Source organism: Rhinoraja longicauda, chromosome 11 (genome assembly GCF_053455715.1).
Source record: "Rhinoraja longicauda isolate Sanriku21f chromosome 11, sRhiLon1.1, whole genome shotgun sequence".
Taxonomy (NCBI): Eukaryota; Metazoa; Chordata; class Chondrichthyes; order Rajiformes; family Arhynchobatidae; genus Rhinoraja; species Rhinoraja longicauda.
In genome coordinates, this window is record NC_135963.1 from 13,797,229 (window position 1) to 13,941,407 (window position 144,179).

The following is a 144,179-nucleotide window of genomic DNA, read 5'->3' on the forward strand; positions in this document are numbered from 1 at the left end:
AATGCATTCAGAGAATTGGCCTCCACTGCCTTCTGAGGCAGAGAATTCCACAGATTCACAACTCTCTGACTGAAAAAGTTTTTCCTCATCTCAGTTCTAAATGGCCTACTCTTTATTCTTAAACTGTGGCCCCTTGTTCTGGACTCCCCCAACATTGGGAACATGTTTCCTGCCTCTAACGTGTCCAACCCCTTAATAATCCTATACGTTTCGATAAGATCTCCTCTCATCCTTCTAAATTTCAGTGTATACAAGCCTAGCCGCTCCAGTCTTTCAACATATGATAGTCCCGCCATTCCGGGGATTAACCTAGTAAACCTACGCTGCACGCCCTCAAAGGCTAGAGATAAAAGGCTGGAGATTGTCTGTTTTGCCTCCATTTCATCTCTAGCCTTTGTCACTCCTGCACCCATGTAACAGGCCGAACCACCCTCACCTGTTCACACCTATCATTTGCCAGGGTTTGCCCTGCCCCCACCTGCCTTCAAGTAGCTTTCTCCTCCCTTCTGCAATCAACCCGAAGAAGGGTTCCAACCTGAAACATCGTATATCCATTCCTTCCACAGATGCATCCTGACCCGCTGAGTAACTCCAGCACTCTGCATGACCCAGAAATACCTGAGTCAATTTCATCATTACAGCTAATAATTTATTGAAGGTTTGATTATGATATTTATCATATCATATCATATCATATATCTACAGCCGGAAACAGGCCTTTTCGGCCCTCCAAGTCCGTGCCGCCCAGTGATCCCCGTACATTAACACTATCCTACACCCACTAGGGACAATTTTTACATTTACCCAGCCAATTAACCTACATACCTGTACGTCTTTGGAGTGTGGGAGGAAACCGAAGATCTCGGAGAAAACCCACGCAGGTCACGGGGAGAACGTACAAACTCTTTACAGTGCAGCACCCGTAGTCAGGATCGAACCTGTGTCTCCGGCGCTGCATTCGCTGTAAAGCAGCAACTCTACCGCTGCGCTACCGTGCCGCCCTGCGTGTATTGCATTTACGGGCCTGTTAAGCTATTGCAAGTACAAATTTTATTGTGTGGTTATCGGCGCATTTGGCAATTAAATACTCTTGACTCTTGTTCATTGGCACAATTTCACTCAAAATTGATCACCGCTGCGATCTAATTCTAATTTAATAACTTTGGTGCACAATTTGTCGATGAAAAATGGTCAATAAGAGATCCAATTTCAAGACAAAATTACTTCCACATGATATTGCAGGTTGGCAAGGTCTACCAAATGAAAATTGGAAGGAGTGCATAGATAGATCATCTTGCCCTTACTGCTTCAGTGCTGCAGCGTCTAAATCTAAACCTGCTGGCTTCCTCCCAGATCATTGGTTTTTTTCATTGCTTTCTGCCTTTCTATTTAGAGAGGCAGGAGAGATGCAGCACTACTGCAAGGTAATGACAATTGAATAAGCTCGGTGTGTAATGTAAATATCTCCTAACAATTTAGATGCACAGAGTCTCTTCCCCAGCCTGGGTGAATCAAGGACCAGAGGACACACAGTGGGTGTAAGGTGAAGGTGAAAAGGTTTAATAGGAATCTGAGGGATAACTTTTTCATACAGAGGGTGGAGGGTGTATAGAATAAGCTGCCAGAGGAGGTAGTTGAGGCAGGGACTATCCCAACATTTAAGAAAGAGGTCAGGATTGGAGGGATATGGGCCAAATGCGGGCAGGTGGGACTAGTGTAGCTGGGACATGTTGGCCAGTGTGGGCAAGTTGGGCCAAAGGGCCTGTTTCCACACTCTATCACTCTATGACTTTATGAATTGACAATCTCCCATCATTGAACCTTTAGTTTAATGAGCATTCAATGCACACGATTTACATTTTAAACCCCAATGATAAATACTCGCTGCTATTCACTTTGCTCTGTCAATTTTGTCAATAGCTCTCTTAAAATTGTGGTGTCAGCACAGGAATAGGCATTTGGCCTGTTGTGACTGTATCAGTCCTTTGAATGTGTAGTCATGCATATTCCTTCCCTCCTGCTTTCTGGCGCTAAACCCCCTTACGTTTCACATTCCCGACGATCTTTCCAAAGACCTTTTAAGATTTTTCATGGATCCAGCTTTTTTCGGATTCAAACGACTGTGATTTAAAACAAATCATGTAACCTCCCTCCAGCTATCTTCCCGGAGATTTTAAACCTATATATCAGGTGGCGCTGCGTCTGTGGCTGCGGCTCGCTTGCAGTCTGTCTGTCTCTCTTCCTTCTTTGTCTTATCGTTAATGTTAGATGTATGTAATAGTCTATTTTTTGTTGTGTATTATGTGGGTGGTGGGGGAGGGGGGCGGGGGAAACTTTTTAAAATCTCTTTCTTCAACGGAGATGTGACTTTTTTTCCGTGTCGTGTCCCCGTTCACGCTGCGGCCTAACATCGAGGAGCTGGGCGGCCTCCTGCTGGGTCGACATTGAGGGCTCCGGTCGCAGAGCCTGTGGGCTCGCGGAGCTGGCTGACTTTCGGAGGCTGTGGTGGCGCTGCGATTGTGGCTGCGACTCGACCTTCGGAGGCTTCAGAGGCTTCGGCAGCGGGCCCCGTGGTCTGTAACATCGGGAGCTCGCAGGTCCCTGGTTGGCGACCAACTCTTCGGAAGCTCCAGCCACAGCAGCTTCGTCCGCCCGGAATCGCAAGGCTTGAATCAGGACTTTTCATCGCCCGGCACGGCTCGGCCGCGGGATCTTCCATCGCCCAGCGGGGGCTTCAATATCGGGAGCCTCGATCGCCTCGACACAGCAGTTTGACTGCCTGATTGCGGGAGAAGAAGCAAGGAAGAGATAAGACTTTCTTTATCTTCCATCACAGTGAGGAGATTCCTAAAGACGAGTCACTGTGATGGATGTTTATGTTAAATTTATGTAATTGCGTGCCTTGTTTGCTTTTTATTGTTATGACTGTATGATAATGACATTTGGTTCAATTTTTTTTTGAATGACAAATAAATTCAATTCAATTCACTTCACATTGATCATCTCCTCATCATGACAATGTCTAACATGTACCTGTAAACTGTGGATGGCTCAATTGTAATCATGTACTGTCCTTCCGCTGACTGGTTGGCACGCAACAAAAGCTTTTCACTGTCCCTCAGTACACATAACAACAAACTAAACTAAACTCATTGCAAAGGAAAAACTTATTTCTATCAAACCTCCCTTCATTTCAAATCTTGGGCGTATCCCTTAAAACTGTATTTGCGAATGTATATTTTTTTACATTCATGGAAAAATCCTACAGAATCTGCATTGTACTGTCCAGATGATTTTGATAGTCTTTTTGTACCTATATCTATGATTCTCAGAGACATAAGGACTGCAGATGCAGGGATCCTGTGCAGAACACAAAGTGCTGGAGTAACTCAGCAGGTCAGGCAGCATCTGTGGAAGAGATGGATGGGCGATGTTTTGGGACTGGAGCCTTCTTCAGTGCCTTCGAAGAATTGTCCTGAGCCAAAGCATCACCTGCCCGCTGTCCTTCACAGATGCTGCTGGACCTGCTAAGTTACTCCAACTTTGCGTTCAATGAACCTTGGAGTAAACTCATGAATACTGTGTAGGCATCCACCGTTACATCTTTAATCTAGCACACAACAGCTCAATACCAGACTCCAAGGGCCACTTAAGCATTAAAACCTGCACTTGCACTTTTATAAAATTATTGAAGCAACTCCAGGTAACCAAATTTTACACTTAAGTTGGTTAAGTTGAAAATCTACCGCATTCTTTCATATTGAATTGCTAAAGCAGTATCTTGTGGTCCACTTTCATCTTTAGAAAGCCTTTTTACTGACATGTACCAAATGTTTTGCTTTATACCAGAGACAAGTTTTGATATTGAGCTTCAGATGTAAGTCTATATACACAGTACATTAATAATAAAATGGCACTGCACTCAAACCCACACACACCGCTTCCTGTAAGACAAAATGGTTTATCCAATATATTTTCATGACTTTTTTATCTAACTCTGGGGTATTCTGGGGTGATATTTAATTTTGAGCTGAAACTAATTGCAAAATAAATAACTTAAAAAAGAGGCATATTGAACTTTGCATGTGATAGCAGAAACTCTCCACTAGATGGCAAAAGATTCTAAATAATCAGCTGATAACATCTCCAGTGACTGGACAACCCACCTAATCCATTATTCGATCTATAGTTGAAGCCCAGAGGATTCCTGCTCATTGAAGCAATGAGATTTTGTGTTTCCTTTTCTCAGGCCTACTTCAGTATGTACTAATCGTTTATATGCAATACATACAGAGTGTTTTACTTTGCAGTTTCAGCTGCAACATCAGACATCTTTGGATACAGCAAATGAATGAATGAATGAATGAATGAATGATTTATTATCACTTGTGGCAAGTCACAGCAAAATCCCTTGCCTGCATACCCCGAGGTATCCAATAGTCGACACGTAAAAGAGAGCCGACAAAGGTACAAAGCATCCCACGCTAGGTCCTCCTTTGTTCCACCCCCTCCCTCACTGCGCTCCCCCCACACCCTGCCCTCCAGTTGTCCACCCATTACCTGCCTGGCTTTGGCCTGCCTCTCCTCTCTTCCAGCTTTCTTCTTCCCCCCCCCCCCCCACCCCCCCCCTCCCAGCCTCCCCCCACCCACCCCCTCCACAATCAGGTGTGAAAGGTCATCTATCCATGCTTTCCAGTGATGCTGCCTGATCTGCTGTGTTACTCCGGCATTTTGTGCCCTTTCCCCTATTGCCATCCTCTCACTCTCACCACCAAGCCAACATCTGTGTCCACATGTCTGCGGCTGAAGCATGGTTCCACATGCGCAACCGTCATGGAAACCTATGTTCCATGCGATTCAAACGCTGGTAGAACCTATCTCTCAGATTCTCAGATCCAGGGTGGTAACTTTTCCACCACTGATGTTCAGTTAATCAGCTAATAGTTCCCTAGATTGCCCTTGAGGCTCTTCTTAATTAAAAGAACAAAATTAGCCACCCACCAGTCTTCCAGTCTCTCATCCATGACTAACGATGAAACAAATATTTACATTCTGTGGAAGTGGTTCCACAGAGCTGGGGAAGAGGTCCTTTCTCAGAATATTGTTTTGCTCCAGTGAGACATCCATGTGATGTTGAATTCGTGATTTTTAATTAAATAACATTTATATTTATATGATTTGTTTTTGCAATCTTTCAGAATGATTAGTCAATTAATTACTCAGTGGATTAAGTGGGCAAGGGCAAGTCAAATTAATAATTGACATCATGAATCCTCTTGAAACTTGTTAAGAAAAAACAGTAATTTATCCGTGATTTGGGCTGAGAAAATACCAATTAAATATCCCTCATGTGAAGGAAGCAATGCAGAAGCAAAAAACAGAGGGTGGCACAGTGTCACAGAGGTAGAGTTTCTGTCTTCTAGTGCCAGAGACCCTGACTACAGGTGCTATCTGTATGGAGTTTGTACGTTCTCCCTGTGACGGTGTGGGTTTTCTCAGCGTGCTCTGCTTAGCTCCCACATTCCAAAGATGCCGGTTTGCATGTTAATTGGCTTCTGTAAATGTTCCCTAAGGTGTAGTATAGAACTAGTGTACGGGTGATCGTCGGTAGGCATGAACTCGATGGGCCGAAGGGCCTGCTTCCATGCTATATCTCTAAACTAATATTCTGCAGAGCAGTTGCACTGCAATGATAGAGACACGGAAATATAATGGTCCAGTGAATATAGTTTGGTTTCGAGGTACAGCATTGAAACAGGCCCTTTGGTCCATCAACTCCACACCAGCCACTGATCACCTGTTCACACGTTCTATGTTATCCCACTTTCTCATCTACTACCGACACATGAGGGGCAATTTACAGCAGCCAATTGACCTACAATTGCACACCTTTGTGGGATGTTGGAGGAAACTGGAGCACGCGGAGGAAACCCACACGGTCGCAGGGAGAGTGTGCAAACTCAACACAGACAGCGCCCGAGGTCAGGATCGAACCTAGGTCTCTGGCACTGCGCTAGAGCAGCTCTACCAGCTGGGTCATGGTGCCTCCCTCCAATTGTCCTAAATACAAGTTTAGAGCATTACATTAGCTGGCAGAACAAACATGCTGCATTAACCATTATGGAGTCTGGAAAAATCATGCTGTAATGTTGGATGCAGCCCTGTCTCATTAGTATTGGGGCATGTCTTGTGAATAATAGTCTAAGTGCAATGAAGCATTCGTATTTACCATGGGAAGTATATTTTTATATTTAAAAAATCATGAAATGCAATACTTGTGTAGTAAACCTCGTTGAACATGCAGGTGTATAAATTTATGGTTTGTTATGGGGTTGTAATATATTTGTTCTACATCACTTGCCCTGGCTCTGATTGTCACTGACACTGCAGAGAATAGAATGGGTCACTGGACAAAGCAAGGGCAGCAGAGACTAAAATTGTATTCAGTCAAGCTTCATGACTGCATGCAATTGGAGAAGTGAAACAATAAATTCTAAAGCTCTCTTGCACGTTGTTTTCATTCCCACCACAGTAACCCTGACATTTCAAGCCTTGCTGAGCATATTAACTCTGCCACATGATTTTATATATTAAATTGTGCCCTCCTACAAGAAGGTCCTGACCACTTCTAAGGAGAATTTACTCTCGATGTTCCTCTTTCAGATAAATCTCACACTTACAAAAAATTGAATGTATTTACTTTAGTTTAATAAATGCTTCCTACAAGGGTCCTCACTCAAATGAAAGCAAACAAATAACATTGCAGGTTGTAATTTTTCTTCTCTCTTCCAGTCCCCTGCAAGGGGGTATGGGAGAAGGCAGGAACAGGGTACTGATTGAGAATGATCAGCCATGATCACATTGAATGTTAGTGCTGGCTCGAAGGGCCGAATGGCCTCCTCCTGCACCTATTGTCTATTGTCTATCAGTCTGAAGAAGGGTCCTGGCCCGAAACGTCACCTATTCCTTCTCTCCAGAGATGCTGCCTGTCCCGCTGAGTTACTCCAGCATTTTGTGTCCGTCTTCCATTTAAAAAAAATTCTTTCATGTGATCAGATTGTTTCAGCCAAGACAAAGATTTATTGCGATTCCTTAACTGTCTTTGAACTGAGCAGATCATTCCAGAAGAGATTAAGAATTAACATTATTCTTCTGGGTCTGGTGACATAAATAAATATGGACAGCAGATTTCCTTCCCTGAACCAAATGGATTTCATGGTATTATGTAGATGCCTCTTTGTAATCTAGGCTTATTCTATTAAATTAAGTTAATTTCCACCCCCTGTGGGATTTTAATTCATGTCTCCATGACTAGACCATCTTTCTGAGTCATAGTTATCTAGCAGTCTATGAAAGGAAACCAGAGCATCCGGAAGATGACAGAGAAAACATGCAAACTCCACAAGGACAATGCCCAAGGTCTGGATTGAACCTGGATCGCTGGAGCTGTAAGGCAGCTCTAATAACTGTGATACTATGCCACCCTATTCTAGGAACTGCCATTTCAAACTCATATCGGTATAATTTTGGCTTTGGTAACAGTTCTGACCAACATTTCCTCAAAGATCAATCATTTCCAAATCAAATTATGGAACGAGCTATAAGAGGAGATAACATATGCGCAGGGGCCTGGGAAGTGTGACCACGTGAGAGAAAGAGTAGGTTAGAAATAGAAGGAATTAGATGGATTAAATTGATTTTTGAGGACATGTACGTAATTGCAAGCAGTCTGGTCAATAAACCTGCTAAAGTGTAGGCACGAGGAATCATGCAAGGAATATGACATGGTGACTGTGACAAGGATTTCACTCAGACAAGCAGTGGAAAGGGCCCCAAATGCCTATTTGTGCGAATACCGTTTGCCCGCATTATGTCAGTATCCCCCTCTACGTTTCCCATGCAAAAACCTGGCTAAGCACCTATTAAACATTATCATTGTCTCTGCCTCCATCATCACTTCTGGCAGCTGGTTCCAGATATTCAGCATTTCCTCTGTGAAAAGTTAACCTTGCAGTCTTCATTAAATTTTTTCCCCCGCACCTTAAGCCTGTGCCCTCTTGCTCCAGACTCCCCTGGACAGAGGCAGGGACAGGGACAGGGACGGAGACGGAGACAGGGAGAGACTGACAGGGAGAGACTGACAGGGAGACAGACAGGGAGATAGGGAGTCTGAAGAAGGATCTCGACCCGAGACGTCACCCATTCCTTCTCTCCCGAGATGCTGCCTGACCTGCTGAGTTACTCCAGCATTTTGTGAATAAAAACCTTCGATTTGTACCAGCATCTGCAGTTATCTTCTTAGACAGACAGGGAGACAGACAGGGAGACAGACAGGGAGACAGACAGGGAGACAGACAGGGAGACAGACAGGGAGACAGACAGAGAGACAGACAGAGAGACAGACAGAGAGACAGACAGGGAGACAGACAGTGAGACTGACAGGGAGACTGACAGGGAGACAGACAGGGAGACAGACAGAGAGACAGACAGAGAGACAGACAGAGAGACAGACAGAGAGACAGACAGAGAGACAGACAGAGAGACAGACAGGGAGACAGACAGAAACAGACTGAGTTTCTACACTATCTGCTTTCAATCTATTTGCTTCTGATGGGCTATATTATGATTGCTGCTTCTCAATAAAGTAATAAGCTTATCATTCTTCACCTCTCTGGGCAATCTGTTACAATGTTTGGCTTAGTTTAGTTTCATTTAGCTTAGGGATACAGCGCAGAAACAGGCCCTTCGGCCCACTGAGTCCGCACCGACCAACGATCCCCGTACACTAGCACTATCCTGAACACACTAGGGACCATTTACAATGTTACCAAGCCAATTAGCCTAACAAAACTGTACGTATTTGGAGTGTGAGAGGAAACCGGAGTACCCGGGGAAAACGCACGCGGTAACGAGGAGAACATACAAACTCCGTACAGGCAGTATCAGTTGTCAGGATCAAACCCGGGTCCCTGACACTGTAAGGCTGCGCCACCGTGCTGCCCTTTACTGCTGCACTGCTGTGCCGTGCCTACCAATATATTATTATTATCAATAACAATGCATTCAAAATCGTTCTAATCCTATGCCTCTATCAACAGTATGTGCTTAATTACAATGAAAATTGATGCAAGGTGGATTTAAAACACTTCGTGACATCCATGATACACTTTGTGATATACATAAAATGACCTAAAAGTTTCTTATATTGCTATAAATAACTGCTCTTCAAATTTTTATTGTTTTGGGTCAAACTCATTTGATTTCACAGGTCACTCGGAAAACTGTTGCATCACTTATTTCGCTGAGTCGATTTTTCCCATCTATAATAAATGTTAAAGTGTCAAAGATGGGTTCATTTTCCAACAGGCAATTAATTCTAAAAGTGTCAGCTAGAAATATTGACACAACCATTAAGATTTTTCTCAAAATGTAGAATGGTTGAATCAAACTTCTTCAATCGGATTTATTCAGGAAGTGATTCTCAATAACCCTCATTTCCCTCCCTTTCCAAAGATAGCTTTAAAATCTATTGAAGGTAGTAACTGTAACCTAACGTTTTATAAATTAGATAATTAAGTGAAATATCATCTGTTCCCATGAGAGCTACTGCACTGATAAAATAAATAATGTAAATTATTCACCTGAGAACTTCATGTTTATATTTTGCCATTGAACAAAGCACTGTGAATCAGATATGATAACTAGAGACCCATTGTCTTATTGAAGTACAATCTTAAAAGATTGAGTAAATTCTGCTGGGGCTTCAAGGCTACTCCAGAAAAACCAACATGCTGTAGATGCTTAGGATAAAAGTTTACTTAGATGCCCAAAACAGAGCAGTGGACAATATAGAGTATATCTAAGTAGAAGACAATATAGAGTATATCTAAGTAGAATACCTTGACTTTCTGGAGTTTAAACTCATGAGCTGAAGAAATTCTATCATGTAGCTCAACACTTAAGGGGGGACACGTTCGCACAGTAGAGTTGCTGCATCACAGCGCCAGAGACCCAGGTTCGATCCTGACGAGGGGTGCCATCTGTACGGAGTTTGTACATTTTCCCTGTGACCGCGTGGGTTTTATAGACAATAGACAATGGACAATAGGTGCAGGAGTCGGCCATTCGGCCCTTCAAGCCAGCACCGCCATTCACCGTGATCATGGCTGATCATCCACAATCAGTACCCCGTTCCTGCCCTCTCCCCATATCCCTTGACTCCGCTATCATTAAGAGCTCTATCTAACTCTCTCTTGAAAGCATCCAGGGAATTGGCCTCCACTGCCTTCTGAGGCAGAGAGTTCCACAGCTTCACAACTCTCTGACTGAAAAATTTTTTCCTCATCTCCGTTCTAAATGGCCTACCCCTTATTCTTAAACTGTGGCCCCTGGTTCAGGACTCCCCAACATTGGGAACATGTTGCCTGCCTCTAGTGTGTCCAATCCCTTAATAATCTTATATGTTTCGATAAGATCCCCTCTCATCCTTTTAAATTCCAGAGTACACAAGCCCAGTCGCTCCAGTCTTTCAACATACGACAGTTTCGCCATTCCGGGAATTAACCTCGTGAATCTACGCTGCACTCCCTCAATAGCAAGAATGTCAATAGACAATAGACAATAGACAATAGGTGCAGGAGTAGGCCATTCAGCCCTTCGAGCCAGCACCGCCATTCAATGCGATCATGGCTGATGTCCTTCCTCAAATTTTCACTGTATGTTCCGGTTTCCTCCAACATTCAAAAGACGTGTAGGTTTGTAGTTAAGTGGGACAGGCAGCATCTCTGGAGAGAAGGAATGGGTTATTCCATCTCTCCAGAGATGCTGCCTGTCCCACTGAGTTACTGCAGCTTTTTGTGCCTATATTCGGTTTAAACCAGCATCTGGAGTTCCTTCCTACACATTAGGTTTGTAGTTAATTGGCTTCTGTAAATTGCCTCCAGTGTAGGATGTGGATGTGAAATGACATAAAATGGTAGTGATTGATGGATGGACTCAATGGGTCGAAGGGCCTGTTTCCATGTGGTATCTCTAAAATAAACTCTATATTAAACTTCTGTGTTCTAAATCCATGATTATAGGAATGGTGAAGAAAATCAGGTTTCTACTACCTACATCATCAAATTTGTGATTGTTCTCTTCAAGTTCCCAGATCAAATTTCCCATTGAAACCCATGAATGCTGCCTATCATGCCATCACGCTACCAGAGTTCCAGATCAGAACCATACATTGTGTATGAACATCGTGATTAAGTAACTTTACTTATCCTCATCTTCTATACCTCCATCAAATCTCCTCTCCCAGCATTTCCAGACTAACTTTGGTAATTTAAATCCTTCATGACTGTAAACATTCTGTTCAACCTTTCCTGCTGAACCACCTTGTAGGCGTTCATCACTCCTAAATTTAGAATCAGAATAAATGTATTAGCCAAGTGTGTATACGTGCAAGGATTTTGACGGTGCATATTCCACCGCCTCTTGGTTTCCCCGTTGCCTCCGCTCTGTGTAGTTGAAAGCCAGCCAGTTGCAGCGCCTTGTCAGGGGTCGACTCACACAGCCAGGTCTCGGTGAAGCACTGGGCAGCGGCTCGAGAGAAGCCCTTGTTTGTTTGGCACAGGAGTTGCAGTTCATCCACTTTGTTGTTGAGAGAACGTAGATTTGCGAGGAATATACTCGGGAGCGGTGTGCGTAATCCTCGTCGCCGGAGTCGGACGAGTGCTCCAGAGCACTTCCCCCGGGCCCCCCTACGTCTAACACGGCCTTGAACATTACCATAGCCCCACTGACAAGTATATCTAAATAATCCAGCGATTGAGAGAAATCCGGAACGATGTTTGGAGGAACCGAATGTCTGATGTTAATGTTTTCCTCTCTCAATGAATGTAATCTTTGTGGCATTTCCGTAGATGACGCAAATGAACAAACACAGACAAAACAACAAGGAGCAGTACACCATGGCGGCCATCGTCAGCGCCATCTTAGTTAGCCATCTTAGCGCCATCGAAACGTATAAGATTATTAAGGGGTTGGACACGTTAGAGGCAGGAAACATGTTCCCAATGTTGGGGGAGTCCAGAACCAGGAGCCACAGTTTAAGAATAAGGGGTAGGCCATTTAGAACGGAGATGAGGAAAAACTTTTTCAGTCAGAGAGTTGTAAATCTGTGGAATTCTCTGCCTCAGAAGGCAGTGGAGGCCAATTCTCTGAATGCATTCAAGAGAGAGCTAGATAGAGCTCTTAGGGATAGCGGAGTCAGGGGGTATGGGGAGAAGGCAGGAATGGGGTACTGATTGAGAATGATCAGCCATGATCACATTGAGTGGCGGTGCTGGCTCGAAGGGCCGAATGGCCTACTCCTGCACCTATTGTCTTTTGTCTATTGTCTATTGTCTATTCTAGACATTGGTGACCAGTTTTAAATGGAATACTCTAGTGTGGTCTAATTACTTCTTTGCACAGGTTCAACATAATCAGTTCAGTTTAGTTTAGAGACGCAGCAGGGAAACAGGCCCTTCAGCCCACCGAGTCCGCACCAACCAGCGATCCCCATACACTAACACTATCCTACACACACTAGGGACAATTTACAATGTTACCAAGCCAATTAGCCTACAAACCTGTACGTATTTGGAGTATGGGAGGAAACCGGAGCACCCAGAGAAAACCCATGTAGGTCACGGGGAGAAGGTACAAGCTCCATTCAGACTGCACCCATAGTCAGGAAGGAACCTGGATCTCTGGTGCTGTGAGGCACCAACTCTACCCTTGTGCCACCGTGCCACAAAATCATTGTACCTTTGGCCATGATACTCCACATTTCTATTTATAAACTCCATGATCTCATTCTAACCACTCTCTCAACATACCCTGCCTATTTCAAGGATCTGTGCACAACTATCGCCAGGTCCTACATGCCCTTTTGGATCACAACAATTCAGCTATATTGCCTCTGGTTGCTCTTTCTGCCAATGTGTTTCACTCCTCACTTTTATTATAAGAAAATAACTGCAGATGCTGGTACAAATCGATTTATTCACAAAATGCTGGAGTAACTCAGCAGGTCAGGCAGCATCTCGGGAGAGAAGGAATGGGTGACGTTTCGGGTCGAGACCCTTCTTCAGACCCTTCACTCCTCACTTTTCTGTGTTACAGTGTATTTCGACTGGTACATCTGCTGATTCAGCACACCTATCCATGTTGTCTTGCAATCAAATATTCTCCTTGTTGTTTCCTTCTCCTTATCCATAGTTTCCAAACTATGGATCATCTGCAGATTTGTAACATTTACCTTGCACATGCATGTCCAAATCATTAATAAGTCAAAAAATGCAGTGGTCCCCACGGTGAACTTTGGCGGGAAACCATGAAATACTATTCTCCTGTCTGTCAAGCATGTCAGTACAATCATGTACCATCAATCACAGCTTTCTGCCTTTGTCCTAATTTCTTATCCATCCTACTATTGACCCTTTAATTCTGTTTACTTCAGCTTTGCTAACCAATCTTTTGTGTGGGCCCTCAATGTGGGATAGCATTGGACTTGGTGGGCTGAAGGGCCTGTTTCCATGCTGCATCTCTAAACTAAAATTAAAAAACCCATGTAAACAACATCCATTGCACTCCTTTCATCAACCGTCTCTGCTACCCCACAAAAAGTTCAATTAAATTAATTTTACGAAAGAAATTGCCTTCAGCAAATCAAGCTGGTTCTCCTTTATTCTGTATTTAGTCACTTTGCTGCTGAAATTATTACCAGAGCACGACTGAATTTTAATCTCACAATGATCCCAGTCAGTTCCCTTCAGTGCAACACAGTGCCTTGATCTTAGCTGATGTTTACCAAATATTTATAACTCCCCCTGCGTTTACCAAATGGCACTAGAGCGTTGCGACTCCCCGCGTGCTAGTCCCAGAAGAAGATCTATTAACATCCGATACGATCGCTCCACTCTTTTAAATCTCATTTCTGCTTGTAAATGCGTCCCATTACGGTTCTCCCCACTCCACCCGTTGTACTTGTGTATGTCCTGATTGTGTTCATGCATAGTCTTACCTCATTTGATTGGGTAGCACACAAGATAGCAAAGGACTGTGATGCCTCGTGGAACTGAACGAGGTGAGAGTGGAGAAATGGTGATGGTTCAATGGGGTTACTGCTCAAGTCAAGTCAAATTTATTTGTCACATACACATACTCGATGTGCAGTGAAATGAAAGTGGCAATGCCTGCGGGTTGTGCACAAAAAGAATTACAGTTACAGCATATAAATAAAGTTAATAAGTTACTAAACATAGCACAAAAAGTGTCGACAAAAATTTAGTCTCTGGGGTTATAAAAGTTGACAGTCCTGATGGCCTGTGGGAAGAAGCTCCGTCTCATCCTCTCCGTTTTCACAGCGTGACAGCAGAGGCGTTTGCCTGATCGTAGCATCTGGAACAGTCCGTTGCTGAGGTGGCAGATGTCCCTCATGATCTTGCTTGCTCTGGATCTGCACCTCCTGATGTATAGGTCCTGCAGGGGGACGAGTGTAGTTCCCATGGTGCGTTCTGCCGAACGCACTACTCTCTGCAGGGCCATCCTGTCCTGGGCAGAGCTGTTCCCAAACCAGACTGTAATGTTGCCGGACAGGATGCTCTCTACAGCCCCAGAGTAGAAGCAATGAAGGATCCTCAGCGACACTCTGAATTGCTCAGTGTAAGGCAGTGGTGACCACTGCGAGGCTGATTTGAAGAACGCAAAGGAAGTCATGAGATAGTCCAGTGGAGGATTAAGGCCGGCATAATAGCTGAATGGGAGGGACAATATTGAGTGCTGAATAATTTTGTTTTGTGGTCACAGAACACCAGAGGGCAGGGAAAAGAAAAGCAGCAAGATAGCGACAGAGGGAGCGGGGTGGGTGAGGGGGGTGGGTGGGGGATGGAGAGAAACAAGGGAAAAGAAAGGACCTTGGAGTTGGGTGGCATGGTGGTGCAGCGCTGGAGGTGCTGCCTTATAGCGCCAGAGATCTGGGTTATATCCTGACTATGGGTGCTGTCTGTATGGAGTTTGTACGTTTTCCCCATGACCTGCATGGGTTTTCTCCCACACTCCAAAGACGTACAGGTTTGTAGGTTAATTGGCTTTGGTAAAATTGTAAATTGTTCCCAGTGTGTGTAGTGTGTGGGGATCACTGGTCTGCACGGACTCGGTGGGCCGAAGGGTCGGCCTGTTTCCGCGCTGTATCTCTAAACTAAAGTAAATTAATCAAAGGTCTCAGCTCTGGATTGGGAGCCAAAATATGCTTGGGAGTAGATGCCGGATGTCGCCTGATTATATGTCAGCAAAATAGATAGGCCTTGAAGTGAATGGGCTGTTCAACTGCAGAATAAGATTGGATTTGAAGCAAAGGTGATACAGATCTCAGAATTGATGAATTGAGGTCAAGAAGTTGGAACAGGTGAATACATCCCACAAAATCCTTCGTAACTGAGCATCATTAATCCTACTGCCAAAGAGAGAGTCCAAAGACATTTAAATGGAACAAGCTTGATAGACAATTATAATAATAGATTATTTAATTGATAATGTGTAAGCTATGCAAAGCGAAGAGAATAACTAGAGTAACTCAGTTCCGTCAGCAAAACATTAATGTGATGTAATGACACTAATTAACAAATCTGTGATCCTGCTCCAACTCTAATGGATAATTTTACTCGATTTAAACAGAATAATCTCTCTCTAGTTTCTTGCTCCATAGCTCACTGCTGCCTGAATGCTGGTGCATCAAAATACTAAAACCCTCGTTTGTTTGTTTGTTTGTCCCTGAACTACAGCCAAAAGGGTACACAATAACACGATAATTTTAGGCCCACCTTATTCATGGTCATTCCTTTGGTGCTAATGGAAGAAGTTTCATTGAAATCGGTGTTATATTTTTTAAGTTATTCACATTTTAAGGTTTAAATCTATCTCCTAGGGAGGGATGGGGTTGGAGGGAGGGAGGGGGGTGGAGGGAGGGGGGAGGAGGGAGGATAAGGGGGTTGAGGGGGGTGGAGTGGGGGGGAGGGTAAGGGGGGGAGGGTAAGGGTGGGAGGGTAAGGGGGAGGGAGGGGGAGGAGAGGAGGGAGGGGGAGGGGGGAGGAGAGGAGGGAGGGGGAGGGGGGAGGAGAGGAGGGAGGGGGAGGGGGGGAGGGGAGGAGTGGGAGGAGTGGAGGAGGGTGGATGGGGGAGGAGGGGGAGGAGGGGAGGAAAGGGTGCTGTACCAATGCAGGAGAGGTTTGGGCCCAACGGGTCCACTTGGTCTAGTCCTTTATATTAATATAAGACCTGATTCTATTGCCAGCTTTTAGTTCAATCTTACTACCCACCCTTCAACAGAGGGGTCTGCCTGCTAACTTACAATAACTCCCACTCAATTAAAGCAAAAGGATCATTAATTGTTGATTGTCAGAGAAATATCAAGTGATATTGTCTCCAAGCAGTTTCAGATGCTCAGTCTGAAACTAAACACTCACCAGTTCTACTGTTCTGTGACTTTAACCTCAAGAAAGCAGAAATTAAACTAAATTACCTTTAAAAAGTTTATTTTCTGGGTTTGTTGCAAGTCAGCAGGTCAAAGAAGTCACAACCATCGCGGCATGGGTGATCCTTCAGCTTTTTTAATTTTTAGTTTTAGTTTAGTTTAGTTTAGAAACAGGCCCTTCAGCCCACCGAGCCTGCATTGGCCAGCGGTTGCCACAGACTAACAGTGGTCCTGCACTAGGGACAATTTTCATTTATACCAAGCCAATTAACCTACAAACCTGTACGTCTTCGGAGTGTGGGCGGAAACGGAAAATCTTGGAGAAAACCCAGGCGGTCACGGGGAGAACGTACAAACTCAATACAGACAAGCACCCGTAACCAGGATCAAACCCGGGTCTCTGGAGCTGTAAGCGCTGTAAGGCAGCAGCTCTACCGCTGTGCCACCTTCTTTTCTTTTCAGTGCTTAAAAAAATGAACCAAGAAGGATTGATCCAGAGATATCCTTAAAACTGTGTTTAAACTGGTAAATCATTTCAAAAATGTTTTACTCAGTCACAGGTGATGAATTTTCCAAGTTGCCTGCTCATCTGCAACACATCCATACCCTCAACACATGCCCATCTTTCTTGATGGAACGCACATCGGCACTTATCTACAGGTCGGTCTGGACCCTATCAGGCCCCTTAAGGGTGAGATGTTTCAGTAAGATCACCCCTCATTCCTCCAAATACCAAAGATTTCTGATCAAATATGTAAGCATGGAAATATTGAAGGGAGAATTCATGGCTGGAACAGGGCGGCATGGTAGCGTAGCGGTAGAGCCGCTGCCTTACAGCGTCGGAGAGCCGGTTTCGATCCTGACTACAGGTGTTTGTCTGTATGGAGTTTGTACCTTCACCCCATGACCTGCGTTGGTTTTCTCCAAAATCTTTGGTTTCCTGCCACACTCCAAAGATGTATAGGTTTGTAGGTCAATTGGCTTGGTATAAATATAAAGTTGTCCCTAATGTGTGTGGGGTAGTGTTCGGGTGCGGGGATCGCTGGTCGGGACTGAGCCAGTGGGCCGAAGGGCCTGTTTCCGCGCTGTATCTCTGAACTACACTAAACAGAGCAGAAATGAACATATGAATAAGGAGGCAGATTTGAGAGGCCGAGTGGCCTACTCCTGTTCAAAATTATAATTTCCCATGAAATAACACTGGTGAGGGTTTATTATTTGAATAGTTCTGTGGAAATGCCACTGCCTTCTTTTGAATAGGTTCGTGCTGTGCTGGTCTATCTGTGAAAACCTTGGAGACCCAATATATTACAGTGAAACTCTGAAAAGAAAACCACCTATATAAATCAATATTTAATGATTGTGGAATATACCCTGTAATAAATAAATTATACTTTCCCTTCTCCAACCACCAACCAATCTTACTAAAGCTTCTCTTTATAGATAATGCATAGGTTAGAAAAGTGAGGATAATTAAACTGAACAAAATAGCAAGGAGTTAGTGCACACCTCTGGCTATTTATAGAAACGAAAAGGTATTATTTCAGTGACAAAAGACAATGTAAATGGTCTCATAAATTTATTATATAAACCTCAGGAACATGCTAGAAAAAAACACAGTAACACAGGAGTGTTGCTCCAGACCCATCTGAATATTATTTCATAGCAACTGTTTTCCCTTGAGGGACCTTGCCTTGTTTAGGCTTCAGTAGGAGGGAGAGATTAAACGAAGGACTTAGGAATGATTGGAAATACCAGATGCGCCCGGTGCTGTATTGAATAACCAAGAGGAGAGAGCTCACACTGCTAAGAGGCTGTACTGAGGACAAAGTGTTGCACGGTGGCGCAGCTGGTAGAGCTGGAGCGCCGTGTTTGATTCTGATCTCTGAAACACCACCGGTCTGTGTGGAGTTTACACGTTCTTCCTGTTGTCTATGTGGGTTTCCTCCGGGTGCTTTAAAATGCCTGGACCAGAATTTGAGCGAATGATACTGCTGGATAATCCATCTAGACCAATAACAACTGTGGGGAAGAAAAAAGACCATGTTTATTTGGTTGAAATGTGACTTCAAATACACAACGTGCAGGATGGAACTACAGATGCTGGTTTAACCCAAAGATAAACACTCAATGCTGGAGTAACTCAGCGGGTCAAACAGCATCTCTGGAGAAAAGGAATAGGTGATGTTTTGGGTCGAGACACCTTCTTACAACAATGCGTTTGCTCCATTTCTCTCCGGAATGGTCGAGCAAGCTATTCAGACGAGCCAACTGTTACCTCATAAAAGAATCCTTTAGTTATACGAGATGAATCATAATGTCATTGAGTCATGCAGAACTGAAACAAACCCTTCAGCCCAATGGTCCATGCTGATTATGAAGCACCCATTTAGACAAATCCTATGGTGATCCCATTTTTATTCTTCCCACAACCCCATCAAATCTCCCTAAATTCTACCACTCACCCGCACCTGGGAGCAATTTACAGTAGCAAATTAACCTATCCACCTACATGGGATATGGAAGGAAAAAGGAGGATCTGGGGAAAATACACGTGATCACAGGGAGAACGTGCAAACTCTCTACAGTCAGCACAGGAAGCAGTCCCTTTTATTGGGGAAGGAGCATCAACTCAAGAACAACACTGAGTCTAGGGTACAACTCTTTATTTACGTTTTATCGGAAGGAACTGCAGATGCTGGTTTACACCGAAGATAGACACAAAAAGCTGGAGTAACTCAACGGGTCAGGCAGCATCTCTGGAGAGAAGAAATAGGTGATGTTTTGTGCCGAGGGCCCTTTTGCAATCTGAAAAAGCGTCTTGACCCAAAAGTCACCTATTCCTTTTCTCCAGAGATGCTGCCTGACCCGTTGAGTTACTCCAGCTTTTTGTGTCTATCTTTTTTAGTTAAGTTATTCGTTTATTGATTTTTTGGTTATTGTATATTATCTGTGTATTGTGTTTACAGGCCTGCTAGGCTGCTGCAAATAAGAATTTCATTGTTCTGTTGTTAGTATATATCACAATTAAGCACTCTCGATTCTCTTGACTATTGACTCTTTTGCAGGGACAGTTAAGAATAGGCAATAAATACTGCTAATTCTCGTGTTACCTGTATTACATGAATAAAATGAATAACTTAATATAACTTGCATCCAATACATTTTCCACATGCAACTGTAATAGAAAATGTATGCCTCTCAACTCAATTAAACTACTTCCATGCTTGCATCTGTTAGATTGGCCTAAAATCAAAGCAACAATAACAAAATTTAACAGTCAGTAGCTTGGGCTCAAAATGAAATTAGACTCTTCCATTAATTTCAGATCCACATGCTAAAGTGCGTGTGTTGTAATTGGAATTTGCGATGCAAAAATGTGTGGGCAGTATTTTGAAATGCTCAACAGAGGAGTTGGATTTCAGCACTTATTTGGTTGCTGCAGCTTTCCAGCTTAAAATTCTGATGAGTTCTGACGATATCTTCACAGATCAATCTTTGGCCTTTTCGTTCCCAGAATATTGTCAGTTCACTGAATGGTGCTGAGATGCGGACAAGGAGAGACAAGGGAACTTAAGAAATGAAGTAATTGAAACCCAAGAACTATTTTGAATCCGATAAGTGGTACATCATATCCTGGTGTGGATTTCATAGGTACAGTACCGTTATAATACAGATTATTGAGGAGCAGTGCAACCTCTGGATTATGTTTAACTGTTAGATTCAGGACGCAGTGATTGATGTCTAATTTACCGTATCATAACAGTGAATGTGAAGGCCTCTCTGTTATTGTGTAACTAAATCACTGTACCGAAACGTCACCCATTCCTTCTCTCCTGAGATGCTGCCTGACCCGCTGAATTACTCCAGCATTTTGTGATACCTTCGATTTGTACCAGCATCTGCAGTTATTTTCCTACATAAATCACTGTCATTTATGACTGGTTAGAGCTGCTTCAGTGTTGGGATAGAGATGTAAGACACAGGTGAGAATTTTAAATGTGAATTTGTGTAAAAGATGGCCATAGATCTGAGGGATGACAATGAACCAGAATAAAATGGGGGGGGGGGGGGGGGGGAATAGGATGGAGGGGGAGAAAGAAAGAAGGCGGGAATTTTGAGGAAATGTAATGCAATAAAATACTAAAAATTTGGCACTCTCAGGACTTCGGTAGTGCTGGATTATTGGATGTTATGCTCAAATACACTTTTAATCCACTTATTTCTAGACGTTACAATAATGTTGAATAAGGCAGAAGGCAGTGGAGGCCAATTCTCTGAATGCATTCAAGAGAGAGCTGGATAGAGCTCTTAAAGATAACGGAGTCAGGGGTTATGGGGAGAAGGCAGGAACGGGGTACTGATTGAGAATGATCAGCCATGATCACATTGAATGGCGGTGCTGGCTCGAAGGGCCGAATGGCCTCCTCCTGCACCTATTGTCTATTGTCTATTGTCTAATAAAGTTTAAAGAGAGTGCAGGAACAAGGCATTGCTAAATTTCAAGGGAGCATGTGAAACAGACCCAGGGAAGTTTCAAGGGAGAGTGGGAATCAGAACAAGAGGAGTTTCAAGAGCAAGATTACTGGGAGCCGATAATTGGGGCCCTAGTGTGGTAAAGAGAAGAGAGAGAGAGACTAAACCTGCAGATGCTAGAATCTCGAACAAAACACAAAGTACTGGAGGAACTCAGCAGGTTTGTTAGCAGCTGTAGAGGAAATGGACAGATGATATTTTAGGTTGGGACTCTTCTTCAGATGCTATTTGGGTCGGGACCCTACCAGACATCAAAGTGGTCTGATGACATGGTATGATACGGTAATTTGGACATCAACCTCTGCATCCTGCATATAAGAGTTAAACATAATTCAGAGGTTGCACTGCTCCTCAATAATCAGTATTATAACAGTAGTTATACCAGTATTACATTATGATACTGTATTATGACAGTACTGCATTGTAACAGTAAAAGGACATGCCTTCAGAATGGAGATGTGGAGGAATATCTTTAGTCAGGGGGTGGTTAATCTGTGGAATACATTGGATGTGGAGGCCAAGACAATGGATATTTTTAAGGTGGAGTCAATGGATATTTTTATGGTTCTTGATTTGTACAGGTATCGGGGGTTATGGTGACAAGGCAGGAGAATGGGGTTGAGAGGGAAAGGTAGATCAGCCATGATTGAATGGCAGAGTTGACTTGATGCACTGAATGGCCTAATTCTCCTCTTATAACTTATGAACTTATGACCTACAGTACCGATGAAATCCACACAGTCACAGTCATAGAGTGATACAGTGGGAAACAGGCCCTTTGGCCTAACTGGCCCACACCGGCCAACATGTCCCAGCTACACTAGTTCCACCTGCCTGCATTTGGTCCATATCCCTGCAAACCCATGTACCTGTCTAACGGTTTCTCAAATGTTGGGATAGCCCCTGCCTCAATTACCTCCTCTGGCACCTTGTTCCATACACCCAGCACCCTTTGTGTGAAAAATTTACCCCTCAGATTCCTATTAAATCTTTCTTCCTTCAGCTTAAACCTATGTCCTCTGGTCCTCGATCCACCTACTCTGGGCCAGAGACCCTTTGCATCTACCAGATCTATTCCTCTCATGATTTTATACTCTATAAGATCACCCTCATCCTCCTGCGCTCCAAGGAATAGGGTCCCAGTCTACTCAACCTCTCCCTATAGCTCAGACCCTCTAGTCCTGGCAACATCCTTGTAAATCTTCTCGGTACCCTTTCGTGCTTGACAACATCTTTCCTATAACATGGTGCCCAGAACTGGACGCAATGCTCTAACTGCGGCCTCACCAACGTCATATACAACTGTAACATGACCTCCCAACTTCTATACTCAATGCTCTGACTGGTGAAGGCCAATGTGCCAAATGCCTTTTTGACCACCCTATCTACCAGCGACTCCATCTTCAAGGAACCATGTACCTTCGCTCCTAGATCTCCCTGCTCTACAACACTCCCCAGAGCCCTACAATTCACTGTGTAGGTCCTGCCCATGTTAGACTTCCCAAAATGTATGATGAATACTGTCCATTTCCTCCACGGATGCTGCCTGACCTGCTGAGCTGGGGGGTGTGGGCAGGAGTGGGGGGTTCTTGATGCCAGAACTAACAGTTGATCCTGCCCAAGGTGTCGTGGGCCTAACTCAACGAAACACCAGTAAAGGGAGATGTCCACTTGATAACCCCAATGATATACTTGCATCCACGCAATCAGTTTTCTTATAATTAGGTTGTTAACATGTTGGTAGCTGTTTATTGCATATGGAGTTGGTTATTGTCCTGAGCATATGTTGGTATATTCAGTTTAGATAGTACTTTGGGTTTGGGCTTGGTTTTCTTAGTTGAATGTTTATTCTGGTGTGTAGCATGTACTTTGTGTTTTAATTGTAATTTAACTTAATTTCTCACTTCACAGATGCTGCCTGGCAAACTAAGTATTCCCAGCACTATGTGTTTGTATTTTCAAGTTAGTCTGGTTCATCAGCATCTGTGATAATTGACTAATAGGAAATGCTGTGCAAATTAAATGTATCTAACCCTATCTGTTAAACAATCGTTTGGACACCAAGCCAATTCTACATTTTATACAGTTTATAATGACATTGGTTTGCATTAAAGGTAAAAAAAATGCATTGGACAATAATTGTAATTCCATTACAGATGGTTATGTACAAGGAAGGGGGACCATCAGGAATACATTGAATACTTCTGTAACTTTTGTCAGCGCCCTTTATATGGTGACTCTTTGCATACCTGAGTACTGTTCACAAAACAAAGAATTTGACTGTACCAAGTACACGTGAGAATAAAGTGAGAAATCAATCAATAAGTCAAAGTCCAGAATATGGTTTATTAGATCTATGTTTAGGTTTATATTGTCACATGTACTGAGGTACAGTGAAAAGCTTTGCTTTGCATGCTGTCCAATCAGATCAGATTATACTATATATAAATACAATCAACTCAAACTCAAGTACAAAAGCTAGAGGAAAAGGGGAAAAGGGTAGTTCAGAATATATTTCTCAGTATTGTAACACAACAGTTCCATGGGCAAAATTCAATGTTTACAGTGGGGTAGAGGTGAACCAGATAGTACTGTAGCTATGGAAGGATTGTTCAGAAGCCTGATAGCGGAGGGGAAAAGCTGTTACTGAGCCTTCTGGTGCGTGCTTTCAAGCTTCTGTACTTTTTGCCCGTCTGGAAGGCAGATTGGAAGCAGTACATTGTCTCCGTGGCATTGGTTCCACCATCAGGAATGAACCAGTTTTCTTGACTACTCTCAGTTGATTAATGAATGCCCCATCAGTCTTTGGCACAGTCTACCTTCACTGCACACGCCTCTAACAACAACAGATGAGGCCCCCAAAGAGGATTCTACTCTACATCTGAGCAGTCTTTGATCTGAGTCATGAGCTGCTCGTCCTTGGCAATTGCAACAACAGAGATGTAAAAGAAATGAGCTCTGGAAAAGTGTTATTGGGAAGGAGGGAGTAGGGAAAACCAAGGTGTCACTTATGAGCATATCGTGAGAAGTTTCCTGTGTCTGGTGAAATATTTATAAACAGCATCTTGATGGCTTGAACAGCGAGTCAAGCACAAGGGAGACATCAGTACAAGGCCTTCAGGTAAACACTCAATCCAGGTTCTAGTATACATCTTTGCACTGCCAATTGTACTTGAGCTTGGCTTGATTGTATTCTTCTACGGTATTATCTGATTTGAATAGAGAGCATGCAAACAAAGATTTTCAGGACATGTTACAGTAATAAACCTAAACATTAAATTACTCTATTTACCTGAGCAAATAACATCAAGGGTGTCCACTTCACATGAGCCTCGCTGGAGCTAATGACAGCTACATGGACATCTGCATTGTTATCTCTGTCAAAACACCAACAGCAGCAACAATGCCACAAGAAAATTAAAGGCAAAGGAGAGTACATAAGACACCTCAAAGAAAGCCCCATTCAGCCTAATCCTGACCGCCAAAATTATTACTGCCAATCAGCAAGAGCATTGGAATGGCCATTCCGTCTCTATTGCCCTAAAAGTAACATCCATGAAGAAAACCTCAGTTTCTCATCACCTCACCTCCTTCGTGTGGGGGAAGGAGAGCTTGAAAGGGCATCTTACAGCATTAATAATGATCAAAATGCATAGAAATAAAATCAATTTACGTGCATCTGAATGCAGAGGTGGTGGTGGGTGGAAAAGGCACAGGTGATGCAGTAACTCATAGATAGCCGCATTATGCAGGGATTCTTCAATTCGGTTACGACCATCTACAGTCTGAACTCCCAAGGACCTATCTTCTAAGAGCCAAGAATGGGAGAGAGCTCACTGAGGAAGTGAGCCGGTCAGTGCCCACAAGAAGGACTATTTCAAAGATGTCCTCAATTAGACTTTGTCATTAACGTGAATGTCTTTGACTACCCTCCATGACATACTCTCTGCTGTAAACTAGGCCTCCACCCTGGTCTGACAAGCGGTTGAAGAAAGCAATGCAATATCTATAAAAGAGCACGGCTTCTATTGCAGATCAGATCCCCTCCCCCCACCCCAAAGTACCAAAATACAATGGGGAGAAATAGTTCTGTTCCAAACTCATCACTTCGCCTGCCACATGTGGGGAAAGGAGAGCTTGAAAGGGGACGTTACTGTGATTATAATTATCTTCATCAAAAACTGCGACACCATTGATGTGGTGATAACAGGGAAGGTTTTCTGCTATCCGCCACAAGGAAGATCATCTCAAGAATCCTCCTCGACCGTCTCCTCCCAACAGCTGAAAAATTATTTTCAAAGATGCAATATGGTTTCCCCCATTAAGAGGCACAATGCACATCATTCCCACAGCACACTCACCTGAGAAAGAAGCATGCGAACAACTACTACACACGGTTGCTCAATAGCACCTTCTCCAGAAGATGCGCAGTGTGGTTCAAGGGGGGTTTAACTACCACTTTCTCAAGAGCAACCAGGAATGTATAATAATTGGGTCATTGTCAACAACACTCCAGCCCTCCCCGTGCAAAAATAATAATAATGTTTTAACAGTAAAGGTCCAATTGAAACGAGAAACTATAAAATGGGAATTATAGAAGCTTCTTGTTGTAAATTCAGAATTTGTGCTTTAAAAGCCGCGAGGATGCAGAGTTTCTGCAGAGTTGTTCGCTAAAAAAACAAAACGTGTTCTGCAAGTTTCCTTGAACAGAAAACATAGCAGGCAACTTTGCTGGAAAGTAGAACGCAAGATGTAAATAATGCTTGGAAGTTTCGATTAGCTTCTTTTGGCAATGACGGACGACCAGAGCGAGAAATACGGAAGTAAATAGAGAGGGTGTGAAGTTAAGGGATATAAACACCAGCTGGTACAGTGGGTAGGGTAGCAGCAGTAAGAATATGTGAAACGTTACAACGCCTCATCACCGCTTCTCAGCGAAGTGCATCGCCAGAATCATTCATATGTAACACCACTTTAGAAACAACACCGACTTAATCTACCTCAAGTGTGTACTCTCAGAAGGGGAAAAAATGATGCTCCCGTTAAAGCGACAAGATGATATCTCTCACGAGAAAATACTAAATCTCCATGGACCTCATTAACCCAGTGTAGAGGGAAACACAAGACTTCGCACAATTATAGAATTGTAGAAAGTCTTAACAATCTTCACCCAACATGAACCAGCCCTAAACGTCCAGACATTGGGAAAAAAACGTTTTGTTTTACAATTCATGTCAATCTTTTTACTGCTGATTTCCTCTTCCAGAAGACTTTTCTGGTGTTTTATTTGTTCAATTATAACTACGACATCTAGCCCGAGTGAATAGTTTAAAGACCAAGCTAGAGCAAACGCGATTCATTCATACATCAAGCGCGTCTGCTTGGCTTAGTTCTGGAAGGAGTATTGTCAACGTGCGAGGAGGATAAGCCTCGCAGAAACTAACCTTTAATAATCTTTCAGGTCTCGCCAGCCGGAACCAATCGTACTACCTCGCATTTGAGGTTCTTCAAAAATAGTACAAGTTCTATTTGCGGACGTTGACACGTGAATAATGGGGGGCATGTGGGATTTTTTTTTTAAAGCGTGTGTGTTGGGACTTTAAAAGACAATCTCCCAATACTAAAACGGCTCATAATAACTGGCAGTCGAGTCTATGAAGATTTATGATACACAGACGTAAGGGATGTCCTGCTTTGCTCCAGCACACGTAAGTCATTTTTATCAACGAGTTCCTATAAATTTTGAGTTACTTGTATTTAATGAAGTACCTTCGTTTACAAGACAACGCTGTTCAATGTGTCCTACCAGCTACAACAAATAAGGACAGACTCGTTTAATTAAGTTTGTTCCTATTGTGGGTGCATGGTCAACTTGGGCAATAAATCATTAGATGTCCCAGTGGAAAAAAAACAACAGTCCTTTATCATTTCGGTGGAGAAACCTTATGAGACCTTAGAAAAGACACAGCAATAGGGAGTCCCTTTCCATGGCTGTGACTGCCCTTGATAACTTACCAGCAATAAATATGATTTTGGCTTCAACATGTTGAACCTTCTGACAGACGCGTAAAGTGTGGTACTTTATGGTATGGTACTTTATGGTATGGTACTTTATGGTATGGTACTTTATGGTGTGGTACTTTATGGTATGGTACTTTATGGTATGGTACTTTATGGTATGGTACTTTATGGTATGGTACTTTATGGTGTGGTACTTTATGGTATGGTACTGTATGGTATGGTACTTTATGGTATGGTACTTTATGGTATGGTACTTTATGGTATAGTACTTTATGGTATAGTACTTTATGGTATGGTGCTTTATGGTATGGTACTTTATGGTATAGTACTTTATGGTATGGTACTTTACGGTATGGTACTTTATGGTATGGTACTTTATGGTATGGTACTTTATGGTATGGTACTTTATGGTATGGTACTTTATTTGTGACAAGTACCGAGGTACAGTGAAATTCATTTTTGCATACAGTTCAGTACAAGTATCATTATACATAAGTGATATGTGGGCTGAGGGATGTTTTAGAATATTTCCCGAATAGGCAATGGAAATGATTTCAATTTCGAGTTTTAAGTGGTTTGGCTCGCCCACCAACGCTAGCTCCGTGTGGAGTCCAGTCCAATGAGTAGGATAGACACATGCCAACACCAAAGGCGTTTAACGTATTAATACCCCCACGCTATTGCAGAATCAGCGAATGGTGGGGTTCGGAATTCCCAGTCAGTGATAGCAGAGGTAGCGATCGAAGGGGAGCTGAATGTTTTAAGAAAGGAAGAACTTCACGTTCATAAATGAAAGGAGCAGAGCTAGGCCATTCAGCCCATTAAGTCTTCTACGCCATTCAACCATGGCTGACCTATCTATCCCTCTCAGCCCCAATCTCATGCCTTCTCCCCATAACCCCTGACACCCGTGCTAATCACGAATATATCTATCTCTGCCTTAAAAAAATATCCATTGACTTGCGGGGCTAAGAGCAAGGGCGAGGAAGCTGAATTGCTTCGGAATACATCTAGTAACGGCTCGACGGGCCAAACGCCCTCTTTCTATATTAAAAAAACCCCGTTTCCATGATTTGTCCTCACTCGCTGAAATAATTGAACGACCCGGAGCCCGCGAGTGTAAATAAACACGGCGGTAGTAATTGAACGATGAAACTACGCCGGCAGTCCAGATCACACACATGGAGCTTTGGAAAAGGCTTGACAGTGTTTGGAGCGTACTGCGAGAATAGTTACTACAACGGGTGTAAAGGATATCTGATAACGCGACGGAGTGAACTGTTTGCATGGGTTATGGGTTGAGCTAGTTTGCTCAACCCGAATGGTGTCTCGCCTTTGAAAGAGTGCACGAAGCGCCGAGGTTGTAAGGGCGAGTGAAAATGTTCACACCTTGTTTTGGGGAAGCTGGCCTCTGGATACCGTAGCTGCAGATTGTTTTATATGAACTAAGACCCATTGGCATCGGGGAGGCAGGCGGCTGATAGCAGCCCCGTCTCATTTATACCCAGCGTGTAAAGTGGGTCTTTAAAAATCTAACACGGTGGTTTACATGCAATTATAATGGAAACGTCTGGTGGTGCGCCTGTGTGTGTGTGTGTCAAACACTGGGATTTCATATGCACGTATAATTCACTGGAGCAGATTAACGCTGTAGGGGAGAAAGACACACACATACAACGAGACACACCAATAAGGCAGAAATGGGGCAAGCCATAGAAACGTAGCGTTGTGTAGACAACCTCCTTTGACTGTGCGGCCAGCTACAGTTTTATTGCATTGTGTTATTTGCGCCTAAATATACAGGCACTTGGTTTGTGGAGAATCGGCGGGGTTTGGCGAGCCACTGGCGGTGTTGCTGAGGATTGTGAGCAGCCGGGTCCAGAGATTTTGTGCAGCAGCCGGGAGAATCGGACCAATCGATTGCACTAATCGGCGGCGGCGGCGGCGGCGGCGGCGGCAGGGACAGGGACGGACCTTGAGGACGGAACATGTCTTCTTCCAAAGAAAGGCAGAGGGCTAGGCTGACCAAGGAGAGCGTTACCCTCCTGCCCTGCTTTTATTTCGTGGAGGTAAGTCAACTCGGAAGCCGCAGGTAAGACACGGTTCACGAATACCACAACAGGGTGAACTTACAAGCGGCGAGATTCCCAGCTTGTCATTTGGAGGGATACGTGTTTCCCTCGCCCCCAAATCCCCTGCACCGCTCGTAAAAAAACAAGAGGCGACCATTGGTGCTTAACGTAAAACCAGGGTGCATGGAAATCCCGTCCACTGTGACAGCCATGCATTTTTTAATCAAAACTGGCATCGATCCAAAGTGGCTGAACCCTCCAGTGTAGGCAACATCTGGTGCAATATTTCCAGCGATCGTTTTCCAGTTGTTAATATAAGTGATTTTTGATTAATGCCTACATAAAAATGCGAGTGTTTGCATGTGGGGGCTGGGTTTGCCCAATGAGCGGCTTTATTAACAAAAGATGCCACGCCGATTTATTCCCCTTTTATGTGATTTTACGTAAATTGAAATGGCACAATTTCTGGGTGGTTTTTATCACCACCCCGAGCGCCCCGCTGTAATGCACGGTGTAACAAGCTGACCCTCGGAATCGTGCAGCGAAGAAGAGATTGAAAACCAACCTGAAACCTCACAAGGGTGTGAAGGGGCAAAAATGCTTTCGAATTAGCAGATTGGTCCAATATGCAGAAGGAATTTATAAAACACCAGAAAGACACAGTTAATGATGCACGCCGTCTTTAGGTGCAGCATTTAACACTTTGCAATGAAAATCAACTCCAATATACCATAATTGGCTGGATGCTTTGAATGGTCATGCCAAGGTGTGCATCTTTTTCGCTTCATGGCGTGGCGTGGAACTGCGAGATTCATCCCAGTAATAGAACGGAATATCTATATAGGACTGGTAGCCCTGACATTCCATTCGACGTCCAAGTTACCAGAAATGGAAAGGTTAAAACTACAAAGTGTCAGTCCTGCAGGTAGTAACTTGTTCCTTAGATTTAAGAAGAAAATATGTCTGGGAAAGAGAATTTAAATTTTTTTTTTAAATGTAGATGCTGGAAATTGCATAAACAAAAAGACCAGGAAGGGAACAGGGAGCATGTGTGAAAAAGAGGATTAATGTACCAAAGGACTCAAAGTGCAGGAGTAACTCAACAGGTCAAGCAGCGTCTCTGGAGAACATCGATAGGTGACGTTTCTGGTTGTGACCCTTCTTCAATCAGATTGAAAAGTGGGGAGAAGAAAGCTGGAAAAGTGTGTGTGTGTGGGGGGGGGGGGGGGGGGGTGGAGGGGAGAAATAGGTGAGAATAGAGGGTGTGTGGGGGTCTAAAAAAGTTAATGTTTCAGGTTTAAGGTCTTTTGTCAAAAATTCAAACTTTTGACAAAAGGCCCTTGAACTGAAACATTAAATCTGTTTCTCTGTTTCCCCAGATGCTGGTAAACACTCACAAGTTTCAGGCAGCGTTTTCTGTGCACCTCTTGCAATATTTTTCTTACCTTTCTGTCTCTTAGTAAAATAATTGCAGATGCTGGTATAAATCGAAGGTGTCACAGAATGCTGGAGTAACTCAGCGGGTCAGGCAGCATCTCTGGAGAGAAGGAATGGGTGACGTTTCGGGTCGAGACCCTTCTTCAGTCTTGAAGAAGGGTCTCGACCCGAAACGTCACCCATTCCTTCTCTCCAGAGATGCTGCCTGACCCGCTGAGTTACTCCAGCATTTTGTGATACCTTCTTTCTGTATCTTGCTCTCTTCCTTAAGCCACTTTTCTTTCCTTCCCCTTGTTTCTATTCCTACAGATGATTCGGCGATGTTCACCCCATTTGCACCTGCTATTTGCTGTATCCTCACTGTGCTCTGAAATTTCAATGTTAATTGAGAAAGATCGTTGGACAGATGTTCAAAAGATCCCAGTTTTCATATTGACTTTATCATCCATTTATCACTCTACCTTTCTGATCATTTGAGGTGCAAACATTATTCAACATCAATGGCAGGGAAAATAGCAAAAAATATGTATTCTCTTCAAGGGGAATAATCTGAATCAACGTCATGAGTGTTATAGGTCCAACAATTTTGATTATGTTCTTGCAAAACACACAATGAGTGTGCCTTTTTGTTCCTTGCATGAAGGAAACCATGTTCTGACCAGAGTACTATAATTATCTCACTCCAGTTAGAAGAACATGCTTGCCTTTTGTGATCTATTTAAAAATAGACCAGTAACAGAATCTCCTCCCTCCCCTATTACAATGGTGCTAATGTACCTGACTCAGCTGAGACAAAAATAAATCTTGTTTTTAGGATATTGTTTTAAAAGAGGTGGGCCAGCCTATCAGAACCGCTAGTGGAGAAAGCTGCCAACAACAAACGATATTTGTGGAACATAGTGCAGTAATATTTCTTGCATAGTGACAGGCCTGGATAGAGTGAATGTGGAGAGGATGTTTCCACTAGTGGGAGTGTCTCGGACCAGAGGTCATGGCCTCAGAACCAAAGGATGTACCTTTGGAAAGGAGATGAGAAGGAATTTATTTCATTAAAGGATGGCGAATCTGTGGAATTCATTGCCACAGACAGTAGTGGAGACCGTCAATTGATATTTTTAAAGGTGTAGGTTGACATATTTTTGAATAGTAAGGGTGTCAAGGGTTATGGGGAGAAGGCAGGAGAATGGGGCTGAGAGGGAAACATAGATCAGCCATGATTGAATGAAGGAGTAAACGTGATGGGACAAATGACCTTATTCTGCTCCTAGAACTTATGAACTTATGAAGTCCCTTTGTATATAGTGTGTACGAAGGAAATGCAGATGCTGGTTTACACCAAAGATACACACAAAATGCTGGAGTAACCTAGTGAGTCAGGCAGCATTTCCGGAGAAAAGGAATAGGTGACGTTTCGGGTCGATGACTGATGGGACTGAAGGCTGATAAATCCCCAGGGCCTGATGGTCTGCATCCCAGGGTACTTAAGGAGGTGGCTCTCGAAATTGTGGACGCATTGGTGATCATTTTCCAATGTTCTATAGATTCAGGATCAGTTCCTGTGGATTGGAGGGTAGCTAATGTTATCCCACTTTTTAAGAAAGGAGGGAGAGAGAAAACGGGAAATTATAGACCAGTTAGTCTGACATCAGTGGTGGGGAAGATGCTGGAGTCAATTATAGAAGAGGAAATTGCGGAGCATTTGGATAGCAGTAACAGGATCATTCCGAGTCAGCATGGATTTATGAAAGGGAAATCATGCTTGACTAATCTTCTAGAATTTTTTGAGGATGTAACTAGGAAAATTGACTGGGGAGAGCTGGTGGATGTGGAGTACCTCGACTTTCAGAAAGCCTTCGACAAGGTCCCACATAGGAGATTAGTGGGCAAAATTAAAGCACATGGTATTGAGGGTAGGGTGCTGACATGGATAGAAAATTGGTTAGCAGACAGAAAGCAAAGAGTGAGGATAAATGGGCCCGTTTCAGAATGGCAGGCAGTGACTAGTGGGGTACCGCAAGGCTCGGTGCTGGGACCGCAGCTATTTACAATATACATTAATGACTTGGATGAAGGGATTAAAAGTACCATTAGCAAATTTGCAGATGATACAAAGCTGGGTGGTAGTGTGAACTGTGAGGAAGATGCTATGAGGTTGCAGGGTGACTTGGACAGGTTGCGTGAGTGGGCAGATGCATGGTTTAATGTGGATAAGTGTGAGGTTATCCACTTTGGTGGTAAGAATAGGAAGGCAGATTATTATCTGAATGGTGTCAAGTTAAGAAAAGGGGACGTACAATGAGATTGGGTGTCCTAGTGCACCAGTCACTGAAAGGAAACATGCAGGTACAGCAGGCAGTGAAGAAAGCCAATGGAATGTTGGCCTTCATAACAAGAGGAGTTGAGTATAGGAGCAAAGAGGTCCTTCTGCAGTTGTACAAGGCCCTAGTGAGACCACACCTGGAGTACTGTGTGCAGTTTTGGTCTCCAAATTTGAGGAAGGGTATTCTTGCTGTTGAGGGCGTGCAGCGTAGGTTTACTAGGTTAATTCCCGGAATGGCGGAACTGTCATATGTTGAAAGACTGGAGCGGCTAGGCTTGTATACACTGGAATTTAGAAGGATGAGAGGGGATCTTATCGAAACATATAAGATTATTAAGGGGTTGGACACGTTAGAGGCAGGAAACATGTTCCCAATGTTGGGGGAGTCCAGAACCAGGGGCCACAGTTTAAGAATAAGGGGTAGGCCATTTAGAACGGAGATGAGGAAAAACTTTTTCAGTCAGAGAGTTGTAAATCTGTGGAATTCTCTGCTTCAGAAGGCAGTGGAGGCCAATTCTCTAAATGCATTCAAGAGAGAGCTAGATAGAGCTCTTAAGGATATGTGGAGCCCACAATGGTCCATTGTTGGCTGGGGAAGAGATGATAACGAAGGAATACAAATGATGCAGGCTCTGCTCTGCTCTGCTCTGTTCTGGACCTCCCCATACCTCTAGTTTCCCCCGGAGTCAGGGGTATGTGGAGAAGGCAAGAACGGGGTACTGATTGAGAATGATCAGCCATGATCACATTGAATGGTGGTGCTGGCTCGAAGGGCCGAATGGCCTACTCCTGCACCTATTGTCTATTGTCTATTATCAGACAGAGTCAGGGAGGGGGAAACTAGAGGTATGGGGAGGTCCAGAACAGAGCAGAGCCTGCATCATTTGTATTCCTTCGTTATCATCTCTTCCCCAGCCAACAATGGACCATTGTGGGCTCCACCTTTCCTGATTCATCAATGCTGGCTGTGCTTTGTTCAGAACCATCCAATACCTCTAAACTTCCCCCTCCCTGAATCTGTCTGAAGACGGGTCTCGACCCGAAACGTCACCTATTCCTTTTCTCCAGAGATGTTGCCTGAACCACTGAGTTACTCTCGCATTTTGTGTCTATCTTCCCTTGGTATAGAACTTGACATTCCCTCATTGCACCTGCAGTTATACAGCATGGTGGAGGCTCTAAGGTTTTCCCAGTTATTGTAAATTAATTATTTTAGTATCTTCTCGTCATGTTATTCCCAGTCACAGTCAATTTACTCATTGAGGAAATTTGTATTGCCTAATTTCTGTTGGTGGAGTGAACCTAATGTTTTCCATCAAAGCTAGATTTGACATTTTTAAATTTGGACTCGGGTCCAATAATTACTGAATAAGTCCCTCTGGGTGGGTTCTGAAGTTTGTACATGTAATGCATTCAAAACCTTAGAAAGCTTTTGGATATTCCACGGCCAGATTAAAATCCACCTTGAATTGCTTGAATAGTTCGCAGAGCATGATGCCTGCAGTGATTTTATTTGTAGGTGACAGAAACAAAACCCACATGGCGATCCTAATGTGTGTGATCACATTTAAAGTCTTAGCAGCACACTGTGTCTTTGACAAAGCTTCAAACTCTTGGAAACATGGGTCAACATCCAACGGAGGTGGCCCTGTATATGCAAGGTTGGTGTGAATGCATTTGACTGTGCATTGTGGGCCGATACGGTAGCCAAGTACATGGTGTCTAAGACATGTTACTTGTCTGTAAGATATTCAGCAGTGTCTGTGTGTCGCAGAAATGGGATTTTCTGCCAATAGTACACACACAGCCACAGTAAACTAGACTCATCCAGTGTGATAGTAGCAGGCTCCACCCCTAGATTTAACTCTTTTCGACTTTAGACAATAGACAATAGACAATAGGTGCAGGAGGAGGCCATTCAGCCCTTCGAACCAGCACCGCCATTCAATGTGACCATGGCTGATCATTCTCAATCAGTTCCTGCCTTCTCGCCATACCCCCTAACTCCGCTATCCTTAAGAGCTCTATCTAGCTCTCTCTTGAATGCATTCAGAGAATTGGCCTCCACTGCCTTCTGAGGCAGAAAGTTCCACAGATTCACAACTCTCTGACTGAAAAAGTTTTTCCTCGTCTCAGTTCTAAATGGCCTACCCCTTAGCGATACACCGTGGGGAAAAAGGCCCTTTGGCAAGTCCGCGGCGACCAGCGAGCACCCCATACACTAGCACTATCCTACACACCAGGGATAATTTGTAATTTTTTTTACCAAAGCCAATTAACCTACAAACCTGTACATCTTTGGAGTGTGGGGGAAACCAGAGCATCTGGAGAAAACCCATGTGGTCAGAAGGAGAATGTACAAACTCTGTAAAGACAGCACCTGCAGTCAAGATTGAACCCGGGACTGAACTCCATCAGAACCCCATCAGAACTGCCCCCTCCATCGACTCATTTAAGTCCAATCTCAAAACCCATTTCTACTCCCTAGCGTTTGAGGCCCTCTGAGGGGGCGCCGTGAACTGTTTATGTATGTGCTGTTATGTTTGTGTGCCATTGTATGTTCGTTTCTTAGTACCTGAACTGATGTACAGCACTTTGGTCAACGTGGGTTGTTTTTAAATGTGCTATACAAATAAAATTGACTTGACTTGATGTCTGGTGCTGTAAAGTAGCAATTCTACCGCTGCGCCACCGCGTCACCCTTGTATTCTACTTCGATCTGATCCTGCACTGTGGTTTTGTTAAACTATCAGAGGGTCTCCTAGAGCAAAGAGGGCAACATTGCTCCCCCCCCATCCTAATCCCCCCACCCCATACAGTTATAATGTTTTGTAAACACCAATTCTTACATTTGTAAATATAAAGAGGCTTTGACTTATTCATACACGTGAAAATGCACAGTGCTTTTTTCAATAAGACAACTATTGTTTATTGTTCCCATGAAGATGAAGATAAACATATGATGAACATTTGATGGCACGGTACTCGCTGGAGAATGAGGGGGGACTGCATTGAAACGTACAGAATAGTGAAAGGCTTGGATAGAGTGGATGTGGAGAGGATGTTTCCACTAGTGGGAGAGTCTAGGACTAGAGGTCATAGCCTCAGAATTAAAGGACGTTCTTTTAGGAAGGAGATGAGGTAGAATTTCTTTAGTCAGAGGGTGGTGAATCTGTGGAATTCTTTGCTACAGTAGGTTGTGGAGGCCAAGTCAGTGGACATATTTAAGGCAAAGATTGATAGATTCTTGATTAGTAAGAGTGTCAGAGGTTATGCGGAGAAGGCAGGAGAATGGGGTTAGGAGGGAGAGGTAAATCAGCCATGATTGAATGGCAGAGTAGACTTGATGGCTCGAATGGCCTAATTCTGCTCTTATCACTTATGATCTTATGAAGAGCTAGGCGGCTGAGCTAAATATTTTAGTGACGCAGCATGGAAACAGGCCCTTTGGCCCATCAAGTCCATACTGACCATCGATCACCCATTCACACTAGTTCTGTTATCGCACTTTTGCATTAATTACCTACCTACCAGGGCCAATTTACAGAGGGCCAATTAATCCGCACGTCTTTAAGATGTGGGAGGAAACCAGAGTAGCCGTAGGAAACAGATACAGTCACAAGGAGAATGTTGAAGCTCCACACAGACAGCACCCGAGGTCAGTATCGAACCCAGGTCTCCAGTGCTGTGAGGCAGGAGCCCTACCTGATGTGTTGCCCCATGCTGCCAAGATTGACACAGAATTAACTCGGACCAATAGTTTTGGTGCAAGGATACTATCAAGCCCCTTAATAGGCAGACTTCAACTCAAACAACAAAATAGTTCTTTAGTCCTATAGGTGTTCCATAATACACTTGGTTACATCTACAGAATCGGTGTTTGCTTTTCATTCCCTACTCCTTATTTTGTTGTAATCGGCAACATTCTCTCTCACACGCAATCAACTCGCCTTTGATTCTTTTTGCACTTATCTACAATAAGAGATAATTAAGTTGATAGGACAAGTTTGAGATGAGGGAGGAAACCAGAGCACTGACAGAAGCGGATGCAGTCACAGGGAGAACATGCACACTTCACATAGACAGCACTGTCGTTCAAGATTGAACCCATGTCTAACTGCTGTGGCACTATTGGTGCAGCAGTATGGAGTAATTAGAGTAAGTAAAAACCCCCGAAGCTCATTTATGATTCATGGTCCACATTAGGAACTGAAACCAAGTGTGTGACAGCCTCCTGGAAATAGTCTTTTGAATTATGTTATGGTTTTTATCAAATCCCAGGCTTTCGTGTGCTTCCAATGCTTGGCTGTGAGGTTCACGATGCCATCCTGAATGCCCCTTCTCCTGGACCACACGTATTAAAGCAATGGCCAAGAAAGCACACCAATGCCTCTACTTCCTTAGAAGGCTTAGGAAGTTTAGCATGTCCCCAACAACTCTCACCAACTTCTACAGATGTGCCATAAAAAGCATTTTATCGGGATGCATCGCAGCATGGTTTGGGAACAACTCCATCCAAGACCGCAAGAAATTGCAGAGAATAGTGGACGTAGCCCAGACCATCACACAAACCAACCTCCCTGACACATTGACTCCATTTATACTTCATGCTGCATCAGCAAAACCACCAGCATAATCAAGGACGAGTCGCACCTTGGCCACTCCCTCTTCACCCCTCTCCCATCAGGCAAAAGGTATGGAAGTGTGAAAACGCACAGCTCCACATTCAGAGAGTTTCTTCCCAGCTGTTATCAGGCAACTGAACCATCCTGCCAACAACTACAGAGCGGTTCTGAGCTAATATCTACCACATTGGAGACCTTTGGACTATCTTTGATTGGACTTCACTGCCCTTATTTTGTGTTATGCGTTATTCACGTTATTCCTTTTATCATATATCTGTACACTGTGTATGGCTTGATTGTAATCAAGCATTGTTTTTCCGCTGACTGGTTAGCACGAAACAAAAGCTTTTCACTGTACCTCGGTACACATGACAATAAACTACACTCAATTTGCGCAGCCACTTGGCAGACGTTACTTGGAGTTAATGGGATGTGGAATTTCTTCTTGGGACATCTTTGAATCTTTACCTCTTTACCACTGCAGAGCTTGGAATAGGGTATCTGCTGTGGGATAGACACAAAGTGCTGGAGCAACTCAGCGGGTCAGGCAGCATCTCTGGAGAAAAAGGATGGGTGACATTTCGGGTCGGAACCCTTCTTCAAACTGGAAGTAAAGGTGGAGGGGAGGGAACTAGAGGAAGGAAAAGGCAACAGACGACTAAGGAATGGTGGAGCCCATTTCCCATCGGGAGGGGGAAGAGATGCCCCTTAATGAAGGGACACAGGGATGCGAACAGTAGGACGACTAGAGTGAGGGAGGGGGGAGAGGGAATGCCAAGATTACTTGAAATTAGAGACATCAACATTCATATTGCTATGTTGTAAGCCTCCCGTGAAATATGAGGTGCTGTTCCACCAATTTGCGTGTCGCCTCACTGTGGCAGTAGAGGAGGCCCAGGACAGAACGTTCCACTGTTCTCATCCCTGCATCCTTTCATTATCACCTCTTCCCCAGCCAACAATGGGCCATTGTGGACTCCACCCTCCACACATGTCCGTGGGCAGCTGTAGCTGAGCAGGGCTTTCCACAACCCCTGCCAACTGATGGGGTACAATGGTTTAGTGTGGCCAGTGAAGGCCACACGATGGCTGGCGTCGGCCCCATCCATTTTATTGCAGCTGTGTGCAGTAAACCCCCAGATATGGCACTGCTTTGATGGCCGTGCGTCATGCCATGAGGTCTATTTTACAAGTGTGAAATTTCAGCTTCCTGACCTTTTGCAAAACCTCAGCGTAGTTTGAACTGCATCATCTGCGCACAGGCGATCTAACATTTCATATGAAAAATTTGGAAGGAGACACCTATTTAAGAAGACTTTGTGTCTTTTTTTGCAAATTAGCATCTGCAGTTCTTGGTGTCTTCATTTTACTGCTCCTATGCAAAATCTCTGCAAGGTATGCCCACTTTGAAGAAGTTCTCCTCCTCTCCCCAACAGAAGTTTTACGAGACCCTCTCTCGCTGCTCCCACTCTGCGGCTGCCTCTGCTCTCCTGCTCTTCGACCGTACTCTGACCTGCACTCACTACCTCAGCCACCTGTGTTTCCTTTGACCAACCATCTATGTATCAAAACCCCCCTCACCTGTATCCACCCCACACTTGCCAAGCTTTATTCCGCCCCACCTCTCTTCCAACTTAGTATCCCCCCTCCTCAATCAGCCTGCAGAAGGGTCCCAACCCGAAATGTCACCCATCCATGTTCTGCAGAAATGCTGCCTGACCCGTTGATTTCCTCCAGCATGTAGTGTCTTTTCTTTGTCAACCAGCATCTGCAGTTCCTTGTGTCTCTACGTTATATTAGTCTTGCAACATTGGAGGTAGTCAATGTCTAAGGTGGTGGATGAAGTGTGAATTATGCACCTGTTCTGGCTGCTGTTTTGGCTGCTGTTAAGATGCATCAGTGCGTAGGGTGTTGCAAAGATCTCGTCTAATAGGGAATATTCCCCATCACATTGATTTGTGCTTTGTCGATGGTGGAAAGGAGTCACGCCACCACTAAGCTTATTAGCACTGAGTTGCTCTTGCAGAAAGATTACTTGCCTTCAGTTAAGTTGAAGTTAATGGTGGTGTTCTGGCGGTTAATAGGGGACAGTAACCATGGGGTAGAGCCACACACGTCTCTTTCGCCACTGAACCAGTTCGCAGTGGATTCAAGTCTTAAATTTATCTTTTTTTCCTTCAAATCTCTTGATATCGCTCCACAATAAAAATCAATTAACCTCAATTTTTAAAAGAATCAATGAAACCTTTGGGGAAGGTAGTTCTAGATTTACGCCACACTTTGAAACAGTGCTGATGTGATTTTGTGTTTTTGCCCAAATAGCCCAGCTCTAATTTTAGGAGCATTCCCTCTTGTCCTTTCTTCAGAGGAGATAGGTTTTTCTTTCTCTGCTCTTAAAAGATTTCAAAACTCATCAGTAGATTAGTTCTGACCAATCTCGGTAATTCAGGGGTAGGGCTGTTGAACATGAGACCCCTGTGATGGTAAACTACACATGATGCACATTTGCCCTCAGTCTCGTAATAGACCTCCCTTCTCCCTCCGAAGCCCGTGAAAGAAATATAGTCACAAATTATTGTGCCTATCTTTCATAGATACTCTTGTTTACGATTATCAAATAAACATCTATCCCTGCAACAGTAATGAAACAGCCACAAATAATGTCCACGCATTGTGGCAGTGGTAATCCATCACTTCAGTTTCAGTGGACCTGCCAGAGAAAAGATTGGAGTCAGTAGCTAGAGAGGGTCAATTCTGATGGAGACAGCAAGCAAAAGAAAGATTTGAACACAATCCATTGTTGTTCTTTTTGCATTTAAATGCATCATCATCTAACACGTGTTCTCCCCATTTAGCTGGTCACTCCTGCTCGTTTTAATTCTAACCTCAAGTCATAGCTGAAAATTCATCAGCATTACCTTCTTCTCCCAACTGCACCTGTACCTCTGGTGTCCCCCAGGTATCTAACCTTCTGCCCTCCTTCTCACCTACATGTTGGCTCATCATATCAGTCATTGACAAGAATGATTCCAGGAATGAGTGGGTTGGCGTATGATGAGCGTTTGACAGCACAGGGCCTCTACTCACTGGAGTTTAGAAGGTTGAGGGGGGGGGGGGATCTCATTGAAGCTTACTGAATAATGAAAGGCATAGATACAGTGGATGTGGAAAGGATGGGAGAGCCTAGGACAAGAGGTCATAACTCAGAATTAAAGGGCGCTCTTTAAGGAAGGAGGTGAGGAGGAACTTTTTTAGTCAGGGGGTAGTTAATCTGTGGAACTCATTGCCAGAGTGTATATTTGTAAGGCAGAGATAGACAAATTCTTGATTAGAATGGGTGTCAAGGGTTCTGGGGAGAAGGCAGGAATATAGATTGAGGAGGCAGAGATCAGCCATGATTGAATGGCGCTCCGCCATTCAGTCACGGACTCAATGGGTCGAATGGCCTAATTCTACTCCTATAACTTGTGAATTTATGAAAAACACAAGCTCAGCAATAAAACCTATGCTGATAATACTTATATCTACCTCAGCAATACCTCTTTTGGTGTGTCCACTGACATTACATAGTCAGACTGGATGTCTGACATCCACAAAGATAGACACAAAATGCTGGAGTAACTCAGTGGGTCAGGCAGCATCTCTGGAGAAAAGGAATAGGTGACGTTTCAGATCAAGACCCTTCTTCAGACCCACTACTGGATGAAAAATTGTGTCCAGATAATATTCAGATAAGTAAAGCTATTGGTTTTGTTCAGTTTAGAGGTAAGGCACAAAAGCAGGTCCTTTTGGGTCCATTGCAACCATCAATCACCCTTTCATACTTGTTCTATGCTATCCCACTTCCGCATCCACTCTTTACACACTCGGGGCAAATTATCAAGGCCAATTAACCCACAAGCCCTCGTGTCTTTGGGATGTGGGAGGGAACCAGAGCACCCAGAGGAAACCCATGCAGTCACAGGGAAGGTGTATTCTCCACACAAACAGCACCCAAGGTCAGCTGTTCTATTGGTATAAGTAATTTATTGTCACGTGTACCAAGATACATTGAAAATCTTTGTTTTGCTTGCTGACTCCATCAGAAATGACCCTCTCTAGCTACTGACTCCATTCTTTTTTTCTGGCAGGTCCACTGAAACTGAAATTTGGCTCCTGTGAATTGTAAATTGTCCTCAGTATGTAGGATTGTGCTAGTGTACTCGGTGATCGCTGGTCAGTGCGAAGGTGGTGGGCCGAAGGGCCTGTTTCCACACTGCATCTCTAAAGTTTAAAGTCGAGAGTCCAAAGATATTTAGAAAATAAATAATTAATAATGAATAGATGATTATTAAGTATTGCACGATGGCAAAATCACCTTTAATCTTCCCAGTTAAAGAGCATAAATACATTGAAATTTCGTACATTATATTTGTGCGGGCAAATTTTCAGATGGAAGAAGTAACACTAGCAAAAATGAGCGTGCTTGTTATGGTAAACAATAGCAAACAATCATGCGTGCGTATTAATTGATGATCCATGACATACACAGAGAACCTTTCAAGCAGGATTTTATAAAGGTACCTGCAAATAGTGCCCTTCCATTGGATGTGCTGTGCCAGTTCCACGTCACTTTAATACACATTAATAATTAATAGATGATTATTAAGTATTGCACGATGGCAAAATCACCTTTAATCTTCCCAGTTAAAGAGCATAAATACATTGAAATTTCGTACATTATATTTGTGCGGGCAAATTTTCAGATGGAAGAAAATTAATACTTTAATACACACTAGACCAAGTGGACCCGTTGGGCCCAAACCTCTCCTGCATTGATGCAGCACCCTCTCCTCCGCTATCCCCTCTCACCCCCCCTCCCTCCACCCTCCCCCTCCCTCCCCTCCCCGTCCCCCCTCCTCTCCCCCTCCCCCCCTTCCCCTCCCCCACTCCATCTTCCTCAACCCCCATTATCCTCCCTCCTCCCCCTCCCCTCCCTCCCCTCCCTCCCCTCCCTCCCCTCCCCTCCCTCCCTCCCTCCCTCCCTCCCTCCCTCCCCCCCTCCCTCCCTCCCTCCCTCCCTCCTTCCCTCCCTCCCTAGGAGATAGATTTAAACTTTAAAATGTGAATAACTTTAAAAATATAACACCGATTTCAATGAAACTTCTTCCATTAGCACCAAAGGGACGATGGTGAGTAAGGTGGGCCTAAAATTGTTGCGTTATCGTGTACCGTTTTGGCTGTAGTTCAGGAACAAACCAACAAACAAACAAGAGTTTTAGTATATAGTATATAGTATATAGATTGTGCTCAAAGCTTGATTTAAGATCAAGTAGGTGGCACCTGTTCCCTCCTTGCCAGTTGCTGCTTTATGAATTCTGTTGTCTGTTAATTGTAACTTGTAATAATGAAAGACATACGTGGCGCCACGGGAGAAGAACGAGGAGGAGATAAGACTTTGCCTTCCATCACAGTGAGGGTATGCCTAGAGCAATCACTGTGATGGCTGTTTTGTGTAAAAAATTGTATCTGTGTGTCTTGTGTTCTTTAATGTCTACTGCCGGACCCTGACGTGAGAGGACGCTGGCGTTGATTATTCGCCGCTTTTCCGTCAGGATAGTTTGTCTGTTTGTCTGTTTGTTTCTATGTTAATTGTATTTGTAAAGCGCTTTGTGCATGTGTTAAGGCGCTATATAAAATAAATATATTATTATTATTATTATACGATGTAGTAAAATTTTAACCATGGTAATATCCAAAACATAACAGAAAATATGTTAGTATGTCAACTCGATGTAGCCAAAGCCATTCGATAGAACGTGCCAAACTGGCATTTCTCGGATGCAGTCGGAATAATAACCTCTGATTCACATGTAAATGGAGAAAACTGCTATAACCCACAAGAAACAAGAAACTACTTCCATCTATGTTTGTAAAAAAAATGGGATAAAACTATTTATCGGTGAACATTAAATAATTGCATTCTATTGAGGCAATCTCTGGGGACAATTGTAGTAATTCTAAACTATCCTTGAAATATACCATGACCTAATTCTAAGATGACACTAGGGATGGCTTAAAGTAGAATTCCATTGCTATATAGAGCATTCATTAACTTAGAATAGTGGGAGACAATTTTTCCTTTTAAAAAGCATTAATACAGCTACTTTAGACTTCAGAGATACAGTGTGGAAACAGGCCCTTTGGCTCACCAAGTCTGCACTGACCAGCAATCCCTGTATACTACACACTAGGGACAATCTACAATTTTACCAAAGCCAATTAACCTACAAACCTATAGGTCTTTGGAATGTGGAAATCAGGAAACAGGAACACCCTGGGAAAACCCACATAAGGGGGAATGAACAAACTCCGTAAAGGCAGCACCCATAGTCATGATGGAACCCAGTCTCTGGAACTCTACTGCTGCACAAATATTATAATCTAAAATCATAATTATAAAATTATAATACTTATAATCCAAAAGTGAAATACTCTTACCCCACCACTAATTAGTTAACATATTCACAAGAAAATAATGTTTTACTAATCATGATTCAGTACCAGTTATACTAATTCAAGTATGATTTTACCAAATTTAATAAAAAGTTATCTAGATTCGTAGTGCAGTTTTGTGCCTGTTCTATCATTTCTCCGCTGTAAGTCCTAGACTGATCTTTTAATTCATTATTGTTATTGATTTTGGACAGTGCATATGAGCTCCTCACTGCATATATATCGATGGAGTCAGTCAAATTGGGAATGTTTTTCACATTGTGCCTTGTTGAGTCAATAGTGGACAGGGCATTTGCAGTGGTCACCAGTTATCATCAGTGGACCTGAACGATTTTGGTCCTGGCATCTTGTAATGTAGCCATGAGCTGATAATGGAATTTGTCATCCAGTTGGAAGTCGAAAAACTCTGGAGACAGGAGGCACGGTGGCACAGCAGTAGAGTTGCTGCCTTGCAGTGCCAGAGACCCGGGTTTAATCCTGACAACTGGTGCTGTCTGAACGGAATTTGTACACTCCCCTCATGACCGTATGGGTTTTCTCCAGATGCTTCGGTTTCCTCCCACGTTCCAAAGATGTACAGGTTTGTAGGTTAATTGGCTTCTGTAAATTGTCCCAAGTGTGTGTTGGATAGAACTAGCTTACAGGTGAAGGTTGGCCGGCATGGACTTGGTGGGCCGAAGGGCTTGTTTCCATGCTGTATCTCTAAAACTAAACACTAAAAGGAGGTTGAGTTTTTGTGAAAGATTTGCAGCAGCAATTTAAAGGTACAGGGTATTAATATCAAAAATTATAAGAAACAGATAGTCGAGAAAAATAAAATAACATTAGATTGTTAACGACATCATTTGGCTCTGATTTCTCTTTCAGTGATTTTCAATCACGTTTTATTCATTTGAGGAGCATTAAGAATTTCGAATGGAGAAGGGGTTGCTTTGGAAATGTCTCTGCATGGGCTACTGAGGCAGATTTAGGGAGGTGGTGGCAAAAGTGGGGAGAATAGGAGGCAACAATCAGTTTGGTGGGAGAGGTGGTGGGGATGAAGCAGAAATAACGATTGGGTGGAGGTAGAAGAGGGCTTGGTAGATTGAAGTTACGAGCAATGGGGACCCTAGGACTAGGGTGGAGCACGTAGACATATGGTTTGTCGACTACAGGTGGAAAACCACTGACGTTTATATAAGAAGCTGCTCCTTGTTTCTGAAGGAGTCCTGACTATCGGTCAATGTGGAAGTCATTTCAGATGGGAATGATGTAAGAAGTTGGCATGGCTATATGTTTCTAGATTTCTAGATGGACTAAAGCCCCATTTAAAAAAATAGCCCCTACTTTCTCAAAATCTTTCTCCCTGGCTGATCAATGAGAGCTTTTTATGTCGACACACAGTTATAATTAGATAGGTGTTCCATTATCTAATGCATAAATGATTTTGCTATTTCTGCATTAATTATATATTGCTCACTGTAAACAATAACTCTGTTGATAAATTGTCACAGTCCCATTAATGCTGCCATTTAAGTTTTTCCCATTAGGTTCCTGCAATCCCTCCTTGTCAAGAGTTGAGATTACTGAACGAGGCTGCAGAAATGAGGAATTGAGCAGTGCAGGGCATCTGTAGAAAAAAATAAAGGGAGTTAAAGGAGTGTTAGAGAATGCTGAGCTATTGGAGATAGCAACATACTGATAGCAATATACGCAAATCAACCAGCAGAGGCATAGTGTGGAAACAGGGCCTTCGGTCCAACTTGCCCACACCGGCCAACATGTCCCATCTAGACTAGTCACACTTGCCTGTATTTGGCACATATCGCTCTAAACCTGTCTTATCCATGTACCTGCAATCCAGAGCTGAATGTGGTGCAAGGGAGGTGGTGTCTTCAGTAGAGATATTCTTCCTGTTTGCAAGTTGTAAGTCGCCCAGTTCCCTGAATCACTGTTGGTAATCTTCAGATGACTAGTAATGGAAGGGCAATGCCAGAAGAAATGTGTAAATAAATTAGGGAAGTGATAAAAACATCGAATAATCCTCCTTTAGGGGTGCAGAGTGGCTAAGTTACTGACCGACTGGTCATGGGTTTGAAGCATTGATTCAGAGATGTGTTCAAATCCCTGTGCAGCAGCCTGGGAATTAAAATTGAATTGAGCTGGAATGATGCAGCACGTACAACACTCAAGAGCATGAAAAACCTGGATTGTCATTAAAAACACGTCTGGTTCACTTCAGAAAGGAACATTTCCCAATTTGGCCTCTCTGTGACGATTAGCTCCTCTTTGAAATTGCCGTTCAGTTCAGGGGTCAATTGTTGTCATTGGCAGCTGCTAATGTTTATTGTCTAAACATAATTGACAACTGAAATATATATTTTTTTCAAGTCCCGGGGAAAAAAAATATATAGATGACCAGAGATCTAAGGTTGTGGTCTATCTTAGAGGAGTTTGATAGTGGATGATCTGAGCCCAGCAAGTATTCATGGCTTTTCCAACTGTATCATTACTGTGAAGATAGCAGTTTTGTGCATGCTGTTCACATAAGTTAAAAGGTTATAGGAGCAGAATTAGGCTCTTCGGACCATCAAGTAGGTTAACCTATGATGAGCATTTGTCGGCACTGGGCCTGTACTGGCTGAAGTTTAGAAGAATGAGGGGGGACCTCATTGAAACACACAGAGGTGTATTTCTATGTTTCTAGACTAGTGAAAGGCTTGGAGAGAGTGGATGTGGAGAGGATGTTTCTACTACTGGGAGAGTCTGGGACTAGAGTTCATAGCCTCAGAATTAAAGGACTTTCTTTTAGGAAGGAGATAAGGAGAAATTTCTTTAGCCAGAGGGTGGTGAAACGGTGGAATTCTTTGCCACAGAAGGCTGTGGAGACCAAGTCAGTGGATGTTTTTAAGGCAGAGATAGGCAGAGATAGATAAGTTCTTGATTAGTACAGGTGTCAGAGGTTATGGAGAAAAGGCAGGAGAATGGGGTTAGGAGGGATAGATAGATCAGCCATGATTGAATGGTGGATTTGATGGGCCAAATGGCCTAATTCTACTCCTATCCCTTATGACCTTAAGTCTACTCTGCCATTCAATCATGGATGGTCTATCTTCCCCTCTCCACCCAATTTTCCTGCCTTCTCCCCATAACCTCTGCCACCTGTACTAATCATACTGATGAGTCACCCTAACAATGGGGGCATGGACATGCAGGCAGTACACATCTCAACCTAAATGCCAGAGTCCAGTTATAGAGTCATAGAGTCATACAGCGTGAAAACAGGCCCTTCGGCCCAACTTGCCCACACCGACCAACTCGCCCCATCCACACTAGTCCCACTTACCTGCGTTTGGCTCATATCCCTCTAAACCGATCCTATCCATATACTTATCTAAATGTTTCTTAAACGTTGTTATAGTATCTGCCTCAACTATCTCCTCCGGTAGCTCGCTCCATACATCTACCACCCTTTGCGTAAAAAACTGCCCTCATGGCTCTGTAAGGCAGTAGTTCTACCGCTACGCCATCATGCTGCCCAAGTGCCACAGTGTTGGAGTCTGAGGAGTGACATAATAGTATATAAAATTGAGAAGTATAGATAGGGTAAATAGTCAGAGTTTTTTTAAATCCTGGAATGAAAATGGTCCTTGATTATGTTGGCAGTGATCCTGAGGGAGTGTGAAGTGAAGATGGAGTTAATGGCAGGAGGAGGTTGGTTTGTGTGATGGACTGGGCTACATCCACAACTCTCTGTGGTCGTGGGCAGAATTGTTGCCAAACCTAGTTAAGATCTTTGAACTTATGGCGGTTTAGCTAGAGTAAATATAAAGATAGTGTTTCCATTTATGGGGCATAAGCAAAAGTAGAAACCATCAACATAAGGTAGTTGGCGACAAATCAGTATATAATAGGCAAACTGAAACAACATTATTCACTTTAGAGAATGGAGAAATTGTTTAAATCCTTGTCTCAATAAATATTTGAAATGAATAGTGCAAATGCATTTCAAGGCGTTCCCAATTTGTGGGAACCATTCAAGAATCTTTGGAAGATGACAACCCGATGCATCTGCTACCTCTGACTGCTTCTCATACACTCATAGAGTCATACAATATGGAAACAATTCCTTTGACCCAACTTGTCCATACTGACCAAGATGCCTCTTCTGATCTAGTCCCATAGCTTGCATTTGGCCCATATCTCTCTAAACCTGTGGATCAGTGGATATTTTTAAGGCAGAGATGGACCAATTCTTGATTAGAACGGGTGTCAAGGATTATGGGGAGAAGGCAGGAAAGTGGGGATATGGGGCAGAGATCAGCCATGATTGAATGGTGGAGTGGACTCGATGGTGAAATCTGCTCTAAACATTCCCAAGGCCATGATGTTCACTGCGAAGATCCTGCCCTGGTTTCACTTCCTAAAATGCAACTCCTCATGATTTAAACTCTATGTGCCATTCCTCGGTGCATTTGCCCGGCTGATCAAGATCCCAATATAATTCTTCATAACCATCTCCACTCTAGGGTTTATGAGCTCAATGTTAACTAGCGTTCCCTTGACTGGGTTGGGCAAAGGTAGGTGGATCTAGAACAAGGGATCATAGTTTTGAGATATACGGAATAAGACATTTAGGGCTAGGATGAGGAGAAATTTCTTTGCCCAATGGTCATCGAACCAACTAATATGCTAGTCATAGTAGACAGTGAAGATCAAGTCACTGCATATATTTAAGAAAGAAATTGTTTGATTTCTAGACACAAAAATATCAATAGATATGAGGGGAGATAGAATGCAAATGGTATTGAGACTAGGGATCAGCAATGGTTGTATTGAATGGCAGGACAGATTTGGAGGATTCAATGTCTTAACACTTCTCCGACATCCATTGTTTCTGTTATGATTGATGAGGACCATCAGGAAATCAGAGCAATCTTTTTATGCCAGTGCCATGGGATCTTGTGTGCTGACCTGAAAAAAGTGGTAGCAGCAAGTCGGTTTAATGCCTTACGTAAATACAATGCTCCCACATCGCTGCACTGGAAAGATTATTATGTGCTAACTCTTTGTAGTAGGATTAGAATTCACAACTTTCACAAACAGAGGCATGAATGCTTCAAGATGGAAGTCCACAGCCAGAAAAAGTATTTAAGCAGAATCCCTTTCTTCCAATTTGCACCGTAAAAAAACAGAGTCCAATGAAGAGAAGGCTAAATGATCCTTGTCAGCACATCTTCATTTCTATCCACCCATTAGTTTTGGATGGTAAATTTTGCTATGTGGTCAATTTATAGGAGCTTCTGGTTTAGACTTGAGTGTAAAACAACAAAATTATTTGATTTGTTTTACAAAAATTGCATTTCCTATTTTATTTACATCCTTCCTATTATGACCAGTTAATTAAATAGCATGAAACCATATACTCATCATGTCATCAGGGATTAAAAGCCTAATGTAAACACCATTACACATTACAGCATTTTCATAGTCATTTATCATATCAATGTAATCTTGCCTAAATAGAGTTGAAAAGCTAGAATGGAAATGAGTGAATTTCTTTAACCACAGGATGTTGAATTTGTGGAATTCATTGTCACAGATGGCTGTGGAGGCCAAGTCATTGCGTATTTTTAAAGCAGAGGTTGATAGGTTCTTGATTAGTAAGGGCATCGAAGGTTATGGGGAGAAGGCAGGAGAATGGGGTTGAGAGGGAAAAATAGAGCAGCCATGATGGAATGGTGGAACAGACATGATGGGCCGAATGGCCTAATTCTGCTCCTGGTCTTAAAAACAGGTTTTAGACCTAGATTTTGGCTCTGTGATAGAAGGCAGAGGGAAGTGGTGGGTGGGGGTTTATTTGACTGGAAATCTGTAATACATGGTCAGTGCTGTGACCTTTACAATATATATTAATTACTTGCATGAGGACATAAGGGATCTATTTGCAGCTGACACAAAATTTGTTAGAGTCGTAGATTAGAAAAAAGGTTGTCTAAGGATACGGTGGACATAGATCGGTTATAAAGTTGGGTGAAGTAGTGGCAGATGGAATGAATCCAGTCAAGGGGACACACAGGCAATGAAAAAGGCATTTGGTATACCTGTCGTCATAGGTTCCTAAGTTCATAATGCACAGGAGCAGGATTTCGGCCCATCAAGTCTACTCTGCCATTCAATCATGGCTGGTCTATCTTTCCCTCTCAACTCCATTCTCCTGCCTTCTTCCCATAGCCCCTGACACCCTTACTAATTAAGAATCTGTCAATCTCTGCCTTAAAAATATCCATTGACCTGGTCTCCACAGCTGTTTGTGGCAATGAATTCCACAGATCCACCACCTCTGACGAAAGAAATTCCTCCTCTTCCCCTTTCTAACAGTCCATCCTCTTATTCTGAGACAATGGCCTCTGGTGCTAGACTCTCCCACTTGAGGAAACATCCTCTCCACATCCAGATTCATAGACTTAGGCATTGAGTATAAGAGTTGGGACATCATGTACCCAATATTTGTTAGACGTACTTGGAGTCTTGTGTCCAATTCAGATCGCCACACTTCAGCAAGGTTGCAACAGCAATAGAGAGAGAGAGTGGAGATGAGATTCACCAGGATGTTGCATGGAATAGACTATAGTTATAAGGAGAGATTGGATGGGCAGAGGTTATTCTTAGTAAGATGTAGGAGGCTGAGAAGTAACCTTATAGAAAATCATAAAATTGTGAAGGGCATATATAGGATAAATAGCCAGAATCGTTTTCCCAGGACAGCGGTATCTGGAATTCAAGGGGACAGTTTTAAGGAGATAGTGGGGAAAGTCATGTTCATAAGTCATAGTAGCAGAATTGGGCCATTCGGCCCATTGAGTCTACTCCACCATTCAATCATGGTTGATCTATCTATCCCTTTCAACCCCATTCTCCAGCCTTATCCCCATAAACGTTGACATCCTTATTAATCAACACCTTGTCAATCTCCACTTTAAAAATCCCTGTTAATTGGCCTCCACAGATTCACCACCTTCAAAACAAAAGAAGTTCCGCCTGATCTCCTTTCTAAAGGATAGTGGAAGGAGATCGGAGAGGTGGGTTTTTCACACAAAGGGTGGCGAATATCTGGAATGAGCAACCAGAGGAGGAAATGAAGGCAGATACAATTAAATTGTTTTAAAGGCATTTGGACAAGTACTTGAACAGGAAAGAAATAGAAGAATGTGGGCTTAACGTGGGCAAATGGTGTTAGCAATGTTTTGCATTGCAGGAATGAATCTAAATTAAACAAGCAAAGTTTGATTTTTCTTTTAACCATTAACACGCTACAAGCCTTACTGTAAGCTTAGTTTTGACATCTTAATATACCTTTTTGACATGTCTTTTCAGAGTCCTTGCCTTTCGTAACAGTCAACTTGAGCTTGCCAGCAATTGGTGTGACATCCTCTTAATGCGATCAAAAAATTTTTTTTTTAATCTATCAGGGAAGAAAGAGTTTAATGGAGGAATATTATCAGGAGCATGTTTGCAGCTCCATCAGGTGCTTGTGTTAAATCACACCATGGCAACAGTGGGCCTTGGGAACAGCAGAAAGTTCTTGGCATGTAGGGTTGCCAAGGGAACCTAAGCAGTCATCAAAATCCATTCACGGTGTGTTGGAGAATTTTATATTCATTTCAGCCATCTTCAGAATTTCTACCTCAGGTGATGACCTGCTTTCCCTTTCGGGGTGATCTCTTCCTTCGATGCATGGACCCAAATGAAGCCCAAGGAGGAATGTCAAATAGACTTAACCCACGAACACTCATTGAATTTTGTAGCACAGCCATCGGGCAGGCACCAAACAGAGTAGAAAGTCTTTTGTTTTTGCTTGCTGAGGCATCTCCTTACATCTCCAAAGCAACACGCTATTGGGGACTTAACACTATTCTCTCAGAATCTATAAAAGGATACACAATGCTGGAGTAACTCAGCGGGTCGGGCAGCATTTCTGGAGAACATGGATAGATGGTATTCACTGTTTGAAGGGGGAGTTGGAGGGAGGGGGGGGGGGGGGGTGGGAGAGATCCAGAAGAGAGGAGAGGTAGGAAATAGCCTGGAAGGTAATAGTGGAGACAGGTGATGGGATGGGGGAGGGGGGGTGGGTTGATAGGCAGATGGGTTGGACAAAGGCCAGAGACGAGACAAAAGGAATGATGAGTTGTGAATTGTGAGGTTGGAGGATGGAATGTAGGTGGAGGAGAGGGGGGGGGGGGAGAGAAATGGGTGCACATTCAATGGAGCACAGGGGAGAGAAGAGAAGGGGGAAGAAGGGGGAGTGGGGTTAGTTTTGTGCTCCTGCAGATGCAGGGGAAAGTAATGCCGAGGCTCTATAAGGCGCTGCATTAGGCCGCATTTGGAGTACTGTGAGCAAGTTTGGGCCCCATATCTGAGGAAGGATGTGCTTGCTCTGGAGAGGGTCCAGAGGAGGTTTACAAGAATGATTCCAGGATGGAGAGGGTTATCATATGATGATCATTTAACAGAACTGGGCCTCTACTTGCTGGCGTTTAGAAGGATGAGGTGGGGGACCTCATTGAAGCATACTGAATAGTGAAAGGCTTGGATAGGGTGGATGTGGAGAGGATGTTTCCACTAGTGGGAGAGTCTAGGACCAGAGGTCATAGCCTCAGAATTAAAGGGCGCTCTTTTAGAAAGTTGTTGAGGAGGAACTTCTTTAGTCAGAGGGTAGTTAATCTGTGGAACTCATTGCCACAGAGGGCTGTGGAGGCCAAGTCAGTGGATATCTTTAAGGCAGAGATAGACAAATTCTTGATTAGAACGTGTGTCAAGGGTTATGCGGAGAAGGCAGGAAAATGGGGTTGGGAGGCAGAGATCAGCCATGATTGAATGGCGGAGAAGACTCGATGGGCCGAATGGCCTTATTCTATTCCTATCACTTGTGAACGTATCTGGGTGGGGGTGGTTTGGGTAGGAAGGGATGAGTGGACCAGAGAGTTGCGGAGGGAGCAGTCTCTGTGGAAGGCGGAAAGGTGTGGGGATAGGAAGATATGACTGGTCGTGGAGATGATGGAAGTGTTGGTGGATGATGTATTAGATGCAGAGGCTGGTGGGGTGAAAGGTGAGGACCAGGGGAATTCTATCCTTGTTCCGTCTGGCAGGAGCGGGGATTGAGAGCAGAACTATGGGACACAGAGGAAACGCTGGGTGAGGGATCCATCTATATCCAGCATAGATTGGGGAATCCATGTTTACTAAAGAAAGAGGACATCTCGGGTGTCCTAGAATGGAATGCCAGATCTTGGCAACAGATGCATAGAAGATGGAGAAGTTGAGAGTAGGGGATAGCATCTTTGCCAGAGGCAGGGTGGGATGCATACAGTTTTGGTCTCCTAATCTGAGGAAAGACATTCTTACCATAGAGGGAGTACAGAGAAGGTTCACCAGTTTGATTCCTGGGATGGCAGGACTTTCATATGAAGAAAGACTGGATAGACTCGGCTTGTACTCGCTGGAATTTAGAAGATTGAGGGGGGATCTTATAGAAACTTACAAAATTCTTAAGGGGTTGGACAGGCTGGATGCAGGAAGATTGTTCCTGATGTTGGGGAAGTCCAGAACAAGGGGTCACAGTTTAAGGATAAGGGGGAAGTCTTTTAGGACCGAGATGAGAACGTTTTTTTTCACACAGAGAGTGGTGAATCTGGAATTCTCTACCACAGAGGGTAGTTGAGGCCAGTTCATTGGCTATATTTAAGAGGGAGTTAGATGTGACCCTTGTGGCTAAAGGGATCAGGGGGTATGGAGAGAAGGCAGTTACGGGATACTGAGTTGCATGATCAGCCATGATCATATTGAATGGCGGTGCAAGCTCGAAGGGCGAAATGGCCTCCTCCTGCACCTATTTTCTATGTTTCTATGTTTCTATGAGCTGCAGTCCAGCTAACTGTGGGAGTCGATAGGTTTGTGATAGACATCAGTTGATAGCCTGTTCCTTGTGATGGAGACAGAAAGGTCAGGGCTGCACAGTGACACAGTAGTAGAGTTGCCGCCTTACAGTCCCAGAGACCCGGGTTCAATCCTGACTACGGGTGTACAATCTGTACGGAGGTTGTACATTCTCACCGTGACCTGCATTGGTTTTCTCCGGTATCTCCGGTTTCCTCCCACACTCCAAAGATGTACAGGTTTGTAGGCTAATTTGCTTGGTAAAATTGTAAATTGTCCCTAGTGTGTGTGTAGGGTAGTGTCAGTGTGTGGGGATCATTGGTCGGCGCGGACTCGGTGGGCTGAAAGGCCTGTTTCCGCGCTGTATCTCTAAACTAAACTAAACTAATCAAGAAAGTGGAGAGAGGTGTCAAAGATAATCTAAATGAATTTGAGGGCAGGGTGGAAATTGGGATCAATGGTCTATTCTTCGATTGTTGATTGTCCAGTAATTAATATAATGAATTCCATTACAATAGGCAAATAAGTAAGAAAGAAAAAAAATAAATCTTTGTTTTTTTTGATATGTGACATTTAACATTTTAAATTCTACTAGAGCTCAGGCCGCTTTCTCCACCAATTAGCCTCTTTTATCGAACATAGAAAAGTACAGCACAGGAAAAGGTCCTATGGGCCATAATGTAATACACTAATTCCAAGGTAGACCCAAAATGCTGGAGTAACTCAGCGGGTCAGGCAGCATCTCGGGAGAGAAGGAATGGGTGACGTTTCGGGTCGAGACCCTTCTTCAGACCCAAACGTCTCGACCCAAAACGTCACCCATTCCTTCTCTCCCGAGATGCTGCCTGACCCGCTGAGTTACTCCGGCATTTTGGGTCTGGCTTCGATTTTAACCAGCATCTGCAGTTTTTTTTCCTATACACTAATTCCATTTTATTTTCTCACTATTCCCATCAACAAATTGCTGGTGTCAGCAAGCCATTTAATAATGAAGAAAAATGGATTAATAAGATAATATACATTTGGGTTCCAGGTATTTAATGCAAATGGTCCTAGGGACAGTGATAAAGTAAAAGCATACGGAGATTAAATGGGAAAGTTGGCTCGAGGTGGAGGGTTGAACTTGATCAAGTAAATTGGCAGTGCTGGCACAGCAGGATTAATAGGCTGCCTCTGTTTCTTACCAAACTTGATGTTAAGTTTAAATTAGGTAAGTTCCTGCAAACAAGCCGAGGCAGTGCATTCAATGCCATTGCCAAGCCTGCAATCTGAGAACAAGGTGAGAAGTAGAAAGGGAGGATTCAGCTTCTCATAAATAATCACAAAATGCTGGAGTAACTCAGCGGGACAGGCAGCATCTCTGGAGAGAAGGAATGGGTGATGTTTCGGGTCGAGACGTCATCCATTCCTTCTCTCCAGAGATGCTGCCTGTCCCGCTGAGTTACTCCAGCATTTTGTGTCTATCTTCAATTTAAACCAGCATCTGCAGTTCTTTCCTACACATTCAGCTTCTCATATTTGGTCGGTTATAGCTTCGTGTTAACTGAGGTGCACCAACGTTGCTCCCAGCCCAGTTGGCCTTGTAAAGCCTTCTGCACAAACGTTTGGGTGATGGTGCCTAAACTCACACAATTATCCCATAGACTGCAGCACATTGGCGCAGCGGTAGAGTTGCTGCCTCACAGCGCACAGTTCGATCCTGACAACAGGTGCTGTCTGTACGGAGTTTGCACTTTCTCCCTGTGACCGCATGGGTTTCCTCCGGGTTTCCTCAGATTTCCTTCCACATTCCAAAGACGTGCGGGGTTGTAGGATAATGTAAAAATTGTAAATTGTCCCTAATGTGTAGGACAATGCCATTGTATAGCGTGATCACTGGTCGGCGCAGAGTCGGTGGGCCGAAGGGCCTAATCCTGTGCCATATGTATGTCTAATCGAAGACTAATCAGGCAACAACCTGATATATTTGCTCTCATTAAAAGCTACCTTACAGGCAACATGTTAGGTTCCTCCATCAAAATCCTGACCGGAGATAATGGCACAGTGGGACATGTGGGGAGGAGGGTGGGGGGGGGGGGAGTGGGAAGGGAAGCAAGCCCACCAAGTCAACACTGAACCAGCGACCCACCCCTTACGCTAGTACTATCCTACACACTAGGGACAATTTGCAATTTTACCAAGGCCAATTAACCTACAAACCTGCATGTCTTTGGAGTGTGGGAAGAAACCGGAGCACCCGGAGAAAACCCACATGGTCACGGGGAGAATGTACGTACTATGTGCAGACAGCACCCGTAGTCTGGATCAAACCCGGGTCTGGCACTTGTAGGGAAGGGCAGTAGATGCCAGCCTTGTCAGTGTGCCCAGATTCCAAATATGATGTTAAAAAATAACTCAATTTTTTCAAAACCTTATCCTTGAGGACACAAAGTGCTGGAATAGCTCAACAGGTTATGCAGCATCCCTGGAGAACATAGATAGGCCGAGATCCTTCTTTAGACTGATGGTGACGGGGGGGGGGGGGGGGGGGGGGGGGGGGGGGGGGAGGGAGGGAAGAAACATGGAAAAGGGACTAGAATATGAAGTTAAAGAAGGTGCTCTGTCTTACCTGGAAGGACTCCTGGGGTCCTTGGATGAAGGCAAGAGAGGAGGTATAGGGACAGGTGTTAGATCTTCTGTGGTTGCAGGAGAAAGTACCTGGGAGGGAATGGTTTGGGCAGGATTGGATGAGTGTAGAAAAAGAGGTTAACCCCTTTTCCAGCTTTCTTCTTCACCTCTACAAACAGTCTGAAGAAGGGTCTCGACCCAGAATATCACCTATTCATGTTCTCCAGAGATGCTGCCTGACCATCTGAGTTACTCCAGCACTTTCCTTCTCTGATAATATGGTTCTTCAAATCTCTAGCTAACTGAAGTCTCTTTTTATCAGTTTATTTGTAAGTATGCCATGTGCCAATTCAATACATTGGACTCTATCATACAGCACCATCTTTAGTCTGCAGGAGATTGATTTGAATTTTTTTTTCACTGAACAGACCTGCAATATTTTGTCATTGGGCGAATAGTTTTTGCAGAACACAAATACTACTGATGCTGACAAACACATTCCAATTTTACTTTTCAAGCTAAATCAATCACTTGCTTGGACCAGCACAGCTAAATGCTATTACTTGTTAAGGGAGCTACAAATCTATCTGTGCAAAATGCCTTTTACCCTTACAGATGGTCAGCTCTGCATTCAATCTTTCTTGACAGCATTATTGACTTGGTTTCCTCAGTGATGAAATAGATATGCCATTCAATTGGACTCTGTCCTCAATTTTGTCTTTATCATCTGCGGGCTTTAGTTCGGTTTTCAGGGTGAATAGTGACCCTTTTGCTGGTGGCTGCAAAGGCCACTGATGAACATTGGAAAGAAAACTGGCACAGTTCCCTGTTGGAATTACTCACTGTTGTCATATACAGCATATGTTTGAGCACATAACGTTCAGGTTTGCAGGTTAATTGGCTTGGTATAAATGTAAAAATTGTTCCTAGTAATAATAATAATAATAATAATGCATTACATTTATATAGCGCTTTTCATATACTCAAAGACGCTTTACAGAGATTTAGAGAACATAGGGAAATGAATAAATAGATAAATAAGTAAATAAGTAAACAAACAGAGAAAGGAGACAGAAGGTGAGGTGACCTTCAGTGGTTGAAGGCAGTACTGAACAGGTGAGACTTCAGCGATGTTTTGAATGTGGTGAGTGTGGAGGAGTCTCTAACGGTTTGGGGTAGTGAGTTCCATAGGGTGGGAGCAGCGATGGAGAAAGCCCTGTCCCCCCAGGATCTGAGTTTGGTCCGGATGTGGGGGGATAGGAGATTGGCAGCAGCAGAGCGGAGGGTGCAGGTGGGAGTGTGCCTGTGGAGGAGGTCGTTCAGGTAGGATGGGGCCAGGTTATGGAGGGCTTTGTAGGTTATGAGGAGGATTTTGTACTGGATTCTCTGGGGGATGGGGAGCCAGTGGAGTTTGTAAAGGACGGGGGTGATATGGTCACGGATCGGGGTGTGGGTGAGTAGACGGGCAGCGGAGTTTTGAATGTATTGAAGTTTACTGATGATTTTTGAGGGTGCGCCATAGAGGAGGCTGTTGCAGTAGTCCAGACGGGAGGTGATGAAGGCGTGGATGAGGGTTTCTGCAGCTGTGGAGGAGAGGGATGGACGGAGACGGGCAATGTTTTTGAGGTGGAAGAAGGCTGTCTAGTGTGTGTAGGATAACGTTAGTGTGTGGTGATCGCTGGTCGACACGGACTCGGTGGGCCGAATGGCCTGTTTCCGCGTTGTATCTCTAAAAAAACACTGACTACCTCCTCGATTATGTGGAAGAAAATATTGTCATTTCAATTCCCAATTTTCCTGGGAGCTTTTCCCTTAATTTCATATTGTATGACAGGAGATAAATGTCACTATTGAGCGAGATTAAATTATTCCGCATCTACTGACGGGTATTGAAGTTAACTATTGATCTGAATGTGATTTTTGTTTTTTATGAACGTTTGAGAGTTATAATAAATAACCAGGGAAAAGCTACACACATTCAGGTTGGCATTTCAGGTCAATAATCTCTCTTCAAAATTGGAAAAATGTTATAGAGGGAGTATTTGGAGGCGTTTGGGGAAAGCAGAAGAATGTAGCCCCTTAATGACCATCTCAAAATATGCAAGATCAAGCACAGATTAACCCCATAATGTACATATAGTGTGTGCAAACACGCCTCCAAGAGTGGCATATTCCTGATTCCACCCCGTATTAGAGAAGTCAAGAGTACTTAATTGTCATTGGTACTGAATTGGAACCATGAAATTCGTACTTGCAGCAGCATAACAGGTCTCTAAACATAGTCTCAACAGATAACAATAAATAAACAAAAAATGTTCAATAAATTAAAAAACAATATTACAAGAGTGCGGCACAGTGGCGTCGCAGTAGAGCAACTGCTTTACAGCGTCAGGGACATGGGTTCGATCCTGACTATGGGTGCTTGTCTGTATGGAATTTGTACGTTCTCCCCGTGACCTGCATGGGTTCTCCTCGAGATCTTCGGTTTCATCTCACACTCCAAAGACGTACAGGTTTGTAGGTTAATTGGCTTGACATAAAATGTAAAATTGTCCCTAATGTGTGTAGGATAGTGTTAATGTGTGAGGATCGCTTGTCGGCACGGAATCGGTGGGCCGAAGGGCTTGTTTCTGCGCTGTATCTCTAAACTAAACTAATATTAGTGCAAAACAAAGCAAAAACCCAAAGTGCAACCCAGTGCAATCAAGACAGTCTGCAATTCAAAATTTGGTTGATGTTTGAAGTGTTCTTTAGTCGGATGGTTGTTTGGAAGAAGCTTTTCCTGAGCCTGGAGGTTTTGGTTTTCAGACTCGTATATCTTCTTCCCGATGGCAGGAGTGAATTGAGAGTGTGGCCAAGGTGGTGTGGGTCCTTGATGATGCTGGTTGCCTTTTTGAGGCAGCGCCTGCTATAGATCCCATCAATGGTGGGGAAAGTCATTGACTCATGATGGATCCATGAAGAACAGGTTTTAAGATGCAGAGAGTGCGGTACACTATCAAGAAAGAATATAAAAGCTGTAATGACTGTAGATATCCTGAACATTTAAATAATTAGCTTGTGTTGTGGACCTTCTTGGTTAAAAAACCCATGGGAAAACAAAAATCACAGCAATCTCTTCTACACCAAGTGTGCCACTATCATAGAAACATAGAGAATAGGTGCAGGAGTAGGCCATTCGGTCCTTCGAGCCAGCACCGGCATTCAATATGATCATGGCTGATCATCCAGAATCAGTACCTCTTTCCTGCTTTCTCCCCATATCCCTTGTTTCCATTAGCCCTAAGAGCTATATTGTATCTAACTCTCTCTTGAATACATCCAGTGAATTGGCTTCCACTGCCTTCTGTGGCAGAGAATTCCACAGATTCACAACTCCCTGGGTAAAAATGTTTTTTTCTCATCTCAGTCCTAAATGGACTACCCCTTATTCTTAAACTGTGACTCCTGGTTCTGGACTCCCCCAAAATGGGGAACTTTTTTCCTGCATCTAGCCTATCCAACCCCTTAAGAATTTTATATGTTTCTTTAAGATTCCCTCTCATCCTTCTAAATTCCAGTGAATATAAGCCCAGTCGATCCATTCTTTCATCATATGCCAGTCCCGCGATCCCGGGAATTAACCTGGTGAACCTCAGTAGCTAGAATGCCCTTCCTCAAATTATGAGATGAAAACTGCACACAATACTCCAGATGCGGTCTCACCAGGGCCCTGTACAACTGCAGTAGGACCTTCTTGCTCCTATACTCAAATCCTCTCGCAATGAAGGCCAACATGCCATTAGCTTTCTTCACTGCCTGCTGTACCTGCCTGATGACTTACAATGACTAATGTACAAGGACGCCTGGTCTCATTGTACCTCAACCTTTTCCTAATCTAACACCATTCAGATAATAATCTGCCTTCTTGTTCTTGGCACCAAAGTAGATAACCTCACATTTATCCACATTATACTGCATCTGTCATGCATCTGCCCACTTACCCAACCTATCCAAGTCACCCTGCAGCCTCATAGCATCCTCCTCACAACTTACACTGCCACCCAGCTTTGTGCCACTCGCAAACTTGGAGATGTTACATTTAATTCCTTTGTCTAAATCGTTAATATTTATTGTAAATTACTGGGGTCCAAGCACTGAGCCTTGCCACACCCCACTGGTCACTGCTTGTGACTAATCATCTGCCCAAAATAGGAGTGAAACACAGAATAACCTGTTCTTTGAAAGCTTCGCAGTTGTTTATAATACCTCGTCTGTGCTTGGCTATGTGAAATCTGAGAAATATGTGATTATTTTGCACTGAAGAAAGCTGAAATGACCAAGTTGAAATAAGCCTACCTGTTAATGGTGTTAATTAAATATGGAAGTTGCTGTGAAGTTGGCAAAGAAAAGTTCAATGTTACTGCTGGGATGAGTGATATCCAAACTCCCTGATAACTAGAGTCAGCTTGTTAAATTGGGAAACTGCCTTGAAACTTGGCAGAATTGCACATTTAATTCTCTTTTGCAGCAATTCCAAATTCTCAAAACTTGCATTGGTAAATGAAACATTTTATCAAAAACTTTCTCAAACTGACTAAATTAATTATTTGGCATAGAATTTTCTAACTTGACCTCAAAAGCATATGTTTTCTTTTGCAGTTAGATTGTAGATAGCATTTTATTTCCGATTCACAGAATCAATATCCGAAAGTTCAACATTTAGCACATTCTAATGATCCTGTAGTAACCGCTCAGATAGAAGTATCCTGATGTTTTATGCACACTATCCTTTTTCAAATCCTTAACCTGATTTGGTTTCAATGTAAAGGGTAAATTGCTGGAGGAACTCAATGAGTCAGGCAGTATCTGCGGAAGCAAAAGGATTGTCAACATTTCAGGTCTTGAAGGTTGACTACTCTTTCGGCTCCACAGATATTGCTTGGTCCACTATGTGTCTCCAGAGCTAGTTTTGGCTTCTGATTCCATTATTTGTCTTTGTTTTACATGTATCAGTGCCTCAATGCATTTGCCATAATTCATTCCACCTTCTATAATCTTTTCCGTGGAAAAAAATCTTCCAAATTCTGTTTTTATAATCCAGAGTCAACGTTCTCTCCAAATACCAGCCAAACAGAGAAAAATATTTCCCCCTCAGTTATCGGTCAAAAACCTTAAATAATTTTGAGACCTTTGATAAGGTCGTTCTTTTTCAGTCTGTTGACAAAACTCCCAATTTTCCAACCCATTTTTAAAAATAATTATAATTACAACCTTGCTTTCCTGACTTTATTCATGAAAACCTCTGCTATTTATTTTCCATTGTACAAGTACCAGCTGACAATTTGAAGAAGGGTTTCAACCCGAAACATCACCCCTTCCTTCTCTCCACAGATGTTGCCTGTCCCGCTGAGTTACTCCAGCATTTTGTGTCTATCTAATGGAATGATCTGATTAGTATGGTTATTGCTAGTAGACCAGTAGAATCAAAGGGACAATGGATCGCTGAAATTATTAGCATTTTGACAGATAAAAAGATGATATCAATCTGTAGCTCCAATAAGTTGCATAACTATTTTGTTTTCACTGCTTTTTCTATATGTTGGATAATTGCATTTATTTAAGAGTGTTACATGCGAGTTTATTGAGATACACTGTTTAATTGGAATACACTATCACTGAAATTTAGAAGGATCTTATAGAAACATAGAAAATTCTTAAGGGATTAGACAGGCTAGATGCAGAAAAAATGTTCCCGATGTTGGGGGAGTCCAGAACCAGGGGTCACAGTTGAAGAATAAGGGGTAGGCCATTTAGGACGGAGATGAGGAAAAACTTTTTCACCCAGTATTTCTGTTCTGTTTTGGGCACCATGCTATAGGATAGATGTTGTCAAGCTGGAAAGGGTGCAGGGCAGATTTCCAATGATGTTGCCAGGACTCGAGTGCCTGAGTTATAGGGAAAGGTTGAGCAAGCTAGGACTCTTTTCCTTGGAGCTTAGGAAGATGACGGGCGATCTTATAGAGGTGTACAAAATCACGAGAGGAATAGATTGGGTAAACGTACAGATTCTTTTGCCTAGAGTATGGAAATCGAGAACCAGAGGACATAGGTTTAAGGTGAGAGGAGGAAAGATTTAACAGGAACCTGAGGGGTAACTTTTTCACGCACGAATAGCAAGAGGAGATAGTTGAGGCAGGTACTATCGCAACATTTAAGAAACATTTAGACAGGTACATGGATAGGGCAGGCTTTCAAGGGACATGGGCCAAATGCAGGCAGGTTGGACTAGTGTAGATGGGACACGTTGGTCGATATGGGCAAGTTGGGCCGAAGGGCCTGTGTCCACGCTGTATGACTTCATAACTCTATGACTCTAAGTTGCTTGTTATGTACTTGGCATCTTCTCTCATTTTCTTTCCTCAGCTGCCTATACTGGCCTCCTCAATTGTCAGTCTATATTTCCTGGAGCTTACTGATGTCTTCAAGCCAGTTCGCTCGGGCTTCAGCTGCCATGACAGGACACTCAGCATGCCGTACATTGAACCCTCTCAGGAAATCATCCCTTTCCTAATGTTGCTCAGCTTGGCCTTTGCTGGACCTGCAGCCATGGTTTGTACTTTTATGAGATATTAAGATTTGCACCTTCCAATTGAAACATGATATTTGACGTAAGATCGATCGCTGGAGATCTTTCCAATTCCCCTTTCTATTTAACTGTTAATTAAGAAAATGTCTTTGCTGCGTGCAATTCTTTGTTATTCTGTGATGCTTGACCTACAGCCTGCAGAATATGTGACTGCGATTTCACGCTTGAGCATTCTAAAGGTTAATTGTTAATTAAAACTTTACTGAATGATTGGTAACAGCACTGACTTTTCTATATCTTAGTCAGATGTTGGTTTATAGATTGTACTTTATGCATGCCTGTTAGACATGATTAGGTTCTGTTAGTGGGCTGCTGCCACAGGCATCCATTTCTCAAGGCCTCGGATGCACAGGTACATCGCATTCTTGCACTAAGGGCATTGCTCATCCACTTCCACAGGTACAACATTTCCTTGTTGTGCTGGGTGCACTGCTCCATATGGAGACTCTGCATCAGTAGAAATACAAAGGACTGGTTCCCCATATTCACTTCCTTGTGTCCATGACTTTTCTATGAATCTAGGGTCATAGAATCATACAGCACTGAAACAGAGTCTTTGGCTCAACTTGTCCATGCTGACCAAGATGCCCCATCTAACCTAGTTCCGTTGCCTACATTTGGCCCATATCCCTAAACCTTTCCCATCCAAATTTTTGATATAATGGTACATTTAATATTGACCCATATTTTAAATCCCCTTAATTAGTATTGAAGGCCAATATGGCTCACATTTGTCTGTCCTTTTATCTTTTTATTGATATTTTTTATTTCATTGGTGCCATTAGCATAGCCACTGCAGGTTACCAGAGAGGCAAGTTTACCCACTAAGTAAAAATCAATACTGGAGAAACAAATGCATTCATTTCAGACCCAAGAATCACCAGCAAGCATCTGGTTATCAGGTGTTGTACTATTAAAAGCAGAATAGAGTCCATTTTCAGCCTGTTCATACAATATTCCCGAATCATAATGTTAAAAGGGTAACCTCTCCTGTGATTAGGGGAAAACACTTTTAACATTAAGATTTTTTTTTTCATTTTGCACATCAGCTGGGGTAAGATATTACTGATCTGATCGACGTCCAAAATCACATTCAATATGACAATTTCCTCGAGGAATAAAATCGTTCGGGAGAATCTACCAATTTACCACATCTTCCTGCCAATTCCGGGAACTGGTGATTTAATTACAATTTCATAAGCTCCATTTTCCAGGGATGAACACAATTAATATCAATTTTGCAAGATCCATGAGTGAAGGGGAATGGGGAACCGGCAGAGAAGAGGAGATGAGGTCTAAGAAAATAAGCCATAGCAGAAACAACTCCCAACTGAAGCAGTATTGTTACAGCACCAGGTTTATAAAGAAGGTAGACACAAAATGTTGGGTATCTCAGCGGGACAGGCAGCATCTCTGGAGAGAAATTCAGAATGGGTGGTGTTTCGGGTCAAGACCCCTGTGAAGAAGGGTCTCGACCCGAAACGTCGCCCATTCCTTCTCTCCAGAGATGCTGCCTGTCCTGCTGAGTTACTCCAGCATTTTGTGTCTACCTTCGATTTAAACCAGCATCTGCAGTTCTTTCCTACGCGAGGTTTATAAACATGGGTAACAAAAGATATGTTTCACTGTTACTAGTGATATTTTATAATAAGTGATATTTTATTATAAGTGATATTTTATCACTGTTTCAGTTGGGAGTTGTCACCAAGATTTTCTTGCTTGCAATAATTGTTGACGGTGCATTTGTTGCAGAGGGAGCCTGTATGGAGGCTGTTCAATTGTTCCTGTTAAAGCATTTATTTTCTTTTATAGACAATAGACAATAGACAATGGACAATAGACAATAGATAATAGGTGCAGGAGTAGGCAATTCGGCCCTTCGAGCCAGCACCGCCATTCAATGTGATCATGGCTGATGTTGGATCTCATACATTGCTGTGGTTCAGAAACTTAACTCGTATTTAATGCTGTGAACCATTGGTCCAAAAACATGAAATTAAATTCAAGCATGGCAGCTAAGTCATTTAAACTCAGTGAAAAATAAAAACTAGCAATGATAACAGCTGAACCAATGTACTGTCCTTAACATCCATCAGGACAAGAAAAATGCCATTCTTCCATGGTCTAGCCTATATGGACAAAGTGGTTGAAACCTAGAGCTGGCACTGTGTGTGATGTTCATATTTCTAATATTCATAACACATTATCACATCCTCTTATATCTAGATTCTATTTAAATCCGCAGTTGAGGATGCAAACAGCCATGTTTTGTTATTTTAATCTTCAGCATTGTGAGCTAGATTTTTCTTTTATTAACTTTAGTTAAACCACCCAATGCAAGAACATCAGCAATATTAAACTGGAACTAGGGCAACCTTGAGTTAGAAACTAAAACTAAAGCACAGCTTATTCTACAGTACCTTTTATCGTAAAACATAAATAATAAGGTTTTAGATGATTTCTATTGAAAGCTCAAGAGATGGTATTTTACTTGAGTGAAGTTAAATAAATTTCATTGTCCATGTTAGTCTTTCAATTATACATGGGTAGATTCATGCATTGTTAGTCAGAACATTTTATGGAAAGGGAATCGGTCAACCCTATGCATTTAATCAACTGTAAATAAGCTATTTAAGTCCATCATTCCATGTGTTCCTAACACCATATTTTGCTCTTGGTCAGAATTCTTAAGCTTACAGTTTCAACATTAGAAAATCGTGCTCTTTAATTCATACTCAGCAATTGCTTTATACTGAAATGCAATTATTCTTTTTGAATTCCTCTAGCCCTTAGGGGATAGAGTTTGAGAGCTTTTGCACTCTGTGCCTGACTTCTGTGTTGAGAGTTTGTGGAGTAGACATGCAATGGTATTGTCTGCTCAGTCTAATTCCATGCAAGCAATGTAAAAATAATCATGGCTAACAGTGACATTACCAAGCAATTTTGACTATCGGTAGTTTTAGGCTGCAAACATACACTTATAGTATTGAGGGGAAGCATTCGCTGCTTTAGCCTGGGTAGAAAATCTACTGACGAACATTTATGTGATCCTAAGAGTGGTCATTTAAATTGGTTAAACACTAGCATGGAGTTCCAACTTCCAATGGATGCACCTCTTCCTCAAGAGGTGGATGACCTTAGTGGTACAGCTGGAGAGGACTGCATTTCTGTGTGATATCTCATCATATCTTATGATATTGTTGGGTGTTGACAAAAGAAACATTAATCAGCACTACATGCTAAAATCTGGTGGTGCCAGGGTATGTGACTAATGAGGAAGGCTTGAAAAGACCATTATTAATGTTGATACTGCACGTGAATTATTTGTGTTGCCTCAGGGGGTGAAAGGTACCTTTATCCACCAGTCATTATAATGAGAAAATTGCTTTTCCTCTCCTTGTAGTTTAGTTTAGTTACAATAGACAATAGGTGCAGGAGGAGGCCATTCGGCCCTTCAAGCCAGCACCGCCATTCAATGTGATCATGGCTGATCATTCTCAATCAGTACCCCGTTCCTGCCTTCTCCCTGTAGTTTAGAGATACAGCGTGAAAACAGGCCCTTCGGCCCACTGAGTCCTCGCCGACCAACGATCCCCATACATTAACACTACCCTACACACACTAGGGACAATTTTACATTTACACCAAGCCAATTAACCTATAAACCTGTGCGTCTTTGGAGTGTGTGAGGAAGCTGAAGATCTAGGGCATGGTGGCACAGCGGTAGAGTTGCTGCCTTACAGCGAATGCAGCGCCGGAGACTCAGGTTCGATCCTGACTACAGGTGCTGTACTGAACTGAGTTTGTACGTTCTCCCCGTGACCTGCGTGGGTTTTTTTCCGAGATCTTCGGTTTCCTCCCACACGCCAAAGACGTACAGGTTTGGAGGTTAATTGGCTGGGCAAATGTTTTTAAAAAATTGTCCCTAGTGGGTGTAGGATAGTGTTAATGTGCAGGGATCGCTGGGCGGCGCGGATCCGGTGGGCCGAAGGGCCTGTTTCTGCGCTGCATCTCTAAATCTAAAAATCTAAAATCTCGGAGAAAACCCACATAGGTCACGGGGAGAACGTAAAAACGTTCAAGCACAAGACAAGCACCCATAATCAGGATTGAACCTGGGTCTCCTGCACTGTAAGGCAGTACCTCTATTTCTACACCCATTGCAGCTTTTTCCTTCAATATACCTTACATAGCTTTCTCTATTATGACGGGCACTTTTCTTACTTTTATTAGCCACTGGCAAATTTTACAAGACCACAAAATTCTCCCTAATTTCCCAGTGAAATTCCTAGATATCAATGTTAAATCAGAATCTTTGGTGGACAGTTCTGGGCAGCGCCAATCAGCAACATGCTAAAGCAAAATCCAGCAGTTGTTGGCAACCTGAGATTAAAAAAATAAACAGAATATGCCGATGATGCTACCAAACTGTCAATAGCTTTAAGCCGCAGATTTGTTTACACTTTTTACACTTCTGTTTTTCAGAGGGAAGGATTTCATTGCTTTAACCTAGGCAAAATACCTAGGTGCAAGATATGTGAATCTTACGTCTCCCCATGTAGTCGCCACTCTTTTAATTGACTAATTGAGTCTCTAATTGTTCATTTCTATGCTTTTATATGGTGTTGAAAATTGCACACATGTAAGTTAAGAGTTGAATGGCAACCCTGAGGAACATAATTACGATTAAAATCAAGTTTCAATCTTGTGACAGTGCTGGGAAGTTGGGAAGAATAGCTGTGTGGAGAGTGGATGCGAAAGTGGGATAACATAGAACTAGTGTGAATGGGTGATCAATGGTCGGTGGGCCGAAGGGCCGAAGGGCCTGCTTCCACGCTGCATTTTTCAATCAATTAATCTCCTTCAGCATTTTCAATCAATTAATCTCCTTCAGCATTTTCTGACCCAATAAGATAACAACTAATTTGTGATCAAATTCTGTGCATCTGTCTTTTCTCTGAACAAATTTGGTGAATAATAATCTATCAAACTCAGATTTAAAGCGAACATTTGCCCCATCGGCAGCTGCCGTTTCTTGAGGATCAGTGAGATTATCAACAGGAATAGCTGAGTCCCAAATCAGGGAAGAGACTTTGGGAGTTAAAAAGGTGAAAGATCAGATAAGGTACTCAGTCCGAATCAGCAACCTCAGTTGTAAATGCATAGATGAGAACACTGGGCAAGTTCATCATCAAAGGACACAAAGTGCTAGAGTAACTCGGTGGGTCAGGCAGCATCTCTGGAGAACATATGTAGGTGATGTTCCAGGTCGGGACCCTTCTTCAGTCTGAGGAAGAATCGCGACCTGAAGTTTCACCTATCCATATTATATGGAGATGCTGCCTGAGCCGCTGAGTTACTCCAGCATCTTGTGTCCTTTTTTGTAAACCAGTATCTGCTGTTCCTTGTTTCCACAAGTTTATCATTGAGTTCTACCTGGAGTTAAATGGTCTGCTAACACTGTTGGACATGGTTCACACATGGTTTTGTGGTACGATTTTATGTTGCCTAATATTTTGAGAAAAATCATATCTTACAGGAAAGGATGGGTGTAAATGAAGTTGAGTAAAACTCTTTCCATATATATGACGATAAAACCTTGTTGTAAGAACTTATGGCAAATGGGGGCTGCACGGTGGCGCAGCGGTAGAGTTGCTGCCTTACAGCGCTTGCCTCGCCAAAGACCCAGGTTCGATCCCGACAGCAGGTGCTGTCTGTACGGAGTTTGTACGTTCTCCCCGTGACCGCATGGGTTTTCTCCGAGATCTTCGGTTTCCTCCCACGCTCCAAAGACGTGCAGGTTTGTAGGTTAATTGGCTTGGTGTATGTGTAAATTCTCCCCAGTGTATGTAGGACAGTGGTCATTTGTGGGGAAAGCTGGTCGGCACAGACACGGTGGACGAAGGGCCTGTTTCGACGCTGTATCTCTAAAGCTAAGACTAAAAACTAAATGTTTTGAAAGCATCTTCAATTTTAACATGCCAACTGTTGACACATGTAGCAGGCCTAATGATCCTTCCTGTCATTGCAGATTATGGTGGGTGAAGGTATCCTTTACTGTTGTCTGACCAAAAGAAGAAATGGAATAGCACCGGAAGCCAACATCAACGCTGGAGGCTGTAACTTCAACTCGTTCCTTCGACGTGCTGTGAGATTTGTTGGTGGGTTCAAACACTGGCTGTAGTATTTAGCCTCAAGTATCACTGAATTTAGAGATATGGATTCCTGTTTACATTCACGCTGCATCGGAAGCGCTGCTATCCTTTGCATTCACCGATTGATTCAGACCAGGAAAGTATTCTTATAGGCGTTCAAACTCTACAGGCAGTAATATGTTTGGATCTGGCTAACAATTAGATGCGTTGGCCTCGAAATTGGATTAATATGAGCCTGTTTTCCATGTATAGGTTGTGCACAAACCCAATCATTTTAGGGCAAAGTTTCACACTTAGGGAAATTAGCCCGGGCATATCGACATGCAATTCATGTCAGCACATCTGACATTTTCTGCCTTTTCTCCGGGTGCTCCGGTTTCCTTCCATACTCTAAAGATATGCAGGTTTGTAGATTAATTGACTTCGGTGTAATTGTAAAATTGTCCCTAGTGTGTAGGATAGAACTAGTGTCGGGGGTGATCGCTGGTCGGCGTGGACTCGTTGGGCCAAAGGTGCCTGTTTCCATGTTGTACCTTTAAAGTAAAGACTGAAGCTGATGTGTCTGCCTTGTGGGAGTACCTTGAGGCTTTTCCCAGTGATCTGTGATTCAGTGAAGTGACAGCTCTGAACTTTTCAAGTAGCTCCAGATGGAAGCTGTGCAGTTGCAATCATAACATATATTTCTACATGCAAACTGCCTTGGCACAGTTGTGGCACACAATTTTTCTAAATTCATGAATATTTGCAAGGGCTCGGTGGATTTTAGCACAGGGTTAGTGCACAGATAGAGGGTGAGATATAATTTCTAGTCAGCTATGTTTTAATACTAACTCACAACTGCACATTACAAGTGGCATTGAGAAATAGCTGCTAGGCTTTCAATGAGTTATTTTAATAAGGTCTGATTCATGTTTACTTCTTGAAGGCTCCAGCCGTTTGGGCCAGTTATTCCTTTGACCAGCTGCGCAGAGGATTATACCAGTGGGTTGCTTGGGCAGCATTGGGTCATGCCTCATTTACAGTAGGCAATGATTGGCTTCCAATGAACTGACCAGCTGACCCTGCCCATGTGTACATGTCCAACACTCTGCGAATTTCAGCCCAGTGCTCCTATTCATGTGTTTTCATAATCCATCGTTAATGCTTAAGAAACACAAACTCTGTACCCCATACATAGATTTCCTTGCAAGAGTATAGCACTTGCTGCCTTACATCTGCCTTTCCATTTGTCAGGTCCTCAGCTTGGTCTGAATACAATAAACATACTTCAAGGACAATGATCATAAATGCTTTGTTTTGTTCTGCCATTCCTTCACATCCTGGCATCATGTGTCCTCTGACCGTTTTGACTCATATGAACACGTGATACATTTAAACATGATGTCAGTTACCATGACACCGTTGAATTCCAGTGCACTGTGTTAAAACTGTTCCAAATTAAAATCTTGTTTTGGCACCTTTCTTTTGTTCTTTGTAGCTTTCGATACCTCTAGTTTCCCTCTCCCCTGACTCTCAGTCTGAAGAAGGGTCTCGACCCGAAATGTCACGAATCCCTTTTCGCCAGAGATGCTGCCTGACCTGGCGCCACACGTTGACCACTGGGTGGCGCCGTAAGTGGCAGCCTCACCAGCAGCCTGTCTCGTCTCTCTTCTTTTGTTGTTTTTAGTCCGTTTGATTTGTATGTTTTAGTGTAACTTTAGTTTTGTATTATGTGGGGGGGGGGGGGGGGGGGGCTGTTGGGGGAAACTTTTTTTATCTCTTTCCTCGACGGAGATGCAACTTTTTCCGTCCGCACTGCGGCCTTAACATCATGGAGCTGGTGGTCCCTTTGTTGGGGATCGATTGGGAGCTCCAACCGCAGGAGCTTGGACCGCCCCGATCACGGGAGCCTCGATTGCCCCGTTGTGGGGACTTTGATCGCCGACTGCAGGAGTTGCGATCGCCCCGACTGCGGATGTTTCGATCGCCCCGATCGCGGGAGAAAAGGAGGAAGATGGTATAAGTTATTGCCTTCCATCACAGTGGGGAATGTGAGGTCACCGAAAAACAAGATGGACGTGCTGCCTGCGCTGGCGGGGACTCGGAGGGGGTGCTGTGAGTGCAGTGATCTCGGTGTTTTGCGGGGACATAGCGCCATGAGAACATCCTGGAGTCTGGTGCGAGTGTGGACGGCTTTCTGACTGTTCGGGCGGACAAGGACTGCAGAGAGAGTGACAGCGGTCGGTACAACTCTGGTCACATCACGGTGAAGGAGCGTGTGTGTGGCCCGGACACTGAACTGATGACTGTGGCTTATGCTGTGTGCCCTGGGGATTCTCACACGCCGCTGTGGTGGCTGCTTATGTTTAATCTTGATGTATTTTTGCATCTTATCGCTTTTTTGGTATGGCTGTATGGTAAATCAAATTTCCCTGTTCCTCGGTACACATGACAATAAAGGACCATTGAACCTGCTGAGTCACTCCAGCTTTTAGTGTCTATCTTCTTGTGGGGCAATCTTATTTAAATGTTTAAATCTGATTGATGCCTAAGAAGGCACCAGTTCTGTCAAACAGTAACATGTAAAGAATTTGTTATAAAGGCAGTAAATAATTTAAGTTTAAAATGAATGTCTATTAGGTTTTATTAGTGAATTTGAGTATATCAGTGTTATAAGATAATATTGGTAACACTAAGGAGAACTTTGTCCTTGGTTGCTTGCACTTAATAAAATCTTAATGTACAGCAGAGAATGTCAACATTTTAGGTGGGTTTCCATGGATAGGATTTACCATATCGGGCCAAATCCTGAAACAGTGGTAACTGGCTATCATTCCACCATCACTCATTGTCTTGCTAAGAAAGACATCTTGAGTAAAAGACCACATATGTGCTGATCCAGTTTGTGTAAGGGTGTGTCTGTTTTTATGCCCTTGTAATGACAGGTTGAATTATCATAATGGTGAAAAGCAATAGCACTCTAAATCTGCAATAAAAAAGCAGGAATCAATATGGTTTTTCCATTCAGGCAATTAGTGCCCATCACTCTTATCATTGAGATTATCATCAAGCTTAAACTACCCCAACAACAGCAAGGTTTTTTATGTCTGGTTTATTAATAGAAGCATTGAAAACAATTTTGATTTTCAGACTTTTCTGACTTTCAATTTTAATCAGTTCATTTGGCCAGATCCTGGGATTCTCCTTAAAAAACACACACATAAACTGCTGGCGTAACTCAGCGGGTCAGGTAGCATCTGGTGACATTTCGGGTCGGGTTCCTTTCTCTTGATTTTATTTCCCCTTCTTGAAAAACATTCATTTTGCTGGAATTCGTAATGCAAAAGAAATCCAGAAAAAAATATAGATGTGGTCAATAAGTACGGCAGCAGTTTATGGGTGTATGTTTTTTAAGGAAAATCCCAGGATACCTTAAGATCTGGCTAAGTAAACTGATTAAAACTGAACGTCAGAAAAGTCTGAAAATCAAAATTGGTTTCAATGCTTCCATTAATAGACCAGGCATAAAAAACCCTGCTATTGCTGGGGTAGAGTTTAAGCTTGATAGTAATCCCAATGATAAGAGCAGTAGCTCTGCTCAACAACCAAAAGTCTGTAGCCTCCTTTTGCTCTTCTTCACATGTGTAAATTATAATGTTTTATTCTTAATTGTTTACTGAATGTTGTGTTGTTACTTGCGAACAAAGCACCAAGGCAAATTCCTTGTATGTATACATACTTGGCTCATAAGATTTATTCAATTCAATTCAATAAGTATATTAACTATTTTCATATTTCATACTTCATATTTCCATTGTGTGTAATATGGCTTCAGTTCTTTTGCTGAGTTCATGGAATAGCACAATTTCAATTCTTATTTTTAATAAGAAGAATCTTAGGAGAAACTTTGTTAATCTTGACGCAAAAATAATTCAGTGAAATTATATTGGTGTAAATATATGTTGTATTTTTAGTAAGAAGGATCTTGGGGAAAATTTTGTTGACCTTAGCACAAAAATAAATTAGTGAAATTATATTGGTGGAAATATATATTGTATTTTTAGTAAGAAGGATCTTGGGGAAAATTTTGTTGACCTTAACACAAAAATAAATTAGTAAAATTATATTGGTGGAAATATATGCTGTATTTTGCAGCATGAAATCAGCTGTTAAATTCTCTCTGATGGAGTTATTGGATTAATGATGTTCCCCTCCTGGTATTTCTGTCGTGTTTATATTTTTGGCATTAATTTACTGCTGTTTGGGATAAAGACAGGGATTAAGAACTTTGAATTGGCAACTGGAGATAAAAATGTTCATGCTAATTATTTTTGATTTCTCTCGTGTGTTCCAGGCGTTCATGTATTTGGCCTTTGTGCTACGGCTCTCATCACCGACATTATTCAGCTGTCAACAGGGTACCACGCCCCATATTTTCTAACAGTGTGTAAGCCAAATTATACATCGCTAAATACCTCCTGCGAAGAAAATCCATATGTTGTGGAGGATATCTGCACAGGACCTGATCCTTCTATCATTAACGCTGGCAGGTTAGATTTTATATTTCACTTAATCTGTCAAAAAGCTGCTTATTTTGTTCTGTGCTTGATTTGAGAATATCCGCCGGTGGTTTGCATCATTTAAAAAAATGACGCAGATAAAGAAATCACCCTGTGCTTCATACTCATTAAAATCTTAAAGCACACTCAGACAAGTTAATTTGCTGGGATATCTATAATGGAAAACATCACAACCGCCCCTCAGGAGAACATTGTGAGTGTAATGAGAAATTTTCCACTGTTCTGTTTCAATAGTCCTAATTCGATTAGCAATTTTCAAGTCAAGATGTAGTTTGTCTTCTGGGGGACTTGTCCGGAAAGCAGACAGAAGATTTTCATTAGTCTGGACTGCTCCGAAATCAGTAGCAGTGGTAGCCAGGGTGGATTTTCAGAGTTCATTAAATCTGGAGCTGAGTAATGTTAACAATTACCAACACAAGTACTAAAGAAAATTATGACTTTACTGCAACAATATACATTCATTTCTCAATGTGAAACTCTGTAATTGGTAGAATGCAATCAAATCTTTTAGTCAGTAATCAGATAAAAGTACCGGCACCTGTAACCTGCTTGATTTATGCTTTTTTTTTAAAGAATGTGCTCCAAAACCAACTTTACACGCTGCGTTTTTGAAATAACATGCTCAAATTTACGGCTGTTTGCGGCAGAGATAGATAGATTCTTGATTTGTACGGGTGTCAGAAGGCAGGAGAATGGGGTTAGGAGGGAGAGATAGATCAGCCAGGATTGAATGGCGGAGTAGACTTGATGGGCCGAATGTGTAGGAAAATAAAAAGCGCAGATGCTGGTTCAAATTGAAGGTAGACACAAAATGCTGGAGCGGGTCAGGCAGCATCTCAGGAGTCAATAGTCAATTTATTTGTCACATACACATAAATGTGCAGTGAAATGAAAAATTACCCGCAGTCCAACAATAAGACCAATAAAAATAAGCAATAAAAATATGCAATAACACATACAATCATAAACCAACACCAAACAAAAGAAACATCCATCACAGTGAGTCTCCTCCAGTCACCTCCTCACTGTGATGGAAGGCCAGAATGTCTTTTCTCTTCCCCTGCCGCCTTCTCCCGCAGTCAGGCTGTTGAACTTGCCACTTCGGGGCAGTCGGGATGTGTGACGTTTCAGGTTGAGACCCTTCTTCAGACAGGGCTGAATGGCCTAGTTCTGCTCCTATCACTTATGATCTTACGGATTTATGTATTTAAAAATTACGTGTTGCTTTTCAGGGACATAAGCCCTGCGTAAAACATGAGGTGCCTGCCATTATTTCTGGTGGCCAAGTAGTAATCCATTGGGCATTACTGCTGTTATTACTGATTAAGGTTTGTTTCTGAGTGTCTGCCTGCCGCATTCAGGGTGTCGAGTTTGAAGACTGAATGTATCCCCTTAAGTTCTTCCTCCTCCAGGGCAGGGCTTATGCTTTGCTGCAAGTCACCATTATGCCGAACTCGGCATCATCAGGCAACTGAACCATCCTATTAACACCCATAGAGCAGTCCTGAGCTACCATTTACCTCAATGTAGACCTTTGGACTATCTTTAATCGGACTTTACTGGACTTTATCGTGCACTAAAAGTTATCCCCTATATCTGTACACCATGGATGGCTCGGTTGTAATCATGTATAGTCTTTCTGTTGACTGGATAGCACGCAACAAAAAGCATTTCACTGTACCTCGGTACACGTGGCAATAAACTAAAATAAACTTTAAAAAAATCAGTATTCGACTGTCCGAAGTTGTTGGCCAGTTAATTTTTCTAATTCTACCCATTATCAATGTCACTGAGGTAAATCTACATAAATGAGGCTATTAATTTGTCCAGTGAGGAAACTGGAAGAAGATTATTTCCACTGTAGAGCCAGTGCATAGGTTTCTGCTGCTTTGGATGGCAGCAAGTTACTCTGATGATTAGTTAGTTAATTTGATTAGTTTAGTTTATTGTCACGCTTGTGTTGCAATAAAAACTATGAGTTGTTCCTCCTGTGTACGGGTTTGGTTTAAACAACACCGAGGTACAGTGAAAAGCCTTTGTTCCGTGCTAACCCGTCAGTGGAACAACAATACATGATTAAAATCGAGCCATCCACAGTGTACAGATACATGCTAAACGGAATAACGTTTAGTGCAAAATAAAGTCCAGTGAATTCCGATTAAAGATCGTCTTAGGGTAGTCCTTGAAATCCAAGGGTCGCCAATGAATCAATTACTCCAAGTATCAAACATTGGTTCCCAATCCTGCTGCACATGTTTGTCCTCAATTGATAATAATCTGTTGTATTAATAGTCAAGCAAGTTTTTTCATTGGTAACCCAGATGACTTGATTCTATCACTGGCCCATGGTGAGTTCAGCCATCTCAGTTCATGATGGGGATCTTATAGAAACTTACAAAATTCTTAAGGGGTTGGACAGGCTAGATGCAGGAAGATTGTTCCCGATGTTGGGGAAGTCCAGAATAAGGGGTCACAGTTTAAGGATAAGGGGGAAGTCTTTTAGGACCGAGATGAGAAGGTTCTTTTTCACACAGAGAGTGGTGAATCTGTGGAATTCTCTGTCACAGAAGGTAGTTGAGGCCAGTTCATTGGCTATATTTAAGAGGGAGGTAGATGTGGCCCTTGTGGCTAAAGGGATTAGGGGGGTATGGAGAGAAGGCAGGTACAGGATACTGAGTTGGATGATCAGCCATGATCATATTGAATGGCGGTGCAGGCTCGAAGGGCCAAATGGCCTACTCCTGCACCTATTTTCTATGTTTCTATGAACCATTTGTAAGTGCAACAAAGGGTTCCAATGTCCCCCGGGTTAGACGTAAGACAGAAAGTTGGCATTCCCTCCGCCCTCTCAACTTGAGCAAATATTTAAGATGCCATCTGAACCTGTGAACACTGTTCTGGCTCAATGACTCCTAGCATTTGTCATCTTAAAGAGCAGGTTGTAAAATCTGAAATATTACAGAGACATGGGATGACCAGAAGTCCACGGTTTCTGAGCAGCGAGAGGGTGGGGGGGGGGGGGGGGGGGGGGACATTATAGTTGGAGGGTGGCAGAATCTGTGAGATTCCTGGTCTGGCGCTGAACAACCGTGGCCTGACCAGGCCAATCTTAATTAAAATCCAGAAAGGAACTGAAATTTGTTTCCATTAATAGACACAAAAAAGCTGAAGTAACTCGACGGGTCAGGCAGCGTCTCTGGAGAAAAGAAATATGTGATGTCTTAGGGTCAAGACCCTTCTTCGGACTGAGAGCCAGAGGAGAGGGGAAACAAGAGATATAGGTGACACATAGAACAATGAATGAAAGATATGCAAAAAGCAACGATGGTCAAAGAAAGGTGGAGCCCACAATGGAAACTCAGTGAAGAACACCAAGAATCACCATTTGTTGATTGTGTTTTAATTCTTTTATTTTTGTATGGTTTAAAAATAAACTGAACACAGATTCAGCCTGCATTCTGTGCACAGGAAGAGAACAGATTGGCATACTAATCTACGAAATGGAATGTCATGCTGTTGCGTTGGAAGATACTCAGTAATTAGCAATAGGACATATCCAGATAGCTGGTGCTGTCTGGAGGGAACTGCTCACTATATTTATTCAATTTGTTCCTGCCATCAAGCTATTTCAACAATAACCTACACCTCGGGACAGCATGATGGCGCAGCGGTAAATTTGCTGCCTTCCAGCACCAGAGAGACCCAGGTTTGATCCTGACTATGGGTGCTGTCTGTATGGAGTATGTACATTTTCCCTGTGACCTGCGTGGGTTTTCTCCAGGAGCTCGGTTTCCTCCCACGCTCCAAAGCCATCCGTGTTTGTAGGCTAATCACCTTGGTGACATGGTAAATTGTCCCTCGGATAGTGCTAGCGTACAGCGTGATTGCTGGTCGGCACGGACCCGGTGGGCCGAAGGGCCTGTTTCCGCGCTGCATCTCTAAACTAAACTAAACCTTTGTGGCTTCTTCAATATTGCAAATCATTTAAAGCAATGTGGAAAATAGTCACTAAGCAAAAGAAGACAGGTTAGATGGAGCTCAGGAAAATCAAAGAAAATATACATTTTAATTGCAACGTTTAGTTGGAAAATCGTGCAGGCACGTCTTCTTGCGTTTGAGGCAGCAGAAGTTATGAAGCTGCTTCTGCTTCTGCTGTCTCTGTTTGTTGTCGTTCGCCTGACTGACTGAGGTCAGTTGACAGGGCTCACCACAGGGAGGTCGACAACAAGAGCCCCGTGCAGACACTGATTTCAGAGAAATGGCGTGGCCATTAAAGGGACATGGTTGTGAGTTGTATCAATTGGAAGAGGAAGAGATAGAAAAGACCTGATAGACTCAAAGGCTATTGAAAAATTTGGAGGGAGTAGAACTTGGAATAATTTCAGTTTAATATTATTGTCACGTGTGAAAAAACTTTTTTTATTAAGTGCTATCCTGTCAATGAAAAGACTATACAATCAAGTCATGCACAGTGGACAGATACTGGATAAACGGTATATAATTTAGTGCAAGATAAGGTCTGGTTAAAGATAGTTCAAAGGTCTCCAACGAGGTAGATGGAAGGTCAGGATTGCAGTCTAGCTGGTGAGAGGATGGTTCAGTTTCCAGATAACAGCTGAGAGGAAACTGTCCCTGAATCTGGAGGTGTGCATTTTCATACTTCTGATGAGCAAGGGTGAGGAAGGAATGACCAGGGTGAGACTGGACCTTGATTATGCTGGTGGCCTTGCCTGGGCAGCATGGCGTAGATGGAGTCCATAGAAGGGAGGTTGGTTTGCATGATGTTGGGGCTACATCCACAACTCTGCAATTTCTTGCAGTCTTGGACAGAGCTGCTCCCAAACCAGGCTGTGATGCAACGCAATAAAATGCTTTCTACGGTGCATCTGAATAATGAGTTGGCGAGGGCTGTTGGGGGACATGCTGAACTTCCTAAGCCTAAGGTAGTAGAGGTGTTGGTGTACTTTCTTGGTCATTGCTTCATTGTGGCTGGTCATTGATTCCTAAGAACTTGAAGCCTTCGACCATCTCTACTTTGGCACCATCCATGTAAGTGTACTGCTACGCTTCCTGAGATCAATCTTGCTGGTATTGAGGGGGAGGTTGTTGTCTTTGAACCATGTTATGACGTTCCCAATCTCTTTTCTTTACTCTGTCTCATTATTATTCGATATCCGGCCCACTACGGTGGTGGTGTGGCAAAGAAATCACGACTCTTCCTTCAAAGTGCAAATTTATTCACTTTCACTGATACAGAAATATTTTATGAAATTTTTGTGGAAATGGGAAGTTTACTATAGTCGGAAATCAGGCCATAAAACTTTAGTCCCATTCCGTGACTTACTCCCCATAATTCACTTTAAATTCTTTGATGGAGGAACTTATCTTTTATTGTTGGGGCTAATTTGACAAATGCACGACAAATGGCCAAAGTTGTACGTGTATTCAATCAGGAATATGTGGTGATAAGTACGAGCTATGCAACATACTCAGTGCTAGTGGCAAAAAGTACTTCGCTCACCTCATAGAGTTTTAGAGTGATACTGTGTGGAAACAGGCCCTTCGGCCCAACTTGCCCACACTGGCCAACATGTCCCAGCTACACTAGTCCCACCATACCGCGCTTGGTCCATATCCCTCCAAAACTGTCCTATCCATGTACCTGTCTAACTGTTTCTTAAATGTTGGGATAGTCCCAGCCTCAACTACCTCCTCTGGCAGCGATTTCAATATATCCATCACCCTTTGTGTGAAAAAGTTACCACTCAGATTCCTATTAAATCTTTTCCCCTTCACCTTGAACCTATCTATGTCCTCTGGTCCTCGGTTCACTTACTCTGTGCACGATACTCTGTGCATCAGTCTGAAGAATGGTCTCGACCCGAAACGTCACCCATTCCTTCTCTCCTGAGATGCTGCCTGACCTGCTGAGTTACTCCAGCATTTTGTGAATAAATACCTTCGATTTGTACCAACATCTGCAGTTATTTTCTTACACGACCTGTGCATCTACCCGATCTATTCCTTTCATGATTCTATACACTTGTATAAGATCACCCCTTATCCTCCTGCGCTTCAGGGAATAGAGTCCCAGCCTACTTACCCTCTCTCTAGAGCTCAGACCCTCTGAATCCTGGCAACATCCTCGTCAATCTTCTCTGTTCCCTTTACAGCTTGACAACATAATAAATATTTTTCTCTGAACTAGCAGCTGGCAGTTGTAACATGAGATAAATTGACCTTTTGGTGCACATATATATATAAAACTGCAGCAACCCCTTATCTCATCTCAACAATATTTCCCTACAACTTTTTAGTTCACTCATCCCTTCCCACCCAATCCCTGCACCTCAGGTACTTTCCCCAGCAACCATAAGAGATGTGATATCTGTCCCTATACCTCCTCTCTCACATCCATCCAGAGACCCAGAAGCATTTGCAGCTAAGGCAGGGGTTCACATGCACTTCCTTTAACCACATCTATTGCATTCATTGCTCCCGATGTGGCCTCCTTTACATCGACGAGGTGACTTGTTTGTTGAACAGTTGCGCTCAGTCCGCTGCTGCCTGCTGGATCTCCCATTTGCTAACCATTTTAACTCCCCTTTCCATTCCCATACAGACCTTTCAGTCCTGGGCCTCCTCCGTTGTCAGTGAGGCCAAACACAAATTGGAGGAACAGCTAACAACCCAGCAGTATGAATATTGATTTCTCTAACGTCAAGTAACCCTTTCATCTCCTCTCTCTCCGTCCCTCCCCCACCCTAGTTGTCGCACTAGTTTCACTGTCACCCTGTTGAGTTTCATTGTCCGCATAACTCGTTATCACCTACCCCACCAACAATGGGCCATTGTGGGCTCCACCTTTCCTTGATTATCGTTATTTTTAGCATATCTTTCATTAATTTGTGCTATGTGCCTTCTTTATCTCTCATTTCCGTTTCCCCTGACTCTGAAAAAGGGTCTCAGCCCGAAACGTCGCCTATTCCCAGTTCCTTCCTACGCATTGCTCTGCTGTTTATTGTGGTTGATCTGGTACCTTGACACCATTTTTTCTTGCGTTATCTCTGTATCTCTTAATTCCCAAAATTCCCAGATATTTATCAGTGTTGGTTTTGAATGAACTCAATGGCTGGCCTTTATCAACATCCAGGTAGAGATTTCCAAAGATCCCCACCCACTGAGTGAAGAAACATCCCCTCCTCTCAGCCCTAAATGGTGCATACTTATTCTGAGCCTGTAACCTCTAGTTTTAGATTCAGTAACCTGGGTTGGTGGCCCGAGCCACAGGGTGTAGCATATGTCCAGTCCCCTGGTAGAAATCCAGATGCCACTGGCTAGCAAATTTTGCGAAAAAGGGAGCCGAGTGCATAAGGCTCCCCCTGCCAGTACATAGCCTCTGCATCATCAAGACTCTCGCAGCGCCTCCTCGTGGCAACACATGGTAACTGGAGCCACCGTCACTCGCCAGGCTAAACTGCGCGGAGATCTCGGAGGAACTCTGGCCCCCAGAGATGCGACGTACAGGCCCACCGGCGGGTGGACACGCCCTGACGTCCATCAACCAGGTCCCAACTATGGGTTAAATAGCACCCCGCTGCCTTGTGGGTAAGGCTTGGAAGAGCCAAAGGCACTGGAGCTGGAGTCCCTAGAGACGGTCGGCCGCTCCCTCTTGCGTCCGCCTTCCGGCAACTCCTGCAACCGAGTAGGCCCCAGACGTAGCAGCCAGGCCGTTCCTCTGGAATCAGCCTATCAGGTCGAGAGCAGGTGCTGGGCAAGTTTGTATTCCCATTTACCTGCCCAGGCTCAGTGGCCAAATCAAATGGAGAGGACACTGAAAAATCCCCCTCCCCAAGCAGGACAACCCCAAGCCGCACCATCATCTCCCACAGATGGACGGATGCCAGAAAAAAAACAAACAGGGAAGCATCCTCTCTGCATCTACATTGTTAAGGCCTATGTGGATTTCATTAGCTTCAATGCGATACATAAAACAGTATAGCATAGGAACAGGCCCTTCGGCTCACCCTGTCCGCGATCTCATCGCATTTTTCTAAATTCTAGAGAACTTGGACATAGTCTACTGAATCACTCCTCATATGGCAAACTCATCAGGCCATGAACTAGTCTAATGAATCTACCCTCACTTCTGTTATGACGTGTCAATCTTTATTTCGAGGAGACCAAAAATGGTTATCATGTTCCAACAGGTTTTCACCGAGTACCTTTACTCCTGCATTCAAACATTTACATAATAAAGGCCAACATATCACTGGCCATCCTAATTACTTGTAACACTTCAATGTAAGTGATTTGTTTACAAGCAGACCTCAGTATCTTTGAACATCAACATCCTCATTTAGTCTCCCTCTTATTTCTCTGAGCGGCACGGTGGCGCAGCGGTAGAGTTGCTGCCTTACAGCGAATGCGGCGCCGGAGACTTAGGTTCGATCCTGACTACGGGCGCCGTCTGTACGGAGTTTGTACGTTCTCCCCGTGACCTGCATGGGTTTTCTCCGAGATCTTCGGTTTCCTCCCACACTCCAAAGACGTACAGGTATGTAGGTTAATTGGCTGGGCAAATGTAAAAATTGTCCCTAGTGGGTGTAGGATGGTGTTAGTGTGCGGGGATCGCTGGGCGGCGCGGACCCGGTGGGCCGAAGGGCCTGTTTCTGCGCTGTATCTCTAAATCTAAATCTTTTTAAAAAAATCTAATTCTCTATCAGAGTGGGCAACTTCATATTTGTCCATATTATGTAGCATCTGGCATGCTTTTGCTCACTCACCAGCTTTTATATATCCCCTGCCAGTTCTTTGCATCCTCTGTTCTGCTCACAACTCCACTTAGAGTCATCGAGGCCTAGTTTTGTTCCATCAGCAAAATTGGAAATATTTTATTTGGTCCCCACAGCCAAATCGTTCATGTAAGTTGTTAAATTGTTATTAGCTGGAGCCCGAGCATTGATTTCTGATTACCCCAGAGGTCATGGCCTGCCAAACTAAGAAATATCTGTTTATTTCCACTATGTTCTTTCTGTCAGGTAACCAATTCTCACTCTAGGCCAGTCTATTGCCTTGTGCTCTAACCTTGCTGCCTAATCTCCTGTACAGAATATTATCAAAAGCCTTCTGTAAATCCAAATATGCCACATATGATGTCTTTTCTACTTGCCCCATCTTCAGAGAACTCCGGTCAAAATCAAAATAATTCAAATCAAACAAATAAACACAATAAATCTTTAGTGTTTAAGACATGGAGAAAAACACTGATGATTCGTTAACTTTGTACGCTTAATTTGAATTATTTCTGATTTTGCTTTTGACTGAACTTCTCTGAGGAAGTTCTCTTTAAGACACAAATGTACACTGTTATGATATATTCCACTTGAAATTTGGATTTATTGAAGTCAATGAGTCAGGCTAGGGTGCCCCTATATAAAAGAATATGAATATTGACGAGCATGGTTGGATAAATATTATGTGATGCAAAGTTGGATACCATTGGATGGGGTGTTCAAGGCCACCAGGATATAGTCAATAGTCAATAGTCAATTTATTTGTCACATACACATAAATGTGCAGTGAAATGAAAGATTACCCACAGTCCAACAATAAGACCAATAAAAATAAGCAATAAAAATAAGCAATAACACACACAATCATAAACCAACACCAAACAAAAAGAAACATCCATCACAGTGAGTCTCCTCCAGTCACCTCCTCACTGTGATGGAAGGCCAGAATGTATTTTCTCTTCCCCTGCCGTCTTCTCCCGCGGTCAGGCTGTCGAAGTTGCCACGTCGGGGCGGTCGGGGCTCCCGACATTGAAGCCCCCGCCGGGCAGAGAAAATCCCGCGGCCTATTCCAGGCCGCGCCGGAAGGTGAAAGGTTCGCGGCGGGCCGACCCAAGCCCCACGATTCGGGGCGGGCGAAGATGCTGCCGCTGCCGGAGCTCCCGATGTCGGCCCCCACCCAGGCACCTGCGAGCTTCCGATATCTACGCGGCCCGCGGCCCGTGGCCGAAGTAGCCTCTGGAGACGAGTCGCAGCCGCTCCTGCAGTGCGACCACAACCTCCGAAGGCAGCCGGCTCCGCAGATGGTAAGTCCGGCATATGTGCTTCCACAGCCAATGGCTCAGTAGTTGTACTCTTACCAAATGATTCTAAGATCAAACACATTGATTATGCAGGGAAGAGAGTACTATCAGAGATGCTATATTCCAGGTAAGGTTTCTTTTGTCATCTTAATTACATTGAAAGGATTCCATAGCACCAGGGCGGCACGGTGGCACAGCGGTAGAGTTGCTGCGTTACAGCTCCAGAGACCCAGGTTCGATCCTGACTACGAGTGCTGTCTGTATGGAGTTTGTACCTTCTCCCTGTGACCGCATGGATTTTCTCTGGGTGCTCCGGTTTCCTCCCACATTCCAAAGACGTACAGGTTTGTAGGTTAATTTTCTTCTGAAAATTGTAAATTGTCCCAAGTCTGTAAGATAGTGCTAATGTACGGGATGATCGCTGGTCGGCGTGGACTCAGTGAACCAAAGGGCCTGTTTCCGTGCTATATCTCTAAACTAAACTAAACTAAATTTGTAATAGAGCAGGGAATTCTCACAGGCTCCTAGTCAATGTGGCCCCATCCAAAGGCAATATTTATTGCCCTTTCTTAATGCCCCTTGGGAATATGCTGGCAAACTACCACCTTGTTCTGATGCACTCCTTGCCGTGATGGCATTCCCGTATGACTATTGGTGAGGGAGTTCCAGGATTTGAGCATAGAAACATAGAAACATAGAAAATAGGTGTAGGAGTAGGCCATTCGGCCCTTCGAGCCTGCACCGCCATTCAATATGGTCATGGCTGATCATCCAACTAGGTATCCCGCACCTGCCTTCTCTCCATACCCCCTGATCCCTTTAGCCACAAGGGCCACGTCTAACTCCCTCTTAAATATAGCCAATGAACTGGCCTCAACTACCTTCTGAGGCAGAGAATTCCACAGATTCACCACTCTCTGTGTGAAAAAAAACTTTCTCATCTCGGTCCTAAAAGACTAAAAGCCTTATCCTTAAACTGTGACCCCTTGTTCTGGACTTCCCCAACATCGGGAACAATCTTCCTGCATCTAGCCTGTCCAACCCCTTAAGAATTTTGTAAGAGCAGAGTAATGTTGATGGAAAACAAATAGATCCAAATCAGGATGGCGTGCAATTTACAAGTGAGTTGCATTATCTGTTCCTCAATTTCTTGTCTGTGGTGTTCTTGACAGGTTATTGTGAGTTGTTTCTATTTTGCAGATGGTACACTCAGCAACCATACTAAGACTGTACTAGACCAGTGTGGATTTTTGGGGCAGTAAATGTGTGGCAGCCACACAGACTAGATAGACAATAGACAATAGACAGTAGACAATAGGTGCAGGAGTAGGCCATTCAGCCCTTCGAGCCAGCACCGCCATTCAATGCGATCATGGCTGATCACTCTCAATCAATACCCCGTTCCTGCCTTCTCCCCATACCCCCTCACTCCGCTATCCTTAAGAGCTCTATCCAGCTCTCTCTTGAAAGCATCCAACAAACTGGCCTCCACTGCCTTCTGAGGCAGAGAATTCCACACCTTCACCACTCTCTGACTGAAAAAGTTCTTCCTCATCTCCGTTCTAAATGGCCTACCCCTTATTCTTAAACTGTGGCCCCTTGTTCTGGACTCCCCCAACATTGGGAACATGTTTCCTGCCTCTAATGTGTCCAATCCCCTAATTATCTTATATGTTTCAATAAGATCCCCCCTCATCCTTCTAAATTCCAGTGTATACAAGCCTAATTGCTATCGTAGCTGTGCTCAGCCATCCAAATGGAGGATATTCTATAGTACACTCCTGATTTGTAGTTGGTGAAATGGATTTGCGGAGTCAGGAGATGACTGTCTCAGTGCAGGTTTCCTAATCTAGAATTCATTCATGGGATGTGAACAACACTCTTAATGTCAGCATTTGTAATCCAACAGTGATTTCACTTTAATTTGCAAGAACATTTCAGGCAGTTAAGAGTCAACCACATTACCGCTATCTGAAGTTTCCTTTCCTAAGTGAATGAGATAAACTTTAATGAGAGTTTGATGGTTTTATGCCTCCCTCTACTCTCCCACCGCAATGCACACACAGTTCTTCCAACACCCTCGTCACCCGTCTTCTTTCCCCTCCTCCGTACACGCAACTCCCATCCCCGAGTCCCATATTTCCCTTTTATTCCCCCTTTTTACCCACCCCTTGTCCCCCTTCTATCCATACTCTTTCAGCATTACACTTCACTCCTCCTTTCCTTATCTATTGGCTTTTTGTCCCCCTTTTCACCTTTAGCCTTTGTCACTTACTCCACCTTTCTGCAAATCACCCCCCCCCCCAACATGTATCTACCTATCACTTGCCAGGCTTTGCTCCACCCCTACCTCAAGGATTGAAATCATGCACGTTCTTTCTTTTAACTTCAGGTATGAATTTAGCAACTGCATATCCAATTAGTATCTTGAATGTGTTGCAAATGCTGTTAGTATTTCATGCCGACCATATTCATCTATGAAAGTGGATCACTATCAGGTGTTGAAAATTGAGATGTGAATGCTTGCAATGGCAGACAAGTTGCCAAATCTCAAGTAGTCCCCAACATGCTTGAATTCCTTTGCAGAGTCATGTTTGAGTCCAAAAATAGCCTTGTGCTCCTTTGTATTCACTGTTCAACGTGATGTTCAATAGCTTTGAAGACTGCTTTCACAGAAATATAACTTACACATCACATGATAACCACACTTCACTTTTCTCTACTTTCTTTAGACTTAATGTTAAACTGAATTAAGTTAATCAGGTCATAAGTGATAGGAGTAGAATTAGGCCAGTTGGCCCATCAAGTCTATGCTGCCATTCAATCATGGCTGATCTATCTCTCCCTCCTAGCCCCATTCTCCTCCTTCTCCCCATAACCTCTGACACCTGTACTAATCAAAAATCTATTATCTGTGCCTTAAAAATGTCCACTGACTTGGCCTCCACAGCCTTCTGTGGCAAAGAATTCCAGATTCACCATCCTCACAACGACGTAAATATTCAGACAGCATAAACATTGGTATGCACATCAATTAACCACCCAGGTTCAATTTCGTTTCTTACATTAGTTGCTGCCACAGCATCATTAGAATGTGTTTATTAAATGTAAGGGGCATGTTGAAGTAGGAACATGATTGCAAAAGGGGCAACACAGTAGCAGAGTGATGCTTCCACACTGCTCCAATAAACCAGGTTTGGATATTGACCTTGGGGGCTGTGTGGGTGAAGTTTCTCTTGTGCTCCATTTCCTCCCACTTTCACCAAAAACATACTGTTAGTAGTTTTATTTTCCGCTGAAGAGGCAGAGAATGAAGAGTGAATTGGCAAGCACATGAGAGATAATAGGTTGCAGAGAAATTAATGAAGGAATGTGGTTGATGGCATCTTTCATGGAGTTGGCATTGACTCAAATGGCCGAATGGTTGAATTCTTTCTGTGCCATTAGAAAAAAAATGGGATCATCATTTTTGCTTCTTGTAAATCTGCAGTAACAGACCATTCCTCGTCCTTGGTATCTCCTTCCTTGCTTAATGCACAACATTTGAGCCTCAACAAGATTGCCTTACTAAAGAAGAACAGAGATTTTAAGACCAGGGTGGCATGGTGGTGCAGCCGTAGAATTGCTGCCTTACAGCGCCAGAGACCCAGGTTCAATCCTGACCACGGGTGCTGTCTGTATGGAGTTTGTACTTTCTCTCCGTGACCGCATAGGTTTTCTTTGGCCGCTCCAGTTTCCTCCTACGCTCCAAAGATGTACATGTTGGTAGATTTATTGGTTTCGGTAAAAATTCTAAGTGTACAGGATCACTGGTCGGTGCAGACTAGGTGGGCCGAAGGGCCTGTCTCCACGCCGTATCTCAAAGTTAAACTAAACTAAGCAATCTTTCATTCTTCTTTTCTTCTTTTGTGGCCATCATCCATGTTTCAAATGTCACATTCAGTACCTGAGGACTTTTGGAGTCTAGAAAGGAATAAACAGCCTCAACAATGCCAAAGTAACATCAATCAGCCTGCCCTTGACAGAAAGGGGGGAAGCAGAAGCCTGCATACTTAAGTACTTTGTGATTTGATTTGATGACAAATTGAAAGAATGTTTAGATGCTACGATATACTTGATATTTTTGCAAAATGTTCTTTCTCGATTATGCCTTTAAAGTCAAGATTAAGATGGTCGTGTGATTGGCACGAATAACTCCTTCCTTTTTAAAATGACAATATTTACCCAACTATCTTGTCCACGTATTCTTTAAATTGAACTTTGCTCTGTGACAGTTCATTGCTGTGTAGGGCCACAATATCTTTTAGCATCAACCTTTTTGAAGATTGCATCTGAAAGATATTTGTGATTGTTCCAAATTCAATATTTAGCATTGGCAGGCAGACAGTTCAGTAAAACTGACATGATTGTGTCTCACAGAAATAACTGCTGAACTGTACAGAAGATCAGTAGATCATCGAAACAGATGCTATCTAAACTGAAATTAAAAGTCAGGGTTTAATTACTTACATTGCCATGAGAGGCAGGAAGCCTAGAAACTCAGCAATAAAGGTATGGTTGTACATGGCTTAGTGTTAAATCGGTGTTTTATTCCCCTGGTGGGAATTTATGCAATATTACATTAATTGCTAATGAAGATTTTACGATATGATAAATGGTTTTGTCTTTAAAATAATGATCAATAAAATTTACCTGTAATGGAAAAATATTAACAGCACCACATTGTAAATCATATTATGTTTCTTACTTTCCTCAAATAATTAGAGTCATAGAGTCATAGAGTCATAAAGCACAGAAACAAGCCCTTCAGCCCAGCTTGCCCATGCCAACCAAGGTGCCCAATCTACACGAGTCTGACCTGTCCACGTTTGGCCCATATCCTTCTAAACCTGTCCTATCCATGTACCTGCCCAAATGTCTTTTAAATGTTGATTTTGTTTCTGCCTCAATTACGTCCGTCAGCAGCTCATTTCATATACCTACCCACCCTCTGTGTGAAAAGGTTGCCCCTCAGATTCCTATTAAATCTTTCATTTTAAACCTCTGTCCTTTGGTTCTTGATTCCCCCACTCTGGGCAAAAGACTTTGTATATCTACCTTATCTATTACCCTCATGCTCTTGAATGAATGAATGAATGAATGAATGAATGAATGAATAAGTTTATTGGCCAAGTATGCAGATACAAGGAATGTGCCTTGGTGCTCCGCTCACAAATGACAACACAAACATACAGTTAACAATTAAGAATAAAGCATTAACACATCAAAACAATAAGGATACACCATTACCGTCTAAACATGTGGGTGAAAATAAACCAGAGCAAAAAGGAGACTACAGACTTTGGTTATTGAGTGGAACTATCACTCGTATGGGGAGAAGGTAGGAACGGGGTACTGATTGAGAATGATCAGCCATGATCACATTGAATGGCGGTGCTGGCTCGAAGGGCCGAATGGCCTACTCCTGCACCTATTGTCTATTGTCTATCGTGGGAAACAAGCTGTTTTTATGTCTGGCTGTGGCTGGTTTGACAGTCCGGAGTCGCCTTCCGGAGGGAAGTGCTTCGAAGAGTTTGTGACCAGGGTGAGAGGGGTCAGAGATGATCTTGCCCACTCGCTTCCTGGCCCTTGCATTGTACAGTTCGTCAATGGGGGGAAGGTTGCAGCCAACAACCTTCTCAGCTGTGCGAACGATCCGTTGCAGCCTCCGGTTGTCGTGCTTGGTGGCTGAGCCAAACCAGACCATGATGGAGAAGGTGAGGACGGACTCAATGATAGCAGTATAGAATTGGACCATCATTGCCTGTGGCAGATTGTGTTTCTTCAGTTGCCACAGGAAGTACATCCTCTGTTGGGCCTTTTTGACTGTGGAGTCGATGGTGGCCCACCATTTAAGGTCCCTGGAGATGATGGTTCCAAGGAACTTAAATGACTCCACAGATGTGACTATGGTGTTGTTGATGGTGATGGTGAGCTCTTATATACCTCTTTAAGATCACCTGCATTCTTCTACACTCCAAGGAATACTTACCTGTCCAACCACTCCCTATAGCTCAGCACCTCATATCCTTGCAACATCTTTTTAAATCTTCTCTGTACTCTTTCCAGCTTAACAAAATATTTCCTATAGCAGTGACCAAAACTGAACACATTACTCCAACTGTGGCCTCACCAGCACCTTGCACAGCTGTAGCATAACATCCCATCAATTGTTAGAACAAATTATATGATTATTGCCATCCATAAGATGCACTCTCAGTAATTTATATCTCTCCATCAAAAATATTCCTTCATTTGTTTCACATTCTTTAGAAATATAAACCTACTGTTTAAGAAAGTAACCCATGCCTTTTTGTTATAAATGTTGTTAAACTTTATATGAAATGTACAGCGATATCCATTATAACATGTATATATACGGACACATCAATTTAATATAGAAATAAGTTCTGTCAGAACTAAACTTTATTGAGTTTTCGGCTAGCATTCTACACAGAGATTAATTAATTCTTTCTTTCTCATCTTACTTAATCACACGGTAATCAAACAATCAAACCTTATTATCGCAACGTTTTACCATCGCAATGTTTAAGAAACATTTAGATACTATCGCAACGGTTTAACAAACATTGGGACAGGTACATGGATAGGATAGGTCTAGAGGAATATGGGTCAAATGCTGGCAGGTGGGACTAGTGTAGATGGGACATGTTGGTCGGTGTGGGCAAGTTGGGCCGAAAGGCCTGTTTCCATGCTGTAAGATTCTATGACTCTATGACTCTATCTACAGCACAGTTGGTGTTTGGACCACATTGGGAAAATGCAGGGTAGCTATAAAACTAACCTATCCAGAAAGAATAAATTGTTTGAATCACTTTTAGCTCTTTGGTTGAAATTAGTCTGCTAATAATTTCAATCCCAGAGCTATGTGATTCACTCCATGGAGTGAATGAACTCTAGTTCATTCTAGAAGTGAACAGCACATAATTGTTTCAGTCCACACCACCAATTGTACCAATGCACACTAACCTCATTTACCAACATAGGTCCAAAGCCTTTGATGCCTTGGTTATTCCAATATTTGCCTTGATTCTTCTTCAATGCCCTCCAATGAAATGCTAATAACAGATGGTACGAGATTCTGCTGATATTAACAAAGTGAGTGTTGATCCTAAAGAAAGTGAGTCTGTGAAAATTAAGGGATAACAGAAGTTCATAAATACTAGGAGCAGAATTAGGCCACGGCCCATCAGGTCGACTCCGCCATTCAATCATGGCTGATCTATCCTTCCCTCTCAACCCCATTCTCCTGCCTTCTCCCCACAACTCCTTACTAATCAAGAGTACAAGAAGACAAAACAAAGAGATGGCTTGTAGATTAAATATTTTGTATTAGTCTCCACTATAGAGGACGCAATAACATCCCATAAATAGTTGTTTATCGGGAATTGGAACTGATGAAGAAGAGAAGAACTCAGGAAAACTGTAACCACCAGGGAAGTGCAGGAATATTTGAAGGAAAAATGTTCCCGATGCTGGGGAAGTCCAGAACCAGGGGTCACAGTTTAAGAATAAGGGGTAGGCTATTTAGGACTGAGATGATAAAAAACTTTTTCACCCAGAGAGTTATGAATCTGTGGAATTCTCTGCTGCAGAAGGCAGTGGAGGCCAATTCACTGGATGTTTTCGAGAGAGAGTTAGATTTAGCTCTTAGGGCTAATGGAATCAAGGGATATGGGGAGTAAGCAGGAATGGGGTACTGATTTTGGGTGCTCAGCCATGATCATATTGAATGGCGGTGCTGGCTCGAAGAGTCGAATGGCCTATTCCCGCACCTATTTTCCATGTAAGTGATACTGAGTAAACAATAGACAATAGACAATAGACAATAGGTGCAGGAGTAGGCCATTCAGCCCTTCGAGCCAGCACCGCCATTCAATGCGATCATGCTCCTATAAATTGTTGAGACTGATCTCAGGAAACCGAGAGTAGGTAGAAATTGCTCTTGCTCTGGTTGTCGAGATGTATCAACTGAAATGTCACAAGGAACCGTGCAGGGAACTCAGCTTTTTGTAGTTTATATAAATGACTTGAATGAAGGCATTGAAAGAATGGTTGCTAAATTATCCTGTAGTTGCCTTTAGTTTATTTTCTTGTCACTGTACCAGGGTACATTGAAAAGCTTTAGTTGCGTGCCAACCAGTCAGCAGAAAGACAATACATGATTACAATCGAGCCATCCACAATGTACAGATACATGGTAAAGGGAATAACATGACGGATCTGAGAGGAGATTACGAAGAGCGTGGTTAAAGTAAGAAATGTTGCGGTCGGAGTAGAGATCTAAAAGAGTGGAGCGATTGTAATGTGTGATTGCAGATCCACTTCTGGGACCAGCACACAAAGAGTCGACTGGGTTGGGGGCATCTTAGATGATGACATAAAGTCAAGTCAAGCCTAGTCGAGTTTGTGTCATCTGTTCTAGTACAGTGAGGTAGAAGTACAATGAAAGACCTCTTGCCTGCAGAAGCATCACAGGCACATAGATTCAGTCAGCAAACAAAAACATAAATTATACATAAATTGTGTATACATTCTCCATGTTAGTGAAAAGAAAATAGACTACAAAAAAAAACAATAGTGCTGGCTCGAAGGGCCGAATGGCCTCCTCCTGCACTTATTGTCTATTGCAAAAATAGACAACAAACCCATGGTAGTGCAGGAGATGGTCTGCGTATTCCAGTGGTATGGTAGGTTCAAGGCTGTGCAAGTCTTTCAAGAACCTAACAGGTACAGGGAAGTAGCTGTTCCTGGAGCTAGGGGTGTGGGACCACAGACTAGTGCATCTCCTGCTCATCCTTGGCTTTGTTGCAGAATCAAGAAGCTTAAGATGCTAGTTAATACACAAAAGGACCCAAAGTGGTGGAGTAACTCGGCAGGTCAGGCAGCATCTTTGGAGAACATGGATAGGTGACGTTTTGGGTTGAGACCCTTCTTCAGACTTTGTTTCTTGCGTTGAGCAAGAGGCTGTTGTTGCAGCATCACTCAACTAGGTGTTCTATCTCTCTTCTGTGCATCGGCTCATCACCACCCATGATATGGACAACAACGGTAGTGTTGTCAGTGTAGTTATAGATGGCATTGGAGCTGTGCTCAGCCCCACAGTCATGGCTGTAAAGATCGACTGGAAAGTAAGTTGTAACTGGAACATAAGGAAACTACAAAGGGTCATTGAAGAGTTAAGTAGGTTAGCAAAGATCTGGCAAACTGGCCAGGGGCCACAGTTTAAGAATAAGTGGTAGGCCATTTAGAACGGAGATGAGGAAAAACTTTTTCAGTCAGAGAGTTGTAAATCTGTGGAATTCACTGCCTCAGAAGGCAATGGAGGCCAAGTCTCTGAATGCATTCAAGAGAGAACTAGATAGAGCTCTTAAGGATAGCGGAGTCAGGGGGTATGGGGAGAAGGCAGGAACGGGGTACTGATTGAGAATGATCAGCCATGATCACATTGAATGGTAGTGCTGGCTCGAAGGGCCGAATGGCCTACTCCTGCACCTATTGTCTATTGTCTATAAATGGAGTAATTATCCATTTTGGCAGAAATATAAAAAAGGAAGCATAATATTGAAAAAAGGAGAGACTGCAAAGCTCTGAGATGCAGAGGAATCTGCATGTCTGAAATATATGGTTCTCGACAGGCTCGTACATAGGCACAGCACATAATTAAGCATATTAGCAGAATGTTGTGGTTTATTGCAAAGGGAATTGATTGCAGAATTATGGAAAATCAGATTCAGTTGCACTGTGGACTGTGGACTGCATCTCAAATACAGTGTTCAGCACCTGTTCCCGTATTCAGTAAGATTATTAATACATTGGAACCGGTTCAAATAAGGCTTACTAGACTAGTAACCGACAATGGGGGGGGGGTTTATGAAGAAGGTTTTGTTTGTGTCTGTTGGACTTTAGAAGAGGGAGAGGTGAGTCGACTGAAACATATAAGATCCTGATAAGTCTTAATGGGGTGAATGTGGTGGGGATGTTTCCTATGGGGAGTATCTGGAAGCAGAAGAAATTGGTTAATCACTGTGTCACGCATTTAACTCAGAAATGTGGTGAGGGTTTTTTCTCTTAGGGCTGAAGTCTGTTGAAGGCCCTTCTTCAAAATGCCTTGAAAGCAGAGTCTTTGAAAGACTTTAATGCAGAGGTAGTCGAGTTCTTGATAAACAATATTTTAGTAGAGGGAAATCAGGGCTGAACTTGCATCAAGTACGCTGCGATTTTATTAAATGGCGGCGGGGGCTTCAATGTCGGGAGCCCCAACCGCCCCGACGTGCAGCGGTAGTGTCTTTGCCTGCCCCGGATCGCGGGGGTTGGGTCGGCCCGCTGCGGACCTTTCACCGTCTGGAGCGGCCTGGATCGTGGCAACGTCAACAGCCTGACCGCGGGAGAAGAGAAAAAACATTCTGGCCTTCCATCACAGTGAGGAGGTGACTGGAGGAGACTCACTGTGATGGATGTTTCTTCTTTTTTTGTTTGTTTTGTGTTGGTTTGTGATTGTGTGTGAAATTGTTTATTTTTATTGCTCTATTGCTGGACTGTGGGTAACCTTTCATTTCACTGCACATCTTGTATGTGTATGTGACAAATAAACTTGACTTGACTTGACTTGAGGGGGCAAGAGACACACGCCAGCTATTAAGTCATGAGCATGTTGATGTGTGAGGATCTGAAACATCAGCAGTGTAACCAGGTTGATTTCTCTTTGCAGAAAGTCCTTTCCATCACAGCATGCCACACTTGCAGCCTTTGCAGCCGTATACGTTTCAGTAAGTAATCAGTACTGCTTTGTTTGATTCGCAGCGTCATAATGAAACAGAAATAATTGTGAACTAATTATTAATTGTGAGTAAAACCTTAATTATGCTTGTGAAAAATTAGTCGCTGTCCTTATTTGCAGATTGCCGTGAGAATCTAAAGAAACGCATTCCCAAACTGATGAGCAAACAATGATTAAGTAGTCACCAGCCTGTCATGGGACATGATGTTGGAATCATCATGATGAAACACTTCTATCTCCATAATGGTCACGTTCACTATCCACCATAGCTCTGTGATCTCCGACCAAAGGTTGTATTGTTGGGCTCAATAAAAATGTTCTGGAAGATCCCACTTTTAGCTCTGCAGAAGGTAGAAACCAACAGATCACGTTGACCAAGTACTAGTTTGGAAGACACTTACCTTCTGTGTAATGCAATCTCTTCTTGGTCCCAGCTCCTACCTGAAAGCATCCATAGATTTGGCTTCCAGCTGACCAGACCAGCTGACAACATGGTCACCAGTCCAAGGAAAAAGCATTACTCATTGACAAGTACATCCCTGCCCCAACATTGTTAAAAAGGGTGACCCTTCACTCTCCCGCCACAGGTACTTAAGTCGGTTATTATAAAATGATACGGAAAAAGGTGGTCATTTGATCCTTCACAGCAGCAAGACCTTGGTACCATTCAGACACGGGCTAATAAATGCAAGGCTATGGCTGGCATTTATTATACAATGCTTAACCTCTTTCCCACGATATTCAATGTCTTTACCGATTCCAAGTCACCCATACTTCTCATCCTGGGGATACTATTGACCAAACACCCAACTGGACCAACCACATAAATACTGTAGCTCTAACACCAGCTCAGAGGTTAGGTATCCAGTGGTGATGCTTTCCACTATCTATAAGGCATGAGGCAGGACTATGATAGAAAACGCTGCTCTGGCCTCAATGAATACACGTCCACAACACTCAAGAAGCTTGACAACACTGAAGACAAAGAAGCTCGGCTGACACACCATCTAGCACCCTAATTATTGATTCCCTTCACTGCAAGGGCTCAATGAACATAGTTTGTGTCAACTGGCCCCCACCTATAGAACCTCCCAAACCCACAGCCTTCACCATTTGAAAGGCATGGGCATCAGGCATCGGGCAATGCCAACTTTTTCATGTTCCCCTCCAGATTACACACTATCTTTATTGGAATTCCCTATTTAATAACATTGCAAGAGACCTTCACACAAAGGTTCACAGTGATGCAAGGAGGTTGTTCTGAAGGGCAATTAGAGAGGTTAATAAATGCATGATTTCAGATTATTATTGGGATGGCAAAATTAGAAGTTCTACCACATGAAAGAACACATGCAGCACAATTGACTTTGTCAAATGCTGGCAACTAAGCTTGAGCTATGGGATAATATAAAAGGGTATCAGATAGATACTCCAAAAGGAAGAAAATTTATATGAGGCAAGGGCAAGACAATAGAAAACCTTGATGGAAGAACCAGTATTGTCAGCGACATGGACTCCTTCAGTCCTGTCAATTTTATGTCTCTTGGATTATATGCAGTGTAATGGGATTGTTTGACTATTAAAAGAGGTGCTAAATATTATGTGGGAATAAATAATTTCAGTTGAGAGCAGAGGATGGTTTCCTCATTTAATTTCACAGCTGACTTAGTCCTTCTGTTTTCTTGTTTATCATTTAGATGTATTTTAATGCTACGCTGACTGACTCTTCCAAGCTCCTGAAGCCACTCCTGGTCTTCACATTCATCATATGTGCAGTGATCTCTGGTTTAACACGCATCATCCAGTACAAGAATCACCCGATAGATGTTTACTGTGGATTCATGATCGGAGGAGGAATCGCTGTCTATTTGGTGAGTGACTCATATCATATCATATCATATCATATATATACAGCCGGAAACAGGCCTTTTCGGCCCTCCAAAAGGAGGGAGGAAGTTATGAAAATGAGGAAGTTATCGCAGAGGAAGTTATGAAAATGAAATTCCTAATGCTCTCAACAACTTTTTATTTTCTCAGAAGGCTGAGCATCTATGGAATTTTCTACTCAGAGAGCTGTGATGGTTGAAACAAAAAAATAGACATTGGTGGTAACATCTGAGGAAAGAGAAATGGATTTGAGGAATAAAGATAATGGATAGGACAGGTTTGGAGGGATATGGCCCAAATGGGGGCAGGTGGGACTAGTGGGTAGACACAAAATGCTGGAGTAACTCAGCGGGTTAGGCAGCATCTCGGGAGAGAAGGAATGGATGATGTTTTAGGTCGAGACCCTTCTTCAGATTGAGTTGAATCAGTCTGAAGAAGGGTCTCAACATGAAATGTGTCACCCATTCCTTCTCTCTCTCTCGATGATGCCTTATCTGCTGAGTTACTCCAGCATTTTGTGTCTACCTTTGATTTTAACCAGCATCTGCAGTTTATTTTTCCTACACAGGTGGGACTAGTGAGGCTGGGATATGTTAGCCAGTGTGGGCAAGGTGGGCCAAGGGGCCTATTTCTACGCTGTCTGACTCTTAAGACTCTTTGACGCATCAGATCATAAGATTCCAAGAGTTAGGAGTAGAATTAGGCCATTCGGCCCATCAAGTCCACTCCACCATTCAATCATGGCTGATCTATCCCTCCCTCCTAACCCCATTTTCCTGCCTTCTCCCCATAACCTCTGACACCCGTACTAATCAAAATGGAACTCTAAATGGAATTAACAATTCAGTTTGTAGATGTTTTATCTGCTTGCCTCAACATACCTACCAAACAGGGACACATCTTGATCAACCAAAATCCACTTTCTGCATGGAACTGTTCCATCCTAAATGGTACTCAGATCCTTGTGATGGAATGACTTCAAACAATATGTCACGGACCATGAGGGGAAAAATTTGATTGCTGCTCGAGCCATATCTCCATATTTCACCAATACCCAAAGCTCAAAAGATCTTTGAAGGCTTTTGAATTTCTCTGACATTCAAAAATATTCAAAAATCTAAAAAATAATTAAACAACTTGAAATTTAAAAAACTTCAAAATCCTACCAATTATTCCATTACCTAATTTATAATGATATTGTCCCCACAATGTAAATTTCTAATGATAGACTATGCCTATGCCTAGGTATTGAATCTAGTTGAAATAAATGCTGAGACATTTAGCCTTGGCCAATATAGCCAAGTGAGCTATGTAACAGCGATATCATGTATTATTAGTTTGAAAATCAAATAAAGACTGTAAATGCTGAAAGACTTGGCAGCAGCTTCAGAGAGAGAAACATATAACATAAGGATCACAGACCTGAAGCCTTGAATGTTTCTCATTCCATAGATGCTGCCTGACCTAGTGAGATTTTCTCACATTTTCAGGTTTACTTCACATTGCCTCTCAACTTCAATTCTATTGAACTCTATGATCAGGGTTGAATTCCTTTCTTAAAATATGAATCGGCACAGATGGCAAGGAATGAGTGACGATATTCATAATTCTAACAGTTGTGGCTGACTTTTTATTTGCTAAATAGAGATGAATAAATGGAGATTTGGTTCCAGCCTGCAGACGCATAAACCTATTATGAAAGCATTTGCAATTTGTTGAGTGGCTCAATAAAGCTTTAGCAAGATATGAGACTCTTCAGCCTAGCAGTCTGCTGTGTGTTGTAATATCCTGACATGACATTTCATGAGTGAGTTAGTCCCACTCCACCACACTCACTTTTAGAGACAGATCTGCCCTTTTGCAGTATTGTCAGAAAAGCTGCTATAAAATTCATTATGCCTGCTGGTGTATTTTGTGAGCACGAGATTCAAAGTAATGAAAATTAAGGCTTCACCAATCTGTTTTCAAATGCCCTGGAATGTTTACCAATGCCTGCTTAATACTCCAGGATTAAAACTTAAAAAATATATATTTTGATTTCCCAAGTGCTTTAAATCAAAATGCCATGCCTACCTATAGTTAGTTTTTGATGTCTCCGAATGAGGCTTGCTCAGCCATGGAGAAAATCTCCTTAAGCCTGTGAACTTCACCATCATAAAACACTTATGATACAAATCCAGATAAAGCTTTATATTCCAATTGGACACAAGGTAGGTTGAGCAGAGAGCAGCTCGGCAATTCCTGTTAACCAAGGGCTTGACCTACTTCCCCAGGAATCACGCGGTACATGGGGGTGGGGGGGAATAAAATTGGATCACTGGTGCATCTGCAGTTCAATCTGAGAGGTAGCAGGAGAGGGGCAGCATTGGCAGTTTTATTTTTACAAAATGTCAAAATGATTTTCTTTCCTCCAACAGGAACAGCATGAGGAATAAAATACTTTGCATTTAAATTGATAGCAAAATGCAATTAAGCCATAACATGTAAATAAAGAGGAATAATATATCAAAAGAAAAGAAAAAACTATCTGAAATAATCTGGAATGGATTGCCCAAGAATAGGAAAGAGGAAGCAAAATCTGTGTAACTTTCAAATGAGCTGTTTATTCCGAAATCACCAATTTGCTGAGTCGTGGGGAAAGATATGTTCTGCACCTCAAGCAAATTGGATGTTAGAATTAAAAAAGATCTTTTATAATCTCACCTTGCGCCTATGCTCTTTTCAGCCAATGTTGTATTTTAAAAATGGTAAGTACTGTAGTTTAATTGGGACATAATTGACCAATACTCGCCTAATCCATTGTCCATTTGCCTAATGTGTGAGAAGGAACTGCAGGTGCTGGTTTAAACCGAAGATAGGCACAAAATGCTGGAGTAACTCAATAGGACAGGCAGCATCTCCGGAGAGAAGGAATGGGTGACTTTTCGGGTCGAGACCCTTCTTCAGACTGATTCAGTCTGAAGTCTTCAGTCTGAAGAAGGGTCTTGACCCGAAACGTCACCCATTCCTTCTCTCCAGAGATGCTGACTGCCCCGCTGAGTTACTCCAGCATTTTGTGTACATTTGCCTAACTCCAGTTATCCAGTCTCTGTAGATTTAAATTCATCCAGAATTATTTTCTTTGTATTCTAACTCAAACTAACTTCTACAAACTTATCATCTCACACCCCTGATCCACATTTGCTCTGAATCCTTCATTTTACAATGATTACCCTTTTTTTTCCAATTCCCTCTGTATTCTCACACCTTCCTATAATGCTTTCATCAACTCCAGCCATCCAAGAATTACACCTCCAATTGCGTCTTTCCTGCATATCGCCAGTTAAAGTGAATCCACCATAAATGGTCAGGCCGTAGCTCTCTGCCTCTCCACTCTCTTGCCAATTTTATGCTCTTTACAATCTACAATCACTGCCCAAACATGTCCCTTTAGAGCACCTTGGCATGTAAAGCTGCAATGTAACGTTGTTGTCATTGATTTGACTCCATTGGCGAAATAGTCCTTAATTTTCAGAAGCAGCGTTGGGGCGTGTGGCTGTTTCTCTGTCGAGCATTGTAGCATTTCCGAGTTGAGTTTCTAGATAGAAACATAGAAAATAGGTGCAGGAGTAGGCCATTCGGCCCTTCGAGCCTGCACCGCCATTCAATATGATAATGGCTGATCATCCAACTCAGTATCCCGTACCTGCCTTCTCTCCATACCCCCTGATCCCTTTAGCCACAAAGGCCACATCTAACTCCCTCTTAAATATAGCCAATGAACTGGTTTTGACATGTGTTTTTTTTTGTTGTGTGTTTTGCAACTCCAGGGTCTCTATGCTGTGAGCAACTTCCAGCCTAGCGATGATGGCTTACCCCACCAAGCCCCTCACAGGGAACCGCTGAGATCGCTGACAGAACTCAGTCAGGAGAGCAGTAGACAACTCCAAGGGAAAGCTCCCAGTAGCATTGATGGACTTTCATCGCACCACTCTGAAAGTATCCTGAATCGGAACCACAGGGAGTCCAGCTCCCTGACCAACCTGAAGCGGACAAGCGCCGACGTGGAGATCATAACCCCTCGCAGTCCGATGGCAAAGGAGAACATGGTGACCTTCAGCAACACGCTGCCCCGCGTCAACACGTCGTCCATGGACGAGACGGCGAGGAGGAACGCATCCATCCACGCGTCCATGGACTCTGCCCGCTCCAAGCAGCTGCTGTCTCAGTGGAAGTCCAAGAACGAAAGTCGCAAACTGTCCCTGCAGGTGATGGAGATGGAGACGGGCCACTCTCCGCCCACCTGCATGGAGATGCGGTCGAGTTCAGAGCCCGTGGGTGTGGGTCTGAATGGAGACGCGCAGTCCCAGCTCAGCCAGTACTTGAAGATCCAAGCCGGGACCATCCCGGGCAGCAACAGCTCCAGCACCATCGGAGGCGGGGGTGGTGGGGCAAGGGTGTGCATCATGCAGTCCAGGCCAGGCTCCTCACAGCTCGTCCACATACCAGAGGAGACACACGAGAGCGTGATCAGCACGTCTCCCAAGGCCAGCTCTGCCCGCTCGAAGTGGCTGAAGGTGGCCGAGAAGAGCGGGGTGAGCAGGGCGAGCAGCGCCCAGCCGAGGATCATGCAGGTGATAGCCATGTCCAAGCAGCAGGGCATGTTGCACGGCAGCCCCAAGGGCGCAGAGGGCAGCGCCTTGGTGAGCTGCTCGGGCTCCATACGGTACAAAGCCCTGACCGAACACGAGCCCACCGCCAACATAGTCAGGGTGGAGGCGCACCCGGAGAACAACAGATCCCTGGTCCAAGTGCCGTCGGGCAGCGAGGAGAGCGGCTCCTGGAAGTGGAAGGCTGGGGAAAAGGGAAGCCTCCGCCAAGCCTTCGAGCTCAACGACCTCAACAGGGACTCTGAGAGCAGCGACTCGCTCAAAGATTGCTACGCCTCGTCCGACAGGAGGAAAGCCAACCCGGACCATCACCACGGGATCACCACCATCAGGGTCACGCCGGTGGAAGGGAGCGATGCTCTCTCTGAAACGCACTCAGTGTCCTCCAGTAGGGACTCAACCCTAAGGAGGAAAGCCAACATCATTTTAATACCCGAGAGAGGAAACAGCCCCGAGAGCACAAGGAACATCTTCTACAAGGGGACGTCACCCACCAGAGCCTACAAAGAATGAATCGCCCACCCTCGCTGAAAGACAATCCTGTCGTAAGAGATGAAGAGTATCTCTGTACTTTCCAATAATAAATTCAGCCGTTTCAATGTGCCATTCAGCTGTAAAATTAATTGAAATGTTACTGATAGTTAAACATGTTTGCATGAATAAGATATTTTTACATCCTATTCAAAAGCACACTGGCAAAGCCTGAGCCTTGTTGAAAAAAAAAAGTATTTGCTACGTCGCTATTTCAATAAACTGTGAATGCATTTTCGCCCACATATTCAACATCATTGGTATATTGAGCAATTGATACATTTTCAGTTTGCTTTTGCTGTACAGCCATATTCTGTAATGGACAATTTAGAATTTATCTCCTTACTACAGCTATAGATGGTACTCGCATATTTAACTGTTCCGATGATTTTTTTGTCACCTGCTACGTGTAAAAGTGTTATTGGGATTGCAATGATTAATTGGTCCGCAGAAAGTCACAGTTTTTAAATCCAGAAGCATCTTCAAAGAGGTCGGTTAGATAAATAAACCATGTAGCCTTTATGGAAATCTCACACAAAAGTGTTTTCAAGTACGGACAAATATACACCACATATATTACAAATAATAGATTTTTTCTCACAGAATGTAAAATGGACAGTAATTTATATCATATGACAATGATTTATATCATAGATTTTTATACTTATTGTAGCCTTAGCATATTGATACATGCCTTTGAAGAAAATGTTTTTCAAGTAATTATAGACTGCATTTTTTTGTAAGCTTACATAGTAGCTAGTATTTCAAAGCTATTAAAATAGATATATAAAATATGCCTTTAATCATGTGGTACAGGCTTTGTACTAAGATCTTTTTACATTAATTAATGAATAAAAGTGTCCAATACATCAACGACTGACTAACTTTTCCTCTCGCAAGTGTCTAAGCCTGTACCGTCCTAATTATTTGGGAAAATGTTTTGGTATTTATTACTAGATCCATAGAGACATGTGCAGCTTTCACTAGGTGCTTGTTGTTTTGGATACAGCTTATCTATAGGAATTCAACAACCAGAAGCCTTCAGACAGAAGCTGAAATAGTACGATATCAACATTGTCCTTTAGTTATCTTTGTTAAACTTTTGTCAGAATAATGAATTTTTCTTAAGGAATCATCACATTTCAAATATCCATCGGCTTGAATGATTCCAGTGGTTAAAGTGGAAACTTTCTTCCTATTGGCGTTATGATATAGTTGTGTTTTATTACAGTTGTTATTTACGATGAATAGAGAAAGTGTACTGTTCCTGTTACTGTAGGAGTGGTTGTAATACTTTGGACAATGGGGAAAAAAATCCGAGCAACTGCATGTATTTTTATTACAGTAGCACCTGTAAAAATTAAACTTTATTTTCATTTCAACCAGTAAGTTAATTATTTATTATGGAGTTATTTAACAAGGGATATTTTTTTTTGTGTCATTGCATATAATAATTACTAGTTGGTACAAACTGTGATACTATGATGAAGGTTGGTTATTTGCCCAGTAAAATTATATTTAAGTGGTTTATATGTTTAAAAGAAAACCATCTAGACAAGATATTCACAGATGTATATAGTTGCAAATGTGTTTAGAAAGTTCTGTTAACTATTATTTTCCATGAAGTGTTTTAAAGCGGGCACTAGCTCAATAAATGCACACAAAGCATAACTTTGTGCAAGTTCCTAAGTTGTGCTATACAAGAGTCTTGTGGAAACTGACCAAGGTTGAGGGTGATTGCTGTTAAAAAGTAAACCAGTGGCACGATTATCATGTGTGAGATTTCAGCCACACTTTATCTTTCAAGGAGTATGTTGCTTATTTACAAAATAAATGTTTCTTAATTGAAGTGGATGCAGTTTTATTTCATTCGAGTACTAAAATAGAGTATAGAATATTTTTCCATTTGATGACTGGAGCACAAACATCTATATACTAAGACTCTTGTTTGTTTGTTTGTTTGTTTGTTCCTGAACTACAGCCAAAACGGTACACGATAGTGCGACAATTTTAGGCCCAACTTATTTACCGTCGCCCCTTTGGTGCTAATGGAAGAAGTTTCATTGAAATCGTTGTTATGTTTTTTAAGTTATTCACATTTTAAAGTTTAAATCTATCTCCTAGGGAGGGGGGGAGGGAGGGAGGGAGGGAGGGAGGGAGGGAGGGGTGGAGGGGTGGAGGGGTGGGGGGGGAGGGAAGGAGGGAGGGGGAGGAGGATAGGGGGGGCTGAGGGGGATGGAGTGGGGGGGGAAGGGGGGAGGGGAAGGTGGGAGGCAGAGGGGGGAGAGGGGAGGGGGAAGGAGAAGGGTGCTGCACCAATGCAGGAGAGGTTTGGGCCCAACGGGTCCACTTGGTCTAGTTTCCATTATAATGCAAGACACCCAAAAGATACATGATTTTTTTTGCAATCATCCGAACAGTGTTTTGACATTTTTACATCTAAAAATGATAAAGCTTTACATTGTCACATATTTTATCACAGAAAGAAAAAAATGAGAAGTGTTTAAACCGTTAAAGTTCACAGAACCTGGTGCTGGCACTTATCTCATCATGAACATAGAACACATAGTTTGAAGAAGGGTCTTGACCCAAAACGTCACCCATCCTTTTCCTCTTGTGATGCTGCCTGACCCGTTGAGTTACTCTTGCACTGTGTGTCTGTCTTCTTAGACTTAGAAAAGCACAGTACAAAAAAAATTCCCTCTGCCCACAAAGTTCATGCCAAACACTATGCCAATATAAACTAGTCTCATATGTCCGCACACCTGGTCCATATCCATCTATTCTCTGTATTTACATGTGCTTATCTAAAAGCCTCTTAGATGTCACTGTTGTATCTGCCTCCATCATAATCTCTTATAGCACGTTCCAAGCACCCACCACCCACAGTATAAACAACTTAACCCACACATCTTTTAAAATTGCCTCTTTTACCTGGATTCAATGCCCTCTAGTATTTGACATTTCCACTCTGGGGGAAGAAAGGTACTGACTGTCGACCCTATTGCAAATGTAATTGGGCTTTGTCAAACAAATCCAAAATTTGCCTCATTTTCGCAGTCCCTTCCCTTATTCACGTATTTAAGTATTTGTCAGTCTTTGTATCACTTCAAACATTGGTACGGTTTCTACATTGACAAATCTCTGCAATAAAATAGTCCAGGCTTCATATGTTGAAAGACTGGAGCGACTATCATATCATATCATATCATATATATACAGCCGGAAACAGGCCTTTTCGGCCCACCAAGTCCGTGCCGCCCAGCGATCCCCGTACATTAACACTATCCTACACCCACTAGGGACAATTTTTACATTTACCCAGCCAATTAACCTACATACCTGTACGTTTTGGAGTGTGGGAGGAAACCGAAGATCTTGGAGGAAACCCACGCAGGTCACGGGGATAACGTACAAACTCCTTACAGTGCAGCACCCGTAGTCAGGATCGAACCTGAGTCTCCGGCGCTGCATTCGCTGTAAAGCAGCAACGCTACCGCTGCGCTACCGCTGCGCTACCGTGCCTTACCGTGCCGCTACCGTGCCGCTACCATGCCGCTACCATGCCGCTACCGTGCCGCTACCGTGCTAGGCTTGTATACACTGGAATTTAGAAGGATGAGAGGAGATCTTATCGAAACGTATAAGATTATTAAGGGGTTGGACACATTAGAGGCAGGAAACATGTTCCCAATGTTGGGGGAGTCCAGAACAAGGGGCCACAGTTTAAGAATAAGGGGTAGGCCATTTAGAACTGAGATGAGGAAAAACTTTTTCAGTCAGAGAGTTGTGAATCTGTGGAATTCTCTGCCTCAGAAGGCAGTGGAGGCCAATTCTCTGAATGCATTCAAGAGAGAGCTGGATAGAGCTCATAAGGATAGCGGAGTCAGGGGGTTTGGGGAGAAGGCAGGAACGGGGTACTGATTGAGAATGATCAGCCATGATCACATTGAATGGCGGTGCTGGCTCGAAGGGCCGAATGGCCTCCTCCTGCACCTATTGTCTATTGTCTATTGTCACTGCCCGTAAACCTTTTTGTCAATACTTTTTCGCATTCTCTCGGTGCTAGCTTTTGGTAATATTTTAAATGGTACCCCTCAATTACTCTGTTGTATGTCGAATCCTTGACATTTTTTCATCACTGTTCATTATTATTGTCAGGTGTACCGAGGTACAGAGAAAAGCTTTTGTTTGCATGCTACCCTGTCAAAGAAGATTATACACGATCACAATCAAGTCATCCACAGTGCACAGATAACGGATAAATGGTATAAACATGCAGTGCAAGAAAAAGTCAGATTAAAGATAATTCAAAGGTCCCCAGTGAGGTAGATGGGAGGTCAGGATCGCCCATCTACCTCATGAGAGGTCAGTGCACTTGCCTGATAACAGTCAGGGGAAAAAACTTCCTCTTCTCTCTTTCAGTTGTTGTAGTAAATTGGCATTAGTCTTTTTATGGCTTTGCATACCTACACTTATTCATAAAACATTAGCATTAGTCTTACAGATGTTCGAGAACAAAAATATATCTTTTCAATCTAGGTAACAATGGTCAATATATGGCATTCTATCAAAGTTTTTTCAAACAGAAAAAGTGAGAAAAAAGAATTATGTGGCGTAGAAAATGTATAGGATGAAAGCCACAAGTCACATTTGGGCCGATGTGGTTCTCAATCCCAGGAAAGCAGATTCCCCCCAGATGACCTGTGATTATCAGTGTAACTTCATAGAATAATTCTTCAGTTTCAGGCTCTAGACAATGAGTTGCCAGTCCTCTCCTCTTTTCAGAAATGTCTGTGTTATTATAATTGTTGCTTTACAATGATCATTCCAAGATTCCAAGAGCTGTATGAGTTTCTGGTGTACAAAATAATGTAGGGTTTTTTTTCGTATTCGGGCTTTTTTGCAGAAATTGTTTTTCATCAAACCAGCTGAGGTCCTCGAAGGGCCGAATGGCCTCCTCCTGCACCTACAGTGCAGTAGAGGATTGTGTCTTATTTGGGTTACACTAACACTACATGTTACATGGTCATTCAAGCCACGATACCCAAGCCCCACTTTTGAACCTTCTCTCCTTTAGGTAGAGAGGACCTCAATTGGATATTAGTCACAGGTTTCAGGTTGCATGGGTTACAAGGTTTCAGATAGTGTGGGTGCAAATGCACCAGATTATCTTATCTGCCAGTAAGTCAGCCTAGCTGCAACTACTTTAGATCCAATAATACATGGTTCAAACTTCATATTGGAAGACTTACAAGATCAGTTTTATGTATTAAGAGCCCACTGGCTTGTACTCGCTGGAATTTAGAAGACTGAGGGGGGATCTTATAGAAACATATAAAATTCTTAAGGGGTTGGAGAGGCTAGATGCGGGAAGATTGTTCCCGATGTTGGGGGAGTCCAGAACCAGGGGTCACAGCTTAAGGATAAGGGGGAAGTCTTTTAGGACCGAGATGAGAAAACATTTCTTCACACAGAGAGTGGTGAGTCTGTGGAATTCTCTGCCACAGAAGGTAGTTGAGGCCAGTTCATTGGCTATATTTAAGAGGGAGTTAGATGTGGCCCTTTTTGCTAAAGGGATCAGGGGGTATGGAGAGAAGGCAGGTACAGGCTACTGAGCTGGATGATCAGCCATGATCATATTGAATGGCGGTGCAGGCTCGAAGGGCCGAATGGCCTACTCCTGCACCTATTTTCTATGTTTCTATGTTTCTATGTTTCTATGATAGAAGGCACAGCAAGTTTCAACCTCGGAGCCCTGGGGAGATGACATTTATCATCTTAAATCTTTAAATCTCCTGACACGCTCAGCTGGTTTGATGAAAAACAATTTCTGCAAAAAAGCACAAATACGAAAAAAAAAAACCTACATTATTTTGTACACCTGAAACTCATACAGCTCTTGGAATTTTGGAATGATCATTGTGAACTGTAACAGCAACAATTATAATAACACAGACATTTCTGAAAAGAGGGGAGGACTGGCAACTCATTGTTCCTAGTTATAGAGGCTTCAGGTGTAATGTGGGCGGCAGAGATGTAAAAGAGGAAGAGATTGATCGAGGTCAGTACCACACTCTAGCTGATCAGCGGACCGTTCAGTTGCCTGATAACAGCTGAACATTGAGGAGGCAACATTAATCAGGGAGTTTCGAAGCATGAAGAGGGACCTCATTGAAACATACAGAATAGTGAAAGGCTTGGATAGAGCGGATGTGGAGAGGATGTTTCCACTAGTGGGAGAGTCTAGGACAAGAGGTCAAAGCTTCGGAATTAAGGGATGTTCTTTTCGGAAGGAGATGAAGAGGAATTTCTTTAGTCAGAGGGTGGATAGTCTGTGGAATTCTTTGCCGCAGAAGGCTGTGGAGGCAAAGTCAGTGGATATATTTAAAGAAGAGATAGATAGATTCTTGATTAGTACGGGTGTCAGAGGTTAGGGGGAGAAGGCAGGAAAATGGGGTTAGGAGGGTAGATCAGCCATAATTGAATGGCAGAGTAGACTTGATGGGCCGAATGGCCTAATTCTACTCCTATCACTTATGATCTTATGATCTTACGAGACCATCATTGAAGGAGGATGTCTTAGAAGTTCAAACGTTCTAGGAGCAGAATTAGGCCATGCTTGCCATCGTCTATACCGCCATTCAATCATGGCTGATCTTTCTTTCCCTCTCAACCACAATTCTCCTGCCTTCTCCCCACAATCTTTGACGCACGTACTAATCTAGAATCTGTCAATCTCTGCCTTGATAGACTAACCCGGGTCTAGAGTTTAGAAAATAATAAAGATGTGTGATCACGTTCCTGAGGTTGTATTATCGATCAGCAGAAGACAGAGGAACAGATATGTAACAATTCACAGAGGTAGAAAAGCAATAAGGTTGTAGGAGTTTAGTTTAATTTAGAGATACAGCACGGAAACAGGCCCTTAGGCCCACCGAGTCCGCACCGACTAGCGATCCCCGCACATTAACACTATCCTACACACACGAGGGACAATTTACAGTCACACCAAGCCAATTAACCTACAAACCTGTATGTCTTTGTGGGAGGAAACCGAAGATCTCGGAGAAAACCCATGTGGTCACGGGGAGAGCATACAAACTCTCTACAGATAGCACCTGTAGTCGGGATCGAACCCGGGTCTCTGGCGCTGCAAGTGCTGTAAGGCAGCAACCCTACCGCTGTGCTACCTTCAAACCCTTGAAACCGCACCACATGAGTTCCAGGTCCATCATTGTCTCTGTGTCTATTTCTTTGGCAAGGTGTCTTTAATTCCATTTTCCCCCTCCAACCGAATTGATGACCTCTTCTTGCAGGAGATTCTCCACAGAGAACTTGCCGTACTGAACAGAGTCTCAGATAATGAGGTCAATTGAAGCAAACTTGGGTGAGCATTCTGGAGTTAGTGACCATGACTCGATTTCGAGGTAGTTATGGAAAAGAATAAGGGTGTCCCAGAACTAAGGTTTTGAACTGGCATATGGCCAATTTAATACTCTTAGGACGGGACATTGTTTAAATAGGGATACAGCACCTAGAATCTGGAGCAACAAACTAATTTAGTTTAGTTCAGATTGTTATTAATTTAGTTTATTATTATTATTGTAACAAGGCACAGTGAAAAGCTTTTTTATTGCGTGCTATCCAGTCAGCGGAAAGACTGTACATGATTACAATCAAGTCGTCCTCAGTGTACAGATACAGTATAAAGGGAATTATGTTTAGTGCAAGTCCAATAAAGTCTGATTAAAGATAGTCTGAAGTTCTCCCATGAGATAGATGGTAATCAGACTGTTCTCGAATAGGCCACGGGGTTTTCTCCGCCCGGCGGGGGCTTCAATGTCGGGAGCCCCGACCGCCCCGACGTGGCAACTTCAACAGCCTGACCGCGGGAAAAGACGGCAGGGGAAGAAAAAAGACATTCTGACCTTCCATCACAGTGAGGAGGTGACTGGAGGAGACTCACTGTGATAGATGTTTCTTTTTTTGGTTTTGTGTTGGTTTGTGATTGTGTGTGTTATTGCTTATTTTTATTGCTCTTGTTGTTGGACTGTGGGTAACGGAATATCGTCCAATTCACCGTTTGTTTTTTTGGATGACAATAAAGGTTATTCTGATTCTGATTCTGATAGGATCGCTCAGATGCCTGATTCCAACTGGGAAGAAACCGTCCCTGAATCTCGAGGTGTGCATTTTCACGTTTCTGTACCTCTTGCCTGATGGGAGAGGGGAGAAGAGGGAGCTACCAGGATGAGACTCATTCTTGATGATGCTGGTGGCCTTGCTGAGGCAGCGTGAGGTGTAGATGGAGTCCATGGAAGGGAGGGAGGGAGGTTTGAGTGATAGTCTGGGTTACGTCCACAACTCTCTCCAATTTATCATGGTCTTGGATGGAGCTGTTTCCAAACAATGCTGTGATAAATCCCAATAAAATACTTTCTACGCCGCATCTGTAGATGCTGTTGAGGGTTGTTGGGGTTTTGGGGGTTGTCGGTGCACGGACTTTCTAAGCCTCCTAAGGAAGTTGGTGTGCTTTCTTGGTAATTGCTTCGATTTGGCTTGTTTTTTTTTTATTATCAAAAAATGTATTCAATTATTTAAAAACAATATTTACAATGCAATAAAACAAAACAGAACCCACCACCGGAATACAATACAAACAAATATACCAAATGAAGCTATTATACAATCCCTATCCAGGATGCATCCAATCCCCCGCGGTGCCCAGCGGTCCTGGAAATCCCCCAAGGTACCCGTGGACAGCACACAGTCCCTCTCCAACACTACCCGGGCGCGGACGTAACCCCGGAAAAGGGGCAGGCAGCTGGCTCGGGCAGAGCCCTCTTCCGCCTGGCGCCGTGAGTCGCGGATGGCCAGCTTGGCCAGGCCCAGGAGCAACCCAACCAGGACACCGATTTGGCTTGTTGGCGGGTTTGATGACAATGTCGAGATTGTCACAAAATGAGAAGAGGGCTTGGGTTTCGGAGGGATGATTAGAGCAGGTTAGGGGAGTAGAAAAGTCAAGGCGGTCGACATCTCGCCAGCTGTCAGAGATAAAAAGCCCACTCAGCACAGAGACTTCAGGACACTGTGGGCGTATTTACAAGTTGGTGCATTAGCCTTGTAAAATAATCAGCCTTGGTGAATATCAACCGCGTAATTACAAATCAAAACACTTTGAAGTCCAGTGCATTAATGAAATTACAAACTGTTTTGTTTCCCTCGAGAGTGAAGAAAGATTGAAAGGAGGTTTAATAAAAGGAAGAGAAACACAAGAGACTGAAGATGCTGGCATGAGGAGCAAAAACAAGCTGCTGGAGGAACTCAGCGAGTCAGGCAGCAGTTGTGGAGGGAAATAAGTTTGATTTAATAACCTAACATTGTTGCTAACCATCAGCAGTTCAGGCATCTTGAAATTATTAATAGTAAGTAGGACTTTAATCCTTGGAGTGCAGGAGGCTGAGAGGTGATCGTATTGAGGTGCACAAAATTGTTAGGGGAATAGATAGGGTGAATGCACAGTCTTTTTCCCAGGGTAGCAGAATCAAGAACTAGAGGACAGACTGAAGGTTTGAAGTGAGAGAGCCAGATTTAACAGGAAACCTGAGGGGCAACTTTTTCACACAGATGGGGTGTATATTGAACGAGCTGTCAGAGAAGGTAGTTGAGGCCAAATCCATTACACCATTTAAAAGACAGTTGGACGGTATATGGATATGAAAGGTTTCGAGGGATATGGGCCAAACATGGGAAATGGGACGAGCCTAGCGGGGACATCTTGGTCAGCATGCATGAGTTGGGCCGAAAGGCCTGTTTCCGTGCTGTATGACGCTATGATTATTTGACTCTTAAGTCATAATTGTGATCAAGACACCAATTCAATATAGGTCATAAGATCATAAGTGATAAGAGTAGATTAGGCCATTTGGCCCATCAAGTCTACTCCGCATTCAATCATGGTTGATCTATCTCTCCCTCCAAACCCCATTCTCCTGCCTTCTCCCCATAACCTTTGACACCCATACTGATCCAGAATCTAAGATAGACATAAAATGCTGGAGTAACTCAGCGGGACAGGCAGCATCTCTGGAGAGAAGAAATGGATGACGTTTCAGGTCGAGACTCTTCTTCAGACTCGACCCGAAATGTCACCCATTCCTTCCCTCCAGAGATGCTGCCTGTCCCCTTGAGTTACCCCAGCATTTTGTGCCCATCTTCAATTTAAAGCAGCATCTGCAGTTCTTTCCCACACACTAATCAAGAATCTGTCTATCTCTGCCTTAAATATATCCACTGACTTGGCCTCCACAACCTTCTGTGGCACAGAATTCCACAGATTCACCACCCTCTGACTAAAATATAAGAGAGAATGAAAAAAAATTAAGTACTGTTAAGAGTAATGATGTTTTCTTTTCAGCTTTTTAGTTTTTGAGTCAATCTGAAAAGTATTTACTTTGAGCACAGCCTTACATCGGAAGTACATTTGATCTCACATCTCAACAGCAGTCCAATGAGATTGCCCCGGATGACAGACTTAGACCTTGATTATGTAATTCTGATGTTACTGCCATATCAGAGACTGCACATGATGGGTTTTGACATTTCACCATTAATTCAGTCATCAGCCAACCATGAGAACCTGACTATTGCAACTTGAACCCTTTCACTGACTTAAATTAGACAAATGTGGCGTAAAGTAGAGAGGGCTCATTTGAGGTTTATGTCCCCTGGCACGAAATTTAAACCATGCTTGTCAAATTTAAAGTAATCTAAATGCAGCGCTTTCTGTGTACGTATATCATTCCGTGCTGTTGGGATTTTACATAGAAACATAGAAAATAGGTGCAGGAGTAGGCCATCCGGCCCTTCCAGCCAGCACCGCCATTCAATATGATCATGGCTGATCATCCAGAGTCGGTAGCCCATTCCTGCTTTCACCCCATATCCCTTGATTCCATTAGCCCTAAGACCTATATCCAACTGTCTCTTGAATACATCCAGTGAATTGGCCTCCACTGCTTTCTGTAGCAGAGAACTCCAAAATGAGGAGCCGGCGTGCTTTGTAACTTTGTCAGCGCCTTGGGTGGTTACTATCGGGTGGCACGGTAGCGCAGCGGTAGAGTTGCTGCTTTACAGCGAATGCAGCGCCGGAGACTCAGGTTCGATCCTGACTACGGGTGCTGCACTGTAAGGAGTTTGTACGTTCTCCCCGTGACCTGCGTGGGTTTTCTCCGAGATCTTCGGTTTCCTCCCACACTCCAAAGACGTACAGGTATGTAGGTTAATTGGCTGGGTAAATGTAAAAATTGTCCCTAGTGGGTGTAGGATAGTGTTAATGTACGGGGATCGCTGGGCGGCACGGACTTGGAGGGCCGAAAAGGCCTGTTTCCGGCTGTATATATATGATGATGATGATGATGATATTTGTATACATTGGGTATACAAGCAAAGAGTTTCACTGTGCTTTGTCACATGTGACGATATTCCAGATTCACTACTCTCTGGGTGAAAAAGTTTTTCTTCATCTCAGTCCTAAATGGCCTACCCCTTATTCTTAAGCCCAGTCGATCCATTCTTTCATTTTGTAAGATACAGCATGGAAACATTTGTAAAAGTAGAGAGAAGGCTTTGACGTATTTGCACAGATGAAAATGCATAGCGTTCTCCTAAATAAAACGTTTAGTACAAGATACAAGTGCAAGTATCACGTATTTAGAAGGATGAGAGGAGATCTTATCGAAACGTATAAGATTATTAAGGGGATGGACATGTTAGAGACATGTTCCCAATGTTGGGGGAGTCCAGAACAAGGGGGCCACAGTTTAAGAATAAGGGGTAGGCCATTTAGAACTGAGATGAGGAAAAACTTTTTCAGTCAGAGAGTTGTGAATCTGTGGAATTCTCTGCTTCAGAAGGCAGTGGAGGCCAATTCTCTGAGTGCATTCAAGAGAGAGCTGGATAGAGCTCTTAAGGATAGCGGAGTCAGGGGGTATGGGGAGAAGGCAGGAACGGGGTACTGATTGAGAATGATCAGCCATGATCACATTGAATGGCGGTGCTGGCTCGAAGGGCCGAATGGCCTCCTCCTGCACCTATTGTCTATTGTCTATTCAAATGTGTTTAGTGCAAGATAAAATGCTCTGGTTTCCACCAACATGCTCTGGTTTCCTCCCTGACCGCGGGAGGACAAAGTAGGGAAGAAGTTGAACTTTTTTTCGCCTTCCATCACAGTGAGGAATGTGGAGGAGTCACTGTGGTGGATGTTCGTGTTAAAATGTATTTTGTGCGTTCTGTTGCTTTTTATTCGTATGACCGTATGGCAAATGAAATTCCTAGTATGTTGCAAATCATACTTGGCTAATAAAGTATGAATATGATTATGATGATAATGAACATCCCAAAGACACATCAATTACTAGATTAATTGGCTACTGTGTAGGTGGGTGGTAAGAGGATTTGGGTGTGGGGGTTGTTAATGGACATGTGTGAGAGAGCGTGCAGGTAAATAAGTGAGGGAACGGGGTAGCTCTGAGATCTGTGATCGACTCGATGGGCTATATGGACTATGTCAAAGGAAAATACGAGAAATAAATGTGAAATCACTTGAATATTCTATATTGATAAATGGTGTGCTACAGATGCAACAAATCCATAGTAGAATTAGCAAGTCATTCGTCATACGTTGAAACATAGAACATCGAACATAGAACAGTACAGCCCACAATGTCCATACCAAACATGAGGCCAGCTTAAACCAGTCTCCTCTGCCTCCACATGATCCATATGATCCAGGGGGTATAGGGAGACGGCAAGAGCGGGGTACTGATTGAGAATGATCAGCCATGATCACATTGAATGGCGGTGCTGGTTCGAAGGGCCGAATGGCCTACTCCTGCAGCTATTTTCTATTGTCTATTGTCTATTGTCTATCCTTCCATTCCCAGAATAGGCAGGCCTCTATCAAATCTCTCCTCACCACCACCCCTGGCAGCGCGATCAAGATAACCCACCACTCTATGTGTAAAAATGCTTGTCACACGCATCCACTTTCAGTTTTGGCCTTCTCACCTTCAAGCTCTTACTCAGGGAACAAACACACCAGTGCTGGTATTAACTGTCACTAATCATTGGTGCCACTGCATTCAAAATACTATGCACCATTAGCTGCAGCACAAAAGAGATATTGGAGCAATGAAAAGAGCAACTGCAATACACGGCTTTATGATGAGTGACTGCCTGAATTTGACATCTTCTCAGCGGGAAAGGGAAAGGGGTTGTGATTGCTTTTCTGTTCGAGTCATGCCGTGAACTAAGACAAGACACGTGCCCTTGTACACTAAGACAATATGCTTGCCAGAGTGCACGGCACCAGAAGACAGGAATGGTTGTTAAATTGAAACCTAATTTACAGAAACATTATTTCAACAAATGAGTGGTCAGTCCGTGGAACTGGATCCCTGGGGAGATGATGGAAGCAGATGGTGCTGATTTATTCAATTGCAAATTAGGCGGATTCCCTTCGAAGATAATATTCAATGCTTGAATAATTAGAGGGATACCAAACCTACAACCATCAGGCTATTAAGCACTACAATCTCCAAATAGATTCCAAACTATATCGCACACATGCATACATCTCCACACACACACACACACACACACACACACACACACACACACACACACACATACATGTGTGTGTGTGTGTGTGTGTGTGTGTGTGTGTGTGTGTGTGTGTGTGTGTGTGTGTGTGTATGCAATAGATAGACAGACAGACAGACAGACAGACAGACAGACAGACAGACAGACAGACAGACAGACAGACAGACAGACAGACAGACAGACAGACAGACAGATAGACAGATAGACAGATAGACAGATAGACAGATAGATAGATAGATAGATAGATAGATAGATAGATAGATAGATAGATAGATAGATAGATAGATAGATAGATAGATAGATAGATAGATAGATAGATAGATAGATAGATAGATAGATAGATAGATAGATAGATAGATAGATAGATAGATAGATAGATAGATAGATAGTATATGGGTTTTACAGAGTACTATGTATACATATTTGTTGTGTTGCTGCAAGTAATATTTTCATTGCCCGTTACGGAACATATAACATTAAAACACACTTGACTCTTGACTAAGTATAGCATATTTGAGAGAAACAGTTCTCAGTTTAAGGAAGGACTTTGTTTTTTTTAAATTCTCATTCTTATTTTCTAATCTCTCATGGAATTATTCGTCTCTATCTCTGTAACCATACAACCCAAATGAGATTGCAAAGCAGTGTTCAATTTTATCTGATAGTTATCTTCCAAAGTCCCTTGGGATATATTGCTACCTTAAAGCAATGGTACAGATAAAAATGGTGTACATTATCATCATAGTTGAATAGTAAGTACCAGACGAGCAAGTAAATGAACTGAAAATTCCTATCCATTTCATCTATGAACCTGATACTTTAACTGTGATTGTTAATCTATGATTTTGAAAGACCACTCAGGATCTTTCTTGCCACATATCTCGATGTGGTGCAATTAATTAACTGTGTGGTCAGTCAACCTGTCTATCTCATTGATACATGACTGCCATGAAGCTAAAGAGAAACCAAAAGAGACCAGAGTATTCTTTTGGATAAGGATTACAAAGCTAAAAACTGGTCAACTATATTTACACAAGCAAAATGAAAAATAAGGAACACAAACTAAGTTGCACCTCTTCATAGTAGAATATTTTATATACATATACAAAACAAGTAAACTCCAATCCAGGAATCCAGGTTCTAGAGTATAAAACTTCCAATTTTACTTAAATCTTCCCAACTTTGATTTGAGGTTTTTTAATGACAAAATTAGTTATCTAAATGCCCTTATAAGGTATGTAATGTGCATTTACCCAACCTATTGCTCTCATGATTTTGTACACCTCTATAAGATCATCCCTCATCCTCCTGCACTCCAAGGAATAAAGTCCTACCCTGCTCAACCTCTCCCTATACCTCAGGCCCTCAAGTCCTGGCAGAGTCCTCATAACTTTTTCCGGCATCCTTTCCAGCTTGACAACATCTTTCCTATAACACGGTAAGCAGAACTAAACACAATACTCTAAATGTGGCCTCACCAACATCTTATATAACTGTAACATGATCTCCCAACTTCTATACTCAATACTCTGACTGAGTGTGGCAATAGACAATAGACAATAGACAATAGATAATAGACAATAGGTGCAGGAGGAGGCCATTTGGCCCTTTGAGCCAGCACCGCCATTCAATGTGATCATGGCTGATCATTCTCAATCAGTACCCCGTTCCTGCCTTCTCCCCAAACCCCCTGACTCCGCTATCCTTAAGAGCTCTATCCAGCTCTCTCTTGAATGCATTCAGAGAATTGGCCTCCACTGCCTTCTGAGGCAGAGAATTCCACAACTCTCTGACTGAAAAAGTTTTTCCTCATCTCAGTTCTAAATGGCCTACCCCTTATTCTTAAACTGTGGCCCTTGTTCTGGACTCCCCCAACATTGGGAACATCACGATCAGCCTGTGATGCCACTTTCAAAGAACTATGTACCTGCACTCCTAAATCCCTCGGCTCTACAACACTCTCCAGAGCCCTACTGTTCACCGTGTAGGTCCTGCCCTTGTTAGACTTTCCAAAATGCAACACCTGTGAGGTGTTAGATTCCATCAACTATTCCTCGGCCCACCTGTGCAACCGATCAAGATCCTGCTGCAATTTTTGACAACCATCTTCACGATCTACAATATCACCCACTTTAGTGTCATCTGCAAACTTGCTAATCTTGCCATGTACATTTTCATCCAAATCAATGATATAGATGACAAACAGCAGTGGGCCAAGCACTGAACCCTGAGGCACACCAGGCCTCTAGTAATAGGCCTCTACGAAAACAGCCTTCCACCATCACCCTCTGCTTCCTTCCATGAAGCCCATTTTCCAACCATTATGATGGATGAATCTGGGACTCACAGTATCAAAAGTTGGCTGAGGCTGATATCCTCATCATTTTTGATGAGCACTTGATGTACTGTAAACCATAGAAGCACAAACCAAGACCTAGGAAGCAAATTAATAAATATTGGTCTAACTTGAATGAGTATCAGAAACTTGTCTTATACTCCTCCTCTCATAATTTTCTATTATCTTATTCTGCAAAACTTACACTATTGCCCGCAAGGATGTTTAAAAAAAGACATTTAAAGGTTAGGCTAAAATAAGAGTTCAACACATGTCCTAAAAGCTGTAGACAGCAACTGTTAAAAATCAGTATTTTGTTGTTTTACATTACTGCTCAATTAGATGTGCAGGGGCGATGTTTACATTTAAATACATTGTTCATTAATGCTGACACTGAGCCTTATAATAAATCTCTTCATGACTGACAGATTTATTGCAGGTGGTGAACTATGTGTTTTCTGCAGGGATTTTGCTCAGGTGTTTGTAGTTACAGATCAATGGCCCATATTAATGGAAATGGTGTAATTGAATTTCGTACAAAAGAATATTTTATTTTGGTGCCTCATTGTACGTGACAGGCCTGGATCAGAAGGTAGAATGGCAAATCAGCAACTACAGTGGAGAGTGATCCTGCTGAGCTAAATGTCGGCACAACTTTTCCTCTCCTTCTAGGGAATGAATGGTTGATGCAATCTTTTTGCAGATAAGAAATAAATGTATTTCTTCCTGCATTGCATAATTCATTTATGTAAATGTTATTTCTGTTTATCATAAGCTTCTAAGTGACAATTTTAAATATGCCCAGAATATAAATAAAATGACACTTACTTTTGGTCATTACATTCATCAAGGCATCATATAATCGGGTTTGGAAAAGAAAGTGTAGTCAAATATTTATGAAAAATGTTATCATATTCTCAGGATTTTGTAATGCAGTGAGCTGATTACATCTGAAGTGAGCTTGATGTCATTGTGTAGGCAAAGCTTGGATTTGTTGATTTTTATTTGACAAAAACCTAAAAGGCACTTTCAACTTGCAAGTTAATTTTCTTTAGATTGATGAGCTTGCTGCCGCAATAAATGTTGACCACTCTAGGGTTTATACTTTTATTCATTTTCCTTTATGAGGGGATGAGGGATTTTTTTCTCTATCCAAGTGAAAAGGCAGAGGGGGTCTTAGTTTAACATCTCAGCTAGAAGATGGATTTTAGCAAGCATTTATCTTCTTTTCCAATTTCATGGACCCTGCAACATAATATCTGGCCAGTACAACAAATTGAACAGAAGATTCATCATCATTATCTCGGGTGATAGAACCATAGAACAAAGAAAATGGAACAGTACAATGCAGGAACAGGCACTTCAGCCCACAACGTCTATACTGAATATGATGTGTGCAATCTTCTTCGCTGCCATGTGCTGGGGCAGTAGGGCAATGGCTGCGGACGCCAATAGGGTTAACAAACTCATCAGGAATGCTGGCTCCGTCCTGGGGGCGGAGTTGGATTCATGGGCGATGGACTTGGAGGAGAGGGTGCTCCTCAAACTGCGGAGCGTCCTGGACAATATAGGTCACTCCCTCCATGACACACTGGTCAACCTGAGGAGTACCTTCAGCGACAGACTGGTTCCACCAAGATTCAGGACAGAACGCCACAGGATTTTGGGTTTTTATGACTCGTGGCAGATCAATTTCCCTCCTGGGATAAATAAAGTTCTATTGTACTGTGTCGTATCGTAAAAAAAACTGGATCAGTCTGAAGAAGGGTCTCGACCCGAAACATCACCCATTCCTTCTTTCCTGAGATGCTGCCTGACCCGCTGAGTTACTCCAGCATTTTGTGATACCGTAAAAAAAAAATCTCATCTACCTGCACAAAACACATATCCCTCAAGCCCTATAAATCCATATGCTAATCCAAAAGCCTCTTAAAAGACACTATTGTATCAGCTCCACCACTAGCCCTGCCTACATGTTCCAAGCACTCAACAGCCTCTATGTAAAAAACTTATCCCGCACATTTCCATTAAACTTTGCCCCTTTCACCTTAAAGCTATGTCCTCTAATCTTTGCCTTTTCCATCCTGCGAAAAAAGTTTTGACTGTCTACCCACTCTATGTCTCTCATCATTTTATATACTTCAATCAGGTCTGCACCGAGCCTCTGTGGTTCCAGAGAAAACAATCGCACCTTACAGCTAATACCTTCTAATCTAGGCATCATTCTGGCGATCACTCAAAGTCAAGTACAAATGTCCACCTGATGGATCCTTCCTGTGGGTGTTGAGATGGCTGAAGAGTCTAATCCTGGGGCCACTAAGAGTTTACTGTGGGATGTGCATGTGGTATGTCTCTCCAGGTGCATGCCTGCGTGTGACATCTTTTAATGTAGGGAGACTGGTGCACGGACCACACGGTCCTTGACAGAGATTGACCCTCGTCCAACGGCATGGACTCAACAGTTGGGAGTCTCTCCCTGATGCATCTTTCTTCTGGCATCTCAGCATTTATGGTGCTCTACTTGACAACCAGCCTTATCCTCCACCTGTTTCACAATTGAGGTCTTCTTCTTGGGCTTGTCAGGAGCCTTTCCAGCGACCTGCCCTATGGGTAGCTCTATGGCATGTTTCCAGATGGTTTAGCTCTCAGGATCTCAGGCATACACAAGCTTCTCCGTCATCAAATGATGGCGACCCTCGGAGAAGATTAGAGATTGCAAGACCACAAAGATATATATTTTTAAATCTTCATCCTCCTCTCCACAGTGATTCAGGATGTTTAGATTTGTTTCCGTAATGTTTTCCGTAAACTTTTCAACATATAAAGCCTTTCAGCATCCAGTTGAGAATAGTAAGACCTGGCATTTAAAGCTCAATTTCTTTTAAAATATTAATATATTAATGGTTTTGAGCAGGACATCCAAGGGACAATGTAGACAATTCTGGGGAATTGTTTTGGCTTAGCACCCAGGTTGGGGAAAGAAGCTTCAGAAAACCAATTTTACTAAGCTAACATCCGCAATTAATTATTAATATTTTAAAAGAAATTGAGCTTTAAATGCCAGGTCTTACAATTCTCAACTGGATGCTGAAAGGCTTTATATGTTGAAAAGTTTTCACCATTGACCACCAGTAGTCTGAAGTATCGATGCACATTGAGCGCTTTTACGTGAGTGCAACAAGGATTAAGACAAGACATTTTGAAAAAGGCGCCAGGTGCTACATTGAGCCTGGGGTTGGCAAGGTAGCTTTACTTTCAGTGCATCTAACCAGAAAAGTTAGTCTGAGTATTAAAAAATATTTGAACCCTCAAGGCAAAGTTTCCAAATGTTACTAGAGTACATTGTTAGACTAAAAAGCAGCATTTAATCCTTATTAATTTTTGAGATAGTGCAGAGACTTGCTTTTCTATGATAAACCTGAGAGTGTGATGCTTTCTGAAGTGTCCCTTTCACTAGCCCATGAGACATGAATCCATGGCATGTCCCTCAAAGGATAGATCCATGATTTACCATGGGGCCTACCAACTGCCTTAAACAATCAGAGCCTTTTTTCCCAGGGTCAAAATGTCAAGGACTAGAGGGGGTAGTTTTAAGGTGAGAGTGACGTTATAAAGGAGGTGTGTGGGGCATGATCTTTTACGCCAACTGTGGTGGGTATCTGGAATGCACTGCCAGTATTGGCAATGGAGGCAGAAACAACAGTGGCATTTCAGATGTTTAGATAGACAAATGGATATATGAAGAATAGAGGGATATTGTGCAGCCAGAGGAGATTAGTTTAATTTGACATTGTGTTTGGCACAGATATTGTGGGCTGAAGGGCCTGTTCCTTGTATTGTTTGATGCTCTGTGTTCTTTGTACCTTCATTATGGACAGGATGGACGAAAACAGTCCTGTTACAATACAATACAATATATCTTTATTGTCATTGTACAGGGGTACAACGAGATTGGGAATACGCCTTCCATACGAAGCAAAAAATTAATTAGCTAGTCAGTATAAATTTAGACAACCCAGTGAAACAAAATTAGAAACAGTTTTAAAACAGAATAAAGTTCAAGTAGGTCTGTGCCAGTTCGCTGTGCGATGTGACCATCCGGCTCAGCAGGACCGGTTCATAGCAGCTATGGCCCTGGGGATGAAGCTGTTGCTGAGTCTGGAGGTGCGGGCCTAGAAGGCCTTGTAGCGTCTGCCCGATGGTAGAATTTCGAACAGACTATTGCAGGGGTGTGAGGAGTCTTTGTGGATGCTGGTGGCTTTTCTGAGGCATCGTGTGTTGTAGATGCCCTCCAAGGCTGGTAGCTGTGTTCTGATAGACTTCTGAGCTCTATGGACTACCTGCTGAAGAGCTCTCCTCTCTGCCTCCATGCAGCTGAGATACCACACATGGGATGTCATGCCATGCCATGCCATACCATGCGCCATGCTATCTATGGTGCAGCAGTAGAATGTCGTCAGCAGCTGTTGGGGCAGACCAAACTTTTTCAGTGTTCTCAGGTAGAACAGTCATTGCTTTGCCTTTTTGGCCAGCGCAGCGGTGTTAGTGGACCATGTGAGATCCTCTGAAATGTGAATGCCCAGAAACTTGAAGCTTTGGGGGAGATTTAACGAAGAAAGATATTGGCAATTCCTTTCCGCCCTCAGATGCTGACTGACATGTTGAGTTCCTCCAGCCGTTAGTTTATTGCTCCAGATTCAAACATTTGCAGTCCCTTATGGTCATAAGATATTGAACTTGACCTGGGTTAACACACACGTACACAAAGTTCTAGCAAACTTGAGAAACACAATACTATGACTCAGTCATCAATCTCTCTTCACTCCTGTATAATTAGCATCACAACTATAGGTGTAATGCAAATACAATTTTGGGCCAAATTAGCTTTTATTAGTAGTTAATTTTACTGATTGTATGCCTCACTGTCACCTTCCCCTCAGCCAACAATGAACCTTTGATCTGTCGTTTTCACACCTTATCCTTCCATATTTATAATCTCCCTTTCCACTGACTCTCAGAATGAAGAAGGGTCTCGACCCGAAAAGTCACCCATTCCTTCCCTCCAGAGACGCTGCCTGTCCCGCTGAGTTACTCCTGCATTTTGTGTCTATCTTAGCTTTTATTAGCTTAGGTTTCAAAGGTTTGACAATGCAAAGATTTACTTCCTACCCAAATATTTGTGACTATTCTTTTATCAGGAGGTTAATGCTTCCAGATTCTTCATTCCCAAGCAATCTTTTACCAATTTTAATTTGAAATCTTCTTGGCGTCTAAGAATATCTTCTTGCCTCTGGCAGACTTCTCAGTTCTCATTCACCACCATCCTCCACCGAGCTGAATTTTTTGTCACCTTGAACAGCCTTGCTTTCAATTCTGCTCACCTCCTCCAGATAAAATATGTCACCATGGAAACCCATATGGATCTCTGCTATGGTTTCCTTTCTGTAGGATGTGCAGATCATTCTTTCTCTAAAATCCCCAACCGCCCCTAGCTGCAACTACCACCTATCTACTCGCTTTCTCTCTTTTGCATATCACCACCACCATCATCACTGATGAGCGCTGCCCTCGCAGCTGCGGCTTGCCTGCAGTCCGTTGTCTTTTGTGTTTTTTGTTGTTTTTGTCTTAATTGTAGTTTAGATATGATGTAGTGTTTGCGGTTGTGTGTTATGTGGGGGGGGCGGGGGGGGGGGGGGTTGGGAACTGTAACATTGTCTCTCCCGAACGGAGACCCGACCTTTGTTTTCTGTGTCGTGTCTCCGTTCCCACTGCGGCCTACCACCGGCCATGCACCTGGAGCTGGCCGCCTCCGGCTAGGACCACCCGGGCTCTGGTTCACAGAGGCCACGGCCCGGACTCACCACCTGCGGCGCTGGCTGCCTTCGGATGCTGCGGGAGCGGCTGCGACTCGTCTCCGGAGGTTTCAGGCTCCTGGGTGGGGGCGACATCGGGAGCTCCGGCAGCGGCAGCGGCAGCGGCAGCGTCTTCGCCCGCCCCGAATCGCGGGGCTTGGGTCGGCCCGAAGCGGATCTTTCACCATCCGGCGCCTGGAATAGGCGACGGGATTTTCTCCATCCGGCGGGGGCTTCAATGTCGGGAGCCCCGACCGCCCCGACGTGGCAACTCCAACAGCCTGACCGCAGGAGAAGACGGCAGGGAAGAGAAAAGACATTCTGGCCTTCCATCACAGTGAGGAGGGACTGGAGGAGACTCACTGTGATGGATGTTTCTTTTGTTTGGTGTTGGTTTATGATTGTATGTGTTATTGCATTTTTATTGATTATTCTTATTGGTCTTATTGTTGAAATGCGGGTAATTTTTCATTTCACTGCACATTTATGTATATGTGACAAATAAATTGACTATTGACTATTAAATAAATTGACTATCACCGCCTCTCCTTCGGGCTTTTGGCTCTGTTATTTATTTTTTAATGCCACTTTATGCCCTCATTCCTTTGTCATCCATTTCTTCCTTTCATAGAGTCATAGAGTGATACTGTGTGGAAACAGGCCCTTCGGGCCAACATGCCCACAACAATGTCCCAGCTAGTCCCACCTGCCTACGTTTGGTCCATATCCTTCCAAACCTGTCCTATCCATGTACCTGTCGAACTGTTTGTTAAATGTTGGGACAGTCCCTGCCTCAACTACCTCCTCTGGCAGCTTGTTCCATAGACCCACTGCACTTTGTGTGAAAAAGTTACCCCTCAGATTCATATTAAATCTTTTCCCCTTCACCATGAACCTATGTCCTCTGGTCCTCAATTCCCCTACTCTGGGCAAGACACTGTGTGCGTCTACCCGATCTATTCCTCTCATGATTTTGTACACCTCTGTAAGATCACCCCTCATCCTCCTGCGCTCCAAGGAATCTTCCCAGATTCATATTCCCGGATTCCGTGCTAGATTTTCCTTTGCGTAAATAAAAGCCCATTGACACCAACAGTTGAGGGTATGAAACCACTCTCTCTCATAACCAATGCAACCACCACATGCCACCACGCTTTTGTGCTTGTAATTACTCCTTTATCCATGGTCCAATATCAGGTCTGTTGCATTTATTGTATGTGTACTTATTTTGCTGTTACCTTGTTTTCTGCCCTTTCATCTTCAGTTCTTTGCTCCAAATATCAATAACCACACCTCCCTGCAGATATTGAGGTATTTTAGACAGGGCATGAAGTCATTTAAAATAAAGCAATGAATGTTAGAGCAACCTGTTATCCTCTAACATCACCCACGGTTATTTATGTTAATATTGACAGCATGTTTATGAAACTTTGATAGCCCTGGGTAACAAACAGAGTGACCGTATTTTATATTTGTAGAAACAAGTAACTGCAGGTGCTGGTTTACAAAAAAGGACACAAAGTGCTAGACTAACTCAGCAGGTCAAGTCGAAGGTATCACAAAATGCCTGAGTAACTCAGCAGGTCAGGCAGCATCTAGGAGAGAGGGAATGGGTGACGTTTCGGGCACCAGCAGGTCAAGTGGTATCTCTGGAGAACATGGATAGGTGACGTTTCGGGTTGGGCCCCTTCTTCCGACTCCAGGCAATGTTGGAGATGGGAGAAGGGGTGGTAACTGGGAGGCGAGCTTTACTTCCCGTAGAAGAGGCAGAGGCAGAGAAGATGAAAGAAGAGCTCTACGTCAAATGCAGGCCCGGAACTCATTGAGGTGTGGGCGTAGTGGTATAAAGGTAATGACCGACTTTTAACTGTCCGTATTTCAAATATATTCGGTTAATGTTGCGATATCTCTGTTATCTAACTGTGCCAGCAGGGATGTAAAAATATCTGCAGACACTGGCATGAAGAATCCAATATGCCTGCTAAATAGAGCAGCAAGACAATGATCTAGTGCATAGGAAAGAGAAAGGTATAGTGATGATGGCAGGCAGTGGAAGATATACAAGCAGATTCAATCATTTATGGAGCAAGTTTGGTATAGTTTAGTTTAGAGATATAGAAATAGCCCCTTCGGCCCATGGAGTCTGCGCCGACCAGCAATCTCCTACACACTAACACTATCCTACGCACACTAGGGACAATTTACAATTTTACCAAGCCAATTAACCTACACACCTCTATTTCTTTTGGAGTGTGGGAGAAAACCAGAGCACTGGAGAAAACCCACACAGTCATAGAGAGAACATACAAACTCCATACAGGCAGCACCTGTAGCCAGAATCGAACCTGGGTCTCTAGCGCTGTAAGGCAGCAACTCTACTGCTATGCCACGTTGGTAAATCGATTAGTGTAATGAACTAAAGGTACTGGATGAACAATCAATTACATTAAAGGATGCTCAGAGACAGAAAACTAGGAAATAAAGAGCTCAATTTCTAATTAATTGCATTAACATTTCGCATAGTACGAGATTAACGACAGTCAAACACATTACTGGATTCTCAGAGACAACAAAACAGGAAATAAAGTACTTATTTCATAATTAACTGAATAAGCATTTCACACTGTACAAATATATGATTAAGATAGAAGCTGAAAAGTTTCAATACAACTTCTAAAAGAAAAAGGTGAGCTCAGTTGAACACCTGTTTCTGTTATTGATCACTTCATGGTCTCCTGCATGCTGGGAAGGTGGGGAGGGGTGGGGGGGGGGGTGAAGATGGAAGTAGGTTTCAAGCCCTCTATTTGGCATGAGAGAGGTTTTTGGACTGTAAGATCACCCCTCAGCTTCCTGTGCTCCATGGAATGAAATTCTAGCCTGTCCAAACTGCTCAAGCCCTCAGGTCCTAGCAACATCTATGCAAATCTTCTCTGCACTCTTTCCAGCTCAATTGCATCTCTCCTATATCAAGGGTGATCAAAACTGAACACAATACTCCAAGTACAGTGCCAACCAATATCTTGAACAAGTGTAGCACAACCTCTCAACTGCTTTACTTAATTCCCTGACTAGTGAAGACCAGGTTGCCAAAAGCCTTCTTCACCACCTTATCTACCAGCAACACCACTTTCAGGAACTAGGTACTTGTACTCCGAGATCCCTTTGCTCTTTAACACTCTCCAGGGACCTACCGTTCACTTTGAAGGTCCTGTACCAATTTGACCTCTCAAGACACTACACTTCACACTTATCTGAATTAAACTCCATTTGCCATTCCTCTGTCCATTTGCCCTGGTTATCAAGATCCCACCGTAATCCTTGATAGCCATCTTCACTCTGTACGATACCACCAATCTTCGTGGCATCCGTAAACTTGCATGAGAGGGCATCGATTTAAGGTGAGGGGAATATAAAAAGTTAATGTGCAATGCAAGACATTTTTGTTTTCAACAGAGACTGGTAGATGCCTGGAGTGGGCTGCCTGAAGAAGTGGTAGAAGCAGATAGCAACATTTATGAGGCACTTAGACAAACATACGACAGGCAGGCGATAGAGATACACACTGTGTGCAAGCAGACGGAGTATTGTGGAGTATTGTGTTCAGGTTTGGTCACCCTGATATAGGAGAGGTGCAATTGAGCTAAAAAGAGTGCAGAGAAGATTCGCATAGATGTTGCTAGGACCTGAGGGATTAGTAACATTGGCATCATGGTCGGCATAGACATAGTGGTACAATGTGCCTGTTCCTGTGCTACGCTGTTCTTTGTTCTATCTGCTAGTGCAATGAATGCCAGAAAAAGTCCCTCACAGGTTTGTTCCTTGAGTTCAATATATCTTCTGTACTTCCATGTGTTTTCATGTGAAGTTTGAGATGTAATTCAAGGGCAAAATGTTTAATATACTTCTCACAGTATCTCAATATTCAAGATCCATCACCTGTCCTTGTTCACATATTCATGGATGATAATCCGGAATATGTTGTCAATTACACGTGGTGATTTCAGCAGATCTGCCAACACGTTCTTCCAAAATTCAGTCCATCATTTTTTTGCATTATTGGAATCTTTGGCAAAATTAAGTAGTGTGGGAAGAGCCCAAATCCTACTTCAGTTGGAAAAGTAATATTCTGCATTGTGCGCCAGTGGTAAATGTGGAAGATTGCTACATAGATAACAAGATACCAATTAAACTGAAGATTAGGGATTGAACAGACAACGATGAATTTAAATTTGACACAAAATGCTGGAGTAACTCAGCGGGTCAGGCAGCAACTCTGGAGAAAAGGAATAGGTGACGTTTCGGGTCGAGACCCTTCATCAGTTTGAACACAGTCTGGTGAAGGGTCTCGACCCAAAACATCACCTATTCCTTTATTCCAGAGATGCTGCTTGACCCGCTGTTACTCCAGTATGTTGTGTCTTTCTTTGGTGTAAGCCAGCATCTGCAGTTCCTTCTTACACAATTAATTTAAGCCACCTTTTAAAAATAGATATTTGCAATTGGCTTTATTTTGAACCAAGATTTGTATCTTTCTCCCCACAACAGAACCACAGTATGAAAATTGATTTTGCCCAGCAGGGTGTCCCCTGGAAAATGGCATTAAAGGCGCTACCTTGAAACAATTGCATGTTCCATCTTACTTCAGAAATTTGGTTCCATTAACTTCAACTAATCACTATGTGGATAGTTTTTGCATTACCAACTGCTGTATATTTGATCAAAACGGAGAAAAAAAAAACTTATTTGGACAACATTGCAGATCTGAATCCATATTTTAAAGTCATGTTCCAAAATGGAATGTAATTTTAAAGTAGCAAGGAGCAAGGTGTTCTATTTGGTAGCCTAGATATTAAAGAAAAGTCTAATAATTCCCATTGATTTCAATATAGCCTATTATATGAGACAAGCACTAGATTAGCACACTTTAATATTACAGTACTTTATGGTTAATATCCCCTAAGGGAGAATTAACCATTAAACTACATAAAGTGATTTTAGCAGCAGGTGATTTAATTTTAGGATGTGATATAGAAGGATAAGCATTTCAGTAGAACAGTCTCCATCTGAGTCATGCGATCTTATTTCAAAATCACAATTGCAGCTTTGAGCAGCCAGAATTATTTTTCTTTGGCAATGTGATCAACATGACGATATTATTATAGGAAGACATAAATATGATGAACATAATTATCTATATACTAAAACTCTCGTTTGTTTGTTTGTTTGTTCCTGAACTACAGCCAAAACGGTACACGATAGCGCGACAATTCTAGGCCCACCTTACTCACCGTCGTCCCTTTGGTGTTAATGGAAGAAGTTTCATTGAAATTGGTGATATATTTTTTAAGTTATTCGCATTTTAACTCGATCTCCTAGGGAGGGAGAGGGAGGGAGGGAGGAGGGAAGGGAGAGAGGGGGAGGGAGGATAAGGGGGGTTGAGGGGGAGGGGAAGGGGAGGGGAAGGGGGGAGGGAGAGGGGAGGGAGGGAGGGGGAGGATGGAGAAGGGGAGGGGAGGGAGAAGGGGGTGGAGGGAGGGGGGAAGGGGAGGAGGGAGGGCGTGGGGAGGAGGGAGGGCGTGGGGAGGAGGGAGGGGGAGGGGAGAGGGGGAGAGAGAGGGAGGGGGGTGTAGATGGGAGGGTAGGGGGGAGAAGAGAGGGTGCTGCATCAATGCAGGAGAGGTTTGGGCCCAACGGGTCCACTTGGTCTAGTAGAATATAAAAATGATCTGGATGCTGTGAATCTTTGAAACGACTTGGGTTTTCTCAGAATGTTTCCCAAAGCATACTGTTAAGGCTTTCAATAAACCATCTTGTTCTGGATACTTAAAAGTATGAAGACTTACGTCTTTTGATACACTATGACCATATAGGGCCTGTCCCACTTAGGCAACTTTTTAGACGACTGCCGGTGACTGTCATAGTTGTAGCAGGTTGCCGGTGACTGTCATAGTTGTAGCAGGTTGCAGAAAAACCGGCGACTGGACCCCCCCTATGACAATGTCTACGACAAGCTACAACAACCTATCAGCTAGTTGACGTCAAGCTAGGGCAAGCTACCGACAACCGGCGACCCAATCACCGCGACTTATGACGTCCACCTACGACCGTACCTATGACAACCTACGACCGCACAGGCGACAACCTACGACAACTGAAGTCAACCTAAGTCTACCCGCGCCAAGCTACGACAAGCTATGACCCTGTCGTCGACAACTGAAGACAATTCACTTCATTTTGGCCTCCAGTCATGATGCCGGTACCTGTCGCCGGTTGACGTCGGTAGTCGCCAATGGAATTCACCGAAGTCAGCTCCGGCCACAACCTACGTCACCTGGCGACAACCTACGACAGCGCCTACGTCTGGAGACGTCAAGCTACGACCACTGGCGTCAAACCAACAGTGGCCGAAAATCTTTAAACATCTCAAAATCCAGTGGCGATCAGAAAAACTCTTTGGAGACTACTCACGACAATAGACAATAGACAATAGACAATAGGTGCAGGAGTAGGCCATTCGGCCCTTCGAGCCAGCACCGCCATTCAACGTGATCATGGCTGATCATTCTAAATCAGTACCCCGTTCCTGCTTTCTCCCCATACCCCCAGACTCTGCTATCCTTAAGAGCTCTATCTAGTTCTCTCTTGAATGTATTCAGAGAATTGGCCTCCACTGCCCTCTGAGGCAGAGAATTCCACAGATTCACAACTCTCTGACTAAAAAAGTTTTTCCTCATCTCTGTTCTAAATGGTCTACCCCTTATTCAGGCGACACCCTGGCGACTGTGTGGCAACAGCCTAGTCGCCTGTAGTTGCCTAAAAAATCACCTAAGTGGGTGCATATCTATGTGGCATTTATAAAACATAAGCAGAGACTACCTAGCCTAGAAACTTCAGTTCAGTTTAGTGTACTGTCACATGTACTGAGGTACAGTGAATAGCTTTCCTTGTGTGCTATCCAGTCATCAGAAAGACAATACATGATTACAATTGAGTCATTTGATGCATGGCTTGATTGTAATCATGTATAATAGAGTAGATATAGATACATGATAAAGGAATAATATTTAGTGCAAGGTAAAGCCAGCAAAGTCTGATCAAGGATAGTTCGAGGGTCACCAATGAGACAGATAGTGGTTCAGCACTGTTCTCTGGTTGTGGTAAGATGATCCAATTTTCTGATAACAGCTTGGGGAAAAACTTGAGTTAGAAGCTGAAATGTTTTAGAGTTTAGTTGAGAGATACAACGCGGAAACGGGCCCTTCGGCCCACCGAGTATGCAGCAATCCCCGCACATTAATGCTATCCTATACATATTAGGGACAATTTACACATACACCAAGCCAATTAACCTACATACCTGTACGTCTTTGGAGTGTGGGAGGAAACCGAAGATCTCGGAGAAAACCTACGTGGTTACGGGGAGAACGTACAAACTCCGTACAGACAGCACCCGTAGTCGGGATCGAACCTGGGTCTCCAGTGCTGCAAGCGCTGTAAGGCAGCAACTCTACCGCTGTGCCACCGTGGCTACCGTTGACCTATAAGAATCATATCTGCCAAGGATGTAGCAAGAACATTTTCTCGGAATACCTTATAATTTGGAATTTTGATGCAGCACAAAAAAAATACAATAACCGTCCTTCTTATTTCAAATGTGAGGAATTACCAGCTTCATCTTATTTAAGTGACGCAATGATTGGATTAATTTTCCATACAAAAAGGCTTAAATTTGCAGTAATGAATGCTGATACCATTTGTAAGCAAGTCTATTACCATTTGAAATAAGTATTAGGATATAATACATGGGTTGTTCCTGCAGTTTTCTAATCATTCATTGTTATTAAAAGAAATAAACTGAAATTTAGGATCATGATAATCCAGAGAGTGGATTTCTGAACAGGTTATAAAATATTAATTTCATGAATCAATTTAGCTGGGCTAAGAGGCTGCTTTAAATCTTTATTCAAATTGACCTGTTGTCAAATGCAACTCCAGAATTGTATGAGATAGAGCACTATGTTGGATGTTCCCAATTTGAATGCTTCCTCTATTACAAATTGAGGAACTAAATTCAAAAACCCCAACAACAGATTATTCTGTATAATCACTGATCAAAGATGCAAAATTTTGGCAATACAAATGCATGGGAATGCAAGAGGCTGCAAAGGGTGGTAGACCTAGCCTGGTCCATCATGGGCACTGCCCTCCATTCCATCAAAAACATCCACATGAGGTACTGCATCAAGAAGGTGGCATCAATCATCAAGGAGCCCCACCATTCCACGCCATACCCTCTTCTCAGTGGTACCATTGGACTGGAGGTGCAGATATCTGAAGTCCCATGCCACCAGTTTCAGGAACAGCTACCTTCCTGCAACTATCAGGTTGTTGAACCAACTTACACAAGCCCCTAACCCTACCTCGACAATGGAACACCACCTCTTGCTCTACGATGGACGTCGTTTTTCATGTCTTGTTTTATCTTGCAGTCTTCTTTCTTTTAGAATTCTATGTGAATGTGTAATTCACATATAACATTGTTTTTGTGTTTACCTGAGTCTATATGCCTATGAAGCTGCTGCAAGGCTTTTCATGCACCATTATTTCACCGTAATCATGCATATGGCAATAAACTTCAACTTCAACTTGATTGCAAGCCAATTCTATCCATTGTACATTTTCCTTGATCTACTTTGATCCCCTTTGATCTCTCATTTTCACACCTTACCCTTCCATATCTCTATGTCTCCCTCTCCCCTGACTCTCAGTCTGAAGAAGGGTCCCGAGCCGAAACGTCACCCATTCCTTCTCTCCCGAGATGCTGCCTGACCCGCTGAATTACTCCAGCTTTTTGTATCTATTGTCGACGCTGCAATTGACTGGCTGGGCAAATCGGCAGGGAACCAATATCCCAACTAATGCTAATTACCAACTAAGGCTTCACTACATTATATAAAACTGAGAATTGGCCTCCACTGCCTTCTGAGGCAGTGAATACCACAGATTTACAACTCTCTGATTCTCACCTCTTAAAGATGAGGAAAATTATGATTGAAACAAGTATTGATAGTAATGCTGAAAGTGGATTTGAAATATTGAATATTGGCACAATACGGGAGAATCAGAGAGTTGTAAATCTGTGGAATTCACTGCCTCAGAAGGCAGTGCAGGCCAATTCTCTGAATCCATTCAAGAGAGAGCTAGATAGAGCTCTTAAGGATAGCGGAGTCAGGGGGTATGGGGAGAAGGCAGGAACGGGGTACTGATTGAGAATGATCAGCCATGATCACATGGAATGGTGGTGCTGGCTCGAAGAGCCGAATGGCCTACTTCTGCACCTATTGTCTATTGTCTATTGTCTATAAATCCCCATGCGTGCAGGAAAAAAACTGCAGATGCTGGTTTAAATCGAAGGTAGACACAAAATGCTGGAGTAACTCAACGGGTCAGGCAGCATCTCAGGAGTATAAAGTACAGTCTGAAGAAGGGTCTCGACCCGAAATGTCACCCATTTCTTCTCTCCAGAGATGCTGCCCGACCCACTGAGTTACTCCAGCTTTTTGTGTCGACCCAGAATTCCCCAGGTTTCAGACACCATGTCAGATATCTGGTGGGATAGCTTCAAAGTAGGAGAAATGTCCTGTATTCATAGTTTGCCAGAAAACCCTGAAAATTCATACTTAGAAGACATTGAGAGCAGACATCAGAAGATGTAATTGCTCGGAGTTAAAATCTGAAGACTCCCAATTAAGATCAAGATCGATGGGTTGAAATGACTGATCAGAATCAAAGGTTGCATTTTAAAATGCAATATGTCACCCATCGTATCATCTGCCTCAGACCATTCAATTTTGGCCAACAATCCCTCTAAGTCACGTATGGTGTGCAAGAGTCAAACTAGATGGGAGATAAACACGTGGAGGATGGGAAAGGATCAGGGAGACTCGAGTGGTGGGAGATGGTGAGAGGAATATGTGTACACTAGGGATGGGGTGGCAGAGGAAAGAGAGGGGATATAGGGTGGGTAGTACTTGAAATCAGAGATTTCAATGTTCATACCATTGGGTTGTAGGCTACCTCACCAAAATATGGCATGCTGTGCTTCCAGTTTGCAGTTTTTGATTTCTTTACCCGCTGATGCTTAACGGTGGAGGATATCATTTCTGTTCTCTATAAGCTGAAAGGATATATAGACAGTAAACCCTGGCAATAACGGGCCACAGGGGGGAGAGGATGCTGTCCGTTATTGCAATTGTCTGCTATAACTGGGTGAGGGAGGTAAAGACTAACCCAAAGCTGGGTGTGCAGAAACGTGGGAGGGTTTAAACCAGCGGGAATTCACCAGGCTGGGAGCCACAGCACAGGGTTCCCAGCCCCACACACGGTGTGCCAGGGATGAGGCCGGGTACTCATGACGCCTTCCCGCTGCTCACTCACTCCACTCCCACATCCAGAAGTACGTCATGTAGTGCCATCTCACTGGGTAAGTGGGGAGAGGGTGCAACTGGAGCCTCGGTCCGCTATAACCAAAATCCACTGTATAGAGCTCCGTTATTGCGAGGATTTTCTAAATAATTAAACCACCTTGGACTATAAGATTCAGCATTCAGAGCAAAACCATGTGGCCTTTGTGTTTGCTTTTGCAGGGATGTTTATGAAATGTAGTTAGCTCATTTAGCTCGCTTCAAATGTGGTGTTCGAATGTATCTCCAGCCAGACACACTTGAGTTCATTGCCATCGTTGCCTTGGCAATGCAATCTCTGCTCTGCTTGAAGACTGTATCTGAGGCTGACTTCAACAAAGACATCCTTGTGTTAGTCTGGATATCTCTCAGATTACTCTGCACTGAGATCCAAGGAGGACACTGTGCCCTAAAATACTGAGTGCAAATTGCCTCACGCCCTCATTACTCAGTCTTAAATGATGAAAGTGAGTTGCAGCTTTCAACAAGCTGCTTTCTAAGGGAGGAACTTAGCAACTGAGATTTCTAATCTTACGGTTTGCAATTAACTTGCAACAGCATGGTGTCATCATGATCTATTGATTACTTCATCTCCCAGCTATTGGGCTAAATGTACCAATTTGATGGCTTTAGAAATTTGACAATTAGTCATGTCCAGACATCTTCAGTACCTCTTAATTATGGTCAGTGATTTTGGCTCAGTTATGTAAATTGTCTTCAACATAACACTGGCATCAATAAAAGGCAGTCATCCCCAGGACTTAATGCCAGTGACATGTTGAAGACAACGTCCTGTCGATAGATGCAATGGTAACAGAAAATCTAACTGCAGATGCTGATTTAAACTGAAGATGGACACAAAAACCTGGAGTAACTCAGCGGGTCATGCAGCATCCCTGGAGAAAAGGAACAGGTGATGTTTCGGGTCAAGACCCTACTTCAGAAATCTAACTCCCTGGTCCACATAATGAAGTGATGAGGACAAGTGGGGTACAAATATATGCATCGTTGTATGATCTAAGCATACAATGTGTTAACGTTGAACTTCACTTCTGAAATACAGTTCCATTAATCTTATTGGAATCCAACTTCAAAAGTGGAGTTCAAAGCATATACATTACAGCATCACTCATTGGCATGTTCCATAGAGGTTGACTATCCCTAATGTATAATTAGCAATAATTGTACGAATTATCAAGGATCATAGAAGCGATTATTTTGAGCAACCAGAAACCATTCACAAATAAATGTCCATTATAGATGAGGCTCTCTCTAGGGTCTGTTCTACATCCTGCAGCTCCGCTCTTGCTCCCCCTCCCCCCATTCTTACAAGGACAGAATCCCCCTCGTTCTCACCTTCCACCCCACCAGCCAGCCGTTCCAAAAAATCATCCGCCAACATTTCCGTCACCTACAACGGGACCCCACTACTGGCCACATCTTCCCATCCCCTCCCCTTTCTGCGTTCTGCAGAGACCGTTCCCTCCATAACTCCCTGGTCCACTCGTCCCTTCCCACCCAAACAAACCCATCCCCAGGCACTTTCCCCTGCAACCGCAGGAGATGCAACACTTGTCCCTTTACCTCCCCCCTCAACTCCATCCAAGGACCCAAACAGTCTTTCCAGGTGAGACAGAGGTTCACCTGCACCTCCTCCAACCTCATCTATTGCATCCGCTGCTCTAGGTCAACTTCTTTACATCGGCGAAACCAAACGCAGGCTCGGCGATCGTTTCACTCAACACCTTCGCTCAGTCCGCCTTAACCAACCTGATCTCCCGGTGGCTGAGTTAGTCGGTGAGTTAGAATCCTCATGCTGACAAATGAATAGAAGAGAGTGTATAGGAAAAAAAACTGCAGATGCTGGTTTAAATCGAAGGTAGACTCAAAATACTGGAGTAACAGCAGGTCAGGCAACATCTCCGGAGAGAGGGGCTGGAGACGCTTCAGGTCGAAACGGTGCGAGGTGAGGCAGTCAGAGACAGGCATGCGTGATAAGGAGAAGTGTTGGCGGAAAGAGTCCTACTGCGGTTTCAAAGGGCCCTGGTGAGACCGCACCTGCAGTGTTGTGTGCAGTTTTGGTCTCCTAGTTTGAGGAAGGACATTCTTGCTATTGAGGGAGTGCAGCGTAGGTTCACCAGGTTAATTCCCGGGATGGCAGGACTGCAATATGATGAAAGAGTGGATCGACTGGGCTTATATTCACTGGAATTTAGGATGAGAGGGCAACTTGTAGAAATTCATAAATTTATTAAGGGATGGGGCAGGCTAGATGCAGGAAAAATGTTCCCGATGTTGGTGGAGTCCAGAACCAGGGGTCGCAGTTTAAGAATAAGGGGTAGGCCATTTAGGACTGAGATGAGGAAAAACTTTTTGACCCAGAGAGTTGTGAATTTGTGGAACTCTCTGCCACAGAAGGCAGTGGAGGCCAATTCACTGGATGTTTTCAAGAGAGAGTTAGATATATCTCTTCGTGGCTAACGGAATCAAGGGATATGGGGAGAAAGCAGGAACGGGGCACTGATTGTGGATGATCAGCCATGATCACATTGAATGGCGGTGCTGGCTCGAAGGGCCAAACGGCCTACTCCTGCACCTATTTTCTACATTTCCGAGAAGTCCAAATGGAAAACTCCTTTTCTTTTGCTGAAGATCCTCCCACATAGACTCGTGAGGCCTGAAGACAATGAGTTCTGTTGCTATGATACAGCCTACGTGTCTGGAGAGGAGAGTGCCAGTAATTATTCATGGAAAATAATGTGAAGATGTGACTTTAATAATGTGAATAATTAACTACTCAAGTTCAGCACGTTGCACAAAGGATCACTGACATTCATTATACCTGGCGGCACATAACCTGAGTTCCACATCACATCACTAAAATTCAATGTTTTTACACAATGCAGAGGTTGAAATGGAAGATTTCCTCGCAACGCAAGCATTCGATAGAAGTCTGGACGTCAGATTTATTTGACGTCAATAATTATTCACACAAAATAATCTGGGCATCAGATTTATTTATGGTTTGTGATGAGTGAAATAACTCCCTCTCATGTAACCATACAGATTGATTGAGGAAATCTATCAGGGCAAGAGAAAGTAAATGCGAAAAAGGAAATGGGAAGTGTGAGCCATTTGGCACATCGTTTCTGTAGCACCCTTCAGTAAGGTCTTGGGTGAAGTTGTCATGGTACTATTTGAGAGCACTAACCCCATATTCCGTGGCTCCTTAACATTCCAACATCATTCAATTCCTGCCTTGAATATAATCAATGACTGAGCTTCTGCGGCTCGCGAGGAAAAGAATTCCAAGGATTCACTGAGAAGAGAGGGGCAGAATTTAATAGGAGCCTGAGTGGCAACTTTTTCACTGGTGGGAATATAGAATGGGCTGCCAGAGGAGGTAGTTGAGGCAGGCACTATAACAGCATTTAACAGGCACTTGGCCAAGAGCATGGATAGGAAATGTTTAAAGGGATGGGGCCCAAATGCGAATAAATGGAACGAACTTAGATGAGGCATTTTGGTCGGCTTGGACAAGTTGGGACGAAGGGCCTGTTTCTGTGCTGTTATAATTCTATGACTATCTGGGTACGCATTTCTTCTCTTCTCTGTCTTCAGTGACCCATTCCAGCCAAAGGAACCATCTTCCCTCAATTTACCCAGTCAACCCCTTTAATAACATTACACCCATATATAATGAATGAAATCAACTCATTATTATAAACTTGTGAGACGATATATACAGTCTGTTTAATCCCTCCGTATACAACCAACCCACCATCCTAGGATTCTTCCATCCTGAGATAGGGACCCCCAGCCTGTTTCAGGTGTGGTCTACAATGGCAATAGTCTTCTTTATTCTTGTTCTCAGTTCTTCCCGCAAATCATAATCACTTGCTGTAGCTACACATTGACTTTCAGTGATATGTGCAGCAGGGAATCCAGGGTCCCCTGAAAAGGAACAACTTGCATCACGTAACTTACAGTTCAAAAATAGCCATTCAGCCCAACTAATTCATGGTCATTTCTACTACCATGTTAGAAATATCTCTTATCCACACTCTATTGTCTTCTAAGCTCGTCAAAAGTTGATTGAATAGAGGAAGAATTGTGGTGTAAACCAGTCAGCTTTGGACCAGACTCCATTGTAAATATTGCGTACAGATTTGGTCTCCTAATCTGAGGAAAGACATTCTTGCCATAGAGGGAGTACAGAGAAGGTTCACCAGATTGATTCCTGGGATGGCAGGACTTTCATATGAAGAAAGACTGGATAGACTCGGCTTGTACTCGCTGGAATTTAGAAGATTGAGGGGGGATCTTATAGAAACTTACAAAATTCTTAAGGGGTTGGACAGGCTAGATGCAGGAAGATTGTTCCCGATGTTTGGGAAGTCCAGAACAAGGGGTCACAGTTTAAGGATAAGGGGGAAGTCTTTTAGGACCGAGATGAGAAAGTTTTTTTTGCACACAGAGAGTGGTGAATCTGTGGAATTCTCTGCCACAGAAGGTAGTTGAGGCCAGTTCATTGGCTATATTTAAGAGGGAGTTAGTTGTGGCCCTTGTGGATAAAGGGATCGGGGGTATGGAGAGAAGGCAGGTATGGGATACTGAGCTGGATGATCAGCCATGATCATATTGAATGGCAGTGCAGGCTCGAAGGGCCGAATTGCCTACTCCTGCACCTATTTTCTATGTTTCTATGTTTCTATTAGCTAACTTAGATAATGGGTGCACGGTCCAATTGTCCATTTTACCCGTGTTGATGCCAAAGCGATGGACATTACTGAAATGACAATCATTCTCAATTGTCACATATCTTTAAATGTGGAAGATGTTTCTCCACAACCAGTAAACCCCCCCCCTCCCCTTCTGCCGTGGGGTAGACTGACTCCCCTCCCCCCACCCCCACCCCCCCCCCCCCCCCACCGCCCCCCCCCCCACCCCAATCTTTGCACATCCCCAATCCTTTCCACTCGTCACTTTAATATTCATGTTTCGGGTACTGCATCTTGTGTTTTATGACTGTTGGCAGATCAATTTCCCTCCTGGGATAAATAAAGTTCTACTGTATCGTATCGTATCTGTAATATAAACAGGAAATGCCGGGGACACTCAGCAGGTCTGGAGGCATCTGTGGAACAAAAAATAGAGTTAACATTTCAGGTTGAAGGCCATGGACAGAACAAAGATAGAGAGAGAATAAAATTAGTTTTACATTATAGAGTAGGTTGGGGGGAGGGGGTGTACCTCTTTGTTCTGATTGGAAAGCAGAGCCAAGTGGTTTGCCTACTTCCCAAACACTATCGATTTATTCACAAAATGCTGGAGTAACTCAGCAAGTCAGGCAGCATCTCGGGAGAGAAGGAATGGGTGATGTTTCGGGTCGAGACCCTTCTTCAGACTGATCGTGGTGGATGGGAGGAAAGAAAGTTGGAAGAAGGGTCTCGACCCGAAACGACACCCATTCCTTCTCTCCCGAGATGCTGCCTGACCTGCTGAGTTACTCCAGCATTTTGTGAATAAATCGATTTGTACCACCATCTGCAGTTATTTTCTTATATTCCCAAACACTATAGCAGTTTCAAAACCAATTTGCACAGGAACTTAGAGATGCAACGTATAAATACTTTAATCTTTTTTGGAGATATGTACTTGGATCCACTCAGATTAACTTTGCAGTACAGCCTTAGGGAAGTGCATATCCAGTGCATTTTGCTTAAATTTGCTATTCACCAGAATTGGGTCAGAGCGATTTTCAACAGGAAGAATAGTATAGTAGTGTACTGTGAGTCATCTGACCTGTTCAGGGGAAGCTGATCCAAGAGTGCTTTATGGAAACCTGTTCTCCTACGTCCTACCGGCACCACGCCACACACCTCCTTAAACCAAGATCAGACTTTCCGCAGGCGTGGAAGTTGCAAGATGGCGTTGGAATGGGGTGATTTTCCACGTGCTGCTCCAGAACAGAATACAGAATACAGAATACCTTTATTGTCATTCGATACCGAACAAAATTAATTTGCCAGCAGTCACAGAGCAAAAAAAAAGAACACAAGACACACAACCCCAACACAAACATCCATCACAGTGATTCCAAACACCCCCTCACTGTGATGGAAGGCAAAAAACCCTCCTCTCTCTTCCCCCATGCCCCTCCCATGGACAGACAGCTCGACCCCTACCGAGGCGACCGACCCGCACAGCCCCCGCAAGGAGATGGAAGGTCCCGCGGCCGAGATGCACCGGGCGATGGAAGGCCCCGCGGCCGAGCCGTACCGGGCGATGGAAGGACCCGTGGCCGAGCCGTACTGGGCGATGGAAGGCCCCGCGGCTGAGCCGTATCGGGCGATGGTAAGTCCCGTGGCCGAGCCGCGCCAGCGATGGTAAGTCCCGTGGCCGAGCCGCACCGGCGATGGTAAGTCCCGCGGCCGAGCCGCGCCGCGCTGGAAAGTCCTACGGCCGTACCGGGCGATGGCACAACCCGCGGCTGAGCCGCGCCGGGCGATGGAAGGCCCCGTGGCTGAGCCACACCGGGCACTGTTAAGTCCCGCGGCCGAGCCGCACCGAGCGATGGAAGGCCCCGCGGCCGAGCCTCGCCCCGAGGAAGAAACCTAAAAAAGAAAGATTTCCCCCACCCCACCACCCCCCACACCCCCCACATATACACAGCCAAAAACAAACCACCCCAACACCAACACACAAACAAAAAAGGAAAAAGGACAAACAGACTGCCAGCGAGTCGCAGCCGTTAAGGCTTCACCGTACTGGATCTATAGTATGGTATAACTCGCGTATAGTATGATTTGGCTGGATGGAGCGCAGAACAAGCTTTTCACTGCATTTTGGCACACATAATAAACCAAAGATTTTTTTTTTTTAAAGGACACGAAGTGTCAGAGTAATTCAATGGTTCAGGCGGCATCTCTGGAGGACATGAATAGGTGACGTTTTGGGTGGAACCTTCTTCAGACTGATCGTGGTGGATGGGAAGAAAGAAAGTTGGAAGAGAGGAGGGGGTGGACAAAGAGCGGCAAGTGATAGGTGGATACAGGTGAGGGAGGGGGTTTTGAGAGTCATACGGTTGGACAAAGACCGGAGATGAAAAGACATAAAGGTGCGAGATAAGGATAGAAGAGTGTCTAAAGTCTAAAGTTCCAAATTGTGAAGCTAGAGTCAGGAATGTAAGTGGAAGCGGAGGGGGAGGGGGGAAATGGGTACGAGTCTAGGTGGGCCACAGGGAAAAGAGGTGGAGGGGGAAGAAATGTGGGGGGGGGGGGAAGAAGGGGAGATTGAGACACTAAATCTGTTCATCTCCCCTGAAGTTCTGCCTGACTGGCTCCGTTTTTCCAGCATTTTCTGTTTACATTTCCGATTTATAGCATTTATAATATTTTGCTTGCTGATTTTCCCCAAACTTCTTCCTTTCTGCGTAAATAATAGAATCAAAAAGCCCCAACCATAGAAGTGCACGTTAGAACAATCAAAGGGAAATTTCTTATCACAATGGAAAACATTAAGCAACATATGAGGCTTATAAAGGGTAGTCTTTTTCTCAGGACTGAAATGTCAAATACTAGAGGACATAGCTTTAAGATCATAGGGGAAATGTTTAAAGTTCAGATATACAGCATGGGAACAGGCCCTTCAGCCCACCAAGTCCATGCCGATCATCGATCATCCATGTTAGATCACATTCTCATCAACTCCCCACACACTCGGGGCAAGGTTACAGAAGCAAATTAACCTACAAACTCACACGTTTTTGGGACATGGTAAGAATACTAGGTATTGGATACCATGAATAATCGATTATGTACATTAATACTTCTATGAAATGTATTCCCAGTGGTTACAGACAAGGAGATATAGCCTGTTAAATCTTCACTGTATTCACTTCAGGTGATCACAATGCACTACGCTGAGAAATCCTGTCCTCGAGAAACGACAGACATTAGCATCATCCTCGGGGCCTGAATATTTGGCTAAACCATCTGTGTCATTTCTCCACAAGCTTCGGTAGGTAAGGCAGTTGCCATGCTGTCAGTATTGATTGAGGGTGAGTTATAGAGTCATAGAGTCATACAGTGTGGAAACAGGTCCTTCAGCCCAAATTGCCCACACCGACCAACATGCCCTTCAACACTAGTCCCATCAGTCTGCTTTTGGCCCATATCCCTCCAAACCTACCCTATCCAAGTACCTGCCTATTCATTTCTTAAACGTTGTAATAGTACCTGTCTCAACTAGCTCCTCCAGCAACTCGTTCCATACACCCATCATCCTTTGTGTAAAAAAACGTTACCCCTCAGGTTCCCATTAAATCATGAAGGTAGGCACAAAATGCTGGAGTAACTCAGCGGGTCAGGCAGCATCTCAGGAGAGAAGGAATGGGTGACGTTTCGGGTCGAGACCCTTCTTCAGCCATTGATCAGCATGAGTATCCACACAGCAGTCATAAGCAAAGCTCCTAAATAAACTTGAAAAAACTAAAAATAAAGTGGAATTTATATATGGAAGCATGCAATATACAGACCGTAATGCTTACAGGGAACCATTTAATATAAAAGTGCACGTTGGGCGGCATGGTGGCACAACAGTAGAGTTGCTGCCTTACGGAGCTTACAGCGCCAGAGACCCGGGTTCGATCCCGACTGCGGGTGCTGTTTGTACGGAGTTTGTACATTCTCCCCATGACTGTGTGGGTTTTCTCCGAGAAATCTGTGGTTTCCTCCCACACTCCAAATAAGTACAGGTCTGTAGCTTAATTGGCTTAGTATAAATGTTAAAAATTGTCCCTAGTGTGTGTAGGATAGTGTTAATGTGCGGGGATCAATGGTCAGTGCGGGCTCAGTACTCTGAAGGGCCTGCTCCCGCTCTGTATCGCTAAGCTAAAAACCAAAGGAATATAGGACATAGATCAAGTGCAATTTCCAAGTGCAATAACTCAGTATGAATCTCAAGAAGCTTATATTCACCAAAGTACTCTGAAAAGCCAGATGTGACCAGCTTTTAATCAAAAAACTGTCTCCTTAATTTAGAGCTTCAGTTTGGACAGACACAACGCAAGAGGTACTACATTTATTATATTTGAAGTGGGAGCTAGCAGTGGGTTACAATTCATTGCATTCAGAGAAACGTAGACAAAAGGTGCAGGAGTAGGCTATCCGGCCCTTCGAGCCAGCACCGCCATTCAATATCATCATGGCTGATCATCCAAAATCAATACCCCATTCCAGCTTTCTCCCCATATCCCTTGATTCCGTTAGCCCTCAGAGCTATATTTAACTCTTGAAAACATCCAGTGAATTGGCCTCCACTACCTTCTGTGGCAGAGAATTCCACAGATTCACAACTCTCTGTGTGAAAAAGGTTTTCCTCATCTCAGTCCTAAATGGCCTACCCTTTATTCATTAACTGTGACTCCTGCTTTTGGACTCCCCCAACATCGGGAACATTTTTCCTGCATCTAGCCTGTCCAATCCCTTAAGAATTTTATATGTTTCTATCAAATCCCCTCTCATCGTTCTACATTCCAGTGAATACAGGCCCAGTCGATCCATTCGGAGAGTGATTTAATCAATGAAATGCATTCAGCTGGACCGAATACAGCAAAGAACGCACAAAGAGAAGCAAAACCATGGTATCAGCCAAAGTGAATCATAAAACATGCTGAGCCATCATATTTTTTGTACTGCCTCAGAGCCCATTACTTGTGTTGGCATCCATGGACTTGCAGTAAGCTGCTACTCTGAACTAACCATAGACCACTAACTGAGCTTTCTGTTTTGATAGAGCAGTAAAACAGGTTTCCTTGAATCAAGCGCCTGTTTAAAACTCTCCCAGATTGTTCATTAAACAAAGGTCACACACAGGAGATGTATATTGCTCATTTTACAACTCAATGGTAATGACATTCTGAATTTGATAGGAAATATTCTTCTTCAGAAAATCTATTGAGTGGATATATATTGTGCTGAAACA

At 43.3% G+C, this 144,179-nt stretch overlaps 1 protein-coding gene and 1 long non-coding RNA gene across 4 annotated transcripts; one reads left to right on the top strand and one right to left on the bottom strand.

Moving 5' to 3' along the window:
• Window positions 1-18,102: 18,102 nt before the first annotated feature.
• On the bottom strand, window positions 18,103-26,542 carry LOC144598310 (uncharacterized). Its single transcript, XR_013547850.1, has 3 exons — window positions 26,485-26,542; window positions 24,333-24,417; window positions 18,103-18,526 (listed from the first exon to the last, which is right to left on the bottom strand). It is a non-coding gene; the product is annotated as an uncharacterized LOC144598310 (long non-coding RNA).
• plppr4a (phospholipid phosphatase related 4a) lies at window positions 26,517-103,701 on the top strand. Of its 3 annotated transcripts, none has more exons than XM_078408291.1 (8): window positions 26,517-26,748; window positions 28,865-29,130; window positions 62,938-63,123; window positions 69,192-69,321; window positions 73,649-73,844; window positions 94,742-94,799; window positions 96,508-96,681; window positions 100,507-103,701. In XM_078408291.1, the coding sequence occupies exons 2-8, from the start codon at window positions 29,050-29,052 to the stop codon at window positions 101,857-101,859; spliced, it is 2,178 nt and encodes a 725-aa protein (XP_078264417.1). In that variant the 5' UTR covers window positions 26,517-26,748; window positions 28,865-29,049; the 3' UTR covers window positions 101,860-103,701. The 3 variants fall into 3 exon arrangements, with proteins under 3 accessions (XP_078264417.1, XP_078264416.1, XP_078264415.1); XM_078408290.1 differs by lacking the exon at window positions 26,517-26,748 and adding an exon at window positions 28,187-28,424; XM_078408289.1 differs by lacking the exon at window positions 26,517-26,748 and having other exon boundaries at window positions 28,187-29,130.
• Window positions 103,702-144,179: the final 40,478 nt, after the last annotated feature.

What these genes read in the sequence shown, in the direction of transcription:
- plppr4a (XM_078408291.1), top strand. Translation starts at nt 29,050, where the DNA reads ATGTCTTCTTCCAAAGAAAGGCAGAGGGCTAGGCTGACCAAGGAGAGC. An exon ending in TTGCTGGACCTGCAGCCATG is followed by an intron (nt 63,124 to 69,191) that starts GTTTGTACTTTT and finishes CTGTCATTGCAG; the next exon opens with ATTATGGTGGGTGAAGGTAT. An exon ending in ACGTGCTGTGAGATTTGTTG is followed by an intron (nt 69,322 to 73,648) that starts GTGGGTTCAAAC and finishes CGTGTGTTCCAG; the next exon opens with GCGTTCATGTATTTGGCCTT.